Genomic DNA, 144,179 nt, shown 5'->3' on the forward strand with positions numbered 1-144,179 from the left:
AAATATTTACATGCCTAACCTTAAGCACATTGAAGGGCCAAGCCTGCAATGGGATTTATTTAAATGAAAGCCATGCAACAAAAGCAATGCAGTTTGCAAAGCTACTGTCAGGACCTGTACCACCTCACCACAGCAGAGGGAACCTGAAGGTGCTGGGCCCCACTTTCCCATGCTACAATTGACTCCATGCAAGAAAGGAGCTCCAAGGATCTCTCACAACGTGTGTAGGACACAACTCTTGATCACTGAGGTGGAAGGTTCAAGTAAAGTATGTCCTGACTTTCAAAAGATTAGGAACATTTTAAGAATAAGATTTGATTCTGCACCCTTAAATACTTTGGGTAATCAAACCAAGACTTTGGAAAGTGTTCTGATCATAGAAGGACTCACCCTACACAATCCTGTGAAGTAGAGAAGTGTTTGTCAGAGAGATGGGAAATAAACCAAAGTGTAATTTCCTGTGGTTGAACATTTGCACCTCAACTGGAACTGATTAAGAATGTTGCATTCAATAACTGGAAAAAGAGGGGCAGGCTGGACACAGGCCTGTAAAATTTTTTTTTGAAAACTCAGTTGCCAGTCTCAGCAACTCCGTCAACTCTCAGTTGACTAGTCTCTCTGGAGACATCAGAAGATATTTTGTCAGAAAATATCGGAGAGGTGGGAGAGTAGGATAAGAAAGATAGGAGGAGTAATGAATCTGACAAGGGAGAATAACAGATCAGGGCAGTTGAGTGCAGGAAAAGGCTTGAAGTGGGAAAGCAAGAGCACAGTGTGTATACAGGCTTCTCTCTGGAAGAATAATTGGATAAACAAGAAGATAGGCCAGCTGCCATGTTGGCATCCTCAAGAAGCTTCCCATTGCAGGTTATGAAGAGTCACTGAAGGGTTTCAGGGTCCTGGAGAGAGGAAGGAAAATGTCATGGTGAATACTAAGGTGAGCAAGGAAAGATAATCAAGGTCTTCAGGCTGTCTTAAAATAGGAGCTTAAAAGGAGCTGGAGGAACCAAGCAGGAAGAGCTGATACTTGGGATAGTGTGTTGATGCACATCCTGGGGCATCCAGGGGTGCAGACCAAGAAAATGGCTTTGTTCTGAAACTGCAACAGTTGTCAGGTAGAGGAAATGAAAAGCTCCCAGTAAGGATGGCTTCATCCTATGCTATCTAATCAAGACATTTTGGAGGAAATGAGGATTGGGAATGACAAATGGCAGTCCTGTCGGATTGATCAGTTGTAACACAGATAATTTTGACCCCATTTTCAAAGATGTAAAAGAGTCTTTTAAGACTCTGATCCATCTTGTGAACCTAAAGTTTGGGTGTCGTTTATGGTATAGAAAGTTGATCTCTTGATTTCATATTTACAGATTCAACAGCAAGAGACAAAACTATCAAACATCCAAAGAAGTTTAAATGACTTTGTGAGCAATTGATGATTCTGCTATTCTTTTTACAGCATTGAATGGTATAATCATGGACTGGTGAGATTGATGAAGATTATCAAAAGGATTGTAATGTTTATTGGTACTATAATATTAAACTCTGATCTGACTATATACTGGATTTTTGTGAATCTGCACCAAGCATGTTAACTGGCAAAAATATTTGATGCACATTGTGTAAATATAATTCCAAATGTCATTGTCAAGTTAACAACGGTTTGTATTTGCAATGAAAACACTATTGCTTTAATTAAATCAGGGAACAAACCCTGGTAATACAGGATCTGAAGTTCAAGCCTAATTTATATCACTTTTGAGTTTTCAAGTGCCATGAGATTTTTTGGCATCTCTCACAACAAAATCACATTGGGGGTAGTGTATATCTGACTCAAATCTATGTTGGTTTTTGCTTAGTCAGCAAAGGGATTTTGGATCAAGCTTTTGAGCATACGCACAATTTGAAAGTTACATTCATAAATCTTTTCATTGCTACTTTCCCAGAGGTTTTCTGCAGTAATGTTGAGTTTTAAGATGGGAAGAATCAAATGAAGTAATAGGCAAAATTTACTTCAAGTGTAGTGGCCTGCATGGTAGAAAGCATGGAAACGCTCATGAGAGAAGGAAATTAAATGAGCCCATGGTCTGAACCACAGATGTAGTGACCAGTTAAAATCCTGAGCAGAAAATCAATCAAGCAGTGTTAACCACAAAGTTAGAACATCTGGCTTATGAAGTCACTTATCTACATGGCACTAGAAGGTGGAATGATGTAATAGACAAAATATCATATTGTTTTCCTAGCACTTGTACTTTCTTTAACCATCTACTTTTCACTGCTCTTTAAGGAAACTCCTAGATGGACCTTGGGTTTGATTTCTGTGCTGTTCTCGAGGTCTGTCCTGGGAGTCCCTGTCACACAGATCTTTTCACAGCATTTGGTGACAAACATATTTGTGGGCAATTGCCCACAGCTCATGAAACTCAGCACCAGCTTAAAAAAATCTGGAAGAATAATTTACATAGATTAATTAATAGCTGGGAATGCTTCCTTATTTTGAGAATTCATTCAGTGTCTTCATGATGAATTTTCTACAGATTAATTTCTTCTATGACTTTTTCTGTTGAAGCTCCACCTGTATTTTCCAGTGGTTGTGATCTTAAATGTTTGTAGTCTTCAATCAACATCCTTTTGTTTTTTTGGTTTATTTATTTTTTTTAATTCAGGATTTTAAATTCTATGCCACCTGAGTTCTGCTCATGCTGAATGTTAAAAGATGACAAGTTGATTGCATGATACAGATCTTCCGTAATTTCAGTAAGTTTCCAGAGGAGAACTGTGTCTTTCTCCATGAAGATACAGGGCACTCCAGGCACATTGAGAAAAACACCCAGCACCAGTGGAGAAAGGCATTAAATGCTGTTCCACTGGTGCTGTAGCAATGGGTGTCCCCAGTGCCTGCAGCCAGACTAAGGGAGGGAATCTGCCTGCACCTGTGATCCATCTGGTCATGTTTTCACATGGCCATGAAATGCAAAAGTTGCACTAAGTGGGTTTCCTGCTGCACTCAGGGAGTCCATGGACTGCTTGGATCTCTGATGGATGCTTTAGAGAAGGTCAAAAAGGCCCCTCTCTCCATCTATTGCACCTTGGGATGCTTCCCAAGAGCAGCCAAAATTCAGGCCTCTGTGAAGACTGGCTGTTGTGAAAGGGAGAGCCTGTGACAGAAATACTCTTGTGACTTATAACAAGGGGAGCCAGTGTGCTAAGAAAGGAACACATAGCTGCAGGCTAGATGAATTAATTTTGCTAAGACTGTGTGTGTCATAGCCTTGATAAAGCTCAGTTCTCTTTGTACATTCCAAGCTGCTGTGTTTGGTTAATATTACAAGATATCTAAATGTTTTAAGCTTTCTTATGATTTAGCCTCAGTATGATTTAGCCTCTCTTTCTGGCAGACTTCTTTGATATGTTCTTTATCTGCTGTTGTTTCAGAAAAGGAAGACTCCTAGAGTCCATTGCCTCCTCCCCTACTTCTCCATGAATATAATTTCCCAGAACTCCCCATTATGGTTGACATAAACTCACAGTTTATTTTCTCAAAGATATGAAACAGCTGAGGTGAACAAATGTGTGATAAAGATTGTGTCATTTTCCATCAGCTAGCATTAGAAGCATACATATGTGGACAAAACATTTCCACATCCAGCCTTCTGCTTAAGTTTCCTTTTTACCTTGGATGGTTCTGTCCTTTGGTCAGGATTTTCTGGCTTGTCCATGGCATTTCTCCAGTTCCAGGTCTGAACCACTTAGTTTTTCTCTGTCCTGTCTGATTCCTCTGTCTTTCTTCTGAAGTAATCTCAGAGGAAACAACTTCTTTAAGTCCCTTGCTATACCTCAGGTATCTTTAGATAAGGTGTATCAGATGATCTGCTTCTTGGTAACTAATCTGTAGTTCAATTACTATCTTTCCTGGGAATCAGATTTGAAATAACCATTTGCTCTGGATAGCTGCCATCTCTTATCCAAGTGTGCTCCATTTAAATGGAGGATCATCAAAGTTTAATGGCTCAGTATTTTTAGCCATGAACCAGGTGCAAGCAACTTTTCTGTCACCTACTGTGGGTTTTATGTCAATATGGAAGAAAAGGATCAGAAGGAGCGGAGCGTGCCACATTCCTGCTGGAACTTACATCCTGACAGATGTCCATAAGATTCCAGTGTCAAGAAGAAATCATAGTAGAGAAATTCCCCAAACTCTCTCAATCTGAAATGCTGTTTCACCATATGTCTTGTTATAATTAGCGCTAGTAGGATGCATGTATTCCAGATCTGAGTTGATAAAATATATTCATTTTGATAGGATGATTTTATAGAAATCTAAAATATTTTCTGCCTGAATGTGGAGTGCAATGAGTGTGGAATGCAACTGTCCTTGCCAGAGATCTGCAGTCAGTCTTTGAGGTGCAAGCACAGCCACAGGAAATGGTGCCTAACTTCACAAAACACTGTGATCTCCTGTGGCTCTACTGTATTTCCATCCTTGCCAGCAGGTCTCTGTCTAGGTCCATGAGCCAGGAACCGGTCTGGGTCCCTTCTACTGCCACAGTGAGAGAGCCTGTCTGTTGCAGAATTGATTATTGCTTGCTTCACAGGAACGTGCCTGTTCTTTATTTAACAGCGAGATGAACCCTACATATCAAACTATAATTATTTTTGGGTGAGATAGAACAGTTTCCAAATTAAATTATGTATTACCTAATCATTATATATGCCTTACACTTGAATGTGTGCAAAGCATAGATGCAAGCTGGACAGACAGTCTGTGGACTCTGTAGATTGGAATTCACATATTTTTTTGTATACAAGGTTTGAAAGGAATGAACTTCAGATATTCTGGTTCAGGAGGTCCAAATTCTGAAAAATATTTAATCTAGGATTGTAGTGGAAACATATTGACTGAAGAGACCAGCTAATTGTTATCACTGTCATTCTTATGTAAGAAGTGCCTTCGGCTGCTATGTGAAAGGAATTAGAACATAAATTCTTGACAACTTTAACACATGCTACCTGAATACCCATCTGCTTAGCTTAAGAACTAAAAAGGGGTTCATTAATGTAGTATTGAATAAATTAAACGTGCCGCTATATGTGTTGAAACGTGTTACAATATTTAGCACTGTTTCCTTTTTTTCTCTTTTTAAAAACTGTATCTTAAAAAGCCGGCTGTATTTTTCATATGAAAACCAAACAGCAAATTGGATCTGCATCTAACAAAAGAAATTCATGTTTTGAAGTTTCCAAGTGGTGGCTGACCACTCATACATACGGACTGACTAGAAATGTTGCTTAGAAACACCACGTTATCAAAGAGAACCCAACATCAGGTTGGAGTGCTTCCCAGACAGCCGGTTCGTGGCGATAATTTGCAATGGAAAATTCTAATATCTCTTCCAACAATTCTTTATTTTCTAGATCTTCTTACTTTTCCCTCTTGAGATTATTTGTCATTAGACTTTACAATTTTCTTCCAAACTCTGATTTGGAAGATAACATAGAGGTGTGTGAACTACATTTATGGATTGGTAAGTCCTTCAGCAAGAATTAAGAAAATGTTGTTCAGCTGAGTAAAATATATGGAAAATTCATCCTGAAGGAACTGCAGTGTAAATTAGTATTTCTGTCATGAGAACTGACTTAGCTAGATGTAAATATATTATTTCTCCTGTATATATTAATAGTAACTCCTTGTTGTGGACTTTTTGTTCTAAACATAAAAAAATAATTAAAAAATCTGCACAACCACCTATTACCTATGCACAATTACCTATCTAAACCTTGCAATTATCTCTTGTGTAGAACAGGAGGGTGATTTTATATTTTCATAGAGAAGTTATCCAAATAGGGCTACTGAAGAGCTGCATTTGTCATGTCCTGTGCAAACAGTAAGATTGAACAGATTCCCCTCATATTCAAAAGCAATTTTGTATTGCAGTAGCCTGTGGTCTGCTCCTCTGGTCCCTTCCAGGCCCCACAGCATCTGTTACTCCAACCACCACAGCTGGAGTTAGAAGGAAATGGGTCACACTGAGACATATGGAGAAAGGTATCTCCAGGCAAGTTGGGTCCAAGACTGTTTAAGTATTATGCATTATTACAGCTTCAATATAAGTGGTTTTGTGTATATGTGTACATTAAATCCCAAATCTTGTAGAAGACAATTTGACCCCTTTCCCTTAGAATAACAGTTTCTAATCCATATCTGAGCACCTGTGTTGACCCAGGGGGAGGAGTGCCATCTACTGAGGCTCCCTTGAGAGATAGCATTTCATCTGCCAGGGTTTCTTTGAAGATCTTCAGGGGAAGTGCCCAACCAGAGTACAGCAACTCCTCTTTTTCTTAAGAAGAAACATTTTTATGGAGCATACACTGTAAACTTTTGGATTTCCTCGGAAGGTCTTACTGCCAAACCCAAGTCTCTTTTGTGTTTACCTACTTGTATTTTTAATTTTATTTTTTTAAAGTGAAACATGCAAAGTAGTGCCACATTAGTATTAAAGCTGGTTCCCTGATCAAATTAGGGGGTGACTCTCAGTGAGACTTTTTCTTTCCTATCTTAAAATAAGGCAGTTCTCTTCCTTGAAGTCACCATTGAATCATGTGCAAACAGACCTCTGCTCTATTCTAGGCCTTCACTTGCATTTCAAATTTGTTTTGTAGAGCAAAATAAAAATTTAAGTTTTATAGCCAAACATGAATGTAGAGAATAGCAGAATTTTGTACTTGGGGGGTTTAACAGACTGTAGGTCCCATGTACAATACATTGTGTTTTCAAGGCCATCGAGGGCCATGCATTTCCCCATTGCTATAAGACTTCTGACAATTTTAGTGCACTAAGTGCAAACTCAAACTTTCAGGTTGCTTACAATATAAATGTCCCTTGCTAGAGATATCCTGCATGTGGGAAGGTGAAAATGAGTTGTGAAAACAGAGCATAGAAAACGTAGATGACAACAGAATGTGAGTGAGAGAGGTGACACAAAAAAATATTAGAAAAATGCAGATCCACATTTAAGATTCTGTATACTCTAAACTACTAAAATGAAGCTGGTACAGACTATATTCTTGATTCAGCTATTTTAATGTTTCTAAATTAACAAGGGGAGATGAGTTACCTAAGGAGAACAGTCAAAAAGGCGTCTGTCCACACAGGTCAGGAGGCCCCACCTTTTCCATACAGCTCTCATTTTGTCTCCAGGGTCTAAGTCCCATGGCCACAGAGGAAAATGAAATCTTTTACATTTTTAGTTTTCTTATTGCCACACAGCTCTTGTAGCCCACTGTGGGTAGCTCAGCATGAGCAGTCACTGCCCTGGGAGCACCTGCTGTCCTTGTGGAGCTCAGCTGTAGGGTGATGAGCAACACTGATATCATACAGGCCCCTCTATCTGGCAGCCAGCTTGAATCTGATCCTGTAAATGTCACAGAAAGAGCTGGGAATTGCAGTAGACATGAGGATACTTCTTTTCTCAAAGAAAATAAAGCAGCTGGGGTATATCCGAGTGGAGATGATTTCATAATATAGTACTTTAAGCTCACACTCCCCACCTTGGTGCAGGTCAGTTTGAAGCTGCAGGATTCAGGATAGCTTCACAATCTCATGTAGTGCAGCAGTCAGTGTAGTGTGGGTCTGGGATTAGTGGTGTGCCAGCTGTTGTGGTGCTGATTCTGTTTTGCTTCTCCCAGATGAAGCATGGATCCCTTCATAGTGTTGTGCTGCACTGAAGGAATCTTCATCTTAGAGCAATATTATTTCAGGCCCCTTTGTCCTGGCTGGATGTCATGAAGTAACCATGTCTTAGGTCATACTAAGGAGGGGTTATCCACTCAGGAAAGAAAAACCATCAGGCACACTTTAGAACACCATTTATCTTGCTCAGGTTCTGGTTTTTACCCCTTACTCAAGGCATTTCCAGTGAATCTTTGGTATCAAAAATTTACGTTAAAACAAAACAAACCCCAGACATTTAAAATAATGCACAAATGCAGAGGGGATAATTGGGATCTATGTAAATTAAGATGCCAAACAAAGACAAAGAGACAAAAAGCCAACTGATGGTAGCCTTGCTCACAAGAGGTAGTGTGTGTGGCTCAGTCCTGAGCACAGGATTGCAGCAGCTGTGGCTGTGAGAGCTACAGCCCTGCACTTCCCATGGCTCTGGCCCCATCCGCTGGCATTAAATAGCTGCCTGCTGCTGCTGCAGATTGATCTGTCTCTCTGGTGAGGGTTAGGGCTGCTGTCAAGAAGTGGGGCTTAGACATTTTCATTTTTTAAAAGGTTAATCTTAATTATTTTTCATGTTTTTTAGTACATTGTGACACACAAATTTTGGAGAAGCAAAGGAGCCTATTGTACAACCATCATGCATCCTCATCTTATTTTCAGAAAGCCTGATTTCTTCTAAGGTCACTCTACACATATACATATACCCATGGAAGTAAATGTGCATATGAATATGTAGGGATATGTAGACCCACACAGACATATGTGTCTGCTTGCATATGTGCATTTTTTGGCCTTAGTTTGATTAATGGAGGTTTCCATTATCTTCAGCAAGGGAGGTCAAGGACTTAGAACCTATCTAATCTTTGTGTTCATTGATGTTAACTTTCCTTTTAAAAGTGAAATTCTGTGTGTTCTATGTAAGCCCAAGTTTTGGCATCTGAAGCATTTATGTCCCTAAGGCCACATTGAAATTTAGACATGTATTGTGTAAAATATTCTGGTACAGACAAAAAAAAAAACAAAAACACCCAATGCTCAAGGAATAGCTAAAATATTTCACTACTTGGGGTGTGACATATTTAAAAAAATGTGTGTTTTTTATTCTCGTGGGAAGTTCATTCCTGGCAATTTTTGCCAACCTGGGAACTTTGTGCTAAGTACAATCCTAAAATTTTTTTACATTCATGTAATACATGTCATTGCACAGGCTTCTTTGACTCAGGCCAAATTTATCTTAAAACATTTTTTTTTCAATGAAATCAGAATATTTTTGCTGCAAGATAGTAATTTAAACAACAATGATACCTTTTCAGTTAAGTCATTAAAAATATCGTCTTTATTTTAAAAATGTCAGTGAATCTCTTAATAGTGCAAAACCCTTTTTTTCAATACGTTCAACTCTGTTTCAAAAATTTGTTTCTCCCTTGAGCCTACTCATGAATCATTGAAAGAAAACATTTCTCTAAGAATAATTCATTTCAAAACAGTATGTAAACAATTTAAGATGTAGCATAGTTTATATAGATTAGCATCAGTGTTTAAGTATTTGAAGTGCTTCTCAGATAATTTTAGTTTTTTAACACCAGTGCTGGGGTAGCAGGTGGCTCTTGCAGGGAATCACCAGGTGGTGCTGTTGTACACGTCTGCCAAGTTATTTTTCTGTGTTTGAGCAAATGTTCAGTCTTGGGAAGAAATGCAAAACCCACTATACCTCATGGGAGGGAATGACAGGGATGAAAGAGCTGTTTGCTTTATGCTGCTGCAATATCCTAAAGTTTTCAGACAAAGTTGCTTTCAGCCAACCATGCTTTGCCATCATACAAAGAACTCTGAAGTAGAGATGTACAGTACCAATATCCAATTCAGCCACTACTCATTTGGTGTTTGTGCATGTATGGAAGTAAATATGTAAACTCTCATATTTCCAGGTTGTCCCTGATTTCTTACTTCTTCTTCAGTAGGAAGCTGACCTATAAAGCCCTAAGACACTATGGCTTAGAAATGGGAAACATCAGTATCTCAGTGAGACACCGGAGGCCTTTCTTAAATTGGCTGCTCTATTGTAAACACGCACACTCCAAGTGAACATGGACAATACACATTTACAAGGCATATATGTCTTTTCTCTAAAAGGACATCAAATTCAGCATATAGGACATGGCAGGCATTCATGGCTGAATGGTTGGACTGATTGAGGGTAGTGGTGCTTAGGAACATGGTTAGTGGAGGACTTGTCAGTGTTAGGTTTATGGGAACTTGATGAACTTAAAGTTTTTTTTTCCGACATAAATGATTCTATGATTCTGTGAAAATTTCATCGTAGTTCAGTCTTCCTGAAACTGCATGTTTGTTTGCTCTGCAATGGCCTTGTAAAACATATATCACATATATATGTAAAACATATATCACATTTACATAAAAATAGATTATTTACTGTAATGCTTGGTTACCTGTTTGGCCCAAATGAGCAAAGCTCGTATTGTGGACTTATCAAAGACCAATTTGGAGAAATTTAGTTCCATATGATAGTATTATTGGTTGTAATCCTATCTGTGGGATGTGGAAGAATTTTAATTTCGTGAGTAGAAGGTCTGAAAAGTAATAAAATACTACTTCAAATGTATTTACATGATTATAATTCACTTGTTTTCTGTATGTTAATTAAGACAGTTGACTTGAAACTAATTACCTATATCTTATAAAGCTGCATATTTCCAAACATAAGTTTTGAATCTGGTGTTCAAAGATGCCCCAATTACAGAATACTGCAGAAAATATGTTTATCATTGAAACATGCCTCTTTATCAGGAAATTGTTTTTCCAAACTGATATGGTATAACAGTACCATGGAGAAGCTTGAGAACATAATGAACTTTAACAAGACCAAGTGTAAGGGGCAATCCTAGACATGAGTCCACACTGGAAGAAGCTGGCCAGAGTTGTGGCTGCCCCCTCTCTGCAAGTGTTCAGGGTCAGGTTGGATTGGGCCCTGAGCAAGTTGGTCTAGTGAAAGGTGTCCCTGCCCATGGAAGGGGGGATGGAATTAGAAGATTTTTCCAACCCAAGCATTTATATGGTTCTATGATTCTATAACCATGTTTAATTACAGGGTATTTGTATCTTCTATTTTAAAAATATTGCTGTTTATTTGAACAAGTATATAACTTTAAAAAATTTTTCTTCAGAATCACTTTTAATTCATACATCAGAAAGGTTACGCACTTGCTTGAAACATATTTGTTAAAGTGCATTCTCTAAACAACCTAATCTTTCAGTGGGTGTGGACAAAGACCCAAGGAGTTGCAGCAAAGATGAACTGGCCCAAGAGGTGCCAAGTAATGCAATTTTGCTCTGTGATTACAGTTCTCCACTGAGTTCTTTTGTGCCTTAGCAAGCATTGCTTAAAACTACAGTTTTAGTCTTGTCCATTCTTGTACAGACCATTCTTGGCCCTCCTTATATATAGGGAGCTTAACATAGGATGCTGTTATAGGTTTGCAGGAATGTTGACTGACTAAAGACACAAGTGATTGTTGCTGCATTTGAATACACGAAGATCTGTAAAACTTTTGTTATTCTGAGACATCTGGTTCTATATGTCTTAAACTAGACTCTTAAGCTTACAAACTTTTCTAAATAGAAAATTTTAGCTTTAATATCTCATTAGTTCCTAAGTTATATAGTAGTATTAATATTGTTATTTTTTTCTTTTTTTTTTAATAGTCATGTATTAAAAGAGTCCATGCTGTCACATACTGAGTGAGGAAGGCAAGGAGAATGAGTCAAGGTCCCATGCAAAAATAGAAGGTGGTGCCGTTATAAAATCTTGTATTCCCAAAAGGTGGATGAGTTAAGTTCTCATGAACAATGCTAATTCTGCCATTTGCCATTTTTTGATTTGTAGGTTGTGTCTTTGTATCTTTTTTATGTATTTGAATATATACATTAAAGAAATTTAGTTCTAAGACTACGTTACAGTGGATGTGTGTGTTCAGCCAGATGTGTGTCCATCTATGTTATATAATGCAATGTGGATTCAGAATTACATGGAAAATCTAAACAAAAAACGTCCCAAGAAGAGTACTGGTTTAATTCTTTTATCTAAAATCTAATTTCCTAACAAATTTTGTCTGATCAAAGAATGTTTCTAAGAGAAAAAGGTGTCAGTTTCTGTATTAAAAAAAAATGAAAATAGTTGTGCTAAAGAAGGAAAAATCCATCCCCCTTTCTTTGAATGGAGAAGGAAAAAAATCTCAGCTGTTAGAGATCCTGACATTTCCAGCTTATTGAAGCAAAAGAAAAAGGTTTCAGACATGACTCCCCTCCCAACACACCTTATTAATTTTTTTTCCAGATGCTTGTATTGGAGAGGAAAAATGAAGAGAGGAAAGATGTAGTTATCTAGCTCAGAGAAATGTGGCTAGCTGGTTCCAGATTTTTCTCATTTCTGCCCTTTTACTCTGATAACCCTTGCACATTGATTTGTATTTCACACAGCCCTTGTAGACCTGTAATAATGATATGTACATTGTGCAGCTGCCTGATTTTTTTTGTGTGAGATGCCTTTTTCATCTTGCACAAAGTGGACTCTGTTTAAAATGTATGTTTTAAAGTTTTCAAGCCACACTGTTAGTGGAAAGATTTGGACAGAGACCAGCAACTTGAATGAATGTTTAAAATTTCTTGCCTGTTATTGCTATTGTTATGCAAGACCACATTTCCAGAGGTTGGCATTTATTAGTCAAAATATTAAGGACTCATTATGTTATCAGGAGCAACTTTAATCTGTTATTGGGGTAGGCTTGGGAGGTACTACTATTTAGAGAGACAGTTGTGAGGAGTTGTATCTGTGCTCCTTCTAGTAGCAGTAATTGATTGCTGGCCTTTATATAAATTTGTAACTGTACACACGTGCTTAGCTACTCTGGCATGTAAGTGAAAAATGGATCCACTGCTTGCCTGTATGCTCCACAAAGGGAATGTGGAGCGTAGTCATGTTACAAAACACTCTGCATCTGGAGTTCAGGCAATAGCTGCTCACAAAGGGGTGCAAGTCACACAATAGGCTACTTTTCAGTAATTACTCTTGAGTTATTCAGGCCCCAAGTGCATATAAAATGAATTAAAAGAAATAAATTTGAGTTGAAGGTATTATATGCCTCTCCTCTTAATTTCTGTGGAGACCTTAAAAAATCCCAGCACCCTGCTGTTTTGGAGAAACAAACCTAACAGCACCGAGCTAATATACATGAACCAGAAAGGAAGATTGGCTGGTTTCAGTTCAGTCATAGGCTGAAAGCTCTGCAAAAAAGTGGATGAAAATAGACGCCAAAAGAACATAACTGAGAAATGTGGAACATTCCAAAATGCTTTCTTGTTATGGCTTTAATAGGTGGGATTGTTCTCTACTTTTTTTAGGAAATCTTGATTTTTATTTTTGTCTAAAAAGTACCAAATCCAAAGAGCTCTGTCTAGAATTGTTTGTCTACTAGCTTTCTTCTTGCATCACACAATCTCACTTGAGCCTGTGCTTTTCATTTAGATTATGAACCTTTAAAACAAAGACTTTGGTTTTTAATCATTAGCAAATTGTTCACTGCCCTGTAGATATTACCCATTTAGAAGAAGATTTTGTAAACAGTATTTGCTTACTGGAGTAAGTGTCACACTGACATAACAACAGGCTTCGGGATGAGTGATGATAAAATTACAGCTAGACTTTCATCCTGTGGTTCACTTTATGTCTGAAACACACATATCTAACACCATCACTGCAAAGGCAACGCATGAAAGCGCTGCCTGACTGGTGAAAGTGAACAGGCACAAGCCCAGAAGTGTGGCTTTGCAGTGTGTCTGTGCCTCACTGTGCAAGCCTGCTCCCCATGATACCTTGGACATCGCACTTTGGACTTACTGAATCAGAGCAGATTCCTTAGGGACTGGAAATCAAGTTAGTTTTTTTTCCTTCTCGTAATTTACTGCCAGTGGTGAAGATGCAGAGGTACAAATGCCATCCTCTTTTCTAGGATCCCACAAAAATGGTCTCCAGGATGGTTAGAGAAAGGAGGCCTTGTCCTTCCCCACAGATCATGTCTACACTGAAGCAAACTTTGTCTTGTCCTACATGTGTTCCTGGTTCTGTCTCTGTGCTTCTTCTGGGTTGCCTGTTCCTGTCAGAAAACTGTGTTTACTTCCGAGATATGTATCTTCATTTTAAAAGGTATTTTTTTCATGCAGCTATATTAAGTGACCAGAAATGGAGGAAACCTATAGTTTTTCATTAATGCCTTTTCAGGTGAATATGTCATGTTATAATTTTCTCTTTTGCCCTTTCTCTGCATTTCTTCTGTCTTTTTCTATTCATAAATTACATTTGTTCTGTACTGTTAAACACAAGATTACACAGATTTTCTAGAGATGAAGTTTAGCTTTACTCAACTGTACAGCAAGCACTGTATTCTTATATACGCAATATAAAATTGCATTATGATAAAAATTCTAAGGCATTTGTTCTCACTAGGGCCATAATTTGGTACGAATATGAACTTTTTTGAATACTGCTATATATGGTTGAGTGAGAACTCAGGCTGTCTGTTGCATGCTGCAATTTGCTGTGGTCCTGATGTTGGAAATGCTGGCTTGTTGGCCAGCTGCAGTGGGAGGGGAGGGTCTTTTTCCCTCTTACATTTTTAATTTCTCTTGCAGAGATTCTTACCTGTAGGAAAGTCCTTTACTTAGGCTGCTATGGTGGTTAGTCAATTTATGAAGAGAAGCAAGAAAACTCCTTTTGTTTCTTCAAGGCCTGTTAAAGATTTTTCTGAGGAACCCTGAAAACAATTGTGTTACTCTGGACTTTTGTAAATGGTACTTAATAGTACTCCTGTGAAGTGCTCCACTCTCTCCCTCTTTCTATGTAAGTGGTATGTTGTGGTACCTAAGTGATTGTATTTTTGCAAAGAAGTTACATGCCCACATTTTTTTCTCCAAAAAGACCATCCAACATGAAAGCTTATGAAAATTATCACTGTATTTTATCCAGTCAGGTGTACCTTGCAGGGCAATCATTAGATATACAGCCTGTGTAAATCAACTGATCTTTAGCCTGTGCTGGTTTTGGAGAGGGTCAGCGTGGGATTTTCTGATCTGTATTCCCTTGGAGCCCTGGAGATCAGCGTTCAGAGACACCTGTGTGGGTCTGCATGGAGCTGGATGAAGTCCAGGTCTGGAAAGGCTTATATATTTGGATTTAATACTACCTTTTCCACAGCTGATAGCAGAAGTGATTTAGATAAATAGAAGGCTCTGACACCTGTGGAGCTGGGGAGCCCCGTGGGGCACTGAAATAGCAGGTTTTCTAAGTGAAGCTCCAGAATCAAGAAGTGGGAAATGCTGCTTTCCATGATGTAATGCATAACAACTGCAAGTCATTATCCATTTACAATGTTTCTCTGTACAGTACTGTGATTTCACAGTATATGCTAGAAAGCTAGGGTTAGGAAAATAATAACATTGAAATAACTTTGATTTGGTCAGAACAAATCTAAAGGCAAATCTTATGATTATAAAAAAGGAGTTTCAAAGCTTATAGTTAATAGCTTTATTTGAATTAGAATCCCCTATGATTTTGTGCAGAGGTGTTTATATACATTAAATATGATTGATGGCTGATGTTCAACAGATTATAAAAGGACAACGGACTAGTTTCTGTGAGCTCTTTTAAATAAAAATATGAAATTTAGCACTAGAGAATGGATGGATTTCCACACTGCAGGTGTCATGCTTTTGATTCCTGCTTATTCCTGCAGAGCACTTCATCCTGTTGGTAAGACCCTCGCCTTAAAACTTCCATGGCAAGTCTCTCACTGTTTTTTCAAACAGAAAAATGGCAGATTCCAGGTCTGGCCTGTGACTAAGGATGTCTTTGTTTCCAGAACAAACTGACAAAACAATCCCCTATGAATAATTATATACAAAGCTTCAGTTTCCTAGTGAATTAGCAGCTTCAGCGTACAAAACTAGTTTCCAGGACTCAGTTATCCATGCTGTTAAATCCTTAGGCTGATCACAGGCATGGACTTTGCCTGAGCAAACTGGCATTCTCCCAGATAACTTCCAGATAGGCATGCAGAGTTGACTTGACCCAGAAAGCATTTTAGATGCAACCACCTTGCTTTGGAGGGTAAGAGAGCCAGATATGGACACAGACCATTCCAAGTTTGTCATCCTCAGTGCTCAAAGGTTCCAAGCATGTTTGATTTTGCAGAGATGTCAGCTGAGATAACAAGAAGAACTTGTCTGTGTTGAAGCTGAACTTGGACGTCTTAATGCAGCTTGATACGCCTGAGAGATCACATTTCCTGATATGCAACTTATACTATGGCTTTAACTTCAAAGAAAAGCATGACTAACAGCTTCACTGCACACAGAGTAGGAACTACAGGTGTCTGAAGTAACATCAACCCTAAATGATAAATCTACCTTACTTAGAATCCCAAACTGTGAGGTTATACTGTGGTGTTTATACTGGACTGAACTCAGAAGGCCAATTTTGGGGGCAATTCCAGGGTTTTTTTCTACCTGGTATCATCTTATTTATGTCTATATTCATGTTTTAACCCTCCCTTATGTCTCTTGTCAAAAGACTGTTTCTGATCAAGGAGTTACTGGTACACACTTGTTCAATAGGAAGGCATCTCTTACTTTCTAGAGTGCAATTGCAGGACTTTTATGCCTGTTACATGAATAGCACCACATACAAGAAGCCATGGTAATATTCCTCCTGATGTGACTTTTTAAAAATCAACTGTATCCTATAATTTATTGCAAGTAAAACCTTAACGAGTCTGGATATTTACTCTGATCTCTTTGAAGAGCAAGTTCTCATTTGCCTGATACTGTCAGGACACCCTTGAATAAAAATCTGCCTACAGAAACATGCAAAATTCAGGCAGAGGGTAAAAAAGGCAATGGAGCTAGAGTCAGATCTGAATGTTTTGTTGGTTCTACCCCATATAATATGCAAATTAAAATCTAAAGTTCAAATGCCTCTATACTTTGTCAGAGTAAGAAGTGGGTCCTGAACCCTGCTGTTCAGACATATCTCTAGTTAAGAACACAACTTATTTAGGGAATGTTATGCATGAAATCAGTCTTGGTATATGAAACAAAAATCAGAGGAAAATTACATTATTTTAAATACAAACTGAGCAAGAAATAAATTGTTCCTGACCTTTTTCTATTAAGGAGCTCAAACTTGATTAATTCTTGGCCTGGATGTTCCCTTACCTCTAGCAATTACATGCCACTATTACAGTGATTATTTTATAAAAGCTAATAAACACTATCTGGAGTTAATATTTGCTCCTGAGGAAAGTTTGCCAAGAGCTTAGAAGAAGTTTACAGAAGATTTTGCCCATTAGGTTTGTGTACAACATTTGAAATGCCAAAATCCTTTTAGCATCATTAATCACAAAAATGCAATGTAAAAACAGTTGTACCTAATAAAGCTGTAATCTGATACAAAAATAGGCAAACCCTCAGGAATTTAACACAATAGGCCAAACATTGTCCATTCCAAATGAGTTCCAGTAGTACCACTATTGATTCAGCTTTGAATAGCCTTCTGCTCTTTTAAAACAAATATATATAGATAAAATAGGATTTTATTTTCTGCTGTACAGATGCATCTGTTATAAATAATTTCATTCACAAAGGATTTTGGCTAATGCAGCCCAGAAAAGTTCTTTTGACCATCTTGCCACAACTTCTTTCTTGTTCGCTAAGCTTATATCCTCCCCTGCCCTAATGAACTCATTGGGGGTCCCTCTGGCCCTGACTCCTGAGTTGCTCATGTTCAGGGTTCACCAGGGGCTGAGTCTGTCTGACCATGAGGAAAAGGATCTGTCTCTCCCAGTTTCTGACCATGGTGTAGAGAAGTGTTGTGGGGGAGTGACTGCTGTCACGCCATGGCAGTGCCAGAGCAGGGAGCTCGGGCAGTGGAGCGAAGGAGCAGGAGCAGATGTATTGCCTTCCTGCACTTGGATCTGTGGCTCCCAAAAACCTGGAGCTCCAAATGTCAGAGGAAAAGTGACATTTTAGACAACAAGGCATCACTCCTGTGCCTCCCACTGTACTCAACTATTCTATGGGCATCTCAGTTTAACTGAATATTTATTGCCTGCAGTGATCATTTATTATTCTGTGTCCCATTTTTCAGTTTAATGTGGACTTTCCTAGAAACAAGCACAATTAGCCTAGCAATGGATTAAGCTCTCCAGAAAAAAAAATTGTAGAGATATTTAGAAAAGGTAAATAAAACATCATTTTCTATTGTAGAACAATAAGACATGTTTTTATTTGTTAAATCTCCCTCATCTTGAGCTATGTCTCAACAGACCACTGTTCGCCTTGTGATTTGAATGCTGGGCTTTTTCGGGATCTAGGTTTAAAGATACTACAGAAGACTGATGGGCTTCCCTTTTGAGTTCATCCTTCGCTTTCAAGATGATAGTCTATCTGTCCTTTTCTTACTCCTTCTCTCTCGCTTTTAAAATTAAACTTCCTTAGACAGAGAACAATGTACTTTGGTAATTCACCTTTTTTTTTCCCTTAGCCAATAGCATAATAATTTTGACAGCTTATAAGCCAAGCTTGATTTTAAGAGTTATTTTGACTTGGCTTTCTTTCAGTCTCAGATTCTGACTATCCTTATTCACCTTCTCCAAGTCTTCAGCTGAAGCCTTAATTAACTACTTTTTTTTCTTGTGAGGATAGTTTAAAAAACTATCTAAATGAAATCCAAGAATTAGATATTATAAAAGTTTTTATTTTTGCTATAGTGCTTTTATTTCCACAGTTCAGATATTGGAGACCACACGCATCACATTAACAATTGGATTATGGACGGTTAACAACATGTATTGTCCAAGCTAATTCCTTCTATGCCTTTTTTCCTGTCATAAGAATTTTCTGTTATTTTAAAGGACATGGGATCCCTTTCCTTCTGATACTGACAAGAAGTTGGGAGCTCCATTACCAGGTTCTTGCAGAGGAACTAAGTGAAAACCTGTTGTTTGGCTGAGAAGACCGATAAAGGCTCATCCTTATTCTTCCTTTTTACAGTCACAGTAGAAGATACCCAGCTTTATGGCTCTCCTCTCCTGATAAACATGAGAAATTTGATGCATGGGAAAATGGGACTTGATGATAGCTTGACACTTTCACACCTTAAGACTCAAAGTCAGATCTGTCAGAGGCGCATGCTATGAATATGCTGATGAAAGATAACCCACACAGAACACATCACAGCCCTTGTTAAGAGGCTTTGTATTTGTCTACTACAAGTTATTCTTTCATCTAGCCTGCACTGAATTGCATCAAAGAGTTCTATTATAAGGTTCTGACCATATCACAAGGAAAACATGGAGGAGATGATTTGACTCGTGAGAATATGACAACACCTAAAACCTCCTGCCATGTTGCTGGCCCCAAGACAGCACTTAGAGTACTTAGACTGACACTTGAATTTCACACAGACTCCACCAACATTTCAGGCTTAATAGTGACAGGTCTTCATTTGAAGCTTTGAGGTTATCAGGAAATCTTTAGCCCACCTGATGTGCACACAGTTATCTGCATTACTTGTTCAGCTAGAAAGGCTATCCAGTAGTCACCAGTAATTGATGCTTGCCAGCAGTCATTTAAATTCAGCTGTCAGACACAATCAAAAGCAATTGATAGAAAGCTGCTTCATTATAATTCCTCCATTTCTATCAAACATTCTTATGTGGAGTTGGATTTTGGTCTGGAACAGTGCAGTAATGTGAGTTGATAGCAAGCTGGGAGTGAGCCAGAAAGTGAATGCTTAACCCAGAACCAGCACCTCTGGGAGCAAAGACTTCAAGAATCAGATGTTTTGCATTTGCATTCCTTCCAACTTCATATTGGAGTATGGAGAGAGATGATGGAAACCATCAATAAGATCAATTTTAATTTCTTCTTTAACATTTCTCTTTCCACACTTTATCCAGTTGGGAATTTCAACTAAAATCTAGGACTGTGTTATTAGCCTCACAAGCTGCAGACTAAGAAGTTAATGAAATGTAGCTCTAATTTTAGAAATATCAGTTCATTTGGAATCTGTTTGACAGGGACAATGATGCTAGGCAGCTACAACTGGAACAAACCTGAAACAGACAGCAATGATGCTTTCAGTTTTCTGTGTGTGTGACTTGAGATTTCAGGGCTGCCAAATTTCACGCATTCCCACAGCTTAACAGTCACACATTGAGCCAGGCTTCAGGGATTGATCATGTTGATCATCATGAGATTGCCTGGTTCTTGCCCAATTTTATCTGAGATATGGTTTCTGTCATATTTTTAATAGCATCAATCCCTTGGGACACTATTTTCTCTGAGATTTTGCTGTCGACATTGTATGCGAGAAACATATTGTAACCTCACTTAGACATATTTCTTTCGCCCCTCTGTAATTTAAACCAGAAACCCTTTGATAATGAACAAACAAGCTTGCTTCTAGTGCATGAAAACATAATAGAGAAATAGTATTCTTGTTTACACAATACCTTTTTGCATTTGAGTCCCTTGCTCTGTACAGTTCTGAAGAAATATTGTACTCTTTTTTATTTGTATTGTTGTGGCACCTAGGAGTGGTTGCTCTTGACTCCATTATGCTTCATTGCATGGAGAGAATGGCAACACGTCCTTCTCTAAGAGCTTGGTTGAGCAGCCTGGAGAAATCAGAATAAAATGCTCATTGGAGAAACAAGGGAATGTCGCAACTTACCCAGAGCTTAACTACTGTTTAGATTTTGGTTTCAAGGAATTTAATGAAGTAATTTTTGGGTGATTACTGGGAGATCCCTTAAACAGAAGTTAAACAGAAGTACATATCAGGCATCAGAACACTTTTGTAATTCCATCACTGAGATTCAGATTGTTTGTCTAACATGATTATAAGAACCCCTTAATGCTTTCTGAAATCCATAGTATAGCAATGAAGAAACCAGTTTAGAGGTGGTGCAGCTGAATGCAAGAGAGTATTTTCACTGCACACCTGTAGCTGTGTACCTCACTCTGTGTAGTCAACAAAGGAAAGGTGCTCCAGGGAGGCACAGTACCCATGTTGAATGTGTAAAACCAACTTGAAGTAGAAAGCATGAATAACCCTTTTAATAACTCATGCTAAAGGATATTGATATTGATATAATATCAATATTATATATTGATTATTATTAATATAACATTGAAATTTTCCACACATTTCACTTTCAAATCCTTCTAGGAATATCCCACTAGAATATTTATAATATGTTCAAGGATTTGAAAATAAAGCCATTTCTAAACCAAATAAGACTATTTAGTTTACCTGGAATATATATATATTAAAGTGATTTAGCACATGATTTAGCAAACATCTTAGCAAGTATGTTATTCTATTCATCACTTCTGTTCATAGCTATTTTTTAGGTCGTATCTAGGGGCCTGCTTTCTGCTGTCTACTTTCAGACATCTATTTTGGCTGATTTAAATGTGAGGATGGAAAAAAAAAACCACTATAAAAATTCCTACAAATAAAGTCTTTTTTTGAAAAATGAGGTGTCATGTATAGTTTAATTTAATCTTTGTGTGGTTTTCTTTGGCATGTTGCTCACACTTGGGATTCATATGGTGTATCACAGCAGTTCAGTTTACAAACCCACTTGTTGCTCTACAAATGGTTATAAAAATTCCAAGAAAATGCTGCAAAAGAGCAAGTTTGCAATCTTGAGAGAAGTAAGTGACAAATATGTTCTTCCGAAGAAATAAAGTTGAATTTCTGGAGCACATGCACTGTGAAAATAACTTAGACAGTAGTTTTGGTAAATAATAGATTATGTATTTTCTTTCTGCTAATACTTTCTCATTTCACTTTTCTGTCTTTTGGTGTCCATCAGTGGAAATTATAGGTCACAGTTCATGCATAAGGAAGATGTCACATATCTGAAATTCATATGAGTGCTGTCAGCTCCCTTTTTGACCAAGAGCTTGAGAATCATATTGCATTGGAGACATGAGGGCTTGTTTTCATGAAGGTTTTTCAAGCCATACCCCTTGAAATGTATGGCCTTTTGTATATGAAAAAGGCAGTTTACACAGTTATGTAGTAAAGACCATATTTTCTTACATTTAGGAACAAAGACATGTCAGGCTTTATTGAGCACATCACTAACTATATAACTAGCATTAAACACTCTATTTGCAACTGTTGCTGTGTATTTTGTGTGTGATTATCACCCCTAGATCTGCATCCTATAAAAAGATATTTCTGTTTGCTTAATTATAAAGCTCTTTATGAACAGGCTCATCTGTAAATAGCTTGGTGCAGCTGAAATAGAAATATAATTATAATGAAGGCAGATGTTTCTGAGATACTTCTCATGAAACTTGTTCTGAATATACAAAGGAGGAAGGCTCTTCTATCTGGTGGAGTGTTGGCCAAATGTGGTTTAATCATCCAAATGTGAGGGGGTGCTCATTTTGAGGGAAAAATCTGAATAATAATGACAACAGCAGTAACACCAACACTGCTAACAACAATATTAATAATATTTCCAAACCTATATACAGCTGCCCTGTCCCTGTAAACATCTTTTTTCCTGAATCCTGAAGGGGCAAAGAAATAACTTATGTAATTTATTCTCTGTGGACTAGTTGCCAGAAAATGCTGGACTTTTATACTTCAATACTTTGTTAGATTGATGAATCTCTCATGGAGCCACAAAGTTTAGGGTCATTTCTATACAAATATAGCACTTCTGTCTGCCTTGCTGTCTCTGCATGTGCTCTTGAATTGTTTAAATCTTGTCAATGAAATAATGAGACAATTTTTAAAAATTATTATTTTGACATCCAAGGACTTATAAAACTACTGAATCTTATTTCCCATGGAAATTCTATTTCCAGATCTTTAAAAAATGTCACCTTTCAGTCAAACCACAATCTTCCTTCCCCCTCCCTCCCTCCCTTCCTTCACTAACAGTAAATGCTTGTGCTATGACAGCTGGCTAGAGCTGTTGATCCAAGCCTGCAGTCCTCACTTCAGTGGAGCTGCCATCCTGATCAGCTCCCGTTTGTCCCATCTTCAGTGACTCACCAGCAGGGCCAGTCACTGTCCCAGTCATCTTATGATCAGGGTGCCCAGGCAGCTACAGCCATCTGGCAGGCTTGTGGGTTGGGAACAGCCAGTTTAGCCCATGATGAACTGCTACAAACCCAGCTATGCTGGGGAATAGCACCTTCCAGCCCAGGACAGGTGTGCTGTGTTCACAACATGTATGTACACAGGAGTCACTGGTTAGCACTGCTGCTCTGCTCATCTTCCTCTTCCTCATCTCAGACTGCATGACTGAACAACGAAGTATGGAACTGGGCTGTCTCTTAAAATAAGAGAGGCGAGTGTGAAACAGAAAACACTTAAGGATGATTTGAACTGAGCCAGTAGCATCCTGATATCTCTGTTGTGGATATTTTTCAAACATAGATATGGGCCTCTGACTAAAGTTTACAGAGTAGAACATGAGTGTTTGTACCATGAGACATCAGGGATTTGATTTAAAAAGAACAGGGTGATTTTAAAGGGTTGTGTATAAAATTTTGATTGTAACTTTGGGTAGCCTGCAGTAATTCCTTTTACTCCCTCACTTGGGTGGCAAACTAAGGCAGCCTCACCTGGACGAACAGAATTGGAGAATATATCTCCTTTGCAGGAAATATATCCTTAAGCATAATAGAGCAGAATCCATTGCAGAGCAACTCCTTTTGAAATGAAATATCTATACTTCCTACTCTCATTTGTGAACAACTTTACTGTGTCAATGTCAACTACACCTACCATGCCAGAACCTGGCTGGTGTGGTTCTCTTTCAATGGCCCATTGGCACTGCTCCAGATTTTGGGAGAAGCTTTCACTAATAATATATATCAAGCATATTTCAGTTTAAGAACACATCACAGTTGTCATTTCAAAAGTTGGACCCCAGGTCACTCCTCTGCAAAGGAGGAGCAAACCCTGGGGAGAGATTTCCTTGCCTGCTTGGATAATTCTGCTCTCTGTCCCTGATATTCTTAATGGAGAAACAAAATATCAGGTAAGTGCAATATCAGTGTAAGTGCATCACTTCCATTAACAGTAAAAAACATTACATATGTGCTCAGGATGAGAATGAACCTCTCAGACTGTACATACTTGTGCCTGAGGCCAGGCCTTGGGGCCCAACAAAACAGGCTGGCTTTCTGGTCTCTTCTGACCCCAAGGGATTCTGTGTAACTAGTTACACATATGGGATAGAAAAAGACAGAAATGAAAGGTGTTGCATTTGTCTAGAAAAGAAGTATTCAGCAGTAACTCAAATGTAGGAATTGAGATTAAAATTAATGGAGTACCTGATGCTACAAAACACATTCTATTAATGAAATGAAGAATTATTTTCAATTTTATGCAGAACAAATGCATTAAGAAAGGCAATGATGAATATTTGTGCAGCAGGAGTTATACATGCTGTGATAGGAAGAAAATGACTCAATTGTTTCTTTTATGAATGGGAAACTGAGGCATAGAGATATGATTTACTAGAGATCTCTCTTTTTCTCTCTTTCACACACAAAGGAAAATGAGTGGGTTTTTTTGAGTCTTGTGCAAATATTAATTTTTCTGTATTTGTTCCAAATTTGTGAACTGCTCTTGTCTTCAGACTCCTATATATAAAAAACTGCCATCCATGGAACTGCTGCTAATAGAAACTGTCAAGTCTGAGGCAGACATTTAACCTACCAGCTGTGAGTGTGCATCTCCTTTGCATCTCCACCCTCACCTTTTGCCTGCTCTTCATTGTCCTTGTCAGACATTTTCTTCTGAGAACTTCTACTGGAAATTGTCCTTATACAATGAAGATGTTAAAATGCTACTCTGACTACTAACTGAAAGAAACCATTTAATGACTAACCCTTGTTCTTATTAGGGAATAAAGCAGAAAGCATTCCATTTGAATTTGGCATAGAGGAAAAGTATCTGAAAGTATCTTTCCCTGAAAAAGAAACGTTACCTGTTTTTCACATTTCCCCATAGTTGCCTCTCTAAATTGAGGCTGAGGCATTCTGTCTTTATTAGCTTTTTCACTTTGCTATATCATTAATATAATTTGTTTTAGAATATCTTGTTAGTTTAAAAAAAATGCAAATACAAAAAACCTTGTTATTTTGTACTTTGCTATAAATTCAGAATTATAGGGCAACAAATTAATTTGTCAATTTTGAAGAAAATATAAGTGTGTCTGACTTAAAATATCTTGCTGTCATTTTTTGTTTTCCAGTTTCCTGCTTTGATTTTTTGCCTTTGTCATACGGATGACTGTACAGAAATGGAAGCATTTCAGAAATATCTGTCATGAGATTAACAGCACAGTTTTGCAAATGTGTGGAATCACAAGATACAATTACTCTTAGTGATTCTTAGAGATAAATGTATTCTTATTTCTTTCCAGTATGTACAGAGGGGCATGAAGACATGGATTCTAGATTACATTCTTACTTAAAAGAAGACATAAATGGTCTTTTGCCACTAATAGGGACAGCTGTGCAGTGTCATTAGCAAATCCATGCTTTTAAGAATAAATTAAAAAAAAATTTTTTGAAAATAAAAAATAAATAAAAAAGAATACAACCAGAATATCTTCAAAATGCTGAAAGGTTACATTGTATATCCTCTGTATGATAGAAAATCACTTTTTCAGATCTATAAGTTCCTCATGTCTAGAACTACTTAAAGTGATGATTATTTCAGGCATCAGTTTCTCAGTTGACTCCATGTAGCCAAATCTATGATCTCGATAAAATCTAGAGGATAGCATAGACATGCTTGTAAGACTATGCATTAATCCATTATTCCTTCATCTAAACTGGTGTTCCCAATACCTGTAGCTGCTGTTGTGGCTCATCCATTGCAAGGAATCATCACACCCCCAGCTGGGAATACCACTGCTCGTACTGGTGTTTATTGAACCAACATGAGGTTAGGGTCATGAAATGGATGTGAAATAAGAGGAAATGTGGTAGGACAGCCAATAGAACTACCAAAGCACCTTTAACAGTGTATGTGGGGCAACAGGGAAATTGTGGGTAGAGGTGGAATAGCCCACTACAGAAAAGCTGAAGATATTATTATATTGACTGCTGTTTACCTTGGTATGGCTGACTTGGACAGACATTGAAGCACAATAGATGCTTTCTCCATATACTCAATATAGATTATTTGAGTTAGAGGAGTGATGATCAGAGTTACACATTTTGTGTTGTTTTGTTTTTTTCTTCTCCTTCTAAATAAATAAGTGAATCTTCTAGAGGAAGACCATAAAAATTGGTATACAGAGAATTCTTTAGCAATTCTGGAGAAAACTATTCAAGTGAAATAGTATCAAACTGTGACTTGTGATCCCTTTAATGTATATTCAAGAGATACCAGATCATGTAAACAATGAGCTCATTCCCCTAATGTGTTTAAAAGTTTTGTTTGAAAAATCAATGATCTTTTTCTTGACTTATAACAACCTGTATACAAATAAAATTCTGTATCCCAATATTAAGTTGTGAGGACGTCTGAATTCCCTTTATGCTGGCATTTCTTTGGATCAGTTTTACAATGTGAAGTTGAAACAAGTTAAGATTTTGACTCTGCTGTTAGAATGGGATAAAGATGTCTGAGGCCTAGGTTTGGTAGTGAACTCTTAAGTGAAATAAAGAGAGCTTCAGTTTTCTGTGCAGTTTCATTTCAGTTACCATAAAGTAAAATTTTAAAGATATTGATTAAAAGGAAATTTTAATTAAAAGTAAATTTTAAGGATATTGATTGTATTATACTATGCTCATTATTAAATTTGATTTATTTATGTGTGTAGTCTGCATAATTTTCTAATAACAACATTTTATATTGGCTATATAGCATACAATTAATATAATATTGATATTGTGTATTCAAAATCATATGTATTATAGCATGTAATTTTATAGTATTCCAGATGCTGATAAATCTACATTAAGTCAGGATTTTTTACCACTGTAAATCTACTGCAGCAGGAATTTTTTTCTGAAATCTGCCCAAAAAGTTATATCCTGTAAAGAATCTGTGAGCTATAATAGTAAATTTCTGCACTTGTAGGACACTTCAAGGAGACAGGATCTGGACCACAGCCTTCAGTGGTAATGGGCAGAGCAGCTGGAAAGGGACAAATCAAAGAGGTTTTACAGAGTGGGATCAGGAGGATTGCAACAGCTGGGGAGGGTCAGGCAGGTTATGACATTTGGGGGAACTGTTGGGTAGGGAGCTCTTTGCTGAGGAAGGATGAGAGTTGTGGCAGCTGGAACTGAGCTGGTGTGGAGACTTACGATCAGGAGGAACTGGGAACTGTATAGCATCTGGAAGCTGATCGGGCAAGGGGCTCATATTATCCAGAGGATCAGGAAGTACACAACAGCTGGGAAGGGTCAAACAAATACCCAACACACATGGAATTGAACAGCAGGGCCTGGTGCCACATACGGCTTCTCACATTCCTTTTTTATGTATTGCCGCTCTCTACCTTTCTGTACATTTCTCTTAATTCATGTTCAAAATGTATCTTTGAGGAAAAACAAAGAGGAAAAAATAAATATTATGAAATCCTACTAAGGAAAAAAATGTGGATGGCCCTTCTCGGACAAAAGGTGTCCAGCCAAAGCCCCTGTAATTCTAATTATTGGCTAGTAAAATATTTTTTCTTCAACCCTCTTGCACCCACAGCCCTACCATGTGAAGATTTTTTTAAACATTTTTTTCCAGGAGCTCAATTAGCCAGAGGAGTTTAACTTTCTCCTCCAGTTGGAGCTCAACATATGGAGGCTCAATTTTTTGTGATACTGCCCAGCTATACTGAGGGAACTTCATGACAGATGACCCTGGTCCAGGAACAACAAGCTTCATGTGTCTTGCTTGGCATACACCACTCTGGCTGAACTGGTCTGTTTCTCAAAAATTTGTTTATTTAGTGCTTTCCTGGTCTCAGATGTTGAACTATTAGACAATACATGTATAATTGTACATTTGACAATTTTTATCCTAAAGTTTCTACTTCCTATCTGAAGTTTATTATTTCTGTCCTTCATGTATGTTGTTGCTGTCCTATTTTGTTTTGTTTTGTTTTAATTAATATTAAAAGTGAGATCTTTATGACACAATTCTGCCACATTCTTCATAGGTTTCCTTTCCTCTTTTTATCATTTCTCTCTGACCTTTGCTGACACTCCTGGAAGACCAGCCTTTTTCATTACCTCCATGCATCTGCACCTCCTTGCACCTGCACCCAAATATTTTGTTTCATGCTGCATTTTGATTGTAAGCTCATTTTGCAGAGATTGTTTTTTAATTCATATTTAGATAAATACCTAGCATGATGCAGTCCTTCACAGTCGGTCTAGCAGGTACTAAAAAGAATAATAAATTATAGTAATAAGGTCTTTGAAAGCCCTGATTCTTTGTAAATCTTTGACAAATCGGGAAATTATGTCATATGTACTAGGCAGTTGAGATAAAAATGCATAGGGTGGATGGTAAATTGTTGTTTTACCTCTACAAAAATCCGTAGTATTCTCTTGTGTTTTCCATAGCTGCTCATATGATTTCTTTTCTTCTATAGGCTCTTACTGCTTTCCAGACATGCTGTGCCTTGTCTTTGCCAATTGTTGCCATCTGTCCTGATGACATTGTGATGGAGGTTGAGTGTGTTGCTGAGCTTCTTAATAATGTCACAGTGTCATTTTGCGTTACTTCTGTCACTCTGCTGCTGTTATGCTAACTTGTCTTCCTTCATCTTTTCTTTTACACAACTCTTACACTCAATGCAGTCTAAAAAATGCCCTCTGGATATATGTTCTTCTCTTCTTTCCACCATATCCAATATCTCATCTGTTCTCTACAGCTGCTTTCTGTGTTCTCTATTTATTCCAATCGTATTCTATATGGTAGAAAGTGCTGCTTGTAGGACAGATTTTTTTAATTTCCTCTTGGCATTCAGTAACACCCTATTAAGTGGCTGTGTTTACACTGCAGTTGTCAATGATCTTTTCCGGGTCCTCTGCTCATTAAGCAATAAATTCAACTTTCCTGGCTAGCAGTGTTTTGAACATTTCATGTGGCAATATGGAGCCAGTCCCACAGGGAATGGTTTCCTCTTACCAGACTGCTCCCTCCACGTGCTATACTCCCTGTTGGGTTTATCTAACTATGTCATCTCTAGGAAGGATACTTGAAGCAAGCTGTTGCCTCTTTCTTAGTCGCATGCAGGTTGCCAGGGAGCCTGGGGGACCCACCATCTGACATTATAGCACTCGGCTTCTAATGGAATATGTCTGAGAATCCCACTGAAGCGTGGGATGATACGTTCCCGCTTTCTTTTTTGGAGAATTACTTCTCATCCACAATCAAGGTAATAAAATATTTCTGCCAACCTGTTATTGTGTTGGCATTCAGATTTCTATCCTTCACTGAAGAATTATAAAAATAGAAATAGTTTTTCAAGGGCATCTCATAAGTGACTTTGTTTCACATTTGATTCCAATATTGAAAAATGAGAAAAGCCCCGTTGATCTGAGTCACAGAGATGGCACAACAAAAGCACTAATTACTTGGGCTTTCCTTTGCTGCTTCTGTATTCTGCTTCAACTTGGACACAGGTAGATCACACCCAGGAGTGAAAAAATAATTCATTGCACAATCTGGTGCTTAACCTGCCGACTAAGACTGAGAACGAGGGTGCCAATTAGTGCCAGCTGTAACAGTGCATGGGAGATGTGGACCATCCACCAGGAGTTGGACCATGATCACAGTTCATTTCAAAAAGGACACTGAGCAGTCTTCAGAATGTTCATAATTTTCAACCATTCCTGAACTGGGACAGATTCAGACTTAATTTAACAGAACAGACACTCTAAAGAGTAGTGAGGGTTAACACTGGGCAGAGAATGACATCAGAGAGGTAACATGGAAACAAATACAGGGACAGAAAAACATAACAAATCTATAATCTTTATTTAAAATAAAGAAAGAGAAAGAGAAAAGAAAAAGAGAAGCTTGACCCACAAAGAGCCTAACAAAAAAGGGGGAGCGAACTTGCAGTCATGTTGGAAGGGCAGAGAACAAGAAGTTATGTTATTTCCTGATATCCTGGAAGGGGGACTGAGATCATGCAGATAGCATAAACTACCATCATACAAAGTGCTATGATTTAATAGTATGATACGAACCCCAGAGCTCAAGCACAGCACTGAAGGATATGCATTATAAATGGTTTATATCACCAAGTTCCCTCCCTTGTACTCTTCTCTGTACACTCCTGTAACAGGCTGATGCCTTCTCTACCTCATTCTATTAATCTACATGCCAACTTAATTTTGTTCTTTCTTCCTTTGTAGTCTTTTTCTCTGCACCATCTCTGACATTAACTTTCATACTCGTGACAAACCTAAGGCCTCAAATATTTGCTGCTTCTTTCAGCTCTTTGTTCCACCCCCAGCTTTGGTACAACTCTCCCACATGTCAAAGGGCTGTTTGCATAACTCAGTCTTCAAGTGATGTTCCCTTTTTGGCTTCTGGTCATGTACAAGGGGCTATTTCAACATTCATTGACTTTGACCCTCTCCTGGTCTTACCTCAGCATGACTTTGCCAGCTTTCCACTTGGATAATGTAACCATGCCTGTCATCATTTCCAGTGCCATCAGTATTGCTGCCCTCCCTTCTGCTTTCAACAAAATCTAAGTGCAGATCTGTTAGCTTGCTATAGGTAAAGTAAGTTAGGAAGCATGAATTATGAACTGCTCAAGAAATAGCAGCTGTTGAGCTTGTGTGCACAGCGAGGTTTGTTTGCTGCTGATCAATAAAAATCAGAGTCAGTAGCTATGCTACCAGAGAGACCATCTGTGGCTAGAGCCAGAAGCTTGCTGACCAGGATAGACACTGCTGGCTCGGAGGAGGACAGGGACAGGTTATATTCACAGAACCACCAAAAGAGGGGCACATTTAACTATCAGCAAGTGCTAGTGAGCAATCTGTGTGCAAAAGCACATTACTGCCCTGAACTTCCTCTGGGAGGAAGGGGCTACAAATCAACAGCAAGTACTGGAATGTCCCTTTGCTGTTAGTGTAATAAAGTAGCTTGGCTAAAAAAATAGGATTTTACTAAAAAAAATCTGGTACCAAGTGACCAGACAGGAATAGAGGGACAGAAATTTCTCCCTTCTCTTGAAGAAACAAAGGTAGGGATGGTTCCTCTCCTATTCTTCTTGTGAACCTTGTGCTAATATTTCCTAATGAAAAAAAAAAACAAACTAGTGTCCCCATTTCCTTTTCCAGTTACTGCACTGTTTTATACTTCACTCCTGTGTATGCTGGGTCCTGTCACTCCATTTTTGTTCCCCAATTGTGGAATCCTTAGGATCTTTCCCACTCAGGGAATTCCCCAGAGCCCTCCCTTGGAGAGACTTACCATAGAGTTCCCCCTACCTGGGCGTACAGAAAAGACTTCCCCATGGAGCCCTGCACAACACTGATCCATCCGAGTTCCTTTCCCCATATATCCCAACTTTTCTTGGTTTTTCCTTCCCCTGTCTCCTCATTGGTTGTGGTAGCCCTGGTGGCTGGCCCTTTCCCCAAAAGCCAATGCCCTTTGCCCTGCCCCTTGGTACTGCCCCCATATCTGGCCCTTCTTAAACCTCATGCAGAGTGCATGGTTTGTCTTTTGTCTCTGGTTCCCCTGTGGTGTGTTGAAATAAACCTCACTGGAACTGACCACATACAAAAGGCCCTTCTGCCTCTCTTCGCTGAGCTAGGTGTGGTGTGGTGACTGCCTTGCCTGAATGTTTACCCAAGTGGCTTTTCCATAGGATATGCTTATTTGGAAATAGGTAGCAGCAACCACCATCTAAACCCCCATGCTGCTGCATGCAAGCGCAGCGCAGACCAGTCTCATTCAGCTGAAATTACTCTTGCAAAATTTCAAATGTCTTCTTGTTAGCCAAATCTCATTCTCAATACTCTGTGCCGTCAATTTTCATCAGGTGTCATGGATTTATCAAGTATGCTCATCTTAAAATTTTATCCTCCACTGGCTTTTGAGGTATCAACAAATGTTGGTTTTCCCTCTTCCATTTCTGATAATTCCTCAAGTATTTTCTTTGATAGTTTCTTGTTACTGATTATCTATTAATAAGATTTTTTTCTTATTCTTCTTTCCTCGTATGTTGTATCTCTGAAGAACATATGCAAAATCAACTACTGTTTCTTTTCAGATGACTCACAGACTGAGCTCTCCTTTAGATCTCTCCTGTTCTACAGACAGAAGAAAATACTCAATTATTATGCTATATTTTTTAAAGGCCAATCTGAGTGAAAAAATGAGTTCTAATTCCTTAACTGTCCACAATATTTCTTTTCTTCATCAATGTAACATCATACTGCTTGTCTCTGATGTAATTCAGTGTTTCTTCGCTTGCCCGTCTCTCCATGTTCTACGATCTTGAGTATCGCCAGGTCTTGTGGATGCTTTCCTGGAACATCTGGAAGGTGTGTAAGCTATATTCTCTCTCCTTGTTCCTCACTGTGAAAACCTTTTACAAGCACTTTCCCTTACATCTTCATTCCTAATTAATACCAGCTTATTTAATCTCAATTAATATCTTTTACTTCAGAGTTACAGTTTTGCCTTTTTGTTTCTACCCTCTCTCTTCTGTTGTAAAGGTACACAGATTCTTGGTTTCAATTTAACTGTGCCAAGGAAATTATATCAATTCAGTGGTTTCTCTTTTTCTTTTAAATCACTTTCTTGAGCTTTAAAGCCCTTCCCAGGCTTTCCTTGCTTGATTAATATTTGCTGGAGAGAAGTTGATTTCTGGCCTTAGCAGTTGATGTCCATCTTTGTCCTGTCCTTGTTTAATTTTTTTGTGTGCTTTTTTTTCCTAAAGGCTTTGTACACGGAGGAAAAAAACATAATCTTCATCAGTACAATTTCCTCGTCCTCCTCCAAAACTTCTCTCTAAAAAGAAACCACCTTCCTCTGCCGAGAAACCTACAAAAACCTTAGGAATAATTTGGCAGCCTGAGTGGGCTACACCTGCTCAAATGTAAGTGTTTCTCACATAGAAGCTATGTCTGAGCTAGTCCCAGCACACTTAGTAGTCAAGTCAGATGGGAATCATGGATTTATCTCATCCTAAAGTTCACATTCATCTCTCTACCCTGATGGTAAAGAGTAGTAAGCAGATGGTTCCTGTGCAGACATCACAGATATACAAAACCCATTAAGTATACATAGGATTAATTTACTATGCTAATTCTATTTATCCTCCTATTTTCTGTTATTTCAGTTCAGGTATTAGTATCATTCTTCCTTGGTTGTCAACTCTAGAGTAGGAACTTTCTATTTTCCCATCATGCTTAAACCCATAATATCTCATGGCTTATTTTCATAGTTTTTCTCAGTGATAATATACAAAGCAGCCAGAGAGCTCAAACAGGTGACTTGACACATTCATCCTTCTTATGAAGCACTTGCAGAACTACTTAGTACTTTCAGCTGTTAAACAAATGTTTTCATGGGATAAATATTAATGCAACAAATTGTTGTTACTTCAGAGCATTTCTTTTGGCTTGACTAATGTGGTAGGAGATTGTAGCCGCTGATTTAATTCTAACAAATAAACAAGTTATGTCAGAAAAAAATTGCGCAGGAAAGCTGCTGGATTTCTCAAACTACAATACAGTCAATTTCATCAACCTGAGAAACCACAGCCAGAAAAGTACGTTTTCCTATGTCTGAGTGTAGCACAGACCCTACAGAAAATTTCCTTAAAATAAAGAGAGAAAAAAAAAGTAAATAAGACATGGTAAAAAAAAGGAAAATAACTAGTCTTAAGCACAGTGTAAGAAATAGCTTGGCAATTTGTTTGCTCTCATACAGCAATTACTGTGCTAAATTAAGTGCATTAACCAAATGCCCCCAGTGGTTTATGGCATGTTGTAGTCAATTCAACATATGTGAGGTCTTCTCAATTGCACCAACATGCTACATTTGCACAAGTTGCATTTTGTGTCATTCTCTATTGGAACCTGAGGGCTGCTTTTTTACAACTATAAACAGAGATATGAGCAAAATAATTTTACCCACTAGCAGTGTATATGTTCCCAGAAACATAACATCCATCTGTCTTTCTTGCATTCTCACTGTGTCTGATATCAATTTGGGTAGATAAATAGTTATTTTGAAGTGTTTTTCCATAGTCCCAGATGTGTGAATTTTTAATTAGCTCTAATAATTGCCTTTTCTATATTGTTTCTGTGAACCATGATGTATAGCCTCTAATCCTTATAAATTACATCTTAAGTGAAAATTTCAAAATTAACCTATTATAGGGTTATATTTATTGCAAGCTGAATTGCAGCTTTCTTGCTACAGACAGAAGTGCACCTGTGATAAAAACTAGTCGCAGAGTGACTGTCACAGCTAATGTTAAAATATATGTTAGGGCTGGAGACCTTTCATAATGATCTGTCTTAGCAGTATCTGTAGCAGCATGGTCAGCATTGCAAATAATACTAATATGGGAAAGACTTCCTCAAAGGAAAAAAAGGTGTGTCCGCAAGAAAACTATCCTGGCTTTCCACTTTGACCTTTAGCCTTCCTTCTTTGGGTAGTGTTCAGTTAAATACTGTTTCTCACTCCTCTGCTCCAGGTACATTTGGGAGGTGCAAAGTGCTGAAAAACTACTGAAGAATTGCATCTTCACTGCATGGAGAAATCCAGAGGTGCCTTGCAGGGACATAATCTATACAGAGAATAATTTTAAATTGATCCCCATGTGAAGATGCCGAGGAGGAAAAGGTTAGTAGTTAGTATGATGATTTTTGTTTTAAAGGGTCCTAAAAATTTTCATTTTAATAATGAATATTAAGCAAAGGGAACAAGAGTATTTAGACCTATATAGTATTTAGACCTATATAGTATATAGACCTATATAGACACTTATATAGTTGTACACAGAGAATTAAAAATTTGTCTGGATAAAAATTTATCCCTTTTGGGATTTTTCTCTCCCCTGTTTTTCTCCATCAGCTTTGTGTGGAGGGTGACTTACATCTTCCTTTTTTTAGTTACTTCTATTTATTTCCTTTTCCTGTGATGATCTACCTTAATCCATTTATTTTTCATTTTCAATCTTCCCATTCCACTGAAAGCATGCCTTAGAACAAGGAGACATCAGATCCTTTGACAGTGCAGTGGAATATTGTTGGTTTGCACTGGCATTACATCTTGGCTCCCTTTCTTTTCATACTATTATAAAATATTATTATTTCAGGAAATTACAGTGAACATTGAGGAAAGTAGATTAATGAAATGCCATTAAAATTAATGTTGAAAATACAAGGGTTAATGGAATAATAATAAGGAGGAGATACCTCCAGGCTGGACCAATGCACCTAATCTGCACCTAAAACATTGACAGTGTCCCCTTAGATATTGTCTAAGTGTTCCCATTAGTCAATAAAAGTAGAAATAGATTTTACCCACCTACATGCCCACCTCTTAGGCAGCTTGAGGAAACTGATATCTCACCGACCTTTTTGGAGACAGAGCTGAAGACCATGATGCTAACTTTTTGTCTTCTAGATGCCTTTGATATTTTGTCTTTCTTTGATCACTGTGACTTCAAAATTTATACCTCATTGAATAATTTGGAAATTTGCATAATGGAAAAAGTGAGTGTGTGGGTTATACAGTTCCCTGAGTGGTGTAACTCCAGTTTTTCTTGATGTCTATGTAGAAATTTGAGTTGATGTACTGTGATTGCATTACTGCGAAAACTCTATTTACAGAGGAAAAAGTAATGCACACGGATTTTACTCTAAGCTAGTACTCTGCACAGAAAAATAGGAGGTCCTGCACAGGTTTACATGAATTGACTTGTTCTCCACTCCAAAGAAGTTGTTCCAAGTCTGTTAAATGAAAACAAAGCAGGAAATTATTGAAGAAAGTATGAGACAGACCTTAAAGATTTAGAGATTGCCTGTTTTTTGAGAGCTCTGATTTTTAGCACATACTTTTATGTAGTAATCAGTGCTTCCATTCTCTGCAATAGATTGGGAAAGGAAGGATTGTCAAAAGAAACTTCAAACCAAACCAACAACAGAAACAAAACCCTCCCAACCCCAAAACTCCACCAAAGAAAAACAAAAAAATCAACAAAGGAAAAAAAAGCCTCTGAAAATCAGTTTTAGATGTGATTTTTTTGGTAAGTGTATTTATTATTATAAAAGCCACTGGTTACATTATGTCCCAAGGCATGATTTTAGTTTTATGCTTTATTTGATACACACCAGGCAATTATTTTTACAAAACACTGTTCCTGTGTACCACACCCTACTGGACTTGGTGTTTCTTGAATGTAACAGGAAATGTTCAGTCTGTAAAGCCATAGAGGAACAGAGTTTTTGCCTATGGGCTTCTGGAAATAATAGTTTTTGCAATTGCAAATTTCAAAGCAAAAGCTCTTCTGAAGTGTTTAACAGTACACAGATCAGGAAACTGATATCGTAGATTTGTTAATGATGCGCATGCACAAAACTAGACCAAAATGCAGGTTGCAAAAACAGATGTTAGGTCTGTTGGTGGGTTGTATGCAGCAGCATACTGGATGTGAAATGAGTTTACATGTGTTTTTAATCAATGAATCTGTATCAAATTATTCCAATGAATGCACATCATGTGGAAGATAGTACTTTAGTGCTTCAGTGTTATTTTCAATAAAAAAGAATAAAGAGTTGTCCTCCATCAGACTACACTTTATCTGATCTCTATTATAAATGGTTTAATGGAAAAAGACTGACAGGGAAGTTCTCCTTGGTTTGAGAATTATTTTGCAGATTCAATTTTATATTAGTCTGAAGTTACATTTACTACCAGAAGCTTTATGTGACTGAAGAAACTTGTTTTTACAAAATGGATGTAACATTTTAGGGCTTTTAATCATGCTTGACTGGAAATTAGTCTATTTTTTGTGAAACAGCCTTGAACACATGGTGAATTTTTTTTTCCCCAAATAGGAACTTCCAAATAGGAAGTTTCACTTCTTCTAACCATGATTTTGAATGCTTAGTAATTCATATCAGTTATTCACTGCTAACCATAAACTCGCGGAAAAGGAAGTGATAGGTGTTTTTACTGTGTTTATGTATATGAACAAATTCTCCAGATACTATTGTAATGGAAGTGACAATTCAGTGAGCTAGAGTCATCCTTGCCTCGTTGAAATCTGTTTAAAGCACTTTCAAATTGCATTTAGAAGGCAGTCTCTATGCTGGATGTAGCACTGCTGCAGAAAATGGCAAGCTGGAGACCACTCCTCAGCTTGACAAATGATCACACTTTGGAATACATCCCTTTGGAACCAAAACTTATGTTGGTCTAATATTTTATTCTCTTTTCTGCATCTCTGTAGCAGTTTAGGAGTCTGGATGATTTGCACACAGGCCTAGCACAAGGGTGTCCAGCTTCAATCAAAGTTTCTTGATCACAATTCAGAAATTATTACCAAAGGTGGAAGGAGCATTGTGCATAACATATTCACCGATTACCCCCAGATCACTTTTGCGTGTCAAGCCTGGTCAGGTTAGTCAGTTGCTAAATGGCTGGGCTTGCAATTTCCTTGTCATTTTCTCTGCTAATCTTTAAGGAAGATTCCATGACATTCCTTGTGCAAATGAATTATATTTTTCTTTTGATAAAGATGAGTTAGAACATAGAGTTTCAATTGCTACGTAATGAAGTTGTTCCTGAGGACAGGTGACATGAACGCTTTGAAGCAAAACAAAAGGAAAGTTGATGGGGAAGTGAGAGAGAGAAGGGCATTACTTGGAAGAATTTCAGCTATTTTGTAGAACAGTCCTGTGAAAAAATGTTCTCTTGAAAGAGACAAATCCATCAGTATGACTTAAAACTGAATTACTAAAGACTATACCTGTTATGTTCTGCGAGACTTTAGAGATGGAAATTGCAGAGGTTTCTTATTTTACTCTGAGATGTCAGTTAATCACAATGTAACACACAATAAAACTTCATTTTTCATAGAATCATAAAATAGTTTGGATTCAAAGGGACCTTAAAAATCATCGAGTTCCAACCCCTCAGCCACTGGCAAGGACACCTTCTAGTAGACCAGGCTGCTCAATTTTTCTCTTAATTTGCATGACAAGTAGGGAGAGTTTCTTCAGAAAAATCAATAATCTACTATAGTGCCTTTAGTCACCCTTATATCAGTTTGGCTTCCAGAAGGAAAAAGTCTTCAAAGCTGCAAACTTAGCTGCCTGGAGTACACTGCAATTAAATTAGAGGACAAAATAAAGACTGTGGCTTAATCTATGTGCGTGATTTTTACCAGAGCCTCCAACATCCCCAAATTTAGCACCATGTTCTGCTTGGGCTAAATACTGCACAGAGCCACAGAAACAGTGGACTAAGGGAAAAAAAAAAAGTTAATAACAAGTATCTGGCAATCCTTTCCCACCATTTTCTATTTTATCAACAGTGGCTTGTGGAAGGGGCTATTTTATATAAACTTTATTTTATGTAAATGTCAGATATTCTGGAACAAGACTGGATGTTGCTACAATTTCTGTGTCTGTACTAGGGCACAAAGCATGACCAGCGCTGAACTCTCTAGTCTTGGCTGAACTGTCTCCTGACAATGATCTCTGGCACTAAGCCATGGCTGGGGATTTCCTAAAGGAGTTGCCAGCTAGGCATGGATCAAGCTCATTCCAGGGATGTGCCAGCACTTAAAAGGATGCATGATGTCTTTGGCCCTGTTTCATTTACTGCTGGAGATGTAGCAAAGTATCTGAAGCATTGCCCTGGTCTGAGTGCACTCCAGTGCTATGTGGGAGAGACACTGTGGTGTTTGCAGTCCTATGCATCTTATCTTCTTCCCTGTCCTCCTTTCAGGAAACCTGCTTGTGATGGAAAAGTACTGGTGGTAGATTCAGGAAGGAATTATATCTCTGCCAGTGAAACCCTGGGTATTCCAGCACAGCCAAATAAGAATGAGCACAAGGGTTTAATGGTCTGCTGTTGTTTGTGTTGCACATGTTGAGTTACCTTTGCAGTTCTCAGCACCGAGGGCTGGAGTAATGCCCCTTTTGCTTTGTGACAGGTAAGACCTGTGAGCACACTGTATTCCCGTGCTATCCACACCTGGGGTCTAGGAACAATGAAATCTGATGGAAAACATCCTGGTGGCCTCTATGCAGATGTTATAATCTGGTCTGTGTGGTTATGAGGGCTGCAGGAAACACCATGAGATCCCTGTAGTAACAGCAGAGACTTACAAGCATGGCATCCAAGGGTAATTATCTTCCACTTACCCCGTGCTAGTGGTAATGCATTGGTCTGATATTATTAGCAAAATGTGGCAAATTAAATGTTGAGAGGAAATGGATGTTATCAGTGCACCAAAATTTAGCCCTCAGATTTTTTTCTAAATGACTCCAGACACTGCTAGAGGCAATCCATGCACTTGCTTAAAAATATTTACACTTCAAAAATACTGATCATCCTGCTGTGTCTTTGTCAACAGTAACTGAAAAGATGAACCAAAACCATGCCAAAACACTGCTTAATTCAATCTAAACCATGTTTTAAGCTTGAAAGTCCTAATCAAGCTTAAGACTGTTATAGGCAGTGTCGTAGTAAATATTAATAATTTGTTTCCATGATTTGCATAGACTATTGTGGTAGAAAAGTGGGAATGTGATTTCAAGTTACATTAGTTCTCCCTTGGAGAAACTCTTAATCAGTATCCATCCTGCTTCTTTACTAGCATAATTTTATCAATACTACAAATTTATTAATTATTCCTTAATATGCATAATTTTATATCTATATATTATTTTCTCATAATGAGAATGTAGGATATCTAATGAGGAGTCTCAGGTGCAAAAGCAGAATAAAACACACTTAAAAAATCACAAGAGGCCATAAAGTCGATTTAGAAGCACATTTGAAACTTAGTTAATACCTTTTTCCACTTTGATATAATTTTGTGGAGAATCTAGAAATCACTAGATAATTATTCTGAAAGATTTTTCCCCTCCTTTGATGTTTTGCCAGAAGTTTGAGGGAGGTGCTCCTTTCCTTCTCCTCAGCCCTGGTGAAACACAGCTGATGTGCTGGGTCCATTTCTGGACTCTCCAGCAAAGATATGGGAATACTGGTGTGAGTTGAGTAAAGGGCATGAACAGAATGAAGTAGCTGGAGCATCTGATATATATGAAGAGAGACCAAGGTAGCAGGGGCCATGAACTTCTCAGTGATATCCAGTTAAAGGATGAGAAGCTGTAGGCAAAAACCAAAGTAAAGGAAATTCAATTTAAACATTAGAAAAACTCTTTTACTATTATCGTTTCTGAGCAGTAAAACAGGTGAGCCAAAGAATTTGCACAGTCTTTCTCCTTGGAGTTATTAAAAATTGACTGGACATGGTCCTGGGCAGCCCACTCTCCTTGATTCTCCTGGATTAGAGTAGTCAATATCCAAAGAGGTCTTCTGACCTCATCTACTCTCTGATTCTGTAAAATTGATTTGAATGAGAATTCCAACAGTCAAGGATCTCTTTTGTGTTGTGATACTGATACTTTTGCCCTGAAACAAAAATCTCATATAGTTTCAATAATCCCACTAAAAGGGCTGATATTGCCAGTCTATGATTTGCGTTTTTGGGACTCCATGCTAAACACAGCACATGAATACACAGAGTCTATATCTGTGTGAGGAAATCAGTCGTGTGATTCACTGGCACTGAGGCAAACTGGAATGAATTGATTGGTATTCACACTGTTCAGCTGTCCTACTTTCCAAACAGGATGGCCCCATCCCAGCTGCCCACTGGAGTGCTTGGCCCATTCCTGCTCGTGCACCATACCCAGACATTCTCTTGGATGGGACTAGTAATGTACTGGGATCATTTCAGCTATTTAGCAGTGCAAGTTACCCGTTGCCAGCCTTTGGAAAGCATTGCATAATTTGTAAGCGTAGAGCCATTAATTCAGATCTATGTTCTGTTTTTTAAACATTGTTGTATTAATTAAAAAATAAAAGATAAAACTGTAAAATGAGCTCAGAAAATAGAAGCAAAAAATTGCAGTGCCTATCCTCATTTCCGTGCTGTAAGACAACAGTTTCATAGTCTGGATCATCCCTCAGGTTTGTGCTCAAGTCTTCCTGAAGGCTTTTTGAAGATCAGGATCCTTTTCCTGCATGAATTTTCTCCACAATTAAAGAGATTTATCTCTGAACCAGGATAAGTCATTGTGAATTTGGCTGGTTCCTCAGTGAACCCAAACTCTCTCCTGACTCTCGCTAGGAATGACTGAATTCCCATCTCTTCCTGTCTTCTGTTCAGAAACTTCCTGTATGGGCCCATTCTAAATATTCCTGCTGGTGCTTTGGCTTCTTTGTTTTGCCTCTGGAAATTCTGCACTTTCTGAGGTCTTTTTTCCCCTTGCAAATTAACTGACTTTCTGATTTAGGCTTTCTCCCTTGCATACTAACCATCTAATGAATATAGCCATTAATTACCTTATATTGTACCAACCCATCATTCTGGTGGGGATTTTCTGGAGCAGCAATTCTCAACCTTTTGTAATCCATGGCAAACTCATCTATTCTGAAAAGAATCAAAAGGTGCCTTTAGCCATTTAAAAAATTTTAAAAAACTAGAAAAAGTGCAGTACTGCTGTGACAGGTTTTATTTGCAAATAAATGTCTATTCAACTTTATTTTTTTGTCTGGATAAAATCATATATGCATATATTTCTCCCCTCCCCAGACTTAAACACACTATTACTTTGTGAATTGCCTTCTAATACTCTATGACAATGGGGACCAACCACTGGGAGAAAACTTTTAAATAAAAAAGAAGAAATACACATGCTAGGAACATTGAGCTAAATGTTGTACATGAGTACACAACTGAATGTCCAAAGAGATTTTTGAGTCTAAAAGTACAAATAAAGACCTATGAGACCGATTAAAATAAATAAAACAGAGAAAGGGGAGGGGAAAGGGAAAAGATGGGAGAGATCATAATACATAATAGTTCTTTCATACAGTGTAGACAGTATCTTTAGACAGTATGTGTGTATATAAAAAATGCATTTGTATTGGCAAACAAATATTTATGTGCAAAACTGAAAAAATGGATTCATTTCTTTCAGGCAGTTTTTCAAAAATCTGTTTCATCACAGTTATCAAGAGTATCTTCCAACAAAAGCAACTTCCTTCAGATACTAGGTTTGAATTGTCTTGAAATAAATGTTTATCTTCTTACATTATAGCCACTTTTTGATATCATTATATTAGAAACCTTTGTGACAATTTGGATATTTTGGCAAGGTATTAATGTTACATGAATATGTCATCTGTTTCCTATTCTCAGCTTTGTATTATGTCAAAGGTTTCTATCTCTTTTTCTCTCATTCTTTAATTTGCAGGCATTTTGTTCTAGATTAAAAATGTTTGTGTACAACTTTGGGATAATTAATCTTGATGCTGAAAACATTTAACATTTCTTTCCCTTAATAAATCAAACATGGGATGTGTCATTCCATTCTTAGAGTTTGATACTCTAGGTCCTCACCTCATCCCAGTTAGCCAAAAATAGATGTTTCATTCATGGGGAGGAAGGCTGAGTAGTCAGCAGATTTTCTGAGATACAGGTGGAAGGTGAATATTCACTGTATTTTAATATTCTGTAGGCAGTACTATGTGGTATTGCTTCAAGTATGTTCATTGACCTGGTCAGAGAGGTGGAGCTGCTGGATGACCATGGTGTGAATAACTACGGGATGCCAGGAGATCAAAGAGCTCTCTATTGTTTAAAAAGCTCTTCTCAGGAGAGAAGGGAGTGGAAAATGGGGTCAATTCTTAGATGTCACTCCTGTTGAGAACAGACAGTGATGGAAGAGAAGGCATCCTCTGGTGAAAGAAACCAAAAAGTTGGGTTTTTTTTTTTTTTTTTTTTTTTTTTTTTTTTTTTTTTTTGTATGGTCTGCTCAATGTTCTTTATTCTCTGCCAAAATAGAAAGTTTATATTGTGTCTTCTCTGCCCTCAGGCCTTACATGTCTAATTTATTTCATTTTTTAATTGTTTATTTTTGGTACTGTGAAGCTTGGTGTCAATCCATTAGGCCTACAAATGCTAAGAGTGTGTTCCCTCTGGAAGGATGGAGTGCTGTGTTTTTTGTACAAAGATAGAGTTTCAGTGTCTCACCTGTCTAGATTCACATATTCTCAGTCTTGTACCTACTTTTCCTTTGTATATGGGTGAAAAGGTGTGAGAAAAGAAACTATGTTAAGTGAGATAATCTTTTAGTAAATCCCCAGTATAGCGGCACAAAATGATCAGCAGCTGTAACCCAATTAAATGTAGCAATTTCACAGTACACTACTGCTCACCAGAGAGTATATACCGATATTCTCTGAGTATTCAGCCAAACCATTTTGTATCACTGCTTGCAAACTTCTCCTCAGGAATATTTAACATTTGGCTAGAGCTCCTCAAACACAAAGGGAAGATGAGAGGGAAGAGAAAAAGCAAAGGAACATAGTGCAAGGAGAGCCAATTAGTAAGTAAATCCACTCTGTCTCTTGAACACAAAGTAATCGCTTCACAGGTGTGCACAGAAGAAGTTGCAGTTATAACATAACTAGAAGGTTAACTATTTAAAAGGTCTTCTCAAAGAACATTTAGATTAAGGAGCCTTTCTTCTTCAGTTCAAAGCTCCTGCTGCTGTTTTGTGAGTCCAAAGTAAGGAACCAAGCTATTCCTTGTTTAATGTGATCATTTTAATAGCTAACCCATTTCTAATGTTGCTTTTCTAGATATCATGGCTCCAATCTCTGCTGATATGGCTGCTTTTTTGCAGGCCCATATATATGTGTCATAAAAGTATTTGGCTACCAATTACTGAGGTGAGGAGAAAACACCCCTGAAATACTCTTGCAAGGCTGAGGTTATATATTTCTCACCAACATATTCAGTATGAGACTTGCCAAGAGACATCTTTAATGTAATAAAGATGCAACCATTAAGAAATGGCTTACAAAACAATATAACAGCATTCATAGAAACTTCTGATTATATGAAAGAAAATTTGAAAATCAACTTTGTTTATTAATTTCCATTTCTATTTGAAACTCTGTATCTTACCTCCATTGATGTACAGTGATTTTTGTCCTACTCATCTGCCAGACAATCTCGGGAAGGCTCAACCAAAGTGTGAAAAGCAGGACTCCTACTTTTGTCAGTTAGTGAAAGAGAGCCATGTGTCTTCTTCTGTCCACATCTCCTGCTGAAATCACTTACTGGCAGTCATCTTGCAAACATGGGATGCAAACAGAGGACTTTTAATATTTTTGCAAGTTCTCCTGTGCTTCCAGTCCCTTAGCATATACTGTGTAGAACTGCAGCTCTCTGCAAAAACACATCTTTAGCCTGTGGTTATGTGGCACAATACCATATATGAAGAAAAGAAGAAAAGAGAAAAGAGAAAAAAACCACAGATCACTGCAGAACTCTGTTTTTTGCTCTGGTTTTCTGAAGCAGATGTAAAGCAGTAACATATTAAATCCTGTCAGAGTCTTGATTTCATCAGTGGTGCTTGGTTGCTGCTTAATTAACACGCTTTACGACATTCTGAACACCACATGGAGCAGGAGTCACAGTCTTACGTATGGGGTGATGAAACAACAGCAGACAGGGGCTTCTGTCCTGAATTTTGTTACTGTAGAATGTCCTTGTTCCATAATCACTCATTTCTGTAAATAAATCACACAACGCTCACACCCCAATAAAGTATTTACCAGCCCGAGGTTATCAACACTATGTTTTTTTCTCATTTCTTTATGTCCACATGGTAAAATCCTAGTATAAATTTTATTTTATCCTTTACAGACCTCTGTTTCAGTTCATTTTAAGTGACTAATTTGCCTAAATAGCCTTCAGTTTGACTTGGAACTTTTTCAGCTGAACGTGGTAAGAAAATAAAAGAATGTATATGATCTGTTTAAATAATTGCCCCTTAACATCTCCAAAACTATGCAGAATATTTTTCTAAGCAGCAATAATGCCCAGTACTTTTCTGCCTATTTTTGTCCTTTGTCCTCATTTCTGTAACTGAGCCCACTGTCATCTGGTAGAAATATTTACCAGTTGGATCTGAATTGGCCTGGTAACAGTGAGAGCACATCTGGAGTCTAGACTCAGCGGCTCTATGGGCAGGGTCATATCTCTGCGCTCCATCAGCCCCAGCGCCTATTTCTGTTTACATAGGTGGTGTGCAGCATCATCTGTTTCACTTGTCAGACACTGCCAGCCCCCAGCCACCCCCTCCCCTTCTCCCTGACCCTCCACCATCCCACCACTATCAGCTGGAGACAGGAAGCAGGGGACCACTGGCACACACAACGGGAGAAAGGGGGAAAGAAAATCCCTGGATCTTATAAAATCCAGCATTGTCTGTGTACCTAAGATACAGTTCAGCTCCACGGGATTCCGTTGAGAGCAGTACCTTTGTCTGATATGGCAGGAGTCTGCATCAAATATGCAAGGGACAGAATAATCTCTTGGTAGATGAGGAAGTATGCTCTAAAGTCTTTAAAAGCTCTTTTGGTTTGATTTTTTTTCTTCTCCTAATTGAAAGTGTGTTCTTCAACTGCTTGGACTTCAAAACTAGAAAGTGTTGTAATATTTACTGAGTACTACTCTTTACCTGAAGAAAGGGTCGAAAATAAGCTTAGAAAATGTGTCCTGGCAAAAAATATAGTCAAAAGAGATTGCTGCGACAAGAATTATGTCTCATAACACCAAGATACTTAAATTTATGTAATGTGTGAGGTAGCTTGTGTGTGTTTGAGGATAAGAGTTATGCAATACTTCATTAATGCTTCTTTAAAACTAGATGATAGAATTTTCTTTTCATCACTCATTGAAAAATGAGTCAGTCCCAAAGAGTAGGAACTATCTCATCAAAATATGAGAATGTTGTGGTTGGTTGACCTTGGCTGGATGCCAGGTGTACACCAAGCTGCTTTATCACTTCCCTCCTCAGCAGCATGAGGGTGGGGTGAGAAAATAAGACAAACAAAACTTGTGGGTCAAGATAAAGGCAGTTTAATAAACCAAAAGCAAAGGGCAAGCACGGAAGATGAGGAAAAGTAAAGATTTGTTCTGTACTCCTGTGTTCACTTCTACTTCCTGAGAAGTAGGGTTTCTTCCTTTGGAAGACAAATGTGAATATTTCATGCCCTCCTTTCTTCCCAGGCTTAACTCATGATTTTTCTCTACCTCCTCCATCCCACAGGAGGAAGGGGAATGGGGACAGTGGTCACTTGGTCACACTTTGACAGTCCTTCCTCCACAGGGTGAGGAGTACTCACACTCCTCTCCTGCTCCAGCATGGAGTCCCTCCCACAGGAAACAGTTCTCTACAAACTTCTCCAACATGAGTGCTTCCCAGGGGCTACAGTTCTTCATTAACTGCTCCAGTGTGAGTTCCTTTCATGGAGTGCAGTCATTTAGGAACAGGCTGCTCCAGTGTGGATCCCCCATGGGTTCCTGATCGCAAACTTGCTGCAGTGTGGGCTTCTCTCTCCAAAGGGACACAGCTCCTGCCAGACCCTGCTCTAGTGTGGGCTTCCCACACAGTCACAGCCTCTTTTGGCGATCCCCTGCTCTGGTGTGGGGCCCTCCACAGGCTGCAAGTGGATGTCTGCTCCTCTATGAACCTCTATGGGGACACGAGGGGCACAGCTGCCTCACCAAGAGGTGTATAAGAATCTCTGCTCTGGTGCCTGGAGCAACTGCTCCTCCTCCTCCTCCTTCACCAACCCTGATGTTAGCAGAGCTGTTCATCTCATGTATTCTCATCCTCTCTCCGGCTGGAGTTAACTGCATCATCCCAGAGCTGCCATCACCATCACTGATGAGCTTGGCCTTGGTGGATCTACATCAGAGCTGGTGGGTATTGCCTCTGTTCAGAGAATTGTTTATGAAAAAGACATAACCCATACAAAGACAATCACATTTTAATGTCATGTCCAGTTCTAGAGTCTGGTAGGGAAGTTGCACAACACACCTTTGGGGCTTTGTCACCAGGAGGTATGCATAGCTTGAGCTCAATCCTCAGACTGGTGAGAGAAAGGTAACACTTTAAAATCTCATGTGGATTGGCACAGTATGGCCCCTCTTGAGTACAGTACTGTTGCTCTGAAAACAGTGAGCAAACATTTATAAGAGATGTGTGCCTCTGTTTCATTCATGATGTGTAAGCAGGTCCTCCTATTGTTAAAAAGTATTCTGTTCACAGAGAGTATGAACAGACAAATTTCTACAATCACAGCTCTATCAGTAAACATTATCTCTTCTCTGGATACTTAGAGCTAAGCCATTCTGCTTGAATGGGAACACACAGAGTTTTGTTAAAGAGATGTGTGAGATACTCTACTGTTTTTTGCATCAGCATAATGATGTTAAAGATTTGCTTTAGTTGCTGGGATAGATTCTGTCATTATCACTGAGAGTTGTACAGTCTTCTTCCATGTTGCGGGCCTGCATAAAGTTAATGAGTTGAAAAAGTGCTTGCAAAGTATTTTGGTATTGGTGATGTGGCAAAAGTCAGAAATAATCCTCCTTGACTCAGCCTGCAGAGCGGCTGGCAGACCAGGCAATATTTGTTTCTCTTTTTTTAAAAGTACTTTTTTATCTCATAAACTCTGAATAAAATCTTGTAAAGTGAGACTTTCTGACTCTATTCAGTGCATGTTGGAGGCGGTGTTAACACATTTTTTGACTTTAATTGGAGCAGAGCTTAGCTAATGCCAAGTATTTTTGAGATGTCTCAACATCACTTTAAAAGTATCACTTCTGAAAACATTTTTTTTCCAACAAAACAGTGTTGTTTTCAAAGCTGAGGGCCAAACATTGTCAAGTCTACAAAAGAATGGTATATTAGGTTTGAATTTCCCTTTCAAACTCATTGGTTTGGACAAACTGACAAAACAAAGCTAGCTGGATCCTCCATAAAAGAAAACTTAATTCAGATCTTATATCACAAATCTTGGATGTAATATTTCCTGTATAAAATGGTAAATATTGCTCCCTTTACAATACAAGAGATTAGTTTATGAAAATATAATACCCAGAAATTACTTGAGCATGTTTTTAGCATACATCATATCATCACAATATTTCCATAGATTTCTACAATAATTCCACTAGTGTGTGTTAAGAAAGCACTCAAAAAAATTACAGAAAGTAAAAGAAAAATAGTTACAAAGTATTTAAAAAAAATTATACCTGTATTACTGTAATTGACATAATATCATGTAGAGCTAGCTGAAAGAATATGATTCAGTTCACAAAGCTTAATTGTGATAAAGATCTCCCATTATTGTGAAATGCTGAGAAACATTCATTCCCTAAGATAGTTTTATTATTACTGAAAACACTGCCAGACTAGGGTAGAAAATAATTGGCTGCCAACAGAAAACAAAGCAGGATGTATTTGAAATTGATCTTTTCATTTAGTCATCTGTATTCATCTGGTCACTGCAGATGGTGTTAATAACCTCACAGGTAACGTGATTAACTGGGGCTTGGCTACCAGGGCTCTATGGATGTAGAGCTATCAATCTGCTCATTCTCATTGTCTTTTTCTGTCTATTGCTTTTGCTAGTGGTGGCAATGAGGTGCAAGCCCTGTGAGAAGAAGCTGAAGGAGCTGGAATTGTCTAGCCTGGAGAAAAGGAGGCTCAGGGAGGACCTTATCACTGTCTACAACTTCCTGAAAGGGGGGTTTAGCCAGATCTCCTAACAAGTGATAGGACAAAAGGAAATGTCCTTAAGTTCCACAGAGGAGGTTTAGATTGGGTATTAGGAAAATTTCTTTGCTGAAGAGATGGTTAGCTGTTGGAACAAGGTACCCAGGGAAGTGGTGGAATCCTTGGAAGTTTTTTGAAAAACATGTGGATATGGCTTTTGGGTACATTGTGGTGAACAATTGGACACGGTGACCTTAAGGATCTTTCTCAATCAAAATAATTTTATCGAGGAATCACAGAATTAACTCCTCATCTAGCATAGAAATTATGATTCTATGATTCTAAATATTAGAAGCTCTCAGGATCAAAACCAGCTCTTTTACCTCTGAGTGAATGAAAGAGAACTTCCTTCCTTCCTGTTTCCACAATGTCACAAATATTCTTTTCTCTTGAAAGCAAAACATTTTGAGTCTTTATTTTTCTCCCCCTTTTCCTATGATAAACTCAGAGAAGTAAGAAACAGGCTGTACTTTTTCAACACACATTGAATGGAGGCGTTAGAAGATCATATATATATATATATATATATATATATATCCATACACATATATATGCAGCATGTCTCAAAATCTTCCCAGGGAGGTGAAAATATACTTTGCAATGTGTGAAGGTAAATATTTTGAAAGATCCCATGGTCAGATTTTTTTTGCTTGATTCTGGAAAAAGGTCAACATTTCTAAAGTACTCATGGAACTTTGCAATGCTCATTGCAACATCTGTGGGCAGGTTTTTTTAAAATGATTGGTACCTAGGGTGCAATTAATGCCCCAGAGTCTAGCAATCTGTTTTGGCATTAAAAAAAAACTGAGAAGTTTAGAAATCACTAAGGAATGAAAGAAACACTGAGAAACTGCTAGAAAGTATAGATGTTTATTTTGAGTAGCAATGAGAAGTTACCTTGATTGCCTTGATACTTTCCAGAAAAAAGGCTGGCTATGGAGTTAAAATTATCCTATAGAAATAGAGGTGGCATGAAACTACTAAAACTATAAGCCTAAACCAGGAAATAGCAACATTTCATCAGGATAACCCCTTGGTGGTGGAGGAGCTGCTCAGTTACAGCATTGGAACCTCTGTAGTGTGTCTCTGAAAATTGAGCTCAGGTAATATGACTGCAGCTCTCAAATACTTGGAAGGCATTTAGGGGACACAAAAGGAGTAGGCAAAGAATATGCTCAGAGTTTCAGGTGTTTTGCTGATGCATCTGACCACCTTCAGTCAAGTTATTCTGTTAAACACTTTTTCCTGACATGCTAACCTCTGCTTCAAATCTCTGTGTATTTTTTTCATATGAGCAGCATGTGTGAACAGCATTGGGGTGAGGCCCACAAGGCCGAGGTCAGTGGGAGGGACCTGTCATTATTTAGCTTTCAGGAAAAGAGGATTAGAATAAAAAATTTGACGAAACTGAGAGCTTTGAAAAGAATTGCCGTGAGCAGTCAGATTTCAAAACTTTTAGTGGTCTCATTTAATCAAAGTCAAAAGAATCCAAAACAATTACAATGAATGGTGGGAGAAGGAAACAGGGACTTTCTAACTTGATGGTCTCAGCATAGCAGGCATGCTTATTTCTAGGCCACCCTTGAAAATCTGGCTCAGCTAACAAGGGTGGGAAATCGTAGTCATGTAAAAACCCTTTATTCTCAGAAATTACATGAAGTGAGTCATAGATCTCAGTCGCATTTCTGTGGGCAAACCCCTCTGCATTTAAACATACCCTCACAGTGGGCAGCACATGGCACTTGGCACACACCCCACACTTAAAGTAGGATACAAGGACAGTACTGGTATGGTAACTCCTAGAAGTAATCATATATTCCAAATTTTTCCTCAGTCTGGCAAAAATGGAAAGACACTTGAAGTCAAAGCACCCAAAAGGAATGAACTTCCCCAAAGACTTCAAATTACACCGTTACTGTGGCAATTTTTACTGTGGATAAATTCATGAATTTGAGAGAGGGTCGTGAAGGTAGTGGCCATAATTTTGGCCTGCTATGGAAAGTGTGGAACCAGATGTGGAAGTTAATGTAGAAAAGGAACGTTGAAGGAGTATAAACAGATGGCAAATAAAATAAGACCTTTCTGTCTCATATTTATGAAGAAGTCACATGTAAGAAAATGAACTTCTAAGAACCCACTGTGAGCAATGAAATAGGAGAGTCTGGAAGAAAGAATCTGGGACTGATCCTATTAAATAAACTCCAGTGTCAAAGAGTATCGTGGGATGTATTGCTCAATAACAATAAATCCTATCACAAAGATTTCTGTCGCCAAGATTTAGTATCTACAATATGATGCACATACTGCTGGATTTGCTCTAGCCTGCAAACCAGCTGATAGTTCTGTGTGAAAAAGATCTTTTTTGGCCAGCATATCAACTGAAAAGTCTTACTTTCCATTAAAACCATTTGAAATTCAGTATTTTTCATCCAGCCCAATGCTTTACTGTGCACAGTAAAAGATTTCCCTTAGGATTTTCTTTCCTTTACATGGTAAAGGGTCCTGGTTCAGAGCTCTTACTCTCTAACTAAAAAATCACCAATTTTAATTTAATTCAGACAAGAAAAATATTAGTTTATTATGAATTAAAAGGTGATAAAGTGTTTCTACCACAAAATTGTTAAAAAAAAATCAATGAAATTCAATGATGATTCAAATATTCAGAGAGGCTTTATTTTAATATTTACATGCACGTTGATGCTGCTGTAGGAACTGACAATGTACTTTTGTAACTTGAAGGCCAAAATGAACCCACAGCATTTTTAGTTTAACTGATAAGAGAGACATTTACATTGCATTTTTTTACCAATATGTGACTCCTTTAACTGTATATTCTGGTAGAAGAAAAATACATGTGGTAGAAATTCTTTGTTGAAATAGCATGTCAATTATTACAAAGTTATAAATGCTTTAGAAATGAATTACTGTTGAACATATGTTCACTCAAGTCTCTGAGTTGAAAAAGGTAGTAAATATGCTGCATGAAGAAGGATCGTGAAAATAAAGAAAGAAATATCTGGACATAATTACCTAGTTCAATTTTAACTTTCCTCACTAACTAAATACAAACATCTCAATTTACGCAATCCACAGGGTTTGCTACGTTTATACAAAATTGTAATAAAAAAAGATCTAAACCCTGAAATAGACGTAAAACAAAAGCAAGTAATAGAGAACATGTTACAGCAATATTGACAGTGAACCTTTAGTGGAATTATACATATGAATTTTTACCATATCTCTTAATTTTTTACTTATGGGACACAGTGAGCTCTTCATGGTTTCTAGAATTTGTCCAGAAATGAATTAACTATTAATGTCTGTTCGACTCTTACAGAAAAAGATAATACTGACACTTGAAATACAGCAGATTTATGGGAATTAAAAGAACTTAAAATGGGCAAGGGATGAAATCTTTAGTTTCATCTTTAAAAACAGGGAAATGTCATACCTCACAGAAGGCCATTAAAATATAGAAGGGAAAGAGGTGGAAATGCTGAATACTGAGAAAATTTCCTAGTTTGGAAAGTATTCATGCAACAGCATGTGAGAATCAATATTATGTAGCTTCTATCTTTTGTGTATGTAAAAACTCTTTTGATGATAAAAATTTGGCCAGCTGAGGGACAATGAAGTTGTGTTTTTCAAGAGTGTTCTTATTCCTGTTAGGTTAAAAAGGATATGTCAATTCTTAAGTGCAACACTCATTAGGTTGAATGCAATATTAACCTCAAGGCTAAAGAATACCTTCATAGTTGTTTGACTCTCATAACACCAAACACCCTAAAACATGACTTTGCTTCAAAGAAGGTGGAGGGTAAAAGCCTAGTCAGTAGAGTTTAGTTAGTGACAGAAATGGGCTTCAGCCGAAAATTACTTCACAGGGCTCTTGTATCAGGTGTACGTCAAGCACATATTATCACTCTGTGCTGGAAGGAGGGACAAGGAAGGATCATGTTGCACACAGAATCATAGAACTTCTGAATGGCTGAGGTTGGAAGAAACTTCTGGATGCCCTCTGGTGACCTGGTACAGCTTGCTTCCCAGAAACATGTCCATACAGCTTCTGAATATCTCCAGGGATGGACATTCCATGACATCTCTGGACAACCTGTTCCAGTGCTCAGTCACCTTCCCAATAAAAAGATGTTTCTTTGTGCTCAGACAGTGCACCTGTGTTTCAGTTTATGCCTGTTTCCTCTTATCACTGGGACTGGAGTGTGGCTGAAAACCAGGGAACCCACATGAAGAACTGTCAGGTAGGGCTGCAAATCAAGCCTTGGTGAGCATGGCCACCAAGCATGGAGAGCCATATCCATGCTTGTGATGGAACTCTTGGTCATCCTAATCTATAGCAATGGATCCTGAACTGTTTTATTATTGCACAGACAGAGACTCTGTGAAGGCGCAGAGGACAGCAGTGCTGTCAGCGTACTGTTAATGCATTGCTTTCATATGCTCATGTGCTTTCTCAGCTGAGCAATAGACTGGGAAGGGCCAACGTGGCCTTGACTGGTCAGTAGCTTTTCAGAAAAAGAATTTCCTTGGAAAACCTTTTCCTTTTCCTTTTCCTTTTCCTTTTCCTTTTCCTTTTCCTTTTCCTTTTCCTTTTCCTTTTCCTTTTCCTTTTCCTTTTCCTTTTCCTTTTCCTTTTCCTTTTCCTTTTCCTTTTCCTTTTCCTTTTCCTTTTCCTTTTCCTTTTCCTTTTCCTTTTCCTTCCTTCCTTTTCTTGCTTTCTCTCTTTCTTTTCCTATTCCTCATTCCTCTGTGCTATCTATAGGGCGACATTCCTTCCTTTGCTTCCAAAATTTAGTTTTGAGATGTTAAAGTACATCATTGATCTTCTTGATGTCTCCTCCACAGAGGGCTCCTACTAAGCTTCCATAATACTTCTCCAGTTGGTGTCAAGGGATGGGATTTGCTCAGAAGTAGAAGGTAGCAGTGGACCTGTGATAGACTGCAATACACACAGCATAGGTGAAGGATTGAGCATTTAGATTTGAAAGACAAATTAATAAGTGAAATATTCAAAAAAATTGAATTTGACTCAAGGGGGCCTTGATGTGGCAAAAACTCCAAAAGTCTTTGCAATGACCTAAGTATTGAATTTACTGATGAATGTTAGACATATAAACATTTTTAATGAGAATTGAGTAGTTCTAAAAATTGATACTTTAAAGCTTTTATCATTGGACTTCTACCCAGGGTCATTTGGCAGTATGAAGGAGTAATAATTTTTCATGATTTATACCATTACAATATAAATATTATGAATATTTCTGTTAATTAAGCCAGTAGTTTTAAAAGAAATTCTTTTATACACTAGTATGTCAAAAGTCCTGTTTCCCAATGATAAAGTGGCAAATGACAACATAAATCTGTAGAAAGAGCAGTCTTAATTTTTATGGAACATCAGAGGACACAAACACTGAGCTTGCTGAGTTGGTTAATATATATTTTAACTACGGTTATTTTCTTTTCCCTTATATTCTTTAGTAAAAGCATTTCATAAGTATAACTTTTTGCTTTGAAAATTTTGATTTGGCCTTTTTTTACCCTCTAATACTAGAAAGGTGAATGCATTTGTTCATCTACATATGGGTATATGGTATTGGGAAACCAGGGAAATATTTTGTCTGGAGCCCTGACATTCTTCAATATGTGTGCTTCTGGGTAAGCTTTTCTTTAAACTCATTATGAACAAACAACAGTGCTTCAGTATGTCTTAGACTTGCTTGTTTCTTCACCTATTTGGTCAACAGCTTCTCCCATCCATATCAAGTGCTGCTTGGATAATCCGGTAGAACCAGGCACTCTGACTTGTCCACCAAATATAGACAAGGATCAGACTTCAAGGTCTACAGCAGCTTGTCACTGTTTTTAATTGTTAAAATCTGGGCAGCTAAAAACCTTTCTAGAAGCAGATTATTCTCTCACAATGCTTCTTCTGTCTTCCCCCTTTCTAAAGAGTAATTGTCATTGTTATCAGTGAATGAATCTTCTGTTGACTCACATAATTTCACAATTGAAAATATAATAAAAATAAATATAATGCAGATGTAATGGACCTCTGCTCTTACAAATAGCTTATAATTATATACAAATATCTTTGTTTTAAAGTATATTATGTAGTACACTTCACAGAGGATCATAAATCTTAGAAATAGAATACTGAACATTTCTTTTATAGATAAATGGCAAATGTCCTAAACTATGTGCCTCAGACCTCCAAAGAGTCATACATTTTTGAGTGTTTTGTTAACAAATTTTCCATTCTTCTAGTTTTTACAAGCTTTTTGCACTTCTGGTTCCTGTCTGAGCTAGAAAAGCAAGTACCCAAATACCACAACAAAGACAGTGCTCAAGATATTTCAGGCTTGATTTAGAGCAGGGAATATTTAGATTCTTTTAAGGTTTCCAGTTAAATTTTCAAATACAAGAGTATTCAGATAAGCAACCAAGTTGACTGGTGCTCATCTGAACTGAGCACAAATACTCAAACTTTAAAATTTACCTCCTTAAAGCCGATAAGATCTATTTATGGGACAATTCTATACTGGTATCATGTAATGAACTGCTGGATTGCATAATTTCTAAGCATTGCTTGTGTGTAACACACTTTGTATTTACTTACAGAAAATACAGACTGCATACTGAAGCAATTTAAGAAATATATTTCTGAGAATATTGGAAAAAGACTTGTCAGATGTATACTCAAACATCTATGATTAGATTGGACCCTTAAAAGACACTCAAAATTCAACATTTGTGGTAGAACAAGATTACACTGTTTTGGATCATTACTGCATATTTTTTTTCTAAGAAAAAAAGTAACTTTTTCAAAGAAAGAAAATTATCATAAACATTGGCTGTTTATCACACTGTAGTATTTGTTTTCCTTATGGCATTTGCATCATTTCCTAAGCAAAGAATGGCAAGCATTGCAAGAAGTACAATGAAATAAACATAAGCACCTTGTTTAAATACTTATCTGAATATGACTTGCATGGCTTGTTATTTTTAATGCAGCTTTAGGTGCCACTCAAATCAGTCTAACTCTTACTGCAGTTTTAGTATTTTGATTTTAAATGGTTAGAGTTTGTGTTTCAGGTAGTAGCTGAAATAAGGTGTATCTGGCTAAACAGGTGTTTTGGAAAACACATAAAATAATATTGTTTTTAGAACCAAGATAGTTCCCTAGACAGAAAAAATTGTATCTGGAGGGACTAATTGGTGATTGTGTAATGTGGCTTGAAGCCAGAATTCACCAGCTGACTGGGTCAAAGCTTTGGAAGACCTTTTAGAGACATTTAGATAAGGCCAGCACTTAACTACCTGGAAAGATGATTAAGAAAGGCTGGAAAGAATATCTTGATGCTTTCAAGTGGTTAATTTCTATCTGTATATATGGAAGGAGTAAAACTCTTGTGTCCAAACAGATCATAAGGCAGCTGAAGTTTGTTTATAGTATTTTGCCTTTATCTTCATGTGGAATACAACTTCTAATGCTGAAGCAGAAAATCTGCAACTGCCACATTAAATGCTAAATGGAAAGGAATTAATAAACACATTCAGATTCTGTTAGCAGTATAGAAAACAATTCCCTGCTTTTTTTTGGTGCAAGAATGTTAAATACAAAATTCACATAGCAGAGCTTCAAAATTGTCAGAATTTTAAAGCAATTATGAGGCACTGAGAAGTTACTCTACATGATGGAGAAGACTGAGGAAAAAGACGGTTCCCCACTGATATGTCTATGCAGCTCATTTATTTACCCTGAAAACATGCCAGATATCTCAGAACAGGCTGTAAGTTAACTAGCTGAAGAAATTTTGGCTACTGAGCTGCTAAGCCTCACATTTTGAAGAGATTAAGTTATAAAATGAAATAACTGATATTTGAAGATGAGTGGGATCCTATGAGGATGCCTTGAAGAGCAAAGGAACCATTAAAAGCTTGATGATCTATATATAATTTCCTTGAAACACAACAACAATCCACCATGCTGTAAAATAAACCAGCTTGATTGAATGGGGAACCAAAACTGAATTCAAAAGCAGACCTGAAGAGGTGAAAACTGGAGAGGTGTAACCAAGAAGGAATATACTCTAACACTTTGGGAGAGTTAGGAAAGCCAGACCTTGGCTAAGTGGAAATTGGTGAAGGATGTGACAAAGATCAACATGAATGGCCTCTACAGGACTTGTTATCAGTGAAGAAAACACTGGGGCAGGTGTAGAGCTGCTTGTGAGGGCAGGGAAATGAATGAGGTGCTCAGAACCTTCACAGAAAAGGTCTTTCCTCAGGTTTCTTGAATATGCACGCCAAGTAAAATTTGTGTAACATAGAAACACATTGAAGCTTTGGAGAGGGTCACCTTAGGGATACTTAGGTGAGCTGATCACACACATGCACCAGCTCACAGGACCTGACAGGATACATATGAGAGTGTTGAGAGAGCTTAAAGGCTAGTGTCACTTTGTGTTTGATAGAAGGGCTGGTAAGGTCTTTGTACAGATAGCATGTGTGAGGGCAACGCCAGGCAGGGGCAGTGATACTGATGACTGGAAAACAAGACTGAAACTGCCTGTGCAGAAAAACCTCAGCAGGCTCCAAGAGCAGGAGCCTCATGAAGTTCAACAGAAGCAAACATTAAGCCTGCACTTGGGAAAATGCCTATACTGTGCACCAGTACAAGCTGGAGACTGACTGTTCATCAGCACTACAAAAACAGTACCTGAGAATCCTTGTGGGTCCAGATTAAACCAGTTCAGTTCTATAATCTTGCAATGACAAAAACTAAATCTAGTCTGGTGTGTATCAGCAATAATTTGATAATCCATCACTAGCACTGACATAAATATATTGTCATTATTTATTACTTATTGTGATTGCTAACTTCAAAACTTTTAGGACATTACTTGCTTCTCTGAAGATATATTTAGTTATTGTATCAGATCACGTATTCACAGATAACAATCTGCATGTGGTTCAGAAAACAGATTAATTAAGGAGTTTCAATATGTTCTCATCAGTGATGATCCTGCTTCAGCCTGGCACCTTGATTAAATCTTAAAGCACTTGATGAAGCATCCATTTGTGCTCCTGAAAAGTAGTTTTCTGTTCTTTTTCTCTGTATAGAACAGCCTGTGTAAGTGAAGGGGCTTCTAGAACTGCTTGTATATATCTATACATTATACATATATGTACTAGATGTGCACTATACATTATCTGCCCAAAGAAACAGACTTAAGATCAATGTATAGAAAATGGGCTATGTTGCCTGATATAGTAACTCTGTTCTGGTTTTATTCCTCAAATTCTTTCAAATGTCTCTATTGAGACATTAAGAACAGTAATGTTGAGCAAAGTGACTAACTGGGCTATACACCTTTTTCTAAGGAAGCTTTAGTTCTTAGTAAAATGAAACAATGAAATCTGCTCTGCATGGGAAACCACAGATATTAGGTTTTTTAAAAAGCAAAGAGTTTTTAAAGCAGCAAAATAACTGAAATTGTTGAAGCTGCTGCAGCTCTTCTCATACTGAAATTAGGCATTTATGTAAGTGTTTTACTGGCTTTATCCTATTGAACACTATTATTCAGTTATATATTCAAAGAAACTGAAAGCAGAGATGAAAAAATGTCCTTTACTTTGTTTAATATAAGAAAAGAACTAAGAGTGCCTGCCCCTTAACAGATGTTAATTGGCTGTTCTTTTCACAAGAGTTAAACTTGAGCAAATACCAAATTTCCAAATCCAGCTGAAAGGCAAAAGAAACAGAAATGTTATGACAGACATAGAAAACTGCTGTCCAGGCTGGTAGCCAGGCCACCTGAGACCAAACAGGAACAGCTGGAAGCCAGCAAAAATCATTACTGCCTCAGTAGAGTCCCACTCATGTATTGCAGAAACGGAGAATGAACACTACTGGAGGAATCAGTGAGATATACTTGAATTACTGGAGAAATCTCAGATAACTCTTGAAAATGGAGAAAAAGTTGAAAATATGATATTTTTTTTTAATGATGCAAGTATAAAGAATGCTATATCCTTTTCAGAAACATCATTATAAGTACCAGGAGCACTGAAATTGCCAGTACAAATTGCTTCCAGCTGAGATTGCAGCCTACCAGCCCTTTCATTTCTGAGTCGTGACTATTCTAACAAGGTACACAGTGAATTTAAATTGCACCTTGATGACAATATGTTGCCATCTCAGAAATATATTGATCCCTTAGATGAATTTTGTCATAAAAGCAAAATATTGGTATCTAAAATAATTTATCTGAATGGAATTGAAAGGGTTACATTTAAAGGCTGATGTTACCATACTACTGATGCTACCAAGACTTTGATCATAGGAATGTAGACTGAACATTTTTCATAACTCAGCAAAGTGATTGTGCATTTAATGAAAGAAAATCTTTCAATTTTACTTTTAAAAATGCTGCAATTAAAAATTGTTGGCCACTACTGCTATAGATTGAGGTCAGTTAGACTCTACTAACACCACTTTAAGACTGTAGGGAGAGAGAGAATTAATTTCACTGAATGCTGGGCATCCACACTTGTATTTGATACACACTCCTCTTCCAATGAAGGAAAACCAGTTTGTATATTGTGTTTAGTACCTATTTTTATTTGGGTTGAATACTTGTAGAAACATTTTTCTTTTTCTACTAATTTTCTGTTTGCTTGCCTACCTCAGTCACAGATTCAGTGATATTGATGTGTTAGCATGTGATAAATCTGCATCCACTGGGTTTGGACAGGTGGCTCTTATGCTTATTGTACATTATAGACGCTTACATTTGGTTGGATAGATGCCACTACAGATGCCGAAATATTAGTGAAAAATTCAGCTTATTTAATATAATTCACATAATTCAATTATCAATTACCCTAGGGCACCCAAGTCAGTGTGCATTTCTTCCTCTGTTCAAGGACCTAAGCAGATGCATCTAAATTTTTCTCTTTGTACATTCTTTTTTATTTACCACATGTACATAATTTATTGTATTGGAAGAAAATGATGACAGCAGAGGAATACATTGTTGTCAGTCAAAGCCTCTTAGTCTAAATGAAAGAGCTCTTGGCACTGTAGTCAGTGGATGTGGGATTGTGGGAATAAGGTCAATCTTTTTCACTTTTGTATTCTTGCTGAAATGTCCATTGTATTTCATGGAAAGTAAAAATGTACACTATAAAGGCAGTGGATTGTCCCATGAAATGCAGCAATCCACATGTTAATGCTTTTTTTTTTTCCTTTTCATATTGCCCCAAACTGGAAGAAAAATCGTTGTTTTCAAAAAAATAATACTAACCATTCTCAGCAGTTTCTAAGTAATGGGCTCTCCTTACATTTCAGGCTTTTAATTCTGTTTTGTTTCTTCCATTGAGGAGATGGAAAAAACCCTAGATCAATTCAAACTCATTTTTCAAAAGCACTCACTTCCCAAGCAGAAACAAATTACCACCATCTCTCTGAAATTTAATTGCTTTCGCTCCAGTAAAACACCCTTTCTGCACAGAGGAATGAAGAAAAAGAGAAATGATAGATGCACAAGTAAATAATGAGAAGGTTTTAGTTGTTTTATCCTTCTCCTAAATTAAGTTAGGATTACTTGTCCATTAATATATAGGTGCATATTGTGAAAAATTTGGCACTTCCCTTATTAAAGTTAGGAGCTGAAATATCTGTTAATCTATTCAGCTCCAAAGGAAGGTGCATCTGCAGGGAAAAAAAAAAAAAAAAGAGAAAATATAGAAAAAGAAGCAGAAAAAAGAGAAAGGGAGAGAAAAGAGAGGAGAGAAGGAGAGAAAGAAAAAGATGGAAAAGAAGCCAGGCAGAAAGCAAGAAAGTGAGAAACTGTGCCTGCGTGAGAGAAAGTGAGAAGGACGGCAAGAAGGAAAGCAGGAAGGCAAAGAACCAAGAAAGAAATAAGATCTAAGTTGCAATATTTCTGAAGCAGTGGGTCTAGCATGAAATAACGGGCCAACCAACTGTAACATAAAGAAGTTCAAAGTAATAGGGTTTGGTAAGGTCAGAGTAATGATTTTTTTTTTTTTTTTCATGTGAGATATTGTTCTTGAAAGTGAGGCTGAGCTATAGTAGGCAATGGTAGGAAAGGAAACATCTTGTTTACAAATGTCAGCCAGCAATTAGCATCATTTAAAGAGTGGAACCACAACGGCTGTTTTTTGTTAGCTTCGAAAACCCATCTCTTTCTTGTGGCCAAGTTTTAAGAGGCAAAGTAGACAGCAAGACTCTGAAACCAGTTCATAAATAGTTGATTTCATATTTTAAAATCTTGCCTATAACTGTCACCCCCCTCGCGTGGATCACAGATGGTGAAGAACTAATTTGTTACTGTTTGATAACGGCTTTTATGTATCAAAGCGCTTATTTACTACTCTGTGGGGGGAAATGACAGACTAAAAGCAATTATGTGTTTTTCTTTCAGTTTTTCTTTAACCACTATGCTCTTTGGCTTTTTTTTTTTTTCCACTCCCGACATGTTTCTTATTTGAAATATAGCATTGTGAATCTTTTACATATGTTGTTTCTCATTTAACCCTCTTTCTGGGTTTTCAAGAATGCATCTGGCCAGGCAGATCAACTGTAATCTTTCATGATTGTTTATAATGGCCCAGTGATAAGTAATAACACTCAGGGGTGTCTCCCGGTAACAGCGTATTACATTACAGTATTAAAAATGCAAATTGGGACTTTGCTTTTGAAGATTGTCAGGAAAATGTTTCAAGAAGGTAGAATAGCTACCAGGACGCCTGTAAGTGAAATCACCCCCTCTCTCCCCACCATCTGGGGCCTCCTGCCTGCAGGTTTTCTGAAGGAGCCCCTCACCCCCTCCTCCTTCCCCCAAAGTAAATAAATAAGAGACTTTCCTCTGTACATGGTATTAAGTAACTGATGTTGGATCTCTGGCCCTGAAAAGTCATGAACTCCTGCATCTTTCCATTTTTTCTCTCTCACTGGTGATGTGCAAACTGCTTACTTGGTGTTGCCATCAAGAACAATTTTGCTCTGGGTTGTGCTTTCTGGTGTTGCATGGCAGCAGGGCTGATGGGGATGAGGGAGTAGTTTGTGCACATATATTTATTTAAAATAAACAACAGAAAGGGTTCTAATTTGAGGGTGAGTTTCCTTAAAATGAAACAAGGTGAGTTTCCTTAAAATGAAACAGTGGACCTGCTTGTGTGACTAAAGTGGAAGAAGTGCATGAACACCACAGTGAAATTTGTCATTAGTGTAAAATTGTTTGTACTGAATTAAGAGTTAAATTTAAAAGGGAAACAATTCTGTTATAGATAGGAATTTCAATACGGCAATGCAATATCATAATAATGGTTATTGTCTATTGCTGCTGAAATCACTTGGAATTTTCCCATTGACTTAAATGAAAGAAGGAATAAGTCACCATGGAAAAACCCATGGAAAGATTACAAGCTTTTGTTTGTCTCATTACATCCTTTAAATTACCTCCTGGCTCTCTTCCCCTGTTTCACCCTCCTTTTCTTCTTCTACATTACAGTCACACTGGCATTAGGAGATGCCTGTTAATGTCAGCAGGACTGCTTGGGGAGCAATAAACTCAACATGGAGAGGGACAGAAAATTTTTGCCAAATAAGAATATATAGAGCATGTACTTCCTTATTCTCTGAAGCCTTCCTTGTAGCCAAGGAAAAAAAGAAGAAAAATCAAGGAAATGCAGAACAGAAAAGGAGAATAAAAGGACGATGGAATTTAGGAAGCTAGTTTAAAGCCTATCCTGTTTAAAGATGAAACATCATAATATATCCCTTATTACAACCAAAATATGGGAGTAGCACTTATTTCAATGCTTTAATACCAGAAAGCTTCAATAGAATCCATAAATCACTTCCACATGTTTTTGAATAAACCTCTGTCCTGCATTGTACAAATTGCTTTCTCAAGACACAGTCTGAGTAAGGTCAGCAATCCTTCCCTCCTCCTGTGTGACTTTCTCAGGGTGAAATTCACCCTTGGCAGTTGTCAAGAAAACGACCTGTGTCGCTGAACTCCTGCCTAAGCCAATTGATTTCCAGTGAGAGCTATATTTAGGTTAATCAGGTCCACTGTGTCGGGATGTGGCAATGAAATAGCTGAAGCATGCTCTATCAGGCCCCATTTGAAAGTGCTGGCCCAAGTGCGCTTGTCATTCCTGCTGTATTTCAGACTCTCCATCATTTTGATAATTATACAGCTTGGAAACTTTTTTCTTTTTATAGTCTTTGAAACTATAATGAAGTCTTCGGTGCTGCCAACCCAAACCATCCAAAAATCTTGAATCAGGCTTGAAATAATCATGAGATTGGCCTGAAAATCATACAACTGAATGTACTTGGCTTCTTTTATTTGCCTTCTGGTTTTGAGTGTTTAGGGTGCAATGGGGTCACATTTGCAGGGTTTCCTCTGCCTCTGTGTGGGCCAGAAATGCAACCTTTTTATAAGACAACTGAAATTCCTTGGGTATTCACATGACTCCAAGAGCTGGGATTTAATGGGGGTGTGTGGGGGAAATCCACTGTGTTTGGGCTTGTGATAAAATTGGAAGTCTTGGCATTACAGAGCGTCTCACATTCAAAGTTTGTTTATAAGGGGAATATAGTTATATGGAGAGAGAGAACAGAGTTTCCTTCTGTTCTCTTCTGACTTGAGAGAAATTCCTCCCAAAGGATGAAACTTCACTTCTCAGACCTAGCATAAGGCCTATTCAGCATCTGAAGTGATGCATAGACCTGGCTGTGTCTCTCTTTGCCTAAATTACTTCATGCTACATTAAAAGAAGCTGCAGAAGTTATTGTAGCTGAGATAGTTTAATGTTCACAAGGAAAAAAATTCTTTATAAAACTGCCTATTATCAAGGATTTAGAAAGTTCAACACACTGGGGTACAGAACTAAAAGCCCTTGTGAAAGAGGATGGAGGAGGCCCTTGAAGCAAGGAGGGAGCTGGGATGGAAGTACATGAGCTTTATAACATTTGGTATAATTCAAGATAGGAATCCGATCTTTGGACAAGTATTTGTGCAATAGAAGACATTTCTAGAGATGCAGGTAGGAGTATCACCTGTAAGCTTTGCAGGTAGGACTAAGATATCAAAGGTGGATTCATTTACCTTATCCATCATCTGCACATGTGCTAGCTCTTTGGTAAGCAATGAACATTATTAGATACTTCTAGAGTGCAGTTCATCTCATCCTCACACAGATATCTAGAAGAGATTGGATAAACTGTAAAATTCCATAAAAATGCCTTCTTATTTCCATTGGCTATGTAGGAAACTCAAATGGATGGATTTTAAGAGGATTAGTTTTTATATAGACTATTGGCAGTGTAGAAGTCAAAGTTAAACATTTTTGTCTATATTTTGCTTAAGAGTAATCTTAGCTGACACTTTTTGAGCAATTTGGGATACAGGTGTAAATATTCTTGGTGTAACAATATGTATGTATGTGGATGTGTGCATGCTCAGGACGTTTGGGTACTTTTTCTTATGTTACTGTCTAAATGGGGAGTTAGTAAGAGTAGGGAGTTTAGTTCTGCTCCTGGAGAAAACTACATTTAACCAGACCAAACTATATGAAGAGGGAGATGAAGGTGTGGCTTGGAGACAATTATATTACATGATAAATGTCTAGATAAGGCACAGTGGTCATAATCTGGGATCCTCAACTACAAACCAGTCGCAATGTCCTAATGTCTTGGACCAGTCTGTAGTGCTTTAAAATAGTGTGTCTAGTTTTGCTTTTCTTTTGTCTTCTTGCTTTTCTTTTGTGACACCTTTAAGTAATGCACCATTAGTGCCGCTTAATCCCAGTTGTGTGTGCCTTAAAAATTGGCAGAATGTTTTCAGTCAAAAGGTATCACATTCAATTTAAGTACAGGATTTACACTGTGCCAAGCCAAGTACTCGTTGCCAGCAATTTGACATCCTGAACAAATAAGGTTTGAATTCCTGCTCTGAAACAGGAAAAGGATAATTTAGTCTGTTTGAATATCATTTAGAGTAGGATAGCTTTATTTTTTTGATGCAGCAGTAGTGTCAAGTGTGGATTCTGACAGATTTATTGAATTGATGCTTGCACGTTAAACATACAGCTTTAGACACAGTTTAAATACATGTTCAATCTTTCTATGAAATTTAAGTTATGAAAATACCCTATGATATGTAGATTATAAATGTAATATAAAGTAAAGGACAACAAAACTTTCTCAGGGTATTTTATCCAGCACAACTATGACTGGGGTTAAGAACAAGGATGCGGGAGATCACACATGAAGGCATAGATCAGCAGAAAGATGGTATTCATTTGCCAGTTTTGTTATAGAAGTCAAACCTCATGTTCTCAGACCCTGACTTTCATCTTTCCTCTGTTGCAGCTTTTGCCCATCTTTTGAGACATAGTGTTTAAGTCAGTAAAATTTCTTTGGTGCATTCATTTCTGCTGCAGAGAGAATAAAATATTGACAGTTCTTACGGCTTTAAATAACCTTAACTTGAACATGTGTCTGTGGACAAATGGGGCAGGAGATAGCGAAGTGACAGTACTTCCTTGTACCTGAAAGTAGGGTAATTTTATTAATGAGAAAATCTGAGGTCATAAGAGCTGCCTCTGAAACAGGGCCATCAACTTTAAGCAGGGAACCTCACCAACTGACCTTACTGTTTCTTTTCTGAGAGTTGGCTTAGTTACAGCTGCCTTGGGTAGCTCTGTCAGGAACTCCACCAGGAAGAGGTAAATGGAACTCTCACTGTCCAACAACCAGGTGAGAGACCAAATAGAGGAATTAGGGGATGAGTGCAGGGGATAGCACATGGCGAGTCAGGCTCCTCCATAATGCTCTGCACCTTAGAGCACCAGCTATGGGCTGACTGGTGTGAGCACTCTTCCATGGTGCTACAAACCTAAATGTCCTGCTTACATGGCTGGAGGGTGAGGTGTTACCATCAACAGTGTTGTGCAGCAAGGTGAAGTGATGAGACAGGAATTCAGACAGACAGATGAATTTTGTGTATGTACATGGATACAAGACTGTGTCCCATCTGTTATGCCCCCGTCCACTTGGCAGTTTTAGGGGAAGGTTCTTTGATTCACTTTGGGTGGTGCATGGGAAAAACAACAACCTTCTCAGGAGGTTCTATAACAAACATTTACTTGAAAACTTTAGAACATTAAGGTAGAATAAAGTACTTGGCAAATTTTGAAACAACATCCAGGCAAAGTAAGGCACTTAATGAACTTGAACTTGGCCAACTTTAACTTATCCAGACACAGCAAGGGACTTTGTAAGGCATTGACTGGAATTCTTTAGTCTGGGTTACAATATATGTTGAGAAGTTGGGAGAAGAAAGAGAGTAAGAAAGAGAAAGCAAGGATAAGAGTAGAAAGTTATTTATGTTGGGGGAGGTTTAGGTTGAATATTAAAACAAGGTTCTTTACCCAGGGGGTGTTTGGGCACTGGAACAGGCTCCTCAGGGGAGTGGTCACAGCACCAGCCTGACGGAGCTCAATGAGCATTTGGACAATACTCTTGGGTACATGGTGTGACACTTGGGGATGGTCCAGTGCAGGGCCAGGAGCTGGACATGATGATCCTTGTGGGTCCCTTTCAATTCAGCATATTCTCTCATTCTGTGTTGTTGCCACCCGCTGATCCAGAAACAACACTTGATTGCTGCAATTTTAATGTCCACTGATCAAAGTGATGGTCATAGTCTTGATCTGTTGGGGATGAGGGGAAGCTCATAAAACATAAAGTTCAGTGGTTTAATACATGCTTAGGTTTATGTAGGAACACCCATCTACCTCCCCTGGTGAGGAGAATTTTACATTATAGGATGTAACACTGTGGATCAGGTGCAGTCCTTTAGTGGAAAGCTTCAGAAGTGAGTCTGAGAGCTCTTCAGGGGTCTGTGATGGTTTATGACCCCTTCTAAGACATGACAGCTGCTTCTCATGTCAGCATGGCTGAGCCAGTCTTGCCCCATCAGAAGGGATGAACATGTTTGGGCCCATGTTTGAATGTCCCCATACCTTCCCTGGAGTGGTTGTCACACCTGAGCCAGTCACACAAAAGAGGGCATTGGCATGATAAAATGCACTATCCCAGCACGCAGGATCTGCTTCTTATTGGCCTCTTCCCATAACTGGCTCAAAACCCAGTTTCTTGCTAAATAAATGTTGATTTTTTGTAGTCACCCTGTGGTGCTCACACGCCCTGCACCTGTGCTGATGCCATTCACATCGTCAGCAAACACTGCTGCTTTTGCACATGGCTGACTGTCTGAGCCATTAATCATGAACATCAGTCTCTCACACCATCCTCTTCCTCCTACTATTAATTTAGGCTTCAAAATTGTTTACAGAAATCCTGATGAGGCATAGTAACATTTTCTAAACCTCATTTGGCAGACTTTGAACACTTTCCATTTATGGTCATGCTGTGTCATTGTTCAGAAAAAGAATTGTAGCATTTTCTGTCTCATGGCTGCTGCAGCACAATCTTTATAAAGAGTTTTACCTTGTCATCACTTTTTACTGAACACTTGCAAAAATAGTAATAATAATAGTATTAAGAAAAGCTCTAATAACCAGCCCTTCTGTTTGAGGCTCCTTGATTTATATCCCTCAGTGAGGCTGAGATTGCTTTGTGAGAGCATTCACCTGTCTCTAGCTATGCATCCATTGAGGGGAATGCATGCTAATGGAAGTCAGCGTGGAAGACTTTGAAAGGCTCCAACAGGAAACACTAATTCACTTTGAAGAAGGGCTACAAATTGTATTTGGGATATAGGTGGAGATGCATCTGATTTCTTGTTAATTAAACTTATGATTAAGTCAAACTTGATTTAATTAAAGACATGATCATGCAATACAAATTGACAGTACACTAAGACAAAATCATTTAAATGTGCTCACATTTTTTAAAGAATCCCTAGAAAATTTCCTAACTTTTTTAGCCTGAAAACACCTAAGAACAAAATATGAAGCAGAAGTCATTAGATGTTTACTCTCAAAGATAACTTGAAATACCACCCTTATCACAAACACTATAACCTATGGTATATTAAGAAAAGAAATACTCAGCCAGCCTTCAAATCTACCTATTTTGCATTGTACTTACAATGTTCTGGCTCTTTAGCAACATGGATTTCTTTGTATTGAGACAAAATAAAGGCAAGACAGTCCTTGTGAAAGCAAAAACAAAAAGTAATTTGTTGCTTCTTATTTGTAATCAAATGCAAAAATATAAAAAAATCACACACACAGAAAAGAAACAAATGCACTTATTGATGTGGTTTTAGCAATTGTTAATTTGACAAATAAGTGTTTCAGGATCTATCTCTGGCTTTTGCTGCTATGGATCTGCTATACCATATGCTATTATTCAGGCTAGTGATGGTGACATGAAGCTCATTTTCTGTCTACTAATCAGTGTAACTTTCTGAGCTTGTTCTGCACTACGGATAAAAAATATTCCTTTACCCGGGATCTCTAGAAATTAAAGCTGATCTCAGATGTTGCCATTCTGCATTGCTGCTTGTTTATTTGTTCTGTCACCAGCACACAAAGGAAAGGCAGCTTTAATTTGCTGTATGTTGTGTAATGCAAACGTGAGTTACTGTATATCCCTTAACAGCCCATCATTAATTTCCCTTGCATGCCGTTTCCAGGTTTCATATATTGCTGGCTGTTGTGATAGTATGTAAAGCATCAGCTGCTGTTTCACAGCTTGGATTTTAAGAGGTCCACAAGGAGATATCAAAAGCTGAAATTCTAATATTGCCTCTAATGGAAGAACTATTACCCAAACAAGCAGGATGTAGATTTCTTTCCTAGCAGAATACTGCTATGGCATTCTCTCACTAATGGCTCTGCAGCATTCAGAACCTGGCAATGTATGGTTTCCAGTTCTGACAAACAATTATTTTATACTTATTCTTTTGTCCAAGGGAAAAATCCAGTCTAACTAGTTTAGAAACAAATTTATTTGTGTAAATTCTTACAATGTGCTTATCACTTTAGTATATGGGTGTAGTACAAAAAACAAGGTTATTGACATTGGACATTTGTGGGAAACAGAGATTAAGGCTGAACAGTGAGAATCTGATTTGTATAGCAATCTAAAATCACTAAAATAAAGTTATAGATCAGGAGCAGTTTTTATACCAATTCTAATGTTCTTCATAAACAGCAGAGCATCTTTATTAGTTGTTTTGGAGGCAATGTGACTCATTTGACTCAGATTCAAACCCTGATTTCTTTTCTGTAAATTCAAAAAATAATAAATAGTCCAAGTGAAATTTAGAGAACTGACATATAATGAGAGTCATTTATTCTCTATAAATGTACTTTGTAAAGAAAGCTACAAGATGTTTGTTTTCCAAAAGAATACCAAAGGGAAGTGTTGAGAGAAGGAAACTATTTTTTGTTTAAGCATGGAAGAATCCCCATTCTTAAAAATAAGGAGATAGTGTGTCATTATGATTTGATGGAAACAAAATCTCATTTGTTCTGTTTCTTGGTGGAAGATACAACCTCTAGTTCTTGAAGGAATGCTTGAGATTTTTAATTCAATCATCACTGTTCCCATTCTGAGACAAACATAGAGATAGACACAAGACTGCTGCTGTGAGACCCCTCAAGTAAACTTTGATTCTGTGTTTAGGCATTTGGTGCCTTTTAAAAAGACCACATGGAACTTCATCTATGGGGTTAAGACTGTTTTTAGTTTACCTATTTCTAAAAAATCTGTTAAGAATCAGAGCTCATCCTTTAGGGGGAAAATTATTTAACTGTCATCAACAACTGATTGCCAACAAGGTGGGTTAGCATCTTCTGTTTCAGAAGATAGATGACAAGTACAGTCCCATGTAAAGCAGAAGGAGAGAAATCACAACAAACACCTAGAGGAAAGATTGCTATTGGAAAATCATAGGTGAAGGACAGTTTAAAAAGGCTTTCTGTACAATCACTTTATAAATATTGTTTTTTTGTGCTAACTTATTGCCTCATCTGCTACTGTAGCTTGAATTTTCTTTAAATCTTTTTTACTTTGCTGAACCCAGTCTCAAAATCTCTGTCTATTCTGGAACAGTGCAGCAGGAGTGTAATGGGCTTTTAATTTCATCATAATAAAACCTAGAGAAACTAAGGATCTTGACACTAAAATAAAGATCTTTCTCACATAAAATATGTAGGTAACTGATTTTCCATGTCTATAACACAGAATTTCTCCTAACATTTTTCCATAGAGGCCTTATTTGTAAAATGTGATTTTTCCCTTTGCTACAAAATGACTCATTTTCAAAAAAATCTGGAAGTTGAAAAGAAAAAAATCCAAGTTGCAAATTTAATGCAAAACTTTGGGTCTTTTTAGCTTTTAAACTTGATGCACAGGGGAACGTATGTGAAGGGATAGAAATCTGGGTCACAGCATGAAATTCCTGTTTTTGTATTCATAAAAAACAAACTCTATATATCAAAGGAAGGAGGTGTGAAGTAGTAAAAAAGAAAAGGAGAAAAGCAGTCTAAAATATTCTCAGCTCTCGATATTTCTCAAAAACATACTGAGTTCTTTTAAGATGTTATATGATTTCCTCAGACCATTATTGAGATGAAAAATGTTACTTTCTCTGCTAATAACTGCTCTAAATTTTTCTTCCGGAGAATTAATGAAATATTTTCAGTTTCTAGTGCATTTTGCTATCAAAATATGGTCCTAGGCTCTGTGGTCTTGAAAAATGCTCAGGTGGGTACCAATTTATATAGAAAAACAGGACACAGACACCGAATATCTCCTTCTCTACCAATATTTGGTCAAGAGTTGCAGAGATGATGGTATGCAAACAAATCCTTTTTGGAATCATAACATTATCCTGAGAATAAACCCTTGAGGTGTACAGTGTCTCATGTACATGCCTGAGGAAAGAAATCAGAGGTACACACCCCTTTTAAACAAACAGGTAATATGTATGTCTCCTGCACTACAGACCAAATTGTGGACCAATTACATTGCAAGCTGAATCTCCAGAGTGGACTGATGGAATGAATTTAGTTTACAAGTAAATGATGACTACCAGGTTCAACGTCACACTGAAGAATCATGGAGTTTGCTGAGTTGGAAGGGAGTCACAGGAATCATCAAGTCCAACTTCTGGCCCAGGATAGCCCAGGAATCACACCACGTTTCTGAAAACATTGTCCAAATGCTTTTTGAACTTAGCAGACTATGGGATAAACCCTTGTTTTCTAAGTGAACCTACATGTGATTGATTGAGCTAAAAATGTCAGTTTGACACTTCTGAGGAGAGCCAGTAAATGAGAAATAGTTCTTAAAGAAATCATACTTCTAGTGTGGCATTTGTAGTAGTAAACATTGAGGTTTTTTTTAGACAGCTGCAGGGAGATCAATTTTTATAATGCAATTCTATCACAGAAAGAGAAGGAAATGCAAGTCTTGTTTGAAGAGGAACATGCCAGTAATTGCATGAAGTGCTGTTCTGCTGCTCTGGGATTTTATTTTCTACTATAAAATTACTTGAGAATAACCTAAAAATAACCTAATACTGGGTGAAAAAGTACAGTTTTAAGTTGCTTATGAGAGAAAAAAGAAACAAAGAGAAGTAGTTGCCACTAAATTTCATTTTTCTTTTTGTAATTCTTGCTCAGTTCACTAATGTTTTTTGACAAGATGTTCCACTGCCCACAACTGAATTTACATCCAAGAAGTGAGTAACATAAGAGAAGGTACATGACTATATCAGTCTCCTAGTGACTTTCCTTGTGCTGTTTGCTTGCCAGTAATTATGTTTTTTATGCACTCATTTGCTGTGGGAGAACATAAGTGATATCAGCCATCACAGCACAAATCAGGGGGGATTCCATGGGCCAAGAGGAGGGATGATTTATTTCTGCTTGGTTCTGGTAAAGATTCCCAGTGCTAAGCTCATTTAGGACCTTGAACTTCCAATTGTTCTCTTTTAAAATTTCCCCACAACCTTGAAAATTATTATGTGTGGTTAGTAACAGAAAGGATCATCCCTGCATAGTGACCATTTATGTATTTTTATTTACAGAAGAGATGGATAAGCTTCCTTCACATTGTCCTAAAGATATACAGCTTCTCAGTGGGGATAATGCCATTCTTTATTATCATTAAATGGAAATAGTATTTCCAGGAATTCATTAAAGAATTATATCTTCATAAACCTTTTGGGCAAGCTTCTTCTTTTGGGTTGAGGCTGTGCCCTAATGGGCATAATTGCACCCTCATTGTTTTCATGTTATAAAAGTCTGTCAGTAATGAAACATCAGTAGAATTCCAGATGCATGTGTTAGTCCCTGTGAGACACAAGTCCTCTCTGTTATGAGTCAGACATAAAAAATATCTTTTATAAAAGTCACATGTTTGCCCAGTGGAAGAATAGTTAGATGGTGATACCAGTTCACAAAAGTAGTTTCCGATGATCTACAAATTAATTACACACTTTGATTGCCAGAGAGAGTGTCAACATTTGCTAGGATTTGCATGAATGCTGATTTAGGCTTGAAAACAGCACTTAGGCTCAGGCTAAGCTTAAAGCACATCCTTTAGTCCAAGAAAAAGAACTCAGGACCTAAATTATTTTGTGTATTTAATTTGGAGTTAATAAAATGTACGTACAAAAAGGGAACATTTGACTCAGTTTATTATATGGTATTTGACCCTATCTACCCTATTAAAATTTCACATTCTTTCTCCAGTGGTGCCGTATGGGAACACAGGATTGCAATTGTGCCCCAAGAGCATGACAGAAGTCCTCATAATAGTTTCTTCAGTCTTTTTTTACTTTGCTTTCTAAAATGATGCTGCCATATGTGCTGTTATATTTAAGCAGCAGATGCTGTGAACTCACAAAGTTGAAGAATGCTGAAGTATGATGCCATTTGAAAACAGGTTTTCTAAGGAAAGCTGACTTCTGCAAGGCTTTGGATTTATTTCAGGCATTTCATTACTAATTACAAAAGGCCATAGAGAATGCATTTATACCACTTATTGGTTCTGTCTTGGGGCACCTAATATATGGGCTCTCTGGCTTTTACTCTATATTGCTGCTTCCACAGCTACAAAGCAGCTATAAGCTCTGCTTGCAACAGTGTTAATGCTTTAATTTTGAATAGGAGCTGGGAATGGGTCTTCATTTTCACTCCTTTACTTAACCAGAGTTTGAGCTAAGGATGATACTGCACTGTAAACCAGGCTCATAGTATTAGGCTATGCATTAGTTAAAAAGGGTATTATGAATATAATGTTAGAAAATTCAAATTGTTTCAGTTTTCATTGGTAACTGACCTTCTAGCCATTTTTATTTTTGAAAATTAAGCAAGCAAATTCACAGCCTACTCCAAAATAGACTGAGATTGGCAGACATGCTGGATTCATAGGGAGTCAAATCAGTTCCAATAGAACACACATGAGATCTCTGGACTAGCAGTTGAAAGAGGATAAAGTAGAGATATGGAAGAAAAAAGTGATTTTTCTAATATAGTGGTTGCTTCATGGAAGTTGATTTTGGAAAATAACACGATCTGGCAGCTGAAGAAAATACAAACATTTTTCCAGCACTGATGACTTGTGTCAATTTAATTTTGAGTGTAACTTCACTGGACTTATGAGACTGAAATATCAGGCTCTGTAAGGCAGGCAGTTCTTTTTTACACATGGTCAGCTCTGAGCTGGATTCTGCTCCCTTGATGGGGCAATCCTGGATGTATGTACAGACTGTGCAATGAGATGCTGCAATGAGAGAAGTGCTTAGGAAAGGGAGCTGGGGGTCCTGGCTGATGTCAGCGCCCTGGTAGCCAGGAGGGCCAACACTGTCCTGGGGTCATATAACATCAGGCAGAATATAACATCAGGCAGCCGGACAAGGGAGAGGATAGGCCTGCTCTGCTTTGCACTGGAGCAGCCTCACCTTGAGTGGTGGGGACAGTTTTGGGACAAGAAGGATATAAAACTATTATAAAGCAACCAAAAGAGGGCAACAAAGATGGTGAGGGGCCTTGAGGGGAAGTTGTATGAGGGGTAGCTGAGGTCACTTGGTCTGTTCAGCCTGGAGGAGACTGAGAGGAGACCTCACTGCAGTTAAAGCATCCTTACGAGGGGAAGTGAGGGGCAGACGCTGATCTCCTCTGCATGGTGACCAGTGACAAGACCCGAGGGAATGGCCTAAAGCCGAGCCATGGGAGATCTAGGTTGGATATTAAAAAAAGGCTTTTCACCCAGAAGGTGTTTGGACACTAGGACAGGCTCCCCAGGGAAGAGGTTACAGCTCTAAGCCTGACAGAGCTCAAGAAGTATTTGGACAATACTCTTGGGCACATGGTATGACTCTTGGGGCTGTCATGTGCAGAGGCAGGAGTTGAACTTCGATGATCCTTGTGGGTTCTTTCCAACTTCCCATATTCTATGATTTTATGAACTGCAAATAGCACAAGTTGCCATCATATCCTAAATTAATCTGTAGTAATCCTTGCATCTTTGGGGATAGATACTCTGATTTGGAACAAAGGGAATTGTCCATTGAGATTTCTGGAAGGTCCTGCACCTTTTTTGCATCCTTCCACACATACATATAGACTGGCTTGAGTGTTCTCTCACTTGTGACACTCAGTGATTGACACTCCCATCAAAAGTATCAGTGAAAGTATAGATCTAAATGTCTAATAAACACATTTGGTATGAATGGCAAAGTTTTGGCAGTGGAGAGGGCTGTGGGGCTGCTCTTTGGGGGAAGAAAAATGAGACTGACTGACTGACTTTTGCCAGATACAACCAGTAGCTCCAAAGCAGACCCACCACAGGGCGCAGCTGATCCTACCAGCTGAATTGTTGGCGCTTTTGAGAACCCATGTATAAGAAAGAGCAGAAAACACCAAAGGCAAAAGAAGAATGAGAAACAAGAGGGAACAGCAAAGTCAGAGAAGGGGGAGCAGGTATATGACTGAGGGAGCTGTGGCCTGAGGAAAAGCCACAGTGGAGTGTAGGCAAAGGGTGATAAACAGAGAAACTGGTGTGTAATTGACCTCCATCTTTGGTGCTGCTTGTTACCTTGTTGCAGGGACTGAGCGTAACCTGTGTCAGTAATGAGTGTGGGGAGCGGTCTGTAGCGAATAAGCGGAAGTAAGGAAGAAGGAAGGACAGGAGTCCTCCTTTTCCAGGAAAGTGGAAGAAAAGATGATTTTTCCCTAAGAATGCTCGTCTCATTTTATTTTGCAATGCTCTAATCAGTAATTAAACAGTTATGCAATTTGCAATAAATTAAATACCTCGAGTTGAGTTTGTTTTGCCCATGACAGTACTTAGCAACTGCTTTTCCCACCTTCACCTTTGTGGTGTTGGTGGAGATGGAGACACAACACAAGATTGGAATTACTGCATCAGAGAGACCTTTAATGGTGTGCACAGCTCTTACAGAGGCTATCCAGAAGACTCTGCACTCAAACCTGGCTGGCTACGACTTGGTTACCCCCAGCCACTGGCCAAAAGCTGCCTGCTTACACTCTCTTCACTGGCAGCAGTTCTCTGTAGCCAAATCTCTCCTCCTCTCCTGTTGTGTGTGAGGCTCACACACTGGGTGTTGGTGTCATACACCTTGAGCCATGGAATCTCTCAATCTTGCTCTTCTCTCTTCTCCCACATCCAACTCTAGGGGAGAGAAAGGGGGGAGTGAGCAAGTTCCTGGTGGGTTCTTGGATGGTAGTTGAGGTGAGCATTCTATAGTAATTTTTCTCTCTCCTTCCTTCCTCGCTTCACTTAATTTTTTTTTTTTTTCCTTTTCAGCTTTTACTCTTTGGTCTTATTTTCTTTCCCTTTATGACAGTTTAAATGGGAGAAGTGTATCAAACATAGTTGACAGTAAGACATTATTAAATGTGCTTGCATTTAATTCTTACTACTATCAGTATCCCAATTAATAAAATAGTATGGAACCGCTCCTATTGTAGATGCTTCCAACAGTTTGATATTGGCATGCATTGTTTAAAGGGATATTCTAACTACACTTCTAGCCCTAGAACAAAAAATGTAATTGTTCTAAACTGCAGTTGGTATGGTTGCCACCCAGAAGTCATGTACATGGGTTTGTATTTTATACCTTTTCCCACTGCTTTTTTAATTGTTTCCCTCTTTCTCATTCATCTGCTGTTTTTGGGGTGACATTCACTTTTATTAAGTGTCCATTGATTTATCGTTCTTTTCTTTCTGGTCTCTGCAGTTCTGCTAAAACATTGCCAATCCAACATCACTAGAAGAAGTATGATTTCAGCAGTAATGTTTAACTAGAGTTCTTGGCTAACATGACTGCTAGCAAGATTTGGGTTCTTGCACCTCTAAATCCCCCTGATATGTGCTGACCCTCCTCACTTAAGAGTTCTGTGTGATGCCCCCTTTCTGCCTGAAAAAGAATGAAATGCAAATTTTAATGAAACTCTTTCTCCCCTTGGGAGGGATCCTGCAGCATGGCTGCAGTGCACTGGTAGAACATAGAGATAATTTCCAGCTGAGCTACTTAAGGTTCACAGTATCTTAAAGAAGAGGGAATGTTGCACTGCAGAGTAGATCCTAGAATGTTCTTTGGAGCACCACGCTCCCTCATGCATAAGAATATTCTAATTGTTCAGGCCAACAAGTTTTGCATCTTGGCTGTAGTCTTTTAATAATCTGACAGGCAGAGAGGAAATGGTCAGAGAGCAAAAGCTCCAAGTTGCCCTTGTATTAAGAATATCACAGGCCAGCAGTGGAACTGAAAGAATGGTGAATATGAAGGTGAGGGAGGGAAGAACAGTGTTAGATAGGAAAGGCATGTTCTGCTAGATTGAGCTGTTTGGAGAAAGAGGATGAAGCTATAAAATCAACATTTAAATTTTTACAAGTTCAAGAGAGGAGGGCTCCCATTTGCAGTTCAGCTTTGAGTCTCTTTAATAAAAAAAGTTGGGCTTAGATTGAATTTAGTGTTTAGTTAACACTGCAAGTAAATTTTTCAAAGAATCCCTAACTCAAAACCTGCTAACTTATCTACAAAATAGATTATATGAAGAAAGTTTTAAGAGTGCTGGGTTTTTCAATATTTCTGAACAGAGCATCTGAAGCAGCTGAAACATTTGTATGGTTTTGCTTTTCTTTCCAAACCTAACAAGAGTGCAGCTCTAGTAAATGACAAAATCCATATAGAGTGTGGGAGCAGCAGGATCCCAAATTAAACAACTGGGAGGTTGATAAATGCTTCCAGTAGCAGATTTAACTACAGATGGAATCGTTTGACCATTCGACACACCACAGTCCTCTTGTTGGGGGCTTCCGACCATCTCTCTGCAACATTAACTTCATAAAAACTTCCATCAAAGAGCCCCCACCAGAGTCACAGTGCCTTTTTCAGAGTGTTTTCAAACAGCAGAAATAAACATTAAAAGATTCTGCCCTTCCTTCCTTGACATTTTTCTGACAGTAAATTAGAATCAGATGGAAGGTATCTTTATTTCCACAAAGATTATGAAAAAAAAATTCTTTACAATAACTTAGAAAAAACCCCAAACAACCTAAACCGAAACCTTTTTAAAATTTTGGCCAATAAATTCTTAGGGAAATTTTGTTCAAGGCTCATGTGTCTCAATTTATATTCCTGTCCTCAGCCAGAGGATGTTCTCCACTGACCAGCACTTTTAGCATGTGGTTTATTTATTATTCTCCACAACTGATATTTTTGTTCTTCAGGTATTTTTCCTCCTTTCTAGGTTGGTTCAGTGCTTGGAGGGTTTTTTGGTGTTTTGTTTTCATTTTCTTTTCCTTTTTTTTTGTTATCTTTTTAAGTACTGCATTGATTTTCTGCACTTTGAAATGACAAAATAATTGCGTACCTGGCACTAGGAAAATAAATCTGCAGCAAATTAGAGTATTTTCATTCCAAGAATCTCTAAGAATTTGAGATGATATAATTTTAAAATGACAGTTTTTGAAAAGCAGAGTTTCAAACACAAGCAGGTGGTTCCCCTGCCTTCCTGCTGGTGAACATGATGCAAAAGACTGTCAGCGCTCTCCAGAGAATCTGTTCACAGAGAAGGTGCTGAACCAGGATATTGATTTTGTGAACTAGAAATTTAAGAGAGATCTGAGATTAAATATATGTGGTTGAATGTAAATAAAGATACAAAAGAGGACTGAGTTGTGTACATTTTTGGAGGATGACATTTATTTATTAGTATTGAATAACTGATTCCCCAGTATAATTTAGAAAGGTTTATGATACTTTTCTTGGCTACATACATGAAATAATTGTGAAAGAAGACATTATACCTTTATTCTTTAATGCTTATGTTCTCCACAGTACTGGAGTAAGGGACATCACAGCTTTTTTTGTGGTTTTTTGTTTTGGTCTTTTTGCAAACACTCCTGACAAAGTGCAGGATGATATCCCAGAGAGTGCTTGTGTTTCCTTCTGAGTTATGAGGTCTTGCTTTATAGTGAGCAATAATTACATTTTTAGAGTAAAGAAAATCAGGTCTATTTTGGCTCTTTGTTGATAGTTCTTTGGAAATATTCTCATGATCCAGTAACATTGACATTCCATTAAAATTCTAGTTGGCAGATTACTTCATAATTATAATGGTCTGGAGTTGCAAATAAGTAGCTTAGTGTAGAGCTGTTCATTATTATTTGTGTTTGCATGCTGTAGTATTCACAACACACTATCCAACACCATGTCCACCTGTGCCTTGCGCCCACAGAGAAAGTCTTGGTGGGTACAGACTCAGAAGCGCTCATGATCTACATCCACGACTAGGTACTCAGAGTTCCTTCAAATCTCAATTAATTTTTAAATACACACACACACACACACACACACACACGCGCGCGCGCGCGCGCACACACACACACATATATTTTTTTTAATAATTTTTTTGTTACTTTAAAAAGCTTTCTGAATGTTCCAGCAAGGTCATAAATTTAAATTATTTGTTAGGTTTACAAGCTTTGTCACATGTCACACCTATTCATATTGAATACATCATCCAGTGGTTTAGTCTTGTTTTCTAAACTATATTGAGGTAGAAACTTGCTATTTTCCTGTAGTGAAAACATCTCTTGGTACCTTGCCTGCTCACAGCTGGCTTCTAAGGTGTACATTTCAGGCTTCTATCTCCCCTCAGGCTGCAAGTCAGATCTTTATTGCTCTCCGTGGCTGTTGAGACAGGCTGTAGGTGCAAAGGTTTAAGTGTAGTGCCCCTGCTGAGGACCCAGGCCAGGCCAGGCCAGGTGTTCAGCCTTGCACATCTCACATTTGGTGCATAGGGCAATGCTCCCTATCGAGCACTATCATGCCTATATCAACTATTATACATGTTTTAGCAAATTTTGGCACTGGTCAACTGAAAATAAGTGGTAGCAAAAATTGTGATTGTACTCTTTCACCAGTGTCAGAAGAAGAACTTCATAAAGGAGGTAATTTCACACACTTACTGCTCTCCTTTAGTGTAAGGCTCCCAATATTCATTACGAATATCTATAAATCAGTTATCACAATTACAGGCTTGCTGGAATGGTCATTTTACAAACACCAAACAAGAAATACTCAAAACTAGTGGTTGATTTATTTACAGATGATTAAGGACCCAAATTAAATTTGTAATTGAATGACATTTCAACTCATAAACATCCACTTCGGTCCTGGTTCTGTTCTGAAAGGTTCAAGATCATGAGGGCCACATTGCCTGTGACAGAAGTAAGAGAAATATCTAGACCTTATGATTCCAATCCATAGAACCATAGAAGGGTTTGGGTTGGAAGGGACCTTATAGACTATCTAGTTCCAACCCCCTGCCACGGGTAGGGAGCATCCCACCAGACCAGGTTACTTAGAGCTGCATCCAGTTTGGTCATAAACACCTCCATGGAGGAAGATTCCACAACCTCTCTGGGCAAACTGTTCCCGTGCCTCAGCACCCTCACAGCAAAGAATTTAGCCAATACCTAAACTCACTCTCCTTCAGCTTAACACCATTCCACCATGTCCTATCATTACATCCTTATCCTTTGGCCACAAGAAATAAACTTCTCACCTACATTTATCCAGCACTGAGGTAAAACCTTTCTTCCTTCATAGAGAAAAGTAAACCAGAAATATCTGTGGAAGACATGGAGATGTTCTGAACAACTTTCTGTTTATTATGTATTTGAATGTCCTTCTGATGGGTGACTATGCCTTTGCTAGTGGCGCTCAAAGAGCCAAAAGAAACATATGTTGTGAGAAGTACCTTTAGCAAAACAGACAGATGGATAGGTAACACTTTAAATCAGGGTGGCCAATGATTAGCAATTCATTTGGTATTCATTGTGATAACATTAATTGTTATGAATAAATTACATTTAGCAACACTTGGAATTTTGTGAAAAGAATGTTTGCCTTTTGGGGACTTTGTGAAAAGGAAAAAAGAAACCACTTCTTTATTTGTTTCATTTTGTTTTATTTTTCTCATCTCAGAAAATTGGGATTTTTTGCAAGACTTTCAAGAAAACCACAAGCTGTGTACCAATGCTTTAGAATTTTAAGTGCTGCTAATATGATCTCTAAGTAGTTTTTCACTCACATCATGCTTTTAAGCTTTACTTTTTTTACAGCAATTGAAAAATTTCTAAACTGCTCAATCCTTTCTGCTGGTTAATCACTCTCCTACTCAGTTAAATACACCACAGAAGTGAAAAGATATACCTATTGCTTGTAAGCTGTAAACAGTCAGTAGATTGTATTCTGATGATTACAGACAGTTTATATTGGCTGGACTGGGCTTTAGCTGTCAGCACATAAAGAGAGAAATGGACAAAAGAGGCTCTGAGAGCAGATGTTGACACTGGAAGCTCAAATTCAGGGATCCTCAGCCTGTGGCTATGGAAGCCCAGCTGGGAGAGAGAGACAGGCTGCATTCATAGAGCCTCTCTGGGATCCCTGCCCCATGCAGGTACCCAGCCACTGAGAGACAGGAAGATGAAAGGCTGCTCCACAGATGTCACCTGCTGAGGGTTCAGCAGCCTGTCCAGAAATGTCATGTTTGGCAGCTGGTGGAGGATCCCTCCCACCAGCTCTGGCGCACAGATTCTCACAGTATTCCGGGAAAGATGCTTACACAGGGGCTTCCTAATGAGACAACATTAAAGAGAATTTTTGGCTTCTGCCTGTAACAGCACGTTGACATTAACCTAGCTGTCCATTCATTACACAGTTCTCCTGAAGATCAGTCACTCTAACAAAATGAATTTTAGGCACAAGCATCAAGCCAAATTACCCTGGAAAATTGTTGAGATGGCTATCTCTTCTCGTTCTGTGAAAATGATTCTGCATTCCTTTGTTTCTGTGTATGTTTCGGAAATTCTATTGCTACAGGCTCAGCTGAGGTGCTTGGCCCAAAAAGCAGCACAAACAGCAAAGTTCTGGAGGATATATGACACTCAAAAATGGCATACTGAAAGCTCCTGGGTACTATTATCTGCTTGGACAGTAATGTATGACCTCATCTGAACACATATTTAGAGCATCGGCAGAAAAAAATCAGAGAATATTTCAAAGAAGGTAAAAAAGAAAGGCAATTAAAATTTGGCAGAAGGAAGTTACGATCTAAGCAGAAAGGTGCTAAAATGAAGAAAAGTTATTGCTTAAGTTGGTTGGCTTGCCCTTTTTCCCCCCTACAGCCTCAGATTAGGGCAAATGCTTTGTCTTTTGCCTTTTGGGCTACTTCTGATGTGCTTAGCAAGAACAAGGGGTCCTTTTCCATACTAAATACAGGTTCAGAGAAGTGACAGGACTTGATTCTTGTATATCATTTACATTCCCAGAAATATTACTTAAATGCATGGTATCCAAAATTGGCATGAGAACTAAAACTGCTTTTAAAATTTCTCAGAATGGTAAAATTTCTCATTCAATTTTTTGAAACTTTACAATTTTCACATATTTTTCCTCTTTTCTTTCTGTATTCAGTGTGTAATAAGAATAACCGTGTTTTTAACAAGTGAGATTTTTGGTATAAATCTACCTAGTAGTGTATTGCCTCTTAAGAGCATTCTGTGGCATACTAGGTCTCAGGGAAGGACTATGATAATCTAAATTTTTTCACAATTATGGTTTAGGTTATTGTTTTGGCTCTTCCCAAGGAGGCTGCTTGCATACCAGGCTAGAATGGGCTATGGTCCTCAGAACACATGGCAGGAAAGGTTTACCTAAGCATGCCAAGCAGAAGGACTAAAAATAAATTTGTTCATTATTCATATAAAATGGTTGAAGCTAAAATCACTTTTAGTGCTATTTTTGACTATGGTGACTGCAACTTAAGAGCATTAGGGTCATCTTGACTCTTTAGTCATTGTTTTGCAAAAGGGGAGGAGGAAAATAATGAGTGAGAAATTAGAGGAGGGACTAGCAGAAGGAAGTAAAAACAGCTGAGAAGCATGATTTTAAATAAATTCACAGCATCAACCAATTGGAGAAGCATATAGTGTCAAAGTTTGAGCTTGGATTAGAGCATTAGCACCACAAAGCCATGGTAATTAAAGTTACTCTCTCAGTTATTTCCATCTTTTAAGAGGAACTGGGAGGATATTCCAATCTGTGGAAGTCCAAATTGAGATATCTTTGGAGAAAATCTGATTTTGAGAAGGTAAAGCATTTAGTATTTTTGAAAATTGGTTACCTAATGTGAAAATCTGACAAAGACAAATCTTCACTTTGTTCCAATATGTGCATATAATTTGGACATCTAAAGAAGAATAAAACCCTAAAATAAAGGATGTCTTAAACAAAACCAGAAAAAATCTCCTTAAGTGCTGGCCCGTTTTAGTGTTTTCAGTGCATTCTATTCCGTCTTTATATTTGTGAGAGAACCTTAGCAAATGCTGGAATTTTCTCTTTAGGAGACATTGATGAGTTGAACTATGGAATACTAAATATACATATCAATAAATTTTTATGTTTATAAAAGTATTATTTTATTTTAACTACAGTAGTATATTCTCCACCATCAGGTTAGACTTCTGTCTAGTTGAAAAGGAGTTTTTTAATTAAAGAACATAAAATTTAAATGGTTCAGAAAATGTCAACATGGGTTCCTATTTTCAGCCCAACACAGATGATAGAATGAGAGGGCATAAATGAAAATTAAAGAAAAACAAATTCAGAACAGATGTCAGGAAGCATTTTTTTCAAGCAGCGAATCATAAATGTGTGGAATGGCTTACTAGGCAAGATAGTTAAGGCAAAAACACGGAGGTCATTAAAGAATCAATTAGAAGACATCATGGTGTAGATGGAAAAGGGAATGAGGCATGATGAGCCAAACCGCCTCTGCTTGCTACAAGACTGTCTCATGTTCTCAAGAAATCTGGACACTGGTGCATGTTTTTAGGTGCTATCTAGAAATCCAGACAACTCTCTCCCTCTCTTCTCCTACTCTCTCCCTTGCTTTCTGCAGGTGCCCAACACAACTTTCAGGAATACCATCAGAGCAGTTTTAATGATGGGAGAATTTTCATTAAATATGCATTAGAGGTGCCAGTGGAATCTTTGAAACATGAAACATGTTACAAAGCGATTTTATTATTGTGAAACAAGTTTGCCAGTAGAGCAACAGGCAACTTCTATTAGTAAAGATGTCTTCTACTGGGAAGATTTTAGTGGAGTTTTTGTTGTTTGTTTGGTGGGAGGTTTTTTGGGGTTTTTTTCGTTTGTTTGTTTTGGGTTTTTTTTTTTTTTTTTTTGTATTACCATTATAAAGAAGCATTCAGTACCATATGCAAATACTATCAAAGATGATGTGGTAGAAATATTTAAAGGAGAAAGACATCTTATAAATAAGCCAGGACAGTGCACCTGGCAAGTTGTGTGGCAGAAACAAAGATTCTGACCTTGCTGTTCGGTCAGAGTGGGGCAACCAGAGGATCTGGCTTCGGTGATGATAGATAATGAAGTAGAATTTGGTTTACTATAAATCACCTTCATCTATGAATGGAGGAGGAGGACAAACAAATAACCTCTGTTGCTCGAGATTATTTTGAAATAAAAAAGAAATCTGAAGTGATAATTACATCTCAAAAGCGACAGATGTTAAAACAACAAGATGCTTTAAAAACAAGTACAGGCTAGAAATGAACTAAAATGAAATTATTGCAGTAAGCCAGCTGACCGCAATTATTTCCAGCTTAAGCTGTTTCAATAACCTGTAAAATTCTAAATATATGGGAACTAAGAGTCATATTTTTACTCTGCAAGTCTAAGAGTTCTTTAAAGGGCTAGCACATTATGAGGGTGGAATGATTTTTTGATAATTTAAAACATTCAGAGAACTAGCTCATTCTTGGTGAAAAAAATTGCTCGTGTTAATCTGTGTATTAGAAACAGAAAACTGCATCTTGCAATGTTCTTGATATAAATAAACTGATATAAAATTATGTTAGGCAATCCCAGATAACAGGTTGGATTTGGCCAGTAGGCAATGCAGCCTAAATAACAATTTATTCAATGAAGTGCAAAATACCATTCAACTCAGTGAAATGAGTGTCTGGTTAGGAATAGTAGCAATTTAAATCACACTATTTGAGAAAATCCTTTTTGTGGCTACTATGGTTTCATTTGCCTTGATCTATTTAGGAAGGGATTAAATATGAAATATGTAGATCTTTTCCCATGACCACCAGATGATTGGATGAAGTGTTTCTATCTGTTTAAGATCTCTACAGCTGATTTAGCCACCATAGGCTTCCTTGTCATCAAAAAAGTGGCTGCTACGTAGGCCAAGGTTTCATCTCAGTCTAAAGGATATCAGATTAATCATGTTATGAAAGTGCCCATTTTTCTTCTACTGAGGAGTTGCAAAGGGAACTTAGGGTGACCAGGGGTTGGTGTTGAAATCTAATTAATGGCAGTCATCCTGTTGAGTTCTTCCCTTGCTACACTCTTCTCACGGAATCATTAAGGTTGGAAAAGGCCTCCCAGATCATCAATTCCAGGCTTTCACAACTGTGGCCATGTAACCATATAACGAAGTGCCACATCTACTCATTTTTTGAACGCTTCCAAGGATAGTGACTCCACCACTTCCCTGGGGAGCTGGTTCTAAGGCTCCAAGTTTGATCAGTTTACACTTGTAAGATCCTTAAAGTTATAAGGAATTTATACTTGTATGTTCATTTTAAAATGCCCTTTACACTTGCACCTTGTGAGAAGGTAGAGTAATAAAGACAAAAGTCTCAATGGAGACTAGGGAACAATTGTTTCTTCTTCCCATTGAGGGAATAAGTAGAGCTAAGAGAGGACAACAAGCAGGTCTTGTGGAGTCCAACAAGTATTTCAATAAAACTTATTTCTGTAATGAACATCCACAGAAAAATAAAAAACAGTACATTTTTGCAGATCTTTAGAATTTACCCATAGTTGGCCTTTTCTTTTTCTTGGAACTGTTCAGCCCTGCTTTCGATCAAAAAGCCAGGAAAATACCAGGAGTTCACACTGGGGCTAGGGAAGTGGCATTTCCAGGGCAGGAGGGACTGATAAGAGACTGAGCGAGCTGAGCTACACCCCACAAAAAGGACTCTCTGAATTTGCCATCTCTTCAGAACAACGAGCCATTTTATTGTTTAAAATTATTGATTTTTTATGCTTGTGAATATTTTGCTTGTTAAATAAACGGGTTTTTTCCACTTTTCTCCAAAGAGAAACCAGCTGGGGATGGGCCACTTGAATCTGTTTTTTAGAGGGACCCCTTTGAATTTTCCTCCTGAATTTGTCCTAAACCAGGACAGTTGGTCTCCTTAAATTGTATACAGTGTTTAACCATTTTTGAAATTACATCATGAGATGTACTTTTCATAGTTTCTTCAATCTCTCCCTCTGTATAGAAGGAAAACTAATCTGAAACTACAAAGCTGAGCTATTATTTGCAAATCAATAGCATGCAGAGATGGGATGTGTCCCAGGTGATTCACACCATCTGAAAAGTCCATTTATTCGTAAGGTAGTGCTTAGACTGCATCAGTGTTCAGCAGAGAGAGATGAGCGACCACAGGGCATATGACCCTCCTTGACAATTAAGTTTTGGCAGGACAAATTGCCTCGCAAAAGTGTCTGCATCAGTCTGCTGAATATACAGGAAAACCAGAAAATCTGTTCATGTTTGAAACTTAACTTTCAGATGACTGCAAGTAAATGAGGGTGAATTATGGCTACAAGGGGAAGTTTGCTGCAGCCACCTGTGTATTAAGAGTGATCAGAGGCAGTGACATGAGAAACACGCAGACCACAAAATAATGCTCAGACTTTTAGAAGGGAAGCAGACATATCCACATATGCAGGCAGATTCATGTCTTAATTGGGCTCAGGCATGTAGGTTACATATATTGCCAAATTTCACATCATTACATATGATTTGCAGTAAAACAGAAATGCCTCAGACAGCAGAATTAGCAATAGACGCTACATTTCTGCTTGGGTGGGTAAGGAAATGCTCACCAAGGTTCATAACATGAAGTGCCAGACCTACTGTGACTTAGTGATTCTCAACACTGTGGAAGTTTAATAAAGCAGGGAGTAAATTGGCTTATGCCATTGGAGCTGTGCTTCTGGCTACATGACTGAGCATTTGTTTTGGAAGCTGGAGACTCTGGTTTTGGTCCCAATGTTAATTAATTGTACCAGGCATTTGCAGTGCAGTCCACCAAGGAAGGTGTAAGATAATGTCTGGATGTGGATTATTTAAACATTACTGGCTCATCCAACGGGCTTCAGTGGTCAGGTAATGTCCAGCTGGAGCAGTTAAGGCCTGTGGGTGAAGCCAATTGTTCTGGATTTGTGAAGGACCTCCAAGTGACTCTGTACTGCTCAGACAATTTTGAACTTTTTTTTTTAAATTTCATTTTGCAATTTAATTTAATTTTTGAATGTTTTAAAAATTGAACTCTTAATGTCATTATACTGCTGCTCTGCTCTGCCAGAACACTCTGTTCAGTGGTCACAGTCTGCTCATCCTTGCTTTATCTTAATGGGAAATCATTCTGTTTGAAGCAATGCAAAAGCAAATTATTATGTGCAAGTTATCTTAAAATTAAATGTTTCTCTGTGGAAGAAAGATATCAATTCTCCCTCCAAATGGTAAATTGAGAAAAACAGTTTCTGAATGGAAAACCAGAAAAAGCCCATCTCTCCAACAATTATTGGGTAGCTATTTTGGTTTGTGGAGCTATCAGTACCCCTTCACATCCTGCTTTAGGACTTTGCTGGCTTTCTAGAGCAGGTAACTCCACTCCTCACAAAAAACTCAGGACCACTGATGCCTCACAGACTCTACAGACTGGAGGGTGGTCTGTAAGAAGCACAGAGATTCCTTCTGAACATGAAGAAGCAGGACCAGGGCTGTGCTGAAGTCCAGAACATGGTCTGCATCCAGCTGTACTTGCAGGCCACTGATAATGGTGGTGTCAAGGCCACTGCATTTCCCGCTTTGAAAGGGGATTTATCAGGTCTGTGGCTGGATTTATTCCAGTGTGACTGGAGCCATGGCAAGGGCTAGACAGTAGAAGAGTATATAGTCCTTTTAGTATATAGTCTTATTTTAGTCCTTAGACTACCCTCGTCTTTGGGTGAGTATATGCCACATAACATGTTGGGTTTCAAAGCTGTTCCTCATCTGTTGTTATGACTGTTGAATAGAAGATTGTTGTTGGGATCCTGTTGAATAGAAGAGCCCTGGAGAGGAAACTGTTGGTAACATCTATTAAAAAAAAATCAGCATGAACCTAAGGACAAAGCAGTGGAAAGCTCTTCTCTGGGGCCTCAGTTGTCTTCCATGGAATGATAAAGCCTTGACAGAGCCCTCTTTCTGTCTCAGGCTGCCTGCACAGTCATGGCATCTTTTGGAACATCAAACTGTCTAGTCTGGCTTCTGCTTGGAATGTGACTCCATCTGGTGAGAGCGTGCCAGTCTCCACAGACTACACAGGAAGCTTAAGGGTCTTCCACAGATCAATTCATTTTACACTTGTGCTTAAAGCCAGTGGAAGCAACTCCAGCTGAAAGCTGAGCATGTACTCACTTGCTGTGACATTCACAGAGAGATGAAGGGAAAATATCAACCAGGAATAAGGAAAAGATCAGAATCAAAAGACTTAAATAGAAGGAAGGAAAGAAAGTGGTACAGAAACATGACATAAGAAGGGAATGACATTGGAGATGCAGATGGAGAGGCAAGTGTCTTAAAACAGAACATTTTAAAAATACCCTTCTGTTATTGTTTTGATGCTAGTTTCCCATTTCTTCATAAAGCAGAGGATTCAGTGAAGCAGAACTGAGGAACATTTCTTCTATTTCTTGCCTCTCAAGTTTCAACTTCAACTAGCAGTAAAAAGCAAGTAGGTAACTGGTACTTTTGTTCTTGCAAATCTTTCCTGTGAAAGAATAAATTCCCATATGTTAAAAGATTTGTTTTGATTTTATATGTTTTAAAGATATTTTCCATCAATACTCTTCACATTTTAATTACAATAATTACATATTTTTCCAATATTTTTTGTGCCTTTGATTATATGCCTAAAAATGTTGCAGCTGTGTTTACCTATATCCTTTTTGTCTCAGGCTTCATCTGAAATGAGAATATAATTTTATATATAGCTTTCTACTGGCTTTGTGAACTGTTTTTCACAATACCCCAGTTTAGCTTCATATACATTCATACAAAGGAAAGTACTCAGCTCTCTCAATTTGAGTGATTCTGGAACAGAAATCAGGATAGGCAGAAATTCCCAGTGTAAATTGTGTGACTTTTCAAGAAACAGCAAAATATGTTTTTTGTTTGAACAACACAAAAATATACATACCAGAGAATGCTGCAAAAAAAAAAAAATAAACCCAGTGGTGGAATGATACATCTTTGCCTATCATTATGAAATGGAGAAGGAGATATTAGAAAAAAATGTTGATGACAAACTGAATTTTTATCCTTGCTTCTGGTAGTATATGCAATGACCAAATACTATTCCATCATCCTTTATCCAGGGATATTATTTTATCTTCCTTGTAGCTGACCTATTTCTGGGAAAGAGGCAGGGTGAAATAATAATAAAGTTTTGTACAGTTCATGTGGACAAGAGATCTCTCACTCATTACTGAAGCATCCACTACCATATGTGGTCTGTAGAGCAGCCAGACATTTGTGGTCCAGCAGCTGCTAAGGATTTCTGATGGATTAGGCTTTGAAGTCTCTTCATTGGGAATTGGAAAGGTCCATGGAGTTTCCACAGTGGCTATTGGAATTCCCTTCCTGCATCAAAGAATCCAAAAGGGCATAACTGAAAGCAATTGTTTCATCTGGATTACTTTGCTGCCAGCTCCTGGAGGCAGCTAGCAGGAAGAGAAGAGCTACTGTTGGGGTGAAGGATTTTAAAACAATTCACCAAAGGACTGAGAATCACTCTCTATGAAAAGATAAGAATGGAAAGCAAAGATAAGTGAACCTGAACAAGAAAGAAAGAATGAACAAAAAATAAAGAGATGAGTAATAAAAGGTGGGTGATGAGGACCTCTAGGTCCTAAGACAGACATAACGGAAGCTTCTGCATTTCCTGCTACTATTTTTCATTGAAAACAGTTTGGTGGAACTGGATGTTTTAAGCATGCATTGCCTTCTCCAGTTACTCCTGAAATACACAGACTTCATAATCCATTGAACAGCCAAATAATAAACTGAGGGAGGGAGACAAAGTATTTAAATGGCTTCATCTTCTCTGTCACTTGTATAGCATAGTGGAAGCTTTCTGCTGAAAAGTGGGCTGTGGAGCAGTATCACCTTCCTCTGTGTTGTGTCTATTATGTATTATAATCCTTCTTTCATAAACTTGCCCAACATTCTATTTATAATAAAATTGCATTTTGCTGCATTTTCTTATTGGACTTACAAAGTATTTTCCAGGTAAAAAATGCTTATCAGATGCTGGGATCATAAAATATTATCAACCTCAAGCACTCGGTAATCATGACACTTAAAAACTGTGAGTTTTTTTGAAAATTATTTTCTGATTTGCATTTCTGTGTTGTGATTCAACTTTTGCCACAAATATGAGGGCTAGAATGCTGCTGGTTTTTTATGAGATCTTTAGATTTCCACTTAAGTAGTGTCACTTCAGGAGTTACTTTTTAAAGAGAAATTACAAATATTTCAGTATTCATACTAAATTAATGAATTGCACAGCATTCTCTTGACTTTCGAAGACAGCTCAAATTGCTGCATATATTTTGTGGACAGCCTCTAATTAGCTGATCATTTGCTGTGACAACTGCAGTTTTTATTTCTTGGACAGATTTCCCTCTAGACTTTGTAACCTAAATACTGATTTGGCAGTTTATTTTCTTAAAGCAAAAATAATTAAATGCTTTTTTTAAGTAACTTAAGTGAAGCTGATTAAAACCAATGAAGTTACTTTCATCATAAAAGACAATCAAAGCATACAGAATTTCATAAGATATCTCATACTCCATATAAAGGCACATCCCAACATTAGATATAGCCTGAGATAATTAATATTGTACCATAATTCTGAAAGTCTGTTTAATCTGCAGGATTTTTTTTTAATTGGGCTTTGATTCTGGAACATATATATATGGTGTATTTCACAGAACACTAGGAAACAGTCAAACGGGAAGAAATCATTCCTGCATTTTATGACTGTGTTCGCTGACTGGGATCAAGTCAGGCTGCTCCAACTGAGATTTCTGATATACTGTGTGTTGGGTCAGAAGCGTTGCTCAAGGAGCAAGCCAAGCCCTATAATTTAAAGTGTGAATATTCTTCTTTCAGGAGATCCTTGTACAATCATAGAGGTTTATAGGCTGGAAAAGATCTAAAATCATCGTGTCCAGCCATTAACTTAACACTTCCATATCCATATTCTTATGTGGTCTTTGATTTTTCTGAAATAATTTGCACTTTTGGCTTTCATAGCAAAAGACATAACATGATGTCTAAGCTCAGAGACCAATAGAAATACTGTGACCGATGAAGAACTGGTTGTAATGATTGTAATGCTAAAAATGTCCAATAGTTTGAGGGTCCTCCAATTCAGAGCTTCAAAGTTTGAAAGTCTAGATTTTGTGTTATTTTGTAGGGATTTATTTTAGGATATATGTATGAAGAAGAACAGTCAGTAACTATGGGTATCAAGACATACTTGGATATCTGAAGGAGAATGTGTACTCCTGATGGTAAAGTGGAGATCCCACAGAACTCATCTGTTTTCAGTTAAGATTCGTGCTCCCTGTAGGACAGAGAACTGAGTCAGCATTTGCAGCTGATGGATCTGAACACTAAACATCCCATGTAAACTTGCTTGCATTTTCATTCCTCAGCACCTGAGATAGGTTTTGAGTTTTAATCTTGGCTGCTTTATATGAATCACCTCAGTAAAAATTAATTCACCTAAAGGCCTTGCTATAGAGCAAGATGCTTAAATTTAAGCAGCTGAAATTGGTAGGCTTGACCTGGTGCCTTCCTCTAGAGGGACAACTGGGTCCTGTGGGGCATCAGGCACAGCATCACCAGCTGGGCATGGGAGGGGATTGTGCTGCTCTGCTCTGAACTCAGCCTCACCTTGAGTGCAGGGGGCAATTCTGTGTGCCACAATGTAAGAAAGATACTAAACTATTACAACATCCAATGGTGGGCCATGGAGATGTTGAAGGATCTTGAGGGAAAGCCGCATGAGGAGCAGCTGAGGTCACTTGATCAGTTCAGCCTGGAGGAGACTGAGGGAAGTCCTCACTGCAGTTACAACTTTCTCATGAGGGGAAAGGAAGCAGCAGACACCATACCTTCTCTCCGGTGACCAGTGACAGGACACGAGGGAGTAGCCTGAAGCTGAGTCAAGGAGTGGGGGTTATATTGGATTTTAGGAAAAGGTTCTTCACTCAGAGTGTGTTTGGGCACTGGAACAGGCTTCTCAGAGAAGTGGTCACAACACTAAGCCTGACAGAGCTGAAGAAGGGTTTGGACAATGCTCTTGGACACATGGTGGAACCCTTGGAGCTGTCCTGTGCTATGCAGGGCCGGGACTTGGGCTTGATGATCCTTGTAGGTCCCTTCCAACTCATCCTCTTCTGTGACTCGGTGGTTCTGTGATTCTGTGAAAGGGGGTTGTTGTTCAGCTCTGTGTCTGTCAGCATTGTTTTCATTCACTGCTCCTGAGAGACAGTTGCGTCAGACTTGTAAGGGTGTGATTCAAGAGCTTTCTTAAGAAGAGTGACTGCAATAATTAGTAAAGATATAGGCATAAATTGCCAATATTGCATATTGAAGGTCTTGAAATATTTGAATTTATTAGATATACTCAGTTCACAAGTAGAATATATGTTTATAACTATAGTATAGTATATGTTTATAACTATAGTCTAAGGACTATAGTTAAGAGACTATGAAGAGTCTAAGGACTTTGGTGTCTTCTTCAGCTGGATCAAAGGTATTCAGAAGCCACATTGTATTGTCAGTGGCAATGCTCCAGCTCTGTGTTTTCAGTAGGTTTTCTGGGGCAGGGCCAAGACATTATTGCTACAACGGAAGAAATAAAACTTCCACTGGATCAGAAGGATTAAGAGGAGTTAAAACCCTGGAAACCTTAATTTCATCAAGAAACTAAGCTGAGAGATTTCTAAAAAGATGCGGGCAGAAAACTTTCTAAGTCATTATTTGGGATTTCACATCATATCTGGTACAATTTAAAACAGTTGGACAGCTTGAAACAGAAATTTTTCACTTTTTGAACAATAAAGCTACTGTTCAACCTTCAAAACTTCTGGTGAATCCGGAAGTATTTTGGACATTCCTGTTGGCCACCACATATCCTATTGGTGCACGCTTTTACTGAACACAAAGGTGACATAATGACTGATTATTACACTTCACTAAACTTCTGCTGATCATTAACACACTGATGTGGCCTGCTGATGGTACACAGAGCACAGCTTGGAGCTGTAGGAACAGAACAGAACCCAGTGTCTGACAGAGGAAGAGGGATAGGAGTGTGTGGAGCAGGCATTTGTATCCAGATTGCTGTTCTAAGAGGCTGTGAGAGGTGAGAGATGTTCTTATCATCTTCTGGTGGCCTCAGCGGTCTACTTCAGCAGCACACATCAGCATACAGCAAGTCACAAAGCAGGTAATTACAGTACTGCTTGCATCCCTTGGTAATCACATGTACCCCTGCTCTCATCTTCTTCACATGTTATCTTGATATCTTGATGCTAAATATGGGAGAATTTGATTCAGACAAATATTTGAAGCTCTGTAAAATGTAAGGCTCATTTTCAAGTGTCAAAAAAAAAGAGGAAAAACATCCAGGGAAACAGGTAGACCATCCTGAAGGAAGGGTCATGGGCAGCATCTACACTCAAAGTAATTACTTTCTATTCTATAAGGAAGTGGAAGTTGAAAGAGATTTTTTTTTGGTGCCTACTTCTGCTACAACAAGCCAAACACCTTGCACAAAGAGCACTTCAGTCAATTCCAGAGATCTCTGTCATTGCAAAGATCATTCTTCAACCAATCTGTGTAAGCAACAAAACATTGACGTCACTAGTGACCAGGAGGAACCTATCTGCTTGATTTCAAGTTTAGAAAACTAATAGAAGAAACAAACTACTGTTAAGAAACAAAAAGTGTATTAGCAAAAAAGAAGCAAAGAAGTGGTCAGAAGAAGGACATTACAAGGTCTTCACCTTCTCCTAACAGCTATGGGAATCATATAGAAATATCATGCACTAATGGTGTTTACAAAAACCAGAGTGTCTTGTAATAGCAGAACAGCTCTGCTCATGAAAACCTACAGGTTTATGGAGGTTATGTTTGGAGCACTGTGTGAAGTCTCAATCAAATGAAAAACAGTATTGTCAATCAAGAGGCCAGACACAGCAGGGTAGAGGTCCCCAAATTTGTAAATGAATGATGTGAAAGAAAGCAAAAAGATTTGAGTCAGGGTAAAGAACATTAATGGGCCTTGTCCTGTTCTGGTTTCTGAGAGTACAGTGTCACCACCCTTCCTAATGGAGGAGGAGAAAGCCATGGCAGAGCTGATAAGAGGGTTGGTTTTACAGCTGAGAGTGTGCATTGTTGGAGGACTCCCACAGGCCTCCAACACCGGGGTGGCCTTGGCTTTCAGCTGCTGGGCTCACAGAAACAGAAAGGACAAAGTTACGGCTCAGGCCAGTTGTTATCAAGGATGGACATGCCTGCAGAGTCCCTCTTGCCTAGCATTTAGCTTTCAAAAAGCCCATATTTGAAGCAGACAGGATCATTTTCAGTCAAAAAGGAAATGTGGACACATTTTTAGAATGCATCTGGCCTTAGCTATTTTAGGCATTTACTTTAGTGATGAATTGCAGCCCAGAATCTCCCTTTGTTGGTTGACAAGAAGCTAACTCAGATTTTAGATTTTAAGTTGGTCAGATGAATCCTGCCCCCAAGACAGAAAAGGCCATTATGAGATGTATTTGTCATTTAAAATGTGAATCATGCATGTTGTATGGTCTTTTCAATGTCCTTTTATGTTCTTCTTACCCTTAAAAACCATCCACCATGAACAATTCAGGCCCATATTTTTTCAGCTTTTCTTCTCCATTATTCTCTTACTTTTTTTTCCCCCTAAATACTCGTGTGCTTCCACTCTTGACTATTTTTTTTTTTTTTAACAACACTGTCCCTATTCTCCCCCTTATGAAGCAAATTGAATCATCAATATGCAGGGGTGAAAGGAGAAGGTTTTCTTCAGATCCAGCGATCGACTCCTCTAGTTTCTTCTCTTGTATCTGGCTGCAGGGTCAGAGGCACATGGTTTGCTTTGTGTTTCCATAGCGCCTGGTACCATGGAGCCTGCTCCATGGCCAGAGCTCTAAGGCACAATGGTTGTACAAGGAACATGGGAAAAATGAATAGTAAGTGAAGTAAGGGCTGAGTAAATAGAGAACTATGTTGAGGTAGACAGGGGCGCACGGGCAGTGAAATGAGAGGAGGCCAGAAACAAAGAGAAGGGGAGAAAGAACCAGAAGATACAGTGAGAAGCGTTGGAGAGTGAGGGTTAAAAGTCCAGTGTCACAGGAATGGAATTGAAATGGAGAATAAAAATCAAATGTGAAAAAGGATACTAGAAGAAAATGATAATGAAAGGTGAATAACATGAGAGTAGTACAGAAATCCCTAGAAGGATTAAAAAAATCCTTAAATATTCAGGACAAAATGGAAGTAAGAGGGTCAGGAGTCAAAAAACCAGAGGCAAATAGGATAAAAAAGGCATGATGGGCCTTGAGATAAACTAATTGAATCCAGTCCCTTAAGAACACAATGTTCTAGGCTTACTTTTTTTCTTCTTCCTTTTTTTTCTTTTTAAATTTTAATTTTAATTTTTATTTATTCAAAGCTTCATGCAACAGTATCTTTATCAGCTTATTTTCCTAAGGTGATAGAACATCCCCTTTTTCCACCTGGTTGCTCTGCAGTTTATATTCAGAAATGACTGGGTGTTAGTGGGCAAAGATAAAATCCACAGGATGAATTTTTCAGCCTGAGAGTGACAATGTTCTGTCCTGCCATGTCAGCCAGAGCCTGCCCTTGGATGCTCAGCTCTCCCTGAGCTGCACATGTGCAACTGAGGGTAGGGTTTAGTCCTGCTTTCCAGCATACAATTAACACAGAAGGTCTATACATTATCTCATCTTGCATTTTTATTATTTGCAGCTTATTGTTCAACTGAGCATGTATCATTGGTTAATTAATGCTGCCAACACTCTGCTCTGCTAAATGATTGTTTAGCCTAGAGTGGAATAAAATACTACAATGACTAATACAGTATCATTATGTAACAGAAAATTAAAAATCTGATAATTTGATTGGAAGTCTCAGGTGAGTTTTTTGTATAAAAGTGTTAACCTCAAGTAGCTATAAACAGGTAAATGTTTTATTCAGCTGACTGATAAGGAATAAATGCTTATGATATAAATTATGTATAATTAATACTCCTGGGATAAAAAAAGTATGCTAATAGGTTGTCAGTTAATTACGAAAGGAATATGAGGTAAACAAAGGTGATTAGACTATACCCTGGGACTATAAACAGAAATTGTGCCTTAAATAATCTGTAAAAAAACCCTCACACATTAAACAGCAAATACTTCAGTTTTAATTCAGAGCAAAAACATACTGCTTTATGGAGAAAGGCACAGAGGAGATGTTAAATGAAGAAGCAGCTTGTGATAAAAGATCTAGAGGCTGCAGAGTAACTCACCTTCCCTGTTCTGCTTTACCTTGGTTTGTATATTATCTTGGTCTTTCCTCAGGTAAAAGAAGGCTAAAATAATTTTTGTAAAAAGTATTTCAAATAATGTGCTGGAGGACCAATTTTAGCTCATAAAAATGACAGCTCTTAACGTCTGGTCTTAAATCTGCAACCTGGGAGATGTTCCCCAAATCAGTTTATGCTTCTAACCTGCCCTTTGACTCACTGATCCTCTTTGCTTCTGCCAGTATCTTTATGTGATAAATGAGACCATTCTCTTTCCTGCCATTCTATAATTTCATTTGCAGTAGAAATTTGAAATATCTTCCCATGAAACAGGACTGAAGTAGAGAAAGACATGACAGAGATGAATGCTCATTACAATCTCAGCCAAGTCTTTCCTTTGTATTAGAAGGGGACAGATCTGCATTGCCTTCCAAAAAACAGCCATCTTGGACAAAAATGAAGATTCGTGTCCCCTGTGCCTTGTTTAGGACAGCAACAAAAAGCAGCTATCAAGGGAAGAGGTTAAGAGTGAAACAAGTATATATGATACTCACCTACCCTCTATATTACTCTCCTAGCCTTCAGACACTTGCAGCTCGTGGGCTTCCTGACCTGGATATATATGCTGATCTCTAATGAATTTATTCTTCATCACTCTGGCCATTCCTCCTTTCAATGTGTGTAGGCAGTAGCTATTCCTGAAACCATTCAAGAAGAATGGTGAGACAAACAGCAAACCCACCTGCAAATGCTGAGTGGAGTCAGTGCAAAACACTCCCTTCAATGCCATGCAGACTAGAGCGCCATTGCCTAAAGGAACATAGTGTTATTATGGCTTGCAGAGAGAAGGGAATTTTTTGGATTGTTTAAAGCTTACTTGAAGTTGGTCTGGCTAGTGGTAGGAGAGGTCTCCGTGCCAACCACTGGAATGAGAGGCTGTCAATCTAAGGGGCTCAGTGATCCCCATTCCAGAGACTGACTGAGAACATCTGCTGGGGAGAGCCAGACTGGGGGTTACATACTCAACCCGTGCATTTCCACCCGGATAGCTGGAGAAGATGAACAGGACTGAGCCTCTGTGCTGTTCAGGTGTGTTGAGGGGAGTCTGTGCTTGCATGAGTGTTGTTAAATGCACTGTTCTCTGTGCTGATCTGAGGGCCAGCCATATGTCTGTGTGCTTGTGTGCCTTCTGGGAATATGTACCCAGCTGCCTTGCCACTGGCTTGACCTGGAGACTCGCCTCTGTGGCAGCCTTGCATCCCTGGGGACAGGAGTGACCCTGGGGCAGGAGGGCATCCCCATGGGGGCCAAAGCATTTGGTTACCTCTAGCAGTACACAGCTGCAATCCATAGCCTGCCACAGAACAATTTCATGCCCCGGGGAGTTGCACAGGTCAGGCATGCACTGCTGGCTGCTGTTTTTCCTGAATTGCTCTCCTTCTACCTTATTTGACAGCCCCAGGTTCATTTCTCAGAAGAGACAGTGAAAGTTGGCACCTACATCCTTTCCATGTGTCTCTCATGAAAGTTCATGCAAGCAGTGCTCTGAGAAAGTTATCAAACTGGAGGGATCACCACAAAACAGAGCCCTCTGAGAGTCACCACCTGCTTTCTGCAGCAAACTGCAATTACAGCGGTGGCTGTGGTCCAGATGGACACAGCTTCCTCCTGCGAAACACCATCCCTTTGGAAAATTAGTTGAGTTGCCTTAAGAACTCTTTTTGGAGCTTTTTTTAAATGACTGTAGGGGAGTCTGATGCTGCCACATTCTTAACTATATTCTTCAGGTCTCATGAGATGGACTGAATCAGGTCAATGTTGTTTTGCTAAGGTGCAAAAAAGAATTCTTCTCTCCCTTACAAAATTTAGTCATAAAACTAACAAGAAACCTTTTGCAAACATATTCATCCTGCAGGGTGTGTCATTATCAGTTTCTCAGTGAATTAAAAATATAACTTTAAAAAAATCATTGTGGCAATAAGTGCCTAGTTTCTCATAAAACTCATCTTTATAGAGTGGTGTAATTCCTAGTGAAGTGGCTTGGTAATTTTGGTATGTTTTCTTATACTTAGGATCAGTTCAAGAAATGCATAAAAAATTAGATCTCCACTGCATATTTTATAGTTATGTGGGGGAGTGACAGGGGCTGGAGATGTGGAGCTGGACCTGAGGGTGACCCAGCACTGGCTGTGGTCTCACCCACAGGGCACGGTCCCAGGGTGCTGGTAACAGGGTCCATTGACACACTCCAACACAGCAAGCCATGAATCAGGACCAGAGCACAGGAAAGGACTCCAACCAGGGCTGAAAGGAAATGGGGCTGGAGATCAGTGCTGCTGCAGCATCACTGGGATGGGGACTGAAGGCCCTGGGAGGCTGCAATGAGCCTCCCATCCTGAGCAGGCTGGAATGAGGTCCCAGAGAGGGATGTGCTCCCAGACCTGTGGGAGTTTTATATTGGATTATTGCTTAAATTATATGGGATAAAGAAGTGCCCTAAATTTATTATTAGTAATAATATTTATATCCCTGTACCACCTACACAGAGTAACAGACAATAACCTTTCCCAAGAGCAGTAGGAGAAGTGATATCTGAATGACGAAGGGTAGAAGTCATCCAAATATATGCATTTTGCCTGAGATTTTATCCACACAAGAATAAAATCAGTTTATGATGGCCTGGGTCAAGATATTTTTCAATATATTATTTTTGTCTTTCGATATTGTGACTTCACTATTATACAGACATCCACAGGCTGTGATGTAGCAGAAGATATCTAAAACAAAAGAGAATCTCATGAAGACAGCTAGCTTTGCTGCATGGTGCAGATATGGCAAATACCTGCATACATTTGGGCTATCTGAAAGTGGTATTTGGTTTCGCCCAGGTACCAAGCTACCACATAAAGTATCTGAAATAAAAAGCCTTTCAAATGTAGTATATGGCCCCTTCAGCTCCTTTTAATGCATGGAAGATAGGAAAATACTTTCAGAAGGAAACTTTTTAAGTCATAAGACTTGTAAACACAACTCAAAATATAAAAGAAGATATCTGACACCAGGATCTCTTCAAGTTCACATTTTGAATTATCTCAGCACCACAAATTAATTGTGCATTTCCAGGATTATTTTTGCACAGTTTATATGCCAGTGACTAAGACCATTTCCATTTTCTTTCTCTGCATAAGCTGAGGATGAGAAGCACAAAACATTTTGCCAGCCTTAAATATGGAAGTTTAAAATTACCAAATGTAAAGCTCTAGCAGTGGGCTTTTAATTTGGCTCAAGCTTTCAGAGTCTGGCAGGCTGATGAAGTGCAATTGCCATGGGTGAAAGCAGAGCATCAATTAACAGACACATGCGAGGTTGGCACCTACCAAAAATTCACCCTGAAAGATTTAAAGACAAATAACTCAGTGATCAGACACACCTGGAAATCTTGGAACAAACTTCACAGAGTTATGAAAATTAAACCCACTAAAAACTTCCAGTTGAGTATCTGGAACAATGCTATGTGGAGGCCAAGGAGGGAAATGATACTGTGTATTAATAATTGTAAATAGCAGATTATTTATGGAGCAGATTTTAAATAAATTTCTAGTCATACAAAAGAGAGTCAGTGTTACAGGTGAAGAGCACAATAGATATTCTGTTGCAAAAAGGTTCTCTGAGGACCAAAAGGGTCTGAATCAAAGATATTGATATGTGTAAAAGTTTTTTCCATTTACTTCAAAGTGCTTGGAATCATATTAACAGCTTAAGAAGTCAGATTAAAGCCTTCACAGATGTACAGGGGTCTCTGGCTTCCCAGATGAGTTCAGCCTATATTTAAAGGCATTTTACCATTGAGTAAAAGGTAAAAGTAAAAACAAATACTTGCAAATACTTGGTGTTTGTCTTAAGATGATTCAGGATGTAAATCTGTTTAAAAACACTTAATCAACTCTGACTTTTTTTTTAATTTTTAAAGTGTCTTTTGAAGACTTTGGGGTCACAAATAAAATTCCCTAAGTAGAAACAAGTCAGCTCAGAAGTGTGGAAATACTGTCCTCACTGAAGTGAATAACTGCTCCCCACCACTAGGTCTTGTGCATTTTAGTCATATCTTTTAGATAGTATATTAGGAAAACTGTAAGAAATTAAAATGTACTTTCAAAGAAAATATTTATATAATCAACTTTCTTGTTATCAGAAGAAAGTTTATGTGGATGAATTCTTGAAAGGCAAGACCAAGCATAGAAAATGTTTATTCCTGATGAAAATGTTACCAGACTATTGATTGTTCCTTTGATGAAAATGCAGAGACTTCTTCATTGTGAAAGACAATACAATCTGTTACAGACACTGATATGTTTCAGAGTTTTTAAAATTGCTTTCTAATTGAGTCAGTATTGCTTGGGCTCCAGTTCAATAAAGCACTTCAGAGCGTATCAACCTTTAAGTTTGGCAGGGTTTATGTGCCAGTTACTTGATCTTAATCATTAGCCATTAAATAAATGCTTAAACGCTTAGCTGAACAGTGCTGTTTTTAAAGCACTTTAGATTGAAAGAAGTCCCAAGAATATATCTTTTTCATACTGGTCTTCTCCCCTCCTGCTCTTGCTGAAAATCTCCTCTGGTTTTCTTTTCCCAGCCTCGCCTCTTTTTAGATTGGCTGTATTCACCAGTCCTCAGAGACTGGAAAAGGTTTTAAGGGACTCTGCACTAAAAGAGTCCTAAAAGGCCTCCACTGCCTTTCTTGGGTTTCAGTGCTGTGACCTTCATTCCTTCCCAGCATTTTCACTGGCTTACAAACCTGTTCACATAAGCTGAACACAGGTTGTTTTTATGCTGTATCTAATTAAGTGTATACAAGTGCTTTTATCTATGCAACAAGATGCAAATTCAAGTTTAGGAAAATCTACTCTGAGCTGAACCCAGCAGGAATATGTTATGTAAAAAATAATTGTGATGGTTGTTTTAGTATTAATTTTAGCCTAGTAATGCTATGCATATGATGTTGAAGATTAAATTCACTCTATCAAATCTCTAGCAAATTCTGGATTGGCAGTATTATTTGAAGTTACTCAACATGTTATGGTTGAGATGGTTTGAATTCTCTTTAAATGAATTGCTCTGAGCAGAGTCTCTTGGGAAACTGAGGATGACAATTTTTGAGACATTTTAGACATAGATAAATCTGTCAATTCCAAAGTAATTTTTGAGAAGGCTGGAGATTTGTGGAAGGCTGGTATGTTATAGCTGAAAGTATGGAAGGGCAAGCCCAGGTAGGCACAAACAGGTGCAACCTTCTTGAAGTCAGGAAAAAATATTCTGATTTGAACCAGCTGAGATTTTGCTGTCAGTAGTTTGGCTAAGGAAACACAATTTGTTCTGGCCCAGAGATTCAATTCTGACTTTGAAACAACTTTTTTTTTTTTTTTGTGTGGGGAGCAGAAACCAGGTGTTATTTCCAAAAAAGCTTTGGATTTCATCTGTACTTAGACATGCTGTATTTGAGAATATATCTCTTCTCTTTTCTTGGATAGGTCTAATAATTGATAGTCTGAAATAAGAGGTGGATTTCAATTCTTCCATTTCTTTAGCTGCATAGGTATGGTATGATCTTCGCCTGTCTTTTATTTGTAGGTCTGCTTCAGGAGAAGGGAGAAATTAAAGGAAGAATAAACATGGGGTAGGAGCAACAAAATAAAAGAATATTTAAATGATTTCAAATGGATTGTAAAGTGTTGAATCATAAAGGATTGGCAAAAAAGCCCTCTCCTCATGCGGTCTGGCTAATATTAGGAATTATTGCCTCAAACTCTGCAGGTGTGGATCCATTTCTTTCATTGCTAGCAAATGGGGTTGCAACTGCCTTTGACAATGTAAAAGCTGCACAATCCCTGTGCCCCAGGGCAGACAATGATGTTGGTGAGATGCTGATTTTAGGATAGAAAATTACAATGGTTATATAGTAAACAGCACCTGGAAGTTTACTAATGATTTTTTCAATTAACAGCAGCACTATGGTCTGATTATTCATGCATGCTCTCTATGAAAGGAAAGAAAAGAGGCAGATGTTGAAAAGAATCATCGGTTGAGAGATATTTTTAATTTTTTTGTAACTGGAGGTACAGCCTCCTTCCTGCTATCACTACTTCTGATAATGAGAAGCCAAAACTAGTAAATTAAAAGTTTTTAAGAAATTTAAAAATGGTTAGACTGTTCTACTCTCCCATTAACTCCAAATACTCACATGAAGTGACACGAAAATGGACAAGTATGTGCATATGTGTGTAGGGATCTTTACACAGGCTATTCTCTGCCTGTGGCTTGATATGTCATTTTGGCATCCAACTAAGAAAAAATAAAAACATCCCATTAAAAACTGCATGGCCATGCAATTCTTCAGCTTTACTGGATCATCTATGATAATAATGGCTGGATCTCTCCCCTTAGAAGTCCACCAGGTGTGCACCTGCCAGGTTAGTTATTTTAGAGTGCTGAGATTTAAAAACACTCCACCATCTGCAGCATAAATTTAAAAGTACAGTAAGGCATATTGGTACCTCATATATTTTTGCTCTCTCACTAGTCATCATTTATTTTCACAGCTGTTCTCGACCCACTGCCAAGCAAAGGCCTCTTCAATTTCTTTTCTATCATATTGAGGCATAGTCAGTATCTTAACAATAAATGACCATAAAATACAGCCGCTCTTTTCCTTTAACCCTTTGTAAATTGCCACAACTAAATCTTTTGGGACCTTCTGAAATGTTCTCATATTTTCACTGCAATAAGCTGTTGCACATTATTCTCACAGGACTTCTAGCCTGATATTGCTAATTCAAGAAATTGCAGCAAAAAATTCTTAGGAAACTTTGGATGTTCATGCTGATATGTCAGAACTCAGCTCTTCTGAGGTTTGTTGGTCACTGATCTTGTGTTTGTAAGGGTAGGTAAAACCATACATATTTTGTTCTTATTTCTGGTCAGACAACTCATACAAAAGGTGTAAAAGATCTTGCCATGGGATGAAGTTGATAATATGGTGAATATGAACTTGAGTAAATCCATTCTCTGAACCAAGGCCAGGGCTGGGCACAGTATGTTCTGGTGTCTGTATAGACTCCTGGTTTGCAAGAGAAAAAAATTACAAGTTACAGATTAAAATTTACCTATTGCTTTTCTAGTTAGTGTCCAGAAGAAGCAAGTGAGACTGAAGTTAATTTTTTTTAGTACTAGCTAAGTGATTGCTGGATATTTCAAACATCTTTGGTATCTTCTGAGATATTTGCAATGCTGGCTTACTGCCTCTAGTCTTGGAAACTAAGTTGTCTTGGACCTATCCAAAACCTAGCAGAGAAAGATGTCAGCCAAAAGCCGAGGAATCACAGAAAACACTGTACCGGAACAGGCTAATGAGCTGCAAGGCAGGATTCACCCCCATCACCCTGCTGAAAGGGCAGCAGTGATGAAGTGGTGCCCTGCTGAGTGGGACATGGGTCTGACATGGCACAGGTCCCTCCTTGTGTTCTTAGCATCCTTGGCTGGGCAGTTCTCTGTAACTGCTCTGATTCAGCCCAGGGAAAGGGCTGGTCTTGTGCATGTAACACTATGCTGTTGCGCTTTTTTTTCATGCTATTGATATAGAGAGGAAAATAGCTTTTTAGATTTCTTAATCTCCTTACTTTAATGGACAATTTGGCGCCCTGATTACCCTGGAATCCCATGGGCTTTTAATTTATTATTCAAACTAGGACACTTCACATTTTCAGGTTTAACTTTCACATGTGTTTGGAAAATACAAATATGCACTTATGTATGTAATCTATTATTTGTCTACCTAAACCTTCTCAGGGACAATCTGAGGATATGAATGTATATCTGAGAGATGTTGTCTTGTAAGTGAGAATGTCTGACATTGTTAATGAAGTCATCTGTAATAGTTCAGGTATGCAAGTACTTGTCTAGTCGTTGGACAGGCTCTTTCTCAGATAAATTTAGGTGCTATTCTGGCCAAGGGCATCATGCTTTTATGAGCTGAATATAATGCACATTGTGTCTATCCAAGTGCACAATTCAGCTTGAAAAAAGGCTGAATAATATTAACATAAAAGTACTGAGACATGTAAATACTTAGACTTTCATTTACGTAATCCAGTTAAGCTGGAGATATACACACGTGTATGTAGTACAGATAAAAAGAGCAAATTACAAACTTTAGTGGCTCAAAATTCAAGGCAAATGAAGTCACATAGATTTTGGGGAGTTGTCCGAGTTTAGAGAACTGCCTCTTGGACTTTGGACAAAGGACCTTGGTTGTGCAGGGGCAGATGTACAAGGGGAGAAGGTGGTTGAGGGAAGCTGGACACCATCCCACTCCAGTCATCCGCATGATGTGGCTGGCATTTTTTGTAGTCAGGGGAAGAGAAGGTACCAAAGTGGCTGTGTGGTCTTTCTCATGTCCAATTTTCCTCACGTCAAGTGCCAGTTCCTTGCCAAACAAAGTTTTTTTTTCTGTCTTGTGAATCCCACTTGAATCCCTTGATTTTAAAACCTTTGAAATGCTGAATTTTCAAAATAATTTGTAATTGCTCTTCACCAGGTAAGATAAGATCTGAAATTGTTATCAAGATATCAGATAAAAGACAATAATTGAAAATATCACAGCAAATGAGACCTTTGAGACAAATTATTCTCTCTTACATGTTCCTATGTCAAACCAATTGTTTAGCAAGATTACCACACTCACTGCACAAATTGTTTTGTATTCCTGATGAGCATTACTTGGAATAGTCCTGGTATGCCAAGAAAGCTGTGGCTGACTTGGATTTTCTGACTTGTCATTGTTGCACAGTTTTTTCTCAAGGGAAGATCCTGAAGTCAAAGAAACTAATCTGAAGGAAGATAGTGTGCAATTTATATAATGCAGAAATATGATCCTCAGGATCAGCTGGGCATGAGGAGAGGTCAAAGATGAAGCAAGTTATTATGCTTTTATACTACAGTGAATTAAGTCCATCAACATACTGATTCAATTGTGATCCCCACAGAGGGTATAAACAGTGTGGCTTGTCCAGCTGGGGAAATTTGTCTTTATTGTCGGTGCAGAAAAATCAGGGATACTCTTTAGTGAAATTTCAAGGATCAACTCACAGTCTTGTAGCTGGTGAACAGAAAAGAGTAGAAAAAAAGATATTTTAATAAGCTCAATTATGCTTAATAAACTCAATTTCTTATTGTGGTACGTGTAGTATTTGGAGCGCAAGAACACACTTTGCTACCTGCAACATGGAATTTTTTTCTGTCTTGATCAATCAAAACAGGACTGTGTTCTCTGGCTGAGAAAGCCATGCACCTTTGGGAACAGCTGCGCTTGTTGTTGACCTAGAATAAATGCAAGACCAATAAGAGTGCAAGTGCCTATGCTTATATTTGCTGCCCTTGTGAATACTGTTGAAATGTCTTTACATTAGTTTGTTTCGGCTTGTGGCCTAATCCTGCCAAGCACATTTTTAGCATGTGATCTTGTGCCATCAGTGGGAAAAAATCAAAATAAACAGAATCTGTGTGTTCTCAGTGCCTCTGAAAACTGGACTATTTATTAATGTGTGGGGTTTTAGTTCAGTAGCATCTGAAAATTATGCTAATTTTTAATTTATTTTGGTTTTTTTGGAGCTGTTTTGGAAATTGTTACATCACAATATGCAAACAAACTATAATGTACCTGAATGATGGAAAGAGTACCAGCAATAGCCAAATTCTCACTTTCATACCCCAAAGAACTGGATAGGTCAGAAAGATAGCATTTGGACTGACAAAACAGATGTTAAAATGTTACACTAAATAGAAAACACTCTTCTGACTATCTAAAACTGTAATTGCAAAACTATTTTAAGGTCTCTACTAACAAATGAAAATGATTAAAATTACTAGAATGATATACTTTCTGCATTTGTGTTTCTGGTCATAATTATGTTCTCTCATTTCAAGAGTAGACTCTTTACTGTCCTTGGTTAGTTCAGCATTCATAGTCAGCCAGTACTCATCGACAGATTTACCCAGCAGAAAATACCAAACGGGAACAATGAAAGCTGAGCCAAATATATTTAAAAAGAAATAGCAATTTTCCTATGCTCTGCACTACCTGACAAACAGCACTTCGCTAAGCTGTGGAGTGGGAGCAAACCACGGAGAGCAAAGTATGAAAGAAGAAGGTGGTAGTGATGCTGTTGGTGTCACTCTTCTTCTGAGTCAGATTTGAACTTTTGCCCCAGCCTTGTGTTAGGTAGTATAGTGCTGCTGAGATTGCTGTGTTTCAGCTGAGATATCAAATAAAGGTCCCGACCTTGTTCTCATTAGAGATCCCTGGGTACTTGTTCTCATTAAAGATCTCCTGGCACTTTTCAAAAGGGAAAAAGTGTTAGCCCCAGTGTCTTGGCCAAATTCCAGCTTGGGTAATTATGTTCTGCCTACCTAAATTCCCTTGTTTCAATTCACTGTTATTTTTAATTTCTTCCCTAAACCTGTGTATAGTATTATCATGTGCTGGGAGACAACTTCCTCTGGCACCCTAGATTTGCTTGAATTTTTGAGGTGGAATTGAAATCTGTATATAATATTAATAATTTGTTAAGTCTGCAAGGAACTAAAGTCTTATCATTTAATGCAAAATAATTTTTAGAATGCAATCTACGTCTTTCATGTCTTGCAACGATCAGTTTCACACAATTATTTCTACTAAGAAAATACTTTTTCAGATGGGTGGTTTGAGGGTACCTTTTATGTTATTTTAGTTGATATTTTAAAATCAAATGATGTAGTGTGTATTGAATATCAACACCTACAGAACATTGGAAGAGATGTTCAACTTAGAAAGCATTTGTTTATTCCTTTTTTTTATGAGCATGAAGAGATAGAACATGGAAGATGGGTGGGTACTGACATAGTGTGCTTTGGATGACCTGTGCAAAAAACTGTTCTACAGAACCTGTAAGAAAGCTTCAAATACATCAAATACAGCTGTAAGTCCCATCACTTACAATCTTAATGGAAGATTCTCTACAGTAGTACAGGCAATGGAGCAAGAATCCCCAGAGAATAAAATAATTAGCATTAACCAAATATAAAAGAGGAAAGTCCTCTTTGAGGTTCCAGCCTTTTAAGATATTAGAGATAAACTCAAGCTAGAATATTAAATAAAGTGTAAACCTTCAAGTACACACTCAAACATATTTCACAGGGTTTGGAAGAACAGTTGTTTTGGTACGGCGTTTCATGGGCAGAAGTCACTCAGAGTTAAAAGTGAAATGTTCTCAGTGATCCATCTTGATTTAACACAATCCCCAAAGGCTGCTGGCTGGCACATGGAGGAGCTGTGTCTGTGGCTGGCTGGTGCAGTGACTCCCATCCTATCCAGTACAGCTGTGTCCAGGTGTGTGTGATTTTTGCCACTGTTCAGGAGTGGTCAATTTTGGCTCCCTGTACACTCAATGGAAACAGCTTCAGAAGCCTACTGCAAATGCAATTTGGATCTCTGAGCAAAGTCTTGTGACAAAGGACCCAAACCCAAGCACACACATCTTTTCTGAATGGAGGTTGCAATACACATACAGGAGCTGTTAAGCTTTTGAGGGATTTCCCATGCTAGCTATTTTTTGTATTTTGTTCAGGGAAGCAATTTTGTTTGTTTCTTGGTATTCCACTGTCATTGCTGAGTGGCGATCCCTCAAAGAAAGGGATTCTGGAAGGATGAGAACAAGAGGATTGTGGGCCTGATCCTACCTGGTGCTGCCCAATATTTTAGTTTTGTGGAAGCTGAGGGTGCTGAGTTGCTTGTCTGCAGAGATCCACTTATGTTCAAACGTTGAAACCTTTGGTGGGAAAAAATTGGTTTGGTGGTTTGTTTTTTTTTTACCTGCTTTCAAGTGTGGAGGGTTTATTCAATACCTGCTTGCTTTTTTATTTGTGCTATTAACTTGTTGTTTTACTGATCTGTTTGCACAGATTCCTCTAAATTGCACATTATTTTCATTATAATCTGTATCTGTTTTTTAAAAAAGAAAACCTCACTAGAGCTGTTGCCATGAAAATAAATTAAAATTGAAAAGTCTATAATTACAATATTAGCCTGTAATTATTTCTAAAAACTACAATAGAGTACAGAGCAATGAAATAAGAAGAAGTGTAGAACAACTCACACAAGGACTTTGTTGGCTAACACTAAGTGGTTAACTGTACACTAAGAAGTAATCAGAAATCCTGAGCCAAGGTTCCCATTTGGGCTGAAGTCCCTGTTCTGGATAGTCCTGTTGTGTGAGATCACAGACTTTTCTGAGAACCTTACAAACGAGCAGGTCCTGGGAGACTGGCAGGTGGAGCGAGATGTCTTTGGTCCGAAACTCTCTAGTTTCAGTATCTAAAAATAACCTGGATGGCAGGGACTGGTAGGACACAGCTCCACACAGGGCTGCTCAGGAAAGCTCCTCTTTGCCTTAGGGCGATGCAGAGATATCAGCATCGCTGATATCAGCAGCGCTGCATTTCAAGAGACAGCTCTTCTCTCTTTAAAGGGCACCCTGAAATCCCACAAGGTGGGAAGAAGCCTGCTTTTGGGAGCAAGATCCTACATGAGATATCGTGTTTATGGCGCCCACTATCATGTGACATTTAATGTGATGCCCACGGGAGTAGAGGATGAACATGTGACAATCTTGACCTCACCTACCCTTGGTGCACTCTTCTGAAGTATAATTGAGGACAATGGGAACACAGGACTAATTTTATAACTATTGTAGTCCCTACCTATTCATACCTCCCTGCTTTTTGAAATCCCACTCAGCATCTGATAGATCATGAAAGTCCTAAGTGATTTATCTAAAGTCTACTCTTGGGTAGAAAACAGCAAATAGAAAACAAGGCTAAAAGTGTAGCGCAAAGACTGATGCCTTGATTTCTGGCCAGCACTTCTCCCTGTTGAAAAGGGACATTTTTTTCTTGAAATTAGTGATTTTTGTGGAAATGAAAGATGGATATACTCTATGAAGTTTTGCTAATTTTTCAATAAATTAATTTGAAACAGAACTAGTGTTGTATATTCCTTTTAAAACTGGTAGCAGGGAAGAATTCTGCGGGGTTCAAATTTCAATTTCACCTATTAAATTTTATTTTCCAATAATTTTCTGCAGTTTGAAAATTGTTCTTAATTTTAATTATTTCTTAAAAATAAGTGAAGGATTTAAGAAACAAAGTACATAAAGAACTTTTCCAGCAACTTTGTATTGCTACATGACATAGATATGTTGGGGCTGCTATTTTTATCCTGAACATGGCCTGGTTTTTGGATGGCTTTGTCAATATGAGCTGAGACCTGTCCTACTCCATCTCAACAGCCAGCAAGACCCGAGGCATGTAGCTTAAAGCTTTCTTGAGTTTGTTTCAATTACAGCCACTGTTTTACAGAGGCTTAATATAACCTAGAATAAAAAAATAACGTTTTAGAGCTATACAGTGTACTACTTCAGATACTCTATTCAATACTTAGAAGGAAATAAAAGTCACAATTTTTCTACCATCCTAATTGCTGAGGCAAATGCAATCTCTAGAACTGGTAAGAAAGCCTGCTCCATGGGGTAATGGCATTTGATATCTGTGAGGGATATTCAAAAAATATTATTATTACCCTCTTGCCAGGGGAACCAAATCTGAACATATCTAAAAGAGATGCAAATGGAACTTAAAGGGAATATAAACCCCTGGGTAACCCATCAACTGTTCTTATATGGAGTTCAAAGACCTGTTCTTAGTTCTCCATTGTGCAAGGGCTCAAGCTGTACAATAAGTCAAAATTAATGGTATTGGTATCCATTTCTTGCAGGTGTTCTCAGCTCAGGATTCTGAGTGGGAATGTTATTGCCGTGTCAGCTGTCCCTATTTTGGAAGTCCCAGCTTTCATACTGAGATAAAGTAGAAAACTTATTCCATGGGAGTGTCCACATGAACAGGAAAACCAGAATGGTTAAAGGATACCTATTTCCAGGATCACAATCCCAGCTGGTCTATTTTCTGCACCAGTTGACTCTGCTTTCTTGAAAGAGTAATTATTATGAAAGAAGTTATTATTTGAGAACAGAAAATCTGAAAAAGGAAGAGAATTGTCATAATTATAGTAGAATAGCATCCTTGACCAGACCAACCCTAAGTGTCACAGCAAGTTCTTTGATCTACTCCAAAACAATGTAGCCACAAGCTTGATTTTCCCCTCAAGACAGAAAGTTGAATCACAGTATGTCCCAAAATAATTTAATGAGCATGAATTACAAATTAAATTAAAAAAACTTGTAAAGGCACTACACCCCAAAGATACCAGTCGCCACAGAATTTTTTAACCAACTGTGTTTAATTTCAAATAATAGCAGTAATTAAAAATACATCTCTTAGAAGCACAAGCAGATTAGTTAAAGAACATTTTAGGATTATAAAAGCACTTTCCGTTGTATCAACCAGATGTCATTTCCAATGCTACTGTTTGGATTAATTAACTGAGTTCAGGACACCACATATTAAACTTGCTAGTTGTACTACCCATCCTCCCTCATATACTTTTGTAATTTGTTACTAAAATCTTGGCCAATTAGAAAAACACAATCTATTAAGTAAAACAGCACACTGAACCAATCAACAGTAATTACTCAGATTAGGAGCCATTTAAATTATTTATGGCAGAAATTAGTTTTTTTAAAATGCTTCATAAGGGTGTGATTCATTTCACACATACACATATACAGTATGTGGAATGTATAGATTCTGTGTTGAAATGATACAATTAATTGTCTCACAGAAATGCCACAAATCATGTATTTTAGTAAAAAGATCATTATAACAGGATATAATTGATTTAAAGCACTAGTCTGGTTAAGGAATACAGCTATAAAGTGCTTCAGACTGCACTGCAAGTGCAATTCTATCTCTCTTATAGATATACTTAATTATTCAATAAGTCTGTAAAACTATTTTATAAAGCAGTAGCTTTTAAATTACTTTCACCCTAGCAGAGATTATGATCATTTTATGGAATATAATGCAAATACATTTCTCAGCATATTAATAAATCCTAACACTTGCTGTATTGAAGACTGGAGGAAAAGTGCTGTCTTTATATAAATATAGGTGGCCTTCCTCTAGATTTTCCTTTAGGCTAAAATAAATTAAGTGTAGATTAACTAGTGTGTAATAATGCTTCCTTATCTATATCAAAAAGCACATTTTAAATTTGACCACTTCACCTGGTGGGGTGAAGGGGCAGTTCACCTGGGCCCAGCCTCTGGTCTCCAGTGTTGGCCCACAACAGGTGCTTGATTTAGAATTTAAGAGCAGGGTATTAACAAATATTTTAACACTTTTGTCATCAGTCTTCCTGTTGGAACCCAGGGCACAGGGAATATTTCTCTGCCTGTCCTGAGGGGTCCTGGCTCCCAGAGAAGCACTGCCTTTAGCCTTCACCCATGGAGAGGGCTTCCAAGACTTTGGGATGGATTGGAGTCTACAAGTGTGTGAAATAGATAATAGAGAATAGTGCAGTTTGTCACAGAGTGAGAAATTTAGAGTTTTGGGATTTTAGATAGAGATAAATGGGAGATAAGTTGGAGGATCTTAGGCATTGTCTGAGCTTCTTCTTTATCTACTCCATCCATGTTCCGCAGTGTTGGGAGCACAGGGTGATTGGTTGTGGGAAGCTGCAGTGCAGAGGTTACGTGGGCAGACAAGGATTAGCTATAGGTAGAAAGGTAGAAATAGAGTATGTTTTAAGAGTTAATTGGATAAAACAGCTTTAAAGGACCTTCAAACTGTACAGCTTGGGACCATTTGTGCTGTACTTTATTTCAAGCTAAGTCTGCTGCAGACGGCGTGCTAAACTTCTGATAAGATAAAAACAAACAGCAACTTGAGGACTGAAAAAGGTCCCATGTCTGTCTCAATCATGGCACAGAACTGTTAAAAAGAAGTTTTCCCCATTAGGGGACCCTGTGAGGCCCTGAGGGGCTGCACACCTTCCCCCAAAGTAAATGGTAATTTCCCTCCCTTTGCTGCTCTGGGAGATGCAAGACCTTCAACCAAAAGACCTGCCCATTAAAGAACCAAACCCAAAATCAATGACAAGGAAATTTTTCAGTACCTTGGTGACTGTCAGAAGAGAAAATTACTTTTAGAGATAGGATCTCATTATGTAGAGTTGCTGAAGTGTTAAAATTAACATTTAACAAAAGAGATCCGTGAGGCTACATAAAGCTTTGGTTCCTTTCTTGTTACAAAGGATGACCTAACAGGAGAAAGGCATTGGAAGCATTTGCAGGCTCTTAAGCAATTTATAGTGAAGCTGGGTGAATAACTAGGAATGAAATAGCTGACAAAAATCAAACCTGCTGTAAAAACCAACTAGACTAATCACAGGTTTATTTCAGATCACATTTGTCATTCAGTTTAAAAATAAATTGTAAGTTTAAGAAAGGAATTTTTTATTTATACTTAATTTTTGTTGAACCTCGAGTGTGTTCTTTAGTGCACTCACTTCATCTGTGACACCATGGCAAAGTTCCTAGATAAGGACAAAAGATGGTAAGATACAGGACTGTTTTATTTCAGTGTTCATGAACTTCCAGAATTGATATTATCTATTGAAAATAGTACTGTGAGATGTGATGGCACTGAAACTCTTATTTTGAGGGCATGCCAATATAACACAGGTAAGAATGCTCCAGAGATGCTACAAAGTTGGTGTGACAAAACATCTGGTTTGTAAATAAACAAAAATAGTATCCCAAGCTTAATCATGTTTGCAAAAAAAAAAAAAAAAAAAAAAAAGCTAAAGAGCTTTTTTTTTTTTTTTAATAAGACTCTGGCTGGCAGGGGAAAACCAATTTATCTAAAGTAAAACAATTGCATTTTTCCTATTTCTGCAGCCTCTGGTTATTTCAGGTTGAAGATGGGATTTTTTTTTTTTTTAATTAAAGAAGCACAGTTTGTCTTTTTCCTCTCTTAGCAGCAAGCTTTTCGTGGAAGACTGATAAAGAAATATGATGCAGGTGATTGGATTGCTGGAGCAGGGTAGTTCCCTGTCTGAAATGGACCATACAATTTCTGTGGTCAATGGAATCTAATCTATAGAAAACACATATTCTGCTGAGTTGCAGGCATACTTTGAGAGCAAAGCACATGGAAATCACACCCTCAAATCAGAAGAGCAATCTAGGATGCGAAAAAGATATTCCACATTAAAAGGCAAGGAGATCCATTTCTGCTTTCCTTCAACAATTCATACACAAACTGCAGATATAGATAGACAGCAACAATGTTATCAGATATGTGAAAATGTGCTGTTTAAGAGAATTGTTTTTCAAAGTGTTCAGTTCTAACAAAATTTAAATTATTAAGAATATGTGAATAAATTTGAATATATTATTTTTTGAGTGTTCAACAGTTTGTTATCTTCATAGTCTTATTTTAAGGAATTTCATGGTTCTACAGCAATACCATTTAGTGGGTTGTCCTTGCAGAAAGGGATGCAGTAGAGGAGTTGGGAAAGGAATATGCTCAATTAATTAGTGCAGTATTAGATCTTGATCCTATTTAAAATCTAACTAAAATACTAATTTGGCAGATTTTTGGCCAGAAAGGAAACACTAGGCACTCTTAAATTTTGGGGAAGTCAGTAGGAAAACATAGAGCTTGAAAGGCATTTTGAGAGCATTTTACAATAGTTTTTATCTCATTGTTTAATACATTCCCTTTTATGAAAATTCTAATAAAGGCTTTTTTTTGGTCATTGTTGTTTTTGCTATCAAATCACTGCATTCATTTCTCTATGGTTACAGAATATCAGTCTGGAGTCTCTAATTTTTTTCCTTAAATTTTTTCTTTTATTGTGTTTTTGTCCTATTATTTTTTATTCCCCACTGATTGCTTTCTGAGAAATCAAAAGCCTAGAGCATGCACCATCTCACCTTACTCTGCAAAACTTCATAAAAGCCTTTTTTGAGGCACGATGTGTGCTGAAGAGTTCTCTTTACAAATATCCCTCCATTTCCTCTTGTCTGGACAGGAAAGATAAAATCTGCTACAGAAAAAGCTGCAAGTTTCTTTCCACTCAGATGCTAGAATATGTTTTATAAATACCCAACCAACTGAATAATCAAAATCTTTTAGTAGCAATTTACTATGGGCTAAATACAAGAATAATAGCTTTGCTTATAATTTAAATTATTCTTCTACATTATATCTATAATGAGCATGTGAAAAAGCCAGTAGAGCCTGAATGAAATAAGCAGTTTTATATATCTGACAGGAATTCTCTTTGGGACTTCCTAAGAGCTTCACTCCAGCTCAGCTCTTGTTACAGGTTTGGACACGGGCTGTTGTGTGTTACCACAGAGCTGCCTCAAGAGGAAGGGCAGGCTTCCCTGGGAGCCCAGGTGCCACCAGATCCTTGCTGGTGGGACGGTGATTTGGCAATACAGCCTGCCCCAGCCATGGACCTGCCTCTCGCCTTGTGGGCACTCAGGGCTGCACAGGCTATCACAGGGTGGAAATAAGGAGTGCATTTTGGTTTGAAAACATCACTCCATCCCCACAGCAGTGATGTTGTGGTGTTTTCTATATCAGATGTTGTGAAATTGGAGCTTTATAAAAATATAATCCTTTGGGCGGATAAGGTGTGAGTGTGTGTTATTGCCTGGATTTACAAAAGTTTCTGTTTCAAAAGCCTTTTCCCATTTTTGGGCCAGATATGTTTGTAAAACAATAAAAATAGAAATCCCTGTTGCAAAGCAAAATTATTCAAAATTAACAAAAAGCCTTATGAGTCCTGGAGCTTACTTCATTAGACCTAGGCCAGAGACACTTTATCTGCACACTATGCAACAAGTTTCAAGGGAGCAGTTGAAGAAATTGTATTGTCATAGGATCAAGGTAATTATTACATTGTCTGGGGGCTTGACCTTGGCTGGATCCACATCTGCAACGGGACAGAGCAAAGAAAAGCTGAGATGGAAGGCTCATTGGTTGAAATAAGGATGGGGAAAGATCACTCTTTGTTTACCAACATACGTAAAACAGGCTGGACTTCAGGAAAATTACAGAACTTATTATCAAACAAAATTAGAGCACAATAGTGAGAAATAAACCAAATCTTAGAACCACTTTCTCCCTACCCCTCTCTCCTTCCTGGGCTCTATCTCCTCTATGAGCTACACTGGGAGATGGAGAATGGGGCTTACAGTCAGTTCATCTGACATGGTTCCTGCTGCTGCTCCAGGAGAGGAGCCCTTTCCCTGCTCCAGCATGGAGTCCCTCCCATGGGAGACAGTCCTCCACAAATTTCTCCAGGGTGAGTCCTTCCCATGGCTTACAGTTCTTAACAAACTGCTGAACGTAGATCACTCGTCCATGGGGTGAAGCCCTTCAAGAGCAGCCTGCTCCAGCGTGGGTCCCCAGAGTGTCACAAGCCCCGCCAGGAGCCTGCTCCATCTTGGGCATCCCATGGGGCCACAGCTTTCTTTTGGGCATCACCCTGCTCCATTGTGGGGACCTCCACAGGCTGTGGGTGGATCTCTGTGTCCCCATGGTCCTCCAGGGGCTGCAGGGGCACAGCTGCTGCACCATGGGCTGCAGAGGAACCCCAGCTCTGACACCTGGAGCACCTCTTCCCTTTCCCTCTGCACTGACTGGGATCTGCAGGCTTACTGCTTTTCATATTCACACCTGCCTCTTCTTTGAGCTCAATTACTACTGCACAATCACTTTTTTCCCCTTTTTAGATATGTTATGACAGATAACATATTACATTATTACTACCACCTCTGATGGACTTGGCCTTGGCCCACGGTGGGTCAGACTTGAAACCATCTGGCATTGATTCTGTCAGACATGGGGGAAGCTTCTGGCAGGTTGTCACAGAAGCAACCCGTGTGGCCCTCCTGCTACCAAAATCTGGCCATGCAAACTCAATACCTGTGGTCTAGAATAATTAGACATTATTCCTCCAAGATGCTTCTTGATGTCCAAAGTTATAGAAGAAATTCTATCTTCTGACCTAAGAATATATTTCTACAGCATATTTACATTAAAATTTGCATTAAAATTTAGAGAAGACAAACAAACTGGATTTTGTGACTAGTTTCTCTAGGGAAAGCCCAGTGCTATTCAATACTGTGCTATAAAACAAATGTCTATTTTGTGAAATGAATATCAGACTTGGAATGTTGTGTTTAGTACACAGACCTGTTAGATCAGTGACTGCTGAGTTCTCAAGGGATACCAAGGACAAAATCTACTATTTACAAAGGACAAAAGCAGGGTGCAGGTAATCAATATGTAATCTTCCAGGGTCGCTTGAGTATCAGGGGATACTAACAAGGAAGGCACATCTCAGTATTCTTCTATATTGAGCAAAAATAAAACCTCAACAGCTTTGAATAATAAAACTTCAATAATATGTATTTTATTTTGATATTAAAATAATTAAATATAATAAATTAAAATATTGTGGTCTATGGGTTACCCCTACCACCCTGAACTGTTGCTATAGGTCGCTAAAATATCTACAATATATGTCATAAATCTTGCTTCCATAGAATTGCTGTATTTGGTCAGATTTCCCTTTGCTGGTTAAAACATTCTGGTTTGTTATCCTTGTGCTGAGAGGGCCAATACCAGATGATTCAGAATAAACTAGAAATCCCATGAAATGCTAATAATTTTAATGAGGATGTTTGGGCTCTAATTCTAACATTCTAATCCTCTCACATAAAGTCATCTCAAGCTATAAAGCATTAAGTTTTCTGGTTGTAACATTTCTTTTTTCTCTTAGCGTTAGGCAATGTTGGACATTACAGTTACAGTAATATATCACAGTTATTCTGTAAAACCTTAGTTGAATTTGCCTAGCTGGCACCCCACCTCTGTTAGTTCCACAGTCTAATTATGCTTTCAGTGAAGAAATTTCACCAGGTGGGAAAGGAACTGAAAAAGTATTTTCATTATTTCTTTGCCTAAGGCCTTACCCAGAGAAGCAAGTAGTCCTCTCCAGTTTGTTGAACCAGGAACCCAGCTAAGTTAAATTCAGGGTTTTGGTGAAATAAAATCCACAGATTAGGAGACAGAAATAAAACTAATCCTGTGAAGAAAACTATGGAAATGAAATTGGTTAAAATTCTTTGTTCAGTCATAACATGCTAAAATAAGAGGACTGCCAGGGACCCCAGAATTTTGATCCATTTAATAGAGATGTAAGAAGGGAAAAAGCTATTAGAGCTTTATAAAGTTTGATTAATGTCTGAATGATTTCAAATTAATGGTTTTGATATTGCCATCTCAATTAGAAACAAATTGTTGCCATTGACATTCTCCTTATCAGTACATAGCTGGAAAGCCATAAAAAAGACTACAGAGAGCATTGAAGAAGCAAGCAGAAGCTTTTCTGTCACTCAAAATTTTCTGCGGTCAGCTAGAATATAGCAGAATTACAGTGAGACTTACTGTGTAGTAAGTGGGAAAGGTGGGAAAACACCAGCTCTAGATGGCTGAGTGAGTTTGTTCTGCACTGCACTGTTATTCATTGAAACCAGTTCACATTATCTTTGCATCTACATGACTGGGAAATTACTGCTCATGATACCTCAGAAGTGCTTAGCAGGAACTAAATTTCAGCTTAAAACTGAGGTTCCTAATTTTAATTATTCTAACACTACTGTTCTGTTTAGATCACCTTCTGAAAAAAAAAAGTATTTCTGTGGGGAAAAAAAGAATGTGTTTTTGGTTGTTATTGTTGGCTAACACATACACACAGACACAAAAAAAGTAATAAAAGAAAAACTTTCACAGCTTTCCCGTTATTAGTTCTGGGAGAACATAATAAAGCCACAGCTGGCAGGCACATTTTTTTTCTTAGCATTTGATAATAGAATTAATTGGTAAGTGGAAAGCTTGCAACCCTTTTTCTGCTGCAAGTTGCCCTCTGCTATCATTTTGAATAGATGTTAAAATCCAAGCTAATTGTAATTCACTTAATAATGAAGAAATATATTTGCATCATCAATAATCAAGGCCCTTTTTTTACAAGTAATTTTAGTGTACAACATCAATAAACTGTGGACTAAAAGACGTTCAGGTTAGCATGAGTAGTTCAGGGTGATGGGTTAAATTCAAATGCAGCACTCTGATATACATCTCCAGTCTGTGTGCCTCCTGTTGTAGTGACAACACTTCCTAAACAGCATTTCAGGAGGCATGGGGCAGGGGTGGGGTGGGTGGGAGAAGCATGTCTGGCTTTCCACCACCCTACAAAGCTGAAGTGAGCAGTACTGTGAGTGATGAACAGCAGCTCCAGCAGCGTTGTCTACAGTAGTTCAAGCCCATTACTCTATCCCCATTAGAGACATTTATCATTTAGTCACTATGCTTATGCAACAGTATTCCAAAGTTGCAAAAAAACCTTGCCAGCTCTATATTAGGTATGGGTGAATTCATTCTGATAAAATGAGAACTGCTCTGAATTTTTCCCAGACCTGTAACTGAACCAAAACTTAATGCTCATCCATCATTTTTCAGACCCAAAAGTTTGTGCTTTGCAAGCAGGGCCACTATGTATCAGCTCAGCAAGGTCCCTAATGCAGTGGTTGGTGGGCATGGTATAAGAGCCTGACCAGAATGGAACAGATTATTTGGGAATTTCTCCATCCCATTCCATCTGCAAACTTCTCTCCTAGGCTTCTTGCCAGTGGTGAAACCATGGTGAGGATGTAATCTGCTGGCAGCCCAAAAGAAGCAAAGTGTCAGCAATATGGATTGACATATATATATTTAGGAATAGCTGGATTTGAAACACAACATAAACTTACAGTTAGATTAATTCTGGGAAATTATAATCAGATACTGCACAATTAAAAAAAAATCTGTTTCTACTATTTTGATTCCCATGTAATTTTTCTCACACTTTGTTATTTATAAGCCATTATAATATACATGGCCTTTACAAGCAGCTTTCACAAATTCTTGTGCAGGTATAGAAGAGACCACATATGTGATTATAACAAAATTAATGTCATTCAATACAAAGTTGCATTGCATCTTGTTGATTTATCATCCCTATCTAAGTACAAATTTATATGTACTAAGAAGTATTTCTTTAATGAATACTTTTCATATATTGACCAGCTTGGAGAAGAGATCTTCCAAAATCTGATAGAAAGTAAAGGAAGAAATATTTATTACAGCAATGACATGGAGCATAATAAAATTTTCAGTCCTTAAAAATGTTGTTGAATTTCAGTTTTGTGTTTTTGTGTTTGTTTTTTTTTTTTTGAAGTGCCTAAACAATAAGTAGAAAGCAGTTTCAGTGATTGAAACTAAATTAGTTTCAGTGTTTAAACTGAAACCATGACTTTTCAGCACTTGCCCTCCAAAAAATAATCTGAATTAATAAGCCTCCATCCTTTGGTGAATGAATGTATTTCCTTCTGCCTGCTAATATTCCAAGACTGTTCAAAATTTACATTTAATCATCTGCAGCCAAGGAGCAAAAAATATTCCCAGAAGTTTTGAAGAGGTAAAGCCAAAATTAATGTAAAGATGAGACTTTGAATATTATTTGATGACCATGGTCATAGATTCAGTACCGCAGGCTCCTAGGGTGACATTGTACATGGGATTACCTCAGAATCACATCTGAATCCTCTGTAAGAAATTTTTTTATGTTGGTTGAGTAAAAAGATGTTTTATTGCAATCAAAAAGTTATTGAATCTTTTCTCTCTTCTCCAAGATAGGAATGTAGGATCAAAATAAAGAATTCTCCAATGGGTGAGTGTTCCCTTTCTGCAATGAGGAATATTTGACACAGCTTCTTATATGGCTTTACTGGACAAATAGGTGTTTTCTTTGAATAAATTTCATATTTTTCGGTTGTCTATTTCTGGCTCTACAGCATTTTTGGTTACTGGTCTTCAGAAGACTCGCTTCAGCTTTGCCAGCAGTGATAGTCAAACTAGCTAAATGCTGCTCTGGGTGTCTAACAGGACTGAGTTTGAAAAGAACAGCTTAGGAATATTGCACCTGTAAAGTCCAGGAATGGGCCATTTATTGTAGCTTGCAATCATTTCAGGGTTATAGCAAGTTGTATATAGGCACTAAAGAGAATTTGGGATGTCTTCTGGGGAATAATCTTTGACAATTAAAGTATTAGAGAAACTGGGGCCTGTTCAGTATTGTCTTAGCTTGTTCAAAAATCCATGCCACACAGATAAAGACTTCTCAAGGATAATCCTGTTGGGGCTACTCTTGATTTACAAGGGAAATTAGTAGAATTCATCAATACAGTAATGAAAATCAGGAGGACAGGATGATGTCAAGAAAGCCCTTGGTGATCAGTACTGGTATTTAATCATAGAGGAAGATGTTACTGGATCTCTCAGATCTCCAATGTGTTACATACTATTTCTTCTCTGCTGTTTCAGACAAAAGCTGGTATGTCAGATATATCACACAGGCTCATGTTGCTGTGTGGTACACTGAATGTACTCATTAAGGTAGATTCAGCTTTGCAGCTCTGAGAACTATGTCTTTAATTAGCTGAAGCAGATACTGATGTTAGAAAGAAATAAGTTCTGTAGCACTTTAGTACCTTTTCCCAGCTATGCGTTGAAGCAACATATTTGGTATATAGACTATTAAGGCAGCAAGAAACACAATAGGGATCATAGCTGTTGGCTAAAATTTACTAGAAATAAATTGGATCCTGGAAACTCTGTAGTGAACCCCACTCCATTAATAAATTGTTAAACTGAAAGTTCCCATGTACTTTCAGTAACCACTGACATTTTATCTTAAAAAAGGATGAGAAATTTCACTTCCTACAAAGTAAAGCATTAAAAGGTTCCTTATCTATGGGACCAGAATAGGGCTATTAGTAACACTGTCTGCTTCTTTTTAAAACCCTATTAGTGTCAGGTAATATGTTTATCCAATGATGCCTGATATTCTCTTGGCTAAAAAAAAGGGGAAAATGAACTTTTCAAGGGAATATTTTAAGTAATAATAGCTGGCTAAACAAAATGTAACCTTTAGCATCAGTAAAACATATAATAGCTTTGTTCTTAAAACTGGTTTCACAGGCATTAACAACGTGATCTGTTATTTCTATTTCCGTACGTGTGTGTTTTTTTTGGTCTATAGGTACACATATATATTCCTACTAACCAAATATTCAGTTTGTGCTATCTGAATTCAATAAGCTGCATAGCTAAAAACCAGAACTATTCTGACAGTTAAAACCTAATACTTATTCTTCTCTGTGTATATAATGCAAGTTAAGAGATGGGGATCCCAAGCTGCTGTGTAAGTATTGATCAATTCTCTACGTGTCATAGTCCTTTCAATAACATTTCAAATCTGTAAAATACCTATAGTTGCCCATGTGTTCCTCACAGATTATGCCTTCAGAGCTAAAAAGCCCAAGGCTGTTAAAATAACATGGACACTTCATGGTGTGAACAACATAGCTGGAATTCTTGTGGAAATAGCACAAACTGCACTACTGTGTTTGGAAGCGCAAAGATTGAAAACATTATATCACATGCAACAAGCATCATATGAGAGACATTTCTCTGCTGCCAAATAAAGCAGGAGCAGAGCATAAACTTAAGCACTGAACAACTGCTTGTCCATACTGGGTATTTCCTGTCACATTTACATGCAGAGCAACAGTTTAGTGATCTAGACATTGTCTGGGCACAGTGCGGTAGATGACATGTACTGTAGGCTATGTCCCAAAGGTACAATGAATAGGACTGTGTTTTTCTCTCTCTATTTATACATCCCTCCATCAATATCTGTGAAGGCTGCATGTGTGTGCAGGAATGTGTTTCTGTATTCAAACTCCATGCCTTCTTGCAATATGTCTTGGTGTGTAATGTTTCCTTTGCTTTGTGCTGTGAAAATATCTCACTGTGACATGGTCCTTGCTTTGTTTCAGACCCTTAAACTGAGAAATGTGCAACACACTGTAGCCATGTCGTAAAACCTCCTGAATAGCCAGGGTCTCTGGGCTAAGTGCAATGTGATGTAGATGATAACTGTGTATGCCCTTTGGCCTAAGGATAACAGTCCTTGGCAAGCATTTTTTCTGTGGGGCCAGTATAGATATATCCGACAAGAACAGGCAGAAAACAACTCACAACCAGAATGTGTCAATATTAGACATAGAATTGAAACATACTGTGCTGGAGATTTTCTGGAAAGAGCTTTGATGTTTGAATGCAAGTAGAAAGTCCCTGAAGTTCTTGGTTTTACCAGTATTGAGTTGCTTTTCAGAACTACCCTTTCATTTTCTAAAGTGAAGATTAAAGCAAATAAATACTTTGGAGTGTGTAAAACAAAAACAACTCCTAAAATCCAAATGTTCATTAATGACATGACTGATTCTGATCAATGGTGAGATGAGGTTTCTACTGAAATGTCCTCCTGGAACTCTGTACTGAATTCCCAGCAAGTATGAGAGAAATGATCCCAGGTGATGGATCACTTGCTGAGTGGCTCAGAGCAACTTTCCCCAGAATTGATTTACTTGGATGAATGTTCCTTTTAAGAGTGCTTCAGAGGTCAAAAGTCTTTCTGGCTATGAAGGCTGTGAAAAAGAGGAAGTCTTTCACCAAAGCACTGTTTGTTACCGAGCTCCCTGGGCTGTGAAGCTTGTTTTTCATTGTTTCATGCCTAGTCCTCATGAACTGGTTTGACAGCTGCAATTTTAGAAACTACCAAATAAAAGAGAAAAAAATAGTTGGGGAAAATTTTCACTGAGAATAAATGGGGCAGGAAGTCAGTTTATAAATCTTATGATTGGCTAAAGAGAACAAAATCTGTGGATTTAGACAACAAATCTTGATTCTGATTTGCTCACCCATCCTGGGTGGTAACTTACTGTCAAAATTCTCCTTTTCAGTGAAGATATGGGAGAGCTTCACTCTCTGTGAGTGAGCACTGTGAGCATGAAAAACAAAGCCTTGTGCTGATTCACATGCTGCAGTTAACCACAACTAATAAACATTCATCTCTTGAACAAGACTGTATGCCATGCTCTCACATTCTCTATTTGAAATATGATGGTGAAAATTATTGATACAGACCTCAAACTTGCTGTGAAAAAACATCCCATTTTTTGTGGTAAGTCTTTTCCACAGCTTCTTTCTCCCTTAACAGAGGTTTAAGGCTCCTCAGCAGCTGTCAGTGTAGTATCTACCACTGGCAATGCAGTCTGAGTTTCAAGTCAGTGTATACTATCTAATGGAGCATCCCTTGTGAGATATTCTAGAGCCAGCATTATGTCTGGCTACCTCTTGCTTCCAAGGTTATAGCTGGTGTGTCCAGTTCATGTTGTCCTTCTGTCATGTCGGTCTTTGGGTGCTTTTTCAATTCTCTTGCCATTATGCATTGGGCATAAAAGAGAGCAAGCCTGTACCCTTGTTAGTACAGCAGGCTTTAATATTGCATATGCTTCTTTACTTGCTGCTGAGCTTCACTCACACAGTACCAGAGAGTCTCTGTCCTGTGAAAGGGCCGAGGGGCAGGCAGGCTAGCAGGCCTGCATTCCCTGTGCAGTGGTCTGTGCAGTAGGAAAACACCACACTGAAAGCTGCCTGTATACCATCCCGTGGATCCATATAGAACAACAAGCTTGGCAAATTAAGTGCTCTCTATATTGTTGTTTGAGCTGGATCACTCCTTCACTCTTCCTTTTAAATTAGTTTTCTAGGTTAAGTACATGGTCACTGTTTTGAGCCTAAGCAGGAAAGATAGTTTTCCCCCTTCAGACTTGCCACACAAAAATGTAACTGTTTATACAATGAGTCATGCTCAGAGCTTCTTTTGTTCTTGATAAATCAAATTGTGAAGTGCAAATTAGAGGGATGTGTATATAATTGACAATGAATTTTTAAGACCTTGATACACTTGGTGTCACCCGTATCTGTGACAATAGCAATGCAGTATCCTTTCCCTTGACACACAGAGAATTTTTCTTACATAGCTGTCTCTAATCATGGTTTACTTGTTTCACTCACCTAAAGCCAGAAACATAATCCTGCCTGTCTGATTCCAAGACAAGTTAAATAACTGCCATACATCATGTGGGCTCCCCTTTGTTAGAAGTGCTCTGTGGTACAGTGAAATTCTTAAGAAAGCAGGAGTGAGGTGGTTCCCAGGAACGCAACTATCTACTTACTGCATGATCCTCTGAAAACTCCTGTGGCTAGGGATCTCCCAAACCTTCCTTCCTCCCTTCCAAAAGAACTTGTCTTGTCTTTACCTTTTCTCCCTCACTAGTATTTATAGAATCAGTTTTCATGATCTTTTAAGCTTTATGTAGAAGCTGATATGGAGCAGTTACAGTGCTGTCTCATTCTGGTAACAAACAACACATTGCACCTCTTGAATTTCCCCTTAAGTGGAATTTGCATTGATCAAGATTCTTAGCATGTCTGTGAGATAGAGAATTAGAATTCTTACCCTTTTTACAGTTAGAGAAATTATGGCACTTTGCAGTTCAGTTAACTTAGAAAATCATCAAAGAAAGGGATGTAGGGAGGCTTGTATGTTTACATTGATAGACACACTCTGGCATCACTTTCAGTCTTGCCAATGATTTCTAGGTGTAGTTAATGTCCAAACTTGCATAATTTGTCTTTAACAATGCTTACCACCTGGGCATAAGAATTTTTTGTAGTTACCAGATTAGAACTGTCAGATCAGCTGGGCTGTAGTCAGAGTGAGCTTGTCTGAACCTGCTGGTGGAGAAAAGTGCCCAGTGACACCTGCAGTCTAGACTGCAGCTAGTGGTTATCACCTGCTCCACCTGCAAGAGTTTGTGCACTTGCTTTTTCTCAAGGTGCCCAGTAGAAATTTGTATCAGGGTCCTCAGAAATGTTATCTGAAGATTTTACAATTCACATCATAGGTGTAGCTTACTGAGAAACACAACTGAAATAACATCAATGCTTTTCCACTTATGCTATGCTACAGCTGGTCATGTTTCACAAGGAATTCTGTAGTTTGTATTCTTAAATCTCCAAATTGAAAGTGATGTTGCTATATCTCCTATAACATGTTGGCTTCATCCTTATTTAACGTTGATAAGTTTCAACAGAGCAACAGTTATCTGTTATTTTTCTGCACAATATAATCATGCTTCTGAGACTATCTAGTATAATATCAGCCTCAGAATCACAGAATCAAAGAATGGCTTGGGTAGAAACTTTGTTCCAACCCTCCTGCCATGGGCAAGGACATCTTCCACTAGACCAGGTTGCTCAGAGCCCCATCCAACATGGCCTTGAAAACCTCCAGGGATGGAACATTCACAACTTCCCTGGGAAGCCTGTTCCTAAGCCTCATCACCCTCATAGTAAAGAATTTCTTCCATTTATCTAATCTAAACCTATTGTCTTTCAATTTGAAACCATTCCCCCTTATCCTGTCACTAGATGCTCTTGTAAATATTCTTGCCCCATTTTTCCTGTAAGTTCCCATCAGGACCTGTAATTAGGGCACTGCAACTAGGTCAACCCAAAGCCCTCTCTTTTCCAGGCTGTACAAACCCAGTTCCCTCAGCCTTTCCCATAGGAGAGGTGCTCCATCCCTATGATCAAATTGGTGACCTTCTCTGGACTCTCTCCAACAGGTCCATGTCCTTTCTGTGCTGGGGTCACCAGAGCTGGAAGTAGCAATCCAGGTTACAGAAGAACAGAGTAGAGAGACACATATACCTTGCCTGACCTTTGATGCAGCCCAGGATGTGTCTGGCTTTGTGGTCTGGAAGTGCACATTGTGAGCTCATGTCCTCTTGTCTTCCATCTCATTAAACTTTGAAAATGCTTACTTGAGAAGAAGAACCATTCAAACTCTGACATCTGTACCTAGAAGCAGAAACTATAGATTAGCAATACATCATTCTCCCACAGCTCTGCATCCCCATTGTTTTTCCCTTGAAGTTGAAATAGGTCTTTCTTTCAAAATCTTCTACTTTAGGACTGGAAAGAATCCATCAGTATAATGCTGATAGGCTATATTCTGTCTGTGTAACACATCAGGTCATCCATCAGCACATCCATTATTATGCCAGGTGCTTCAAAGCTTAGGAAGCCACTGGCTCTCAAACCCCATTGTATTGCAAGCTGCTCTTAATGCACAGAGACTGTCTTCACTATACAGATCAGTGGGAAATCGTTAAAAGCAAAATGCTTCTACTAGGGCATGAATCTCAAAAGGTTTGGTTCAGGCAACACAAAAAAAGTTTTTCAATAACTTCTTTGTTATGAAAATCAGGTCAGAAATCTCATGAGAATAGGTCTTCTCCTTATGAGAACTGCAGCATTGTTCCAGTTTTGGTCAAAGTGAAAATACTGGTAGAATGATCATTTCTTAAAATAGTTCAATAAATCAATGACTGATTCTTATTAAAACCAGGGAGAGTAAGAAATCTGTGAAAACTCAAAATGCTAAACAGGGAAAGAAAATGTTTGAAAATGGATAACATCACCCTGGAGCTGACTTCACAAACCTGGAAAAATCCCCCACAGGCCTATCTTCAAGAAGGTTAGAACCATATGTTTCTGTGTATTTGCTCTTTATGTTTTCAGCTGAACCAGAAAAGAAAGAGAAAAAATAATAAAGCCCTCCAGCTCTGTTACAGCTTTCATCATTTCAGATCTTTCCCTTAATAATTCAAAGTAAACTAATTACCTAATTATGTTAACAGGTGTCAGTCATTCAAATACAAAGAGCTACTAGAAAGACCTGAACTGGGGAATTCTTTTCCTTAAGTGTCTGCACTTAAAATTTGAAGCATAATGGCATTAAAACAACTGATTGAGTTCTTTTAAAGACATTGCAGCTTAGATCCATACTGGAGGCATTCACCTGTGAGGCAATTAAGCTTTTACCTCCCATTACAATACTTTGGCAAGCTTCCTGATGAATCCTTTATGTGTGGCCCTTCATGTCTAAAAGCCTACAGTAAAGAGTTGTACTGTTTGAAAGGAGGATGAGGATTTGCTTGTTAAAGAAGGGGGAGAAGACTGGCCTTGCTGTGAGTGTAATTGTGTTGGTAATTATCCTGTGTCAGTTATCTTCCTTAAAAGTACAGTATTATGCCATGACAACAGCCAATAGAACTGTTGGGGTCATTGCTCATAGTGCCAAGTGATGTAAAATTATTAGATGTTCTAAAAACCACACCAATTATCAAAAACCAATTATCAAAATTTTAATAAAAGTTTAAGATTTTTTCTTTGTAATATATTTTGTGGATTATAATTTTCTCCTGTCTTCCATGTCCTTATTCCACCCCCCCCCCCCCCCCGAATAAATGCAAATGTCTGCCTGTGCATGCTGTTCAGTTCCATCATTTCCTGAAAACTCCTACAGGGTTGTGCCTCAGTAGTAAGCAGAAAGTCATTAAAGTGACAAAAAATGAGATCCAAAAATACAAATAAAGTTTATTCAGCGAGATAAAGAAGACAAACATTTTATAAGTGTTAATACCAATGTGGGACCTTCTTTTATAGTCAAAATATTTCAGGGTTTGAAAGTTTTGCCTTTCAAGGAAAAGAAAATCAAGAAAATGCAGCATGTTTGCTTGTTTGTGATGCTCAGAGCAAAGTTAATTTTTCTGACAAAGGCAAACTCTAATCATGACAGTCAATATAAATATTGCTTAGGTGACCTGCAGTTAATTGTTCCAGTCTGGCACATCCAAGCACTGAGCCCATCTATTAACGCTCGCCTAGGGGAATGCAGACACGTGCCTATGTGTGTGCACATTGTTTCTGCTGCCTTGATTTCTTACTGCTGTATTTCATCCAGTGGCAGAAGCAATACGTGTTTTGGTGCTGAAAAATCTCTATCCAAACCTAGCTCATGATATTTCACAAGGATCTAATCCAACATGACATTATAAGAAGCTAGAGAAGTAGGTGTGGTAAAGTCAGGGGATGGGGAGGAGGGAGCTTGACTGGAATTTGGGAGACCTACTTCTTTATGACTACTTACAAAATATTGCTGTGGAGAAGGCATGGTGCAGAAACAGGAATTAAGCCACAATGTAGGCATGTGATCCAGAGCAGGGAACTGAATTCTGGCAAGTTCTCTTCTTTCAGTGTGCATATGCTTAAAATTTCAGCGTGCATTTTCTTAAAGTTCTAGACTTCCTAAAACGTTACTGTGATTTTGTTACTCTGAACACTTTTTTAACATATAATATATAATACATGCAAGTGAAGTGCCTGGGTTAAAATAATTATTAGACAAATTCATCAGAACGGTTAAACGCAAAGACAGCAACTCCCACCTTCAGTCTTTGAAAGTCTTGGTACCGCAAGGTGTAAAATTAAGCATGAGCCCACATTTACCCTCCTCAGTTCTTTCTCAGGCTGTATTGGTGACAACATAATGCCTGATGCGCCAGCAGTCTGAACTGAAATGGCCATTTGTATGATCTTACATTGCTGTATCTTTGAATTTGGTATTACTTTCTGCAGTGTATTTATGTTGAAGCAGTGAGCAATGACGATGTCATGGCTAGAAAAAACATGGACAGCAATGAACAGACTGAGACCTAAAGTTATTCTTCCTTCTTCAAATCTTCAATAAGAAATTTTACTTCAGTACAAAAGATACCCTCCTCTGCCCCCAAAATTTAAAGAAAAAGTTAAAAAAACCCAAAAATCTTGTCAATATACAGGTGTCAGGCAGACATGGTTAATTCATTTTAGTTAAAGGATTCATTATGACAAATACTTGTGTGTATGGTTAGGTAGGTTACAGAGAGTGGATAGATCTCTGAACAAAGACTAAAGAGAAAGCAGGTGCTGTTTGAAGTTTTCTTGATATGGACATCTACAGATAAACTTCCCAAAAACTGCAGCCAAAGAACTGTTTTAACAGATGAGCCATTATGCTGTTGTTCTCTCTATTTATTTTTAAGGAAGACTGAAATGCATATCAACCAAATAGTACTGTAATTACAACTGTACTCTCTCCATTTGTTTTTGAAAAACAAAACAGTTTCCCTGCTAGGGAAAGCTTATTTAAAGTCAACAAAACTATCAAAAGATATAGGGAAAGAGGGCTTGGGTAACTATTCCCCTGCATTGCACAAACCACTTCACTCAGCAATGTGTTGAGGGGCTGCCCCATTTTCCCCACAGGCACAGGTGGGAGGGCTCAGGTCTAAGACTGGTTTAGCCTTTGGGAATTTAGGCCCACAGCTCAGGCTGAAAGAGCTTGAAACACCACACTTCTGGGACTGTGGATCAGGAAAGAAACAATGCGGAGGAGAGATGAAAATATTTCCTACACAAAGTGGCCCTTAGCCTGGTGCTAGAACAGCTCTTTTGGCATTGCAGGAACCAGGTCAATAGCACACAGAATGATGACAAGGACAAAACCCAAAAAATTAATCATCCTATTTTATGACAGACTGCAGGATAAGGAATGTAGCAGCTGGACCACGCAATTGCAACAGAAAATTTTATAACATTCCAACTCACACAGGAAGTTATTATTTTGGTTAATATTTAATGTCCTGTTTGCTACTTATCAAATCAATTTTCTTAAACCATTGAAAATATCTATAATTCCTGTATCTTCATTCACCCCTTACTCTGTCATCTCTATGCTCTGTATATTTACAGAGTAGCAACAGTAACAGTCCTGAATGTTTCCAATAAGTATGTTCTATGAACTATTTTTTTGTCTTTGAAGGAAGACATAATTGTTTTCCTTAAACAATTAATTTTAACCTTGAAAAAGAAGAAACAACTCTCTGCTTGAAAATGCAACAAAAAACCCCATTTTTATTTTATGTTTGTATGCAGTATGATCCATTAACTAACCAAGGATTGAATTGTTCCAAATATAATAATGCACGGAAAAATACTTAACTAGGTTTAGAACCTTGAAATACAACCAACTTTACCTGAGCAAAATAAATGCAGTTTTCTAGTAAGTGCTGCAGACTCTATGTGCTTTTCAAGAGAACAAAACCAGAAATGCAGATTCAGACAAGGATGGCTTGTAGTATTTTATGGTGGGTGTCAGTTTTTCCACTATGGTGTGCAGATTAAACTGTGTTTCACTGTAAAGGCCACTATCTTGGCTGCCCTGGGAACCCAGCAATATTATGAAGGCAGTAAATAAGAACCAAGAATAAATCCTGCATAGGTACTATGTCAAGAGAAGCAGAAGGTGCTGTGGTTTGAACTGGCTAAAATATGTCTTTCTTATGTAAGGCTACAAAGTTCTTTGGCTCTGTAGTATTTTTTTTTCCTCTGAAAATGAAGACAAAGAAGAAGAAAATCTCTGAAAATTCTCTGTAAATGAAATGCTGAATATGTAATTCATGGCTGACCGAATCACTTTTAAAAAGCAATTTGGAAGTAAAAATTGAATTTTACTGTAAAAAATGCCAATTTTACTTTCAGAATTGTATTTCTCAGAATAGGCATGCATCACTGAAATACCACTGAATAACAAGTGTCACTTAGAATCTTCATTAATGACAGAGAGAGGGGGATTGTGAGCACCCTTAGCAAATTTTCAGATGACACCATGCTGAGTGGTGCAGTGACACACGTGAAGGATAGGATGCCATCCAGAGGGACTTGGACAAGTTCAAGAATTGGGCCCATGGGAGTAATGACCAAGTACAAATTACTGCACTTGGCTCAAGGCAACCCCTGGTACTAATCCAGGCTGGGGAATGAACAAATGCAAAGAAGGACGTGGGGGTGCTGTGAGTGAGGGGCTGGACATGGCCCAGCCATGTGCCCTTGCAGCCCAGAAAGCCAAACACGTCCTGGGCTGCATCAGAGGCAGTGTGGGCAGCAGGTGAGGGAGAGGATTCTGCCCCTCTGCTCTGCTCTGCTGAGACCCCAGCTGCAGGGCTGCATCCAGCCCTGGGGTTCCCAGAGCAAGAAGGACATGGACCTGTTGGAGTGAGTCCAGAAGGGGACACTTGGTTGATTAGGAGGATGAAGTACCTCTCCTATGAGGAAAAGCTTTGTGATGTGATTTTGCTCAACCTGGAAAAGAGAAGGCATTGGGGTGACCCAATTGTATCCTTCTAGTACCTGAAGGGGACTTAGAGGAAAGATGGGGCAAGAGCTTCTAGTGACAGGATAATGGCTACAAAAAGAGTAGGTTTAGATTAGATAAATGGAAGAAATTCTTTACTATGAGGGTGATGAGGCTCAGGAACAGGTTTCCCAGGGAAGCTGTGGATGCCCCATCCCTGGAGGTTTTCAAGGCCATGTTGGATGGGGCTCTGAGCAACCTGGTCTAGTGGAAGATGTCCCTGCCCATGGCAGGAGGGCTGGAGCTAGATGACCTTCAAGGTCCCCTTCCAATTCAAACTGTTCTACAATTCTATGATTGAAATGTCTGACTTATGAAAAATCTGTAATTTGTTGATGGGTCATAGATTATTGGAGGATCTTTAACCAGATATAACTGAAATATTACTTCAGAAGAAAAGGTTGTCCCTATGAGTAGAATGACAATGATATTACTGTACTCTCCAAAAAAACCTCATAAAATTCTTTTGGAATCAGTGGTAAAATTCTCACTGACTTAATGAATGAGGATGTAAATCACTAGATTACTTAAAGAGATACTTTTTTCATTATTTCTTGGGTGTTTAAAGATGCACTGCTGGAATCTGGTCAGCAGTTTTTGCAGCCATCTCTTCTTTTCCCACTATTTTTCCCCCTCTTGCCCCACCCTCACTTCCTACTCCCTTATCTCCCTCTTTTCTTTGCCCTCTTTCCTGCATCCCCTTCCCTGCCTTAAACCGGAGTGCCCTGACATCTTCTTTTCATCTAACAGATTTTGGGAACCTTAAATTACGTTTATTTCCTGTGATGCTATAAACTCCTCTTGCAAATATCCCTGCTTTCTGAAGGTTTATTTTTCGTGAACTGCAGCCCTGAAAGCTCAGACAATCATGTTATCCAAAAGAAAACAGACCCAGTCTGAGATGGAGCCCTTGCTTGTGAAGTAACTCATGTTAGAGCTACGTTATTATTACATGACAGAGATATGATCTAATGTAGTGAGGTTTTTACTCGATACCAGTGGATCCAGCTGCCATTTTTGTCTGCCCTGCTGCTATGTGAGATGGCTGCTGGCAGTCACCTCACTTCCTTGCAGCTTACTCTCATCTCCTGTAACAACAAGGATATTATTTCCATGCCCCTCTTTCTACCTTTTTGAGTTCTGTGGATGTGAAATGTTAAACTTGTGAAACAAAGCAGGTGTGTATTGAGAACAGTGCAACTTCTCTATAAACCACCGAAATAGATCAGTAACTATGACCTTCTTGCACATTTAGACCAAAGTAGTTTGCAAAACAAAGAAAGCCCTTATTATACAGATAGAGCTGAGACACAGATGCAAAATACAATTTCTCATTCCACACTAAATAGACAATAAAGCCAAGAATATAACCTGTATTTTCTAACTTCTGAACTAGTCCTTTTCATCAACAGTTCTTTAAGCTGCTTCTAATACGTGCCATATTTCTCTACCTTCCACTTGCTCTGCCACTCAGAGTCCCAGGTGGGTGGCAAATCATCCTAAAATTCTTTCATTAAGGAAATAAAGCTCCCAGCATCTTGTTTTTTCAATTCAGAAGAATAAAGAAATCTTTGCTGCACATTACAGACACACATTGTTCTTCCAAAATTGATCTTCTCTTAAAAAACCTCTGATTGCCACTGTGCTGCATTTCACATGCAAATATATTGCATTCCTTTTTAACTTGTTCATAGTTTAATTGGAGAACAGCAGGTGATCAAAATCACAGTAGTAAGAAAGGTGTGTTTCTGTAGAACAGATGAGACTTCCATTTAAATCCTTACAGGGGTGCTTTTAGCTTTCTCTATTAAGCAGACTTGCCACTTTCAAATCCCATAGCTATAAAACTGAAGCAGACTCTTACCTGTCTTGTAAGTTCCCTCAATCACACAGGCATGGAGAGAAATCTTAGGCCAGTTTGCTGTCTTGTTTCTTCGTACTCAGTCTGATTTTTTCCCTACCAAAGCCTTAACACAAGAAAGCATATGAACTTAAAGAGAAAAATCTGTTTTCCTTTCACTAGATAATTTCTTTAAAACTAATTATCAGCAATGGCACACAATTGTCATTCAGGTTTGAAGAAACAGATAAAAATGCAATATAAGAAGAACAATCCAGTAACCTACATAAATTGTGTAAGGTATTTAAGAATAGAAATGCTTTTAAAATTAAATATGACACCTATTTGTACTAGCTGGTTATGTTTCAGACATATTTTTATACCTATGTAATAGTTCCTTCTGAATAATTGCCCATGATTTGTCTCTTTGGAGTCAAAATCTGTATTTTCTAAGTCTTAAGAAGCCCGTAGGTAGTGATATTATCTCTTTCTGGCAAAACATGAATGAGGCACATAAAAAACAAGTAGGAAAGAATGAAGATGGAAAACATATTGAAGACAAATATGCAAAATATGCCATTTTCTTTGTTCTGCATTTTTTGTACATTCTCACTTTGTTATGATTTTTCACTCGTTTTCTAAACATTTATCCACACATCTATCAACTGTGGACCTATCACATATTTTTCAACCTTTAAAATATATGTTAATACCAAAAATTCCTAACAAACTGCCAGAGACTGTCAGGAAGCAGATGACCCAGTATTAATTGTTTCTAACAGACAGCATAAGTTGGATGATTTGCATCATGAGATTGTTTTAATATGGAACTTAATCCAATACCTTTACAGGCATAAATCTGAATAAACATACATATCTTTCCTGCCTTGTAGGTCAGGTAATTTGCATTCTCACTGAGGAGAAGAGGAATGAATATAAGCCATTGACACAGATATTTTTGCTTTTCCTAAAAATCAGTAATCAGGGAAAGCTCCATCTTCAATGACTGTAAGTAGACCTTAGTCTGGAATGAGGCTTATGTCAACATTGTCTAGAGTCTTTATTAGAGGATTAAATCAATGTGGAGAATTTCCTCAAGTTATCTGTAATGTTAGGAAACTCCCACATTTGCCCTAAACCAAGACAAATACACTACTACCTATACCTTAAGCACGTTTGGTGTTGCTTGTTTCACACAATTGCTGCTACAGATTACAGGCACAACTGTGTTTTGTTGTGTTAGCTTGAAATAGTAACCAAGGTAAGCAAGAGTGGTTTTTTATCTTTGCATTACTTTTTTGGGACAATCTTCTACACTCCATTGCTCTGGAGTGTAGATTTAAGGAGATGGCATTCAGGGCACCTTTGGTTCATTACCTTTTGCTTATTAATATGTTCTGACTATGTAACACATGTTAACATTTGAACTTACTACTGCTTTTAAATCATATTTGACTGAGAAACAGGTTTCAAGTACATTATATTCCTGCAAAGTTCACGAAGTAGGTGATTTGTAAGGGGACAAAAAAGACAAACAAAAAATTCTTATCTAATACCAATAGATCATCTATAAAGGAGAATAACCCTAGAAGTCAGACTTCATAAACTGTGGATATGTGCTTTTGGGGCTATCTTGCCTATGGTTGGGTTGGAGGCTGGATGTGTATTCTTATCTGATGCGTCTTTTAATATTTCTTTACAATATCTGCTTTGTATTAATGTAGGTTCATTCAGTGGCATCTGGAATATAATTAAGTAGCCAATGCATTTTAGATTTAGTAAATGTTTTCTAACTCTATCTGGCTATGTCTGAAAAAGAAAAAAATTAATCTCTTTTATCTATTTATCTGTTTACATATATTTTTTTCATATGAGAGCATATATTTCCCGAACATACAACATTTCTATCTCAATATAAAGGTTAATCATCATCATAATAATAATGAATCACAATCATGCATAGGTTTTGGGGATATCTCCAGCTGAAAACATCACCTGACTGACAAGAACCTCATGAAATTCAACAAGTGTGAAGTACTGCAACTGGGGAGGGGAAATTTCAGTCTACATCAGTAGAGTGTTGGATGAACTATCTTGACAGAAGCAGAACAGAAAAGGACCTGTGGGTCCAGGTGGATGCCAAGCTGAACATGAGATAGAAGTGAGCAAGCCTTTTGCCATTTCATGGCAGACTTAGGAGAAGTACTGTCAGCAGGTTGAGGAGGTGAGTGATCCTTCCCCATTATTCAGTGATGGTGAGGCCACAATTGGAGTACTGTGTGGAGGTCTGGGCTCTGCACTACAAGGGAAGAAATGTGGAAGATCTGGATAGAGTGTGATTAAGGGTGACAAAGACAATGAAGAGACTGGTTCATCTCTTCTACAGGAAAAAGATGAGAGAGATGAGACTGCTCATCCTGGAAAAGAGAAGACAAAGGGGATCTCATTATTGTGTGGGATATTTGAATGAAGGTGCAAAGAGGAAGCAGCCAGGCTCTTCAGTGTTACCCAGTGACAGGAACAGAGGCAGTGGGCACAAACAGACACACAGGATGTGCCATCTCAAGGTCAGTAAACACTTTATCACTGTGAGGGTGTGAGTAGGACTGATCCCTGATGATAGCTGGCTGGAGAGGTCAGAGAGTCTCCCTCCCTAGAGATTTCAAAAGTTGTCTGGACATAGTGCAGGCCAAGCAGCTCTCGGTGGCCCTGCTTGAGCAGGATCAGGTATCTCCAGAGGTCCACATCAGCTTCAACTGTTTAGTGATTTTCATAGCATATGAAAATCATATTTCTGTATCATCAGCTTATTGATATGAAGAGTTAATGTGACTGCAGTATTTTTGGACCTTTCAATCCATGGACTCCAGGTTTTCAAAGAATCACGAAGAATGAGTAAAATGCTGACTGTAAGGTCAACTAGGGCAGGTTGCTTTGGGCTGTGTTCAGCTGAGTTTTGAGCATCTCTGAGGATGGAGACAACACAGCCCCGCTAGTCAACTTGTTCCATGATTTGGAAAGCATCACTGTAGACAGACAATTATTTTTTCTTAAATTTGAAGGGAATTTATTGCCTTTGAGCTTGTGCTGGTTCCCTTTTGACTTTTCAATCTCTACCAATGAGAATTCTTTGTCTCTTCATTAATCCCCACACATAAAGTATTTACACATATTGATAAGACTACCGTGAGTCTTTTCTTCTTCAGGCTGTACAAACTCAGTCAGATGGTCCAGTCCCTTCATCAGTTGATTGTCCTCCACTGGATTTGCATGTGCCATGTCTACATTTTACTGGGGGTTCAGAATAAGGCAATTCACATTACATAATTACTTCAGAAAATATTTTGCTGTTACAGAATAAATCCTGGATGTTTTAAAGAGAAGATAATAGTTTAAGACCACAGATGTATCAATAAAAGATACTGCAACTCTCTGTCAGAAAAAAAGATTTCTGAAAAGCATACTGGCATTTCTATTCTTAGAGTGATAATCTCCCCAAAATCCTTGAGGAAAGACATGGAGTAATAAGAATAGAATAGAAATCAATAGCTTGTTTTAGAGACTTCTCATTAATTTCTGAAACAATTGAAGAAAAATATTTCAGCCCTCATTAAAGAATACTGATTAACTTTGTGTCTCTAGATATTTTCATAATTCATCTTAATTCCATATTTTAATAATACTAGGGATCAGAAAGCAAGAAGGAACAGATGTTTTGGAGATTAGGAATCAAAAGGCTAGGCCAACCTGTAATAACAAGGAGACAAAGCTAAATATCTTTCTGAACATTCATATAGTTAGGAAAACTGTTGCAGAGATATAGATCTTGATTCTGCTCATATATTTTCCTATTAAGCAGCACTTTCCTTCCAAATTCAGTTTTCCCCCATAGCTTTCCTTATAAATCTTCTGAATCAAAATATTAATTTAGGATTTCCTTGTTGCTTTGTTGTCCATTCACCTGAAGTTAAAACTGCACTGAAAGGAGTTGAGGCAGAGCACAATCATGTTTTGAGCCTTTATGTGCTATGTGAAATATTTCCTGTGTGGAATATGAACTTAAGTTTGATGTCATTTTTCCTGAGGAAGTATATCATGATAATAGCTTGAATTACAGAAATGGAACTACCCTTAGTACTTGGAATTACAGACGTGGCGTAGCATGCTCAGTTTAACACAGAGTTGAAATAGAAGTGTTATAGAGTGGTGGGAGCCAGCTTCACTCTGTATTCTTGGTACCTCCAGTGCTGTTAACATTCCTGTCTAAAGAGATTTATTTCATTTACTTTAGTGAGTGTTGGACTGGACCATGAAGAAAGTAGTCAAAACTTCTAGATCACAACTGTTAGAAGGATGCTCATAAACAGTTCAGTCAGCATAATATTGTTGGATCCTACGCCATGGAAAAAGGGTAGGAGGTTTCTGGAAAACTCAGTCATCTGCACTGTGTCACAGAGCCAGTGGGACTACTCACATTTCATCTCCTGGTGCAAATGCAGGTTGCTGTATGTGCAGAGAGAGTATGTCCTTTTTCTTTCCTGTCCCATATCCCAAATTGGAGAGAGCTCTTTCCTGACACTGAGGCATGCTGGGGAATTTCTTTGGACATCAAAGCAAAGGTTTATTGAAATCTTACTCTTGAACTTCATTTTCTCTTTCTCTTTTACTGAAAGGGGTGACAAATAACAGGGCCCACTCTGGAGGTCATTGAGGAAATGATGCTGAGAATTCACTCACTGGACAAAGGTAAGGCTTGCCTGTCACCACAAAGTTGTTAAGAGTATGAAAGCTATGTTCAGTGTGCTGGTAAGAGATGGGGACAAATGTTATTCACAGTGTTAGTCTTTCATGAAAAGAGGGTTTTCCTGTTCTTTCAGCTTTTACCTGGGTTCAAGGACATTTGTCTACCATACCTTGATTTTTTTCCCTGCAGGAAAGGTAAAAGAGATCTTTCATTGTGATCAACCTTTCTTTTTTTCTTTACAGCTTCCAGCGAGGTATTATTATCTTGCAGGTACAGAACTGGGGAGTGGAGGGCCCAGGTGACTTGTTCCTGGCCACCTACTTGTTCAGGAAGGAATCAAACCCACATTTTTGTTTTGCTGCAGGACTATGCCCCATGTCAGACAGAGAATAGCTGCAATGCTGTAGCCTTTATGGAATCTCCTGGCCATGTCTTATTTCCTTGATTCACTTGGCAGATGGGCTCTGAAAGGTTTATTTAATAACCTGACTTAATATTTTAAACAAAATTCAGAAACTATGAAGTAACTCAGTGTGGGGCAGAGGAACATAAGAATATGTTTTCTTTTGCTGCTTTCTTCTTCCTACTGAGTTCTTCCATCACCTGGTTGCATCTCCCATACATTCCTATTCACTATCTACGTGGTCTACACTAAATCAAAAATGTCAGCTATGCTTGCAAAGTCATGTTGAAGTGGGGGCCTGGAGACCAGGTTAAGCAGCCCAAGCCTTGGTGAATATTATCCTCCCCCTGTAACATTCCCTTAATTTATCTTCCCTGATTTCTTGCACATTCCTTTTTTACACTGCTTCTCAATTCCTTGGCAGTCTAAATAATTTATAGTAGAAAATGGAACTGCGAATGGACACAAATCTTCAAATTAGGCCTAATCCTCTCAACTCTTAATAGCTGGTGAAGGCCTGCCTCTCACATACCTGCACAGAGAATGGGCTGACAGGAACAGGAGGTGTGTACCTCTGCTTTCTTTTTTTTCTGTGTGGTTTCTCTAATAAGCAGATTTACCAAATGCATTTTTAGATTGACATATGTAAAGCTGAAATTTTGTAGAAAGGGTTGGCCCTCTTTATTTCATTTGCATATATTTACCCTTGGAACAGAAGTCATTTATATGAATTTCTAGGAGGACTGTAAAGGTTATCCAAAGACCATCTTTCAAAGGGAACTCTCATAAGATATGTATGCAAAATATGCCTATGCTGTCACAAGCAGGTAATTTCACATACAAAAATATGCTGTTATAGATGATGAAAAACAAGCTGTCATTCATGAAAGCCATGGTTTACTTGTGCAGTTAATACTGCAGATTCAGCTAGGAAGAGACACCTGCAGGAGACCATCTAAGTCATGAAGTCCATTTGTCATAAGTGCAGTCATTAGAAGTATAGTCCAAATGGCTTCATAAAACACCTCTTTGGGGCACTCAGCATGCTACAGAACTGGTAACCTCTAGGTTAAATATCAAATGACATAAAATACTGCAATGGGCCACATGAGAAGGAGAAGGTGAGATCGAAGATATTACCAGTGTCCTGGATTCTTCTGCTGTAGTTCTGTGAATGGCCATGTGGTGCTAGAGCACCCACTTTCCATGGGAAGGCTTTCAGATTTCTTTTCTTGGAGTTTCAAAACTGGAGTAGACAAGACCCTGGTCTGTTTGGTCTGACTGGCCCTGCTGTGAGCCACAGTTGGACTAAATGACCTCAGGTGGTCTCTTCCAACCTAAATTGCTTTTATTATGATACACATGTTTTACTGTTCTCAGCTTCAGAACTTCTGTAGGAACTGAAGTAGTAACATGATTGTCCATTAAATTTCTGTGAGCCAAGAATTATTTTAACTGTTGATATCCTTCCTTAGTTTGGGATACCCTTTGTCTCTGATTTTTGAGCCTTTCTCTAAGGCACACAGTAGGGAGTGAGATAAATGAGCAGAGAACAAGACTAAATGTTAATGTTTTAATCAGGTCATGAAAAAAGGCACTTTTGACTCACCATGTATTAAATGAAACACATCAGCCTGGTTCTGTTGTAATACAAGAAAAATGCACAAATGACAATCCTGAGGGTAGAATGACTTCTCTATACCTTATGTAGTACAACACTGTAATGTCGTACATTGCTGAAATTTGGGCAAACAACTTCAGAATTTTAAACTTGACAGCTGTACTCTTTGCTTGAAGGAAAATGTACACACATTAGATGGAAAATGCACTTGTAGGGCACCCTGAAATCAGTTTCAACTTTTGATTGAAACCAGCAGCAAAATTTTGAATTTAAAATTGTTTGAATTTAGTAGAGCTGGATTAGGAACTCAGCTGTGGAACTTCTTAGGGAAATTTTCATGTGCTTATGTAAGCCTAGAAGAGATCTGGTCAACTGAGCCCAGCACAGGGCTCTAAGAATGATCCAATCCATCATAAGATTGGACAGGTCTTCTCCATCAGTGAACATTTTTGCTGATAGTGTAATTCCAACTGAGTTCAGCAGAAAAGGAAGCACCCACATCTAGTTGATTTAATTTTTTAGGGTATAATTAATTAAAGTAGTATCTGTGATCTGTTAATTAAAAGAATGAAATCTGAAATTAGATTTTTGGTAAAACAGAAAATGTGGACTTGGCAAAAGTTTTGAAACTCACATAAGGCTTCTGATAAATTCACGTTGGATATGCAGTTATTTGGGGGGTGGGGTAGAGGTTAAAAGAGGGTCTTTTATCTCCCCCACAAAACCATCTGTGAGCCTTTTTTTATCTGACAGGCAGTAGAAGAGGAGGAGATGTGTAGGAAAAATTAAATTTTCACATTGTTCAGCAACAAGAAAGGCATGTGTCTTAGAAGCTCTCTTATCCAAGCTTCTGCCTTCCTAAAAGCCCTATAAGCCATATTTAGGTTATGTCCCCTGAAGTAGCCTTAAGGAACTCTTCTAGCAGAGATTTCAGCGTGTCCAATTACAGTCTGAGAGCCTGATCCAAATATTACTGAACTCACTATCTCCACATTCCATCTCAGTGATTGTAAATAAGGGGGTGGAGGTGTACTGTGCAATGCCATAAAAATATTCTCCCCTTTAAGGCACATGTAACTAAAAAAACCCCAAAAATCTGATATGTAAACAAACATTAGCAGAAGATTATGTTGCAACATATAACACTATTCTACATGCTAAATCCTGCATTTATTCAGATAATTTGTCACATCACCTAGTTTATAGATTTTTTTAGAAGTCCTTAGACATCTATATGTTGTGTGTATCCAGCTATTCAGAATCCTGGGACTGGTGATTTTTCAGAGTAAAACCCCATGGAAAGTTAAATCTGTGTCATATGATGAGGTAGTAGAAGAACTAGAATTACACATGCATACATATATGCAAATATTGTCTATACCAGTAATATATAAACACATGTATGTAAGAAAATGAAAGGGGAAAAAAGGAGGAACAATGTTCAGTATTGGTAGCTACTTAACAGGAATATCTCTAAAAGAATTTTACCACTTAGTCTTGGAATATTTTTACAATTTAATTATATATCTCTATCAGAATGACACTAAAGCAAAAACATTTTGAACATTTTCTTTCTAAATGTTTTTATGTATTTGAAAATATTCTGTTGACTTCATTTGCCCAAACAGTTGTTTCTCAAAACCAGTCAAGTAGGGCTTTGACCCAGCTTCCAAATAACTCATCACTTGAAAAGTAAAAGATGCCAAAAAGAAAATAATGTCTGAATTCAACACAAACATGCATAAACATACACACAATATACTTATTTAACACAGCAGGTATTCTCACAAGTGTCATATATAAGACTAACAGATATATTCCTACTGTGTTTGTGTATTAGTGCAACACAATGGACACACTGTAACAAAAATGTGTCTAAAAACTGGAAATATTTCTACATGTTGTTCCTGTAAAAACCACAACATGTTCATGAGTATCTCAGAAATCATGTATATTTGAATTAAGAAGAACATTAAGAAAACTGATGAGGACATGGGATTTGAAGCATAATTTCAACAACCTTTCAAAATTTCAACAATTTATTTTATATTCTAAGGAAGTAAAGATTTCCATCATCTGCTGAAGATAAACAGATGTGGAGAAATGTCAGGTTTTTGTCATTATATTTAAATTTGATCACAAAAGACTTATGAACTGGAAATTATTGATACTAATAACTAGTAGATGGATCCTTGTTAATTTACGGGTTTGGGCTTTTCTTGGAAGGAACAAGATTGATCAGGTATTTCCAGCCTGAGATGTGGATCAGAACACAGTAATGATGAAACTTTCTTTTAGGTTTTATAGACTGGAAATGTTCTCAATATATAAAATAAAATTATTTTTATTTAATTGTTAAAAAACAATTACAATTTTAAATTGATTTCCATAAATTTAATTTTATTATTAAGAAAAAATACTATCTATAGTTAAAGTAGATGAAAGCTGCTTAGCATTATCCAATTCCTGATTTAAATCCTTGTGTTTTTCACCTACTGTTTGAAGAGTCTCTCTAGTTAAAATTTGTTCTTTTGGTCTGAAAATATGTGGTATATGACACAAAGCTCTAGTTTATCAGTTATCGTGGTTTCTAGTGCCTTAATAATCTGCAAATATTGTGTAGTGACAATTCTGATGAAGAGATGGGTTCCAGTGTCTCGAGAGGTGAATGACATCATGTTCTGGGGGAAGAGCAGGCCAAAGGGCTGGCAGACCAAAGTTTGTCTCTGTTACCTGCACCCTGGGCCCCAGAAGCACCAGGAATGTGCCTCAGTCACATGTTCAGATGTGCACAGAGACCTGCAGGCTTTTGGCTACATCAATACCAGCAAATAGAAAGTCCAAGGCCTCTTTATATCTGCTGTTGCCTGGCAGGGAAACCTTGTGGCTGAATTCTGTGTCCCATGGCAGGAGGCCTCACCATGACTGCCAATCAATAGAACCTTGCATAGACTCTGTCATCACCACAGAGTAGACAAAAAGAGAAGAAAAGAAAATGTCAGGGTTTGTCTACATTATTCAGATCTAATTCAGATCTAATCTAATAGACAAAGCCTTTTTTAAACAATTTCCCTTCTGAGATTCCCACTGAGATCAAGGACATTGCCACACTAGAAGTCAAGGCAAATATGGGACAGGCTGTGACCAGTGATGTCTCTTGGGTGCCACCTGACTCTGTTGCTTTGAGAAACTAATTAATTTGCCTTACAGGACATAGATATAAGGGTCTGACAACACCTATGCCTCTGCTTTTGATGGAAATGCTTCCAAAGATAATAAGAATATAAATATGTCACCTCAATTTATGCAGACATTGTGCATCTTTGCAGATAACCAGGCAGAAGGGAGGCTAGGTCCATAGTCCAACTACATTCCTTGGCAAGTCTCCCTTCAACTCCTTAAGGTTTGAGTCATATTCAAGGGTGTGGACTAGAGATATATATTGTTGTCCTGGTTCCAGTCAGAAGAAGGTTAATTTTTTGCAGCACCTGGGAGGGGGCATGGCCAGGACCCAAGGTTGTTCTATAGTATTTCTGGGACTCGGGGCAAGGACTCTCTCCCAGGGATAAGGGGCTCCTTCAGGATGAGAAAATATGGTGGAAGGAGGTGTCCAGTATTTTCTGTTATTGGAAATGTTTGTCCATGTGAGCATTTTATTTTCGTACACCTTTTATTATTAGTACTGTCGCTGTTACTGTTCATTTTATCTCATTGCTGTTCCAAGTAAACAGTTCTTATCTCAGCCTATGTTATTTGCCTTTGTGCCTGCAGTTGGAGAGGACATGGGGAGCAGTGGGGGCACTGAACTGGAGACTGAATTCCTAAACCATGACAATGGTCTAGACAGGAAAACTGCGCTCACCCATGGAAGAGTGTGGATCTTCACACTGCCCACTGAGACGAGCCCATGGTTTATGCTAAACCCCTACAATGCTTTTGGGCGTCATTGCCAGTTTTTCCTTGCTCAAAACAGTGCTAGGGATCATATTAACATTAAACAGGACAGGAGCCAGGGACCTTGTGCTCAATCCTGGGCTTGTAGCCTTTACTATTAGACAGTTGAATTGAGTACGACCAGGAGTAGAAAGAGAAGAAGTTTTTTGCAGGGGAATGTGTTCTCCCTTTAATTCTAATGATTCCTGCCTATTTTTATGTACAGTAGTTAGTTTTCAGACTGATGAGAAGAAGTCTCATTTGTGCAGATGGGAAATGCTTATTATGCTAATAGTGTTCTGCATTGTTAGCAGAGATTATTAGACAGAGATGTTAGAAATGCCTCTAGTGGAATTAAGTAGGTGACAAG

Source organism: Ammospiza nelsoni, chromosome 3, assembly GCF_027579445.1.
Source record: "Ammospiza nelsoni isolate bAmmNel1 chromosome 3, bAmmNel1.pri, whole genome shotgun sequence".
NCBI lineage: Eukaryota > Metazoa > Chordata > Aves > Passeriformes > Passerellidae > Ammospiza > Ammospiza nelsoni.